This window comes from Limanda limanda, chromosome 5 (genome assembly GCF_963576545.1).
Source record: "Limanda limanda chromosome 5, fLimLim1.1, whole genome shotgun sequence".
Classification (NCBI taxonomy): domain Eukaryota; kingdom Metazoa; phylum Chordata; class Actinopteri; order Pleuronectiformes; family Pleuronectidae; genus Limanda; species Limanda limanda.
Genome location: NC_083640.1, coordinates 2,842,197 through 2,957,738, shown reverse-complemented (window position 1 = coordinate 2,957,738; position 115,542 = coordinate 2,842,197). Strand labels below are relative to the sequence as shown.

The following is a 115,542-nucleotide window of genomic DNA, read 5'->3' as shown; positions in this document are numbered from 1 at the left end:
GTTTGAAACAGCTCACGGATTAGATTGAACGTCACCATGTTTCTTTTGCAGGTTGTGAAGACCGTTTGTTAACTCATTTAAAAGGATCCGCTCATCCGGCTTGAGCTCAATTTAACGGTCGTGTGAGCGCTGAAGGTTTGACTGCTCTCGTACCTGCTCTTGTAGCTTCAAGGAAGAAACAAATGCTGCCGCTCCGCCAATGTTTTTACTTACTTGATCTTAACTCCAGTAACCTGAAGACATGTACATCTCGTGGCCCTTTCTTTTTCAAGAGCAGAACCAATTTGAGCAGCTCTCTTCCTTTCTTTTTCAAAGGCAGTTGCAGTGTGTTTGCCTCGCTCCTTCAAGACAGCCCTTTGTATCTTTTCCTGTTTTAGGGAAACTTCAGGTTGGGCCTGTCTTGTCTTGCTCTCTGACTGTTGTACTTTGAACTTATCGACCATATGTTGGAGCTTAGTAATCGTAGCTTGATTCTTGGAGATGATATCATCTTTCTGTGCCCTGATTTCTTCATGTCGCTGAGAGAGAGCTCTGATGTGTTTGCTCTCCATTCTTGGAATCATCCCGTCTGCCTCTGATGAGGCTTCCTTTAGCCTCAAGAATTTTTTAAATAGTCGCAAGTACTGGGCTTTCTCCTTCTTCACTTCTTCCTCGAGTCTGCTGCGAGCTTCTCTGTCTTTCTGGCCGTCCCTTCGAGCAAGCTGACTCTCACCTAGAGCATCCTCAAGTTCATCTTGTAGCGTCTTGTTCTCAGAAGCAAGTTGGTGATTTTCCAGAGTCAGCTGGTCCAGTTTATCACTGTCCTCATGCTGCTTGGAGATGACAAACTGATGAGGAAGGTCTTTCTCACATAGAGCACCCTCAAGTTCATCTTGTAGCCTCCTGATCTCAGAAGCCAGTTGGTGATTTTCCAGAGTCAGCTGGTCCAGTTTATCTCTGTCCTCATGCTGCTTGGAGATGACAACCTGATGAGCAAGGTCTTTCTCACCTAGAGCATCCTCAAGTTTTACTTCTAGCTCCTTGTTTTCAGAAGCCAGCTGGTTATTTTCCAGAGTCAGCAAGTCCACTTCCTCCTGCTGCTGGGAGATCACAGCCTGACGAGCAAGGTCCTTCTCACGTAGAGCATCCTCAAGTTCGTCTTGTAGCGTCTTGTTCTCAGAAGCCAGTTGGTGATTTTCCTGAGTCAGCTGGTCCAGTTTATCTCTGTTCTCATGCTGCTTGGAGATGACAACCTGATGAGCGTGGTCTTTCTCATATAGAGCACCCTCAAGTTCACCTTGTAGCCTCCTGATCTCAGAAGCCAGTTGGTGATTTTCCAGAGTCAGCATGTCCATTTTAGCTCTGTCCTCATGCTGCTTGGAGATGACAACCTGATGAGCAAGGTCTTTCTTACCTAGAGCATCCTCAAGTTCATCTTCTAGCTCCTTGTTTTCAGAAGCCAGCTGGTGATTTTCCAGAGTCAGCAGGTCCAGTTCCTCCTGTTGGGAGATCGCAGCCTGATGATCAAGATCCTTCTCACGTAGAGCCTCCTCAAGTTCATCTTGTAGCGTCTTGATCTCAGAAGCCAGTTGGTGATTTTCCAGAGTCAGCAGGTCCACTTCCTCCTGCTGCTGGGAAATGACAGCCTGATGAGCAAGGTCTTTCTCACCTAGAGCATTCTCAAGTTCATCTTGTAGCGTCTTATTTTCAGAAGCCAGTTGGTGATTTTCCAGAGTCAGCTGGTCCAGTTCCTCCTGCTGCTTGGAGAAGACAGCCTGATGAGCAAGGTCTTTATCACGTAGAGCACCCTCAAGTTCATCTTGTAGCGTCTTGATCTCAGAGGCCAGTTTGTGATTTGCCTGAGTCAGCTGGCCCAGTTTATCTCTGTCCTTATGCTGCTTGGAGGTACCAGCCTGATGAGCAAGGTCTTTCTCACGTAGAGCATCTTGAAGTTCATATTGTAGCTTCTTGTTCTTAGAAGCCAGTTTGTGATTTTCCAGAGTCAGCTGGTCCAGTTTATCGGTGTCCTCACGGTGCTGGGAGATGACAGCCTGATGAGCAAGGTCTTTCTCATGTAGAGCATCCTGAAGTTCACTTTGTAGCATCTTGTTTTCAGAAGCCAGTTGGTGATTTGCCTGAGTCAGCTGGTCCAGTTTATCGGTGTCCTCACGGTGCTGGGAGATGATAGTCTGAAGAGCAAGGTCTTTCTCATGTAGAGCATCCTGAAGTTCACTTTGTATCTTCTTGTTCTTAGAAGCCAGTTGGTGGTTTTCCAGAGTCAGCTGGTCCAGTTTATCGGTGTCCTCACGGTGCTGGGAGAGGACAGCCTGTAGAGCAAGGTCTTTCTCACGTAGAGCATCCTGAAGTTCGTATTGTAGCTTCTTGTTCTTAGAAGCCAGTTGATGGTTTTCCAGAGTCAGCTGGTTCAGTTTATCTGTGTCTTTATGGTGCTGGGAGATGACAGTCTGATGAGCAAGGTCCTTGTCACGTAGAGCATCCTCAAGTTCACCTCGTAGCCTCTTGTTCTCAGAAGACAGTTGGTGATTTTCTGGACTCAGATGGTCAGAGTTGTTTTGCTTCAGCTGCATGAAGATGGAGGCCTCTTCAGCAAGCTCTAGAGCATCCTCAAGTCCAACTTGTAGCCTCTGGTTATCATAAGCCAATTGGTGATTTTCTAGAGTAAGCTGGTCCAGTTTATCTGTGTCCTCATGGTGCTGGGCAGCCTGACGAGCAAGGATTATCTCATGTAGAGCATTCTGAAGTTCATCTTGTAGCTCCTTGTTCTCAGAAGCCAGCTGGTGATTTTCCTGAGTCAGCTGGTTCAGTTTATCTGCGTCCTCATGGTGCTGGGAGATGACAGCCTCTTCAGCAAGCTCTAGAGCATCCTGAACTTCATATTGTAGCTTCTTGTTCTCAGAAGCCAGATGATGGTTTACATGAGTTAGACGGATCAGTCCTTCTCCGTCCATCTGCTGCTGGGAGACTCCAGCCTCATCACCCCTCTCGAATTTGCAGTTCTTTGCCTGCTGCCTTTTTGTCTTCATGTGCTGAATCCTCTCTTGCAGACGGGTTGTTTGAGTTTGTTCTTGCTTCAAGTCCACCTCCAGTGCAGCTCTGGCTTGTCTGTCTCTCCACGGGGTTTCTTGGAGACCACCTGCACCCTCTTGCTCTGATTCACTTTCCTGTGAAACAAAACAATTATTACTCATGTGCTTTTGAAGCTGAACCAATTTGACAAAATTGGAAGTGAATTATCTTATACATTTCGCACAGAATTATTGAAATACAGTCAATTATTGAAATTGAGTCAATAATACATCAAGCTCTATAATCGTCTCCATTATCTCCTCTTTGTCTCCAGCCTCTTCAAGTTCCTCTTCACCCTCCTCTACAATAACTTCTAGTAAATCGATCCTCCAGTGATTGGCAATTGGGACATACAGCATTTATTTTCTATCTTCCCCTTTCTATTGACAAGTGGTAACCAACATCATAGGAGACAGATCAACATCATGCTTTAAGATCTTTAGTTCTTTGATTCCTTTGAAGTTGACATATTCAACAATCTCTCTCTGTCTCTCTCTCTTTTCTTTCTTTCTCTCTTTATTTGTTTCTCTCATGCTGAATCTCACATGTAATCTCTCATTGTTTCGGCTGTGATGGTGTTCGGTTGTGGGGCTACCAGCTTGGAGGTGGGGCAGCATGCCGGTGGTGGCGGTGGGTGAAGCTGTTTGTGAAGCTCACTTGCCGTCATGCCGGCAAGTGTTGCGCCCTGAAAAGCGGAGATATCAATAAAGTTGCTCGGACACGATGTTTCCTCTCTGGCAGCTTCATTGAGAATTTATAATTTTCAGAAGTATCAATTTACATAGTTACAACAGTTATTTCAGTATAAAATACTAAACAATGTTATGCATTTTCTTTGCAATCACTTTTCTTATACAGATAACTATGAAAATGGCCTTCAACTTAAATGATCAAACTTATTATTTACAGTTATATTGGGCAATAATGCTTTAAACGTGATACCATAAAATGGTGTGCCTTTCGGCATTCACTAAATTTGTTTATCAAAATAAAATATTAAACATTCATATTTAAAATATTAATATTAAATCATAACTTTAATTGATTAAAGTTACCACCACCGATCAAAGGAAAGGAAAAGATAGCCAATTTATTGATTAAGTCTCACTAAAGTACTCACTACAAATTTGGAACTCTGATTAACAATTAAATGAATAACTATAACCAAAATTATCATATAGATGGTTAGCTAAGTTGAAGGATATGCAGCTCTTGACAGTGTAGAGGTTGGCAAAATTCATGTATGCAACATTAATAAAAGAACATTTGTGAAAGAAAAACATTTATTATGAATATAATAAAGTACAAAAACCACAAATTACTAACAATGTACTTACTAAACAAAGATTTGTATATGAGTGTAAGTCTGAGTGCTCCCAAAATGTTCGGCTGGCCAAAAGGATAAAACCTTCCGCCCCCCCATTGGAATGTTTAAGTCAGATGGCAGGTGAAGAGATAATTAGGTGAAGGATTATGCGTGTCTGTGTGTGTGTTCTTAGACAAAGAGTGTAGAATGAAATGCAAAGAAAGACTGTGAATAGCCTAACAAACTAACATTACTTTAGAATAACTTATAAGCGAAGTATCACAACACATTTCAAACTTATAAAAACCCAGAGAATCAAATAAACAGTCTTGCTTAGCCTAGTATAATTATTAAGCCCAGTTGTGTTACCCTTGTTGTGCAATTGGAGTAGACTTGACGTTGACTAATTATTAATAATCATGAAATATGATTATTAAAATAATAAAAATGATTTATTAAAAATAATTAAAAATGATAAGGCTGTCACTTAAGAATAGTAAAATAATTAATTAGAAATGATAAGGTTATCCATTTAGAATAGTTAAATAATTAATGAAAACAATAAAATGATCAATTAAGAATGATACAATCTGTAATTATTACTTATCGTAGCGGGGCACCACCCTGGTTACAGGGACCAACGAGTCAAACTATAAATATCAGTCTCATATGATAAATGGTAAATAAATAATCTTAATAGTTAATATTAATGATTATATAATAAACAATGAAGGGTTCTAAGTTCGAGCACAGGCTATCATAATCCAGCTGTATTCACACACATATGCACAAATAATCACAGACTACAGATACTTTAATTACAAAAGCATTTATTAAAAAAGGGAAATAAAGTTAATGTTATTTAATGATTCATCAATTTCACAAACTCCAATATTTCAAAGATAACAACAGCAGCAGCACTTATCACAACTCAGACCATACATGTAAAACCTGTGGTCTATGTACGTCTGTCTGTGTGTGTGTGTCTGTGTCAATATGTCTCTGTGTGTGTGTGTGTGTGTGCGCGTGTGTGTCTATGTGTGTGTGTGTGAAATAAAGTTAATGTTATTTAATGATTTATCATTTTAACAAACTCCAATATTTCAAAGATAACAACAGCAGCAGCATTTATCACAATTTAGAACACACATGTAACCTATGGTCCATCTATGTGTATGTGTGTGTGTGCGTGTCTGTGTCAAAGTGTCTCTGTGTGGGTGTGTGTGTGTGTGTGTGTGTGTGTGTGTGAGAGAGAGAGAAAGGGGGAGTGGCGATGATGCAGTCACGTGGTGATGTGGTCTGGTCACATCCAAGATGGTGGCTGATAATGATTCAAGGAATTATTAGGCCTAAAAACTCTCAAAATGGTGGTGACTACAAAACAAAATGGCGGAGGCGCTTTGGAAGTTAGAGCCAGAATGGAGGGCGGGTCTAGAGATGAATAATCTCCTATGGCCGCTGGACCACTGTATATACCAACTGTATAAATACAGATCGGACGTGTGTATAGGTAGGTTTAGGAGAAGAGAGAGAGAGAGAGAGAGAGAGAGAGAGAGAGAGAGAGAGAGAGAGAGAACATGCAAGGAGAGAACAGAGAAGCTCTTAAAAACACCGTCAGAGACAAGTTTACAGTGACTTAACCACTCAGCCCCCAAGCGGACGATGTACTGATCGGTAAAATCACTGCAGACTTACACGGACGTAAACAGCGCGGCCGGAGGCTTTTCTCTCGGCCCTATTCACTGTAACACAAACGCGGCCGTCAAACCGGAAACCGGAAGTGGCGACTCGACGCGGCTAAACACACAGTCAAGTCAAATGGGACGGTGAGTGAAACGGCTTTATATAACATTAGTTATGATACGTGGTGAAGCTAATTCTCCGGACATGTTAGCTCCGGACACACACAGTCTCCTGTCTCAGTTTAAAAGATTCATCACCAAACTCTACCGCTTCTCTCTGCTGGGGGATCGGCGCATCCCGGTGTGTGTGGATAAACTCCCGTCCGGTCCGGTTAGCATCCTATTACTGGTGGTCTCTTGACTGCTGGTTAGCGTAGCTAAGATAGCGAGCCTGCTACATAGACACCGGTACCTGGGAATAACTAATTACACAACTAAATAAAAGACTAAACTTCACTTACCACAGAAACGGGAGCGCAGACACCTCTAGTTGCTCCGTCAGGAGAACCAGCAGCTCTTCAAACCGTGTTACTCATCCGATTCGTTGGTGGAAGCCTGTCCATGCTCTCAGGCTGTGTTCACTCGAACAGTTAGCCTGTTAGCTCCGGTGGAGCCGGGCAGGCACCAGGCTAGCAGTGACAGTCTGTCGAGTTTACTGTGACGTCACGTGAATTTCAAACCTCTATTTCGCTTAAATGAGGGAGTTAGAATTAAATTCACCCCCCTCAGAGTTATCTTGAAGGAAGAACCTCGCGATTGAGACTAAAACCAAATTTTGTACCAGGCTGTAAACAGGTTTTATTCTGCTCTAAAATCGGGCTTTTTAACATGGGAGTCAATGGGACTTTTTTGCTTCTGGAGCCAGGCGTAGCGGCTTCCCATGGAACTGCAGCTTTTTTCACTTCCGCATCGGCTTCAACGCTCAGGCCAGGATGTTGCCCCTTGGGTGGAATCAGGGCTCGTGTTTCACGACGCGTTCTCTTCGGTTCTCCCTCTAACGCTCCCTCGTTCATTTAAAAGGAAGTTTTGGCAAAAGAGCTGTCCCGGTAAAGATGGTGTCTGTTAAACCTCACCTTTATCTTCAACACCGACAGCTTTAAGTACGTAGCTTTCGCGACGATGGAGACTATGAAATGTTTCGGTTGCAGTGTAGAGAGACATTTAATCCGATCCTGTACGGAGAGGAGGGAGGGGGTTTGGTTTATGTATTCCTCTTTGCCTGGACTCTCTTGGGAAGGTACGAACTCTCGTCGCTCTTCTGACTTTTATTAGTTTTAAGTTGTAAATAACATCAGAAGTTAGAGTACATGTCATATAATGTTGTTTTAATGATTTCATGTTAGTTTGTTGTGTTGCCAAATATTGTATTTGTGTAAACCTGCATGTGATCAAGAGGTGTGTCTGCTGCGTAGCGGTGTTGCCCATGTAGGTACTGTTAGCATGCTTAGCGAACATTGTGTTGTTAGCGGAAAGCTAAGTAACGCTATGTATATTGCGTTACTTAGGCGATGAGCATGCAGTAACTTCATGCAGACATTTTGTTTCCACAATTGCAGGTATGTGTTGGTGGTCAGTGTGGAGGAAAGAGTCTGAAAATCCCAGTTATCTGTTTATCTCCCGATGGATGGACAATACATTGTAAAGACATTGGATTTGAAGTGTGTTTTAAAGAAAAAAACATTCACAACGCAGAAGTAAAGACACTACACAAGGTCTTTCTCACGTAGAGCATCCTGAAGTTCAACTTGTAGCTTCTTATTCTTAGAAGCAAGTTGGTAAATTTCCAGAGTCAGATGGTCAGATTCTGTTTCCTTCAGCTGCATAAAGATGGTCGCCTCTTTAGCAAAATCTAGAGCTTCCTCAAGTTCATCTTGTAGCTCCTTGTTCTCAGAAGCCAGTTTGTGATTTTCCAGAGTCAGCTGGTCCAGTTTATCTGTGTCCTCCTGGTGCTGGGAGCTGACAGTCTGATGAGCGAGGTCTTTCTCATGTAGAGCCTTCTCAAGTTCATCTGTTAGCTCCTTGTTTTCATAAGCCAGTTGGTAATTTTCCAGAGTCAGATGGTCAGATTCTGTTTCCTTCAGCTGTATAAGGATGGTCGCCTCTTTAGCAAACTCTAGAGCTTCCTCAAGTTCATCTTGTAGCTCCTTGTTCTCAGAAGCCAGTTTGTGATTTTCCAGAGTCAGCTGGTCCAGTTTGTCTGTGTCCTCCTGCTGCTGGGAGATGACAACCTGATGATCAAGGTCTTTCTTACGTTGAGCGTCCTCAAGCTCTTCTTGAAGCTTCTTGTTCTCAGAACCTAGTTGATGATTTTTATCTGTCTTCTGCTCCAGGACGATGATAGTGTCTGCAGCAAGCTCTACAGCATTCTCAAGTTCACCTTGTAGCTCCTTGTTCTCAGAAGCCAGTTGGTGGTTTTCCAGAGTCAGTTGGACCAGTTGATTGGTGTCCTTATACTGCGGGGAGATGGCAGCCTGATAAGCAAGGTTTGTGTCATGTAGAACGTCCTCAAGTTCACCTTGTAGCTCCTTGTTCTCAGAAGCCAGTTGGTGATATCCCTGAGTCAGCTGATTCAGTTCATGGTGCTGGGAGATGACAGCCTCTTCAGCAAGCTCTAGAGCATCATGAAGTTCACTTTGTAGCTTCTTGTACTTAAAAGCCAGACGTTGGTTTCCCTGAGCTAGACGGATCAGTTCTTCTCGGTCCATCGGCTGCTGGGAGACTCCAGCCTCATCACCCCTCTCGAATTTGCAGTTCTTTGCCTGCTCCCTTTGTGCCTTCATGTGCTGAATCTTCTCAGTTGTTTGAGTTTGTTCTTGCTTCAAGTCCACCTCCAGTGCAGCTCTGGCTTCTCTTTCTCTCCACGGGGTTTCTTGGAGACCACCTGCACCCGCCTTCTCTGAATCACCTTCCTGTAAAACAAAAACAATTATTACTCATGTGCTTTTGTAGCTGAACCAATTTAACCGAGTTGGGGGTGAATTATCTTATACATTTCACACAGAATTATTGAAATGGAGTAAATGATTGAAATGGAGTCAATAATACTTCAAGCTCTATAATCGTCTCCATTATCTCCTCTGTGTCTCCAGTCTCTTCAACTTCCTCAGAGTCGTCCTCAATTTCCTTTTCCTTGTCCATACTGCATCTATTTCCTATCTACTACTTAATGGCAGGTGGCAACCAACATCAGAGGAGACAGATCAACATCATGCTTTGAAATCTTGAGTTCTTTGATTCCTTTGAAGTTGACATATTCTACATCCTATGTGTCTGTTCTTGTACAGCTATCTTTGTGAGAGCCAACAAACTACAGAGTGAGGACATTTTGGGCTGGTCCTCACTTTGGGCCCCCCCATTAATGGACTCTTTGGGGGTTAAGACTTGGTTTTAGGGTAAGGTTTAGGTTAGGGTTAAGGGTTAGGCATTAAGTTTGGGGATTAGGGTAAGGGGCTAAGGAATGCATCATGCCAGCCATTCCCAAACGTAAGAATGCCGCGGCCCAATTCGAAAACTGAATAATGTGTGCGGCCCACCTACATCTTTGATCACAACACACACACAGGCTTAGGGGGGGGGGTTTGTCCTCTGGGGCTGCGATAGGTCCTCACTTGAGTCCTTTCTGCGATTCCTCTTTTTAGTTTTGAAGGATTCAGTTGGACTTTCTGATTCCCCTTCGTCATCAGCAGCTTTCCTCTGCTCCATCTTGCTTGACCCAGCAGAAAAGTTCTTCCTCACTTGTGATTCCCCACTAATGATGCATTCAAGTGTTAATGTGACGGTCAGCAAATGCACCTGCTATATAGGTCAGATAAAAGGACAACTTTGAATGTAAATCTCTTGTCTTTGTTTCATTAGCTGTGATGATTACTTTCTTTTAATCAATCATACATTTTTTGTGGTATTGTTGACAATACACCACTGTTCACACACATACACACACTTTAACGTGTAGTCAGATACACATAGCGTAAACACACAAACATAACACATAGTTCTTCTCCTGCTTCTCAACCTCAGAATGGTTCATACTCCTTAAAAAGGGAGTCTGCCTTAGCGGACAGATAACAGGTTTTCAAACCTCTGGCTTCATGAATCACTTCATTATATTAGTTCTGAGACTCCCTCACACACACACAGCGGACAGATTAGACTAGAGGTTTTCATGCCTTTCTCACAGTTTTCTATGACCTCACTTCACTTTACACACACATTTAATAAGCGCACACACCGAGGCAATATGCTCATGAACTTTAGTAACCGCGACATGGCTTGCACGTCATCACGCAACGCCAGGAGGAGGACCAAACGACGCCAGGAGGACGACCCGACGAGATCCGACCAATCCCAATCCAAGAAGAACCTCTGTCAAGCCCAGTATCGATATATAAGCTTTGTACGCACTCTGACTAAACGCCATTTTTCCTGTACAGGATCAGTGGACCATGCATGATCATTTGCTAGACACCGCAGTTTCCTTACCTGTGACCTCTGAATAAACCTGCTTAATTTGAACTTGAGAACGACGCCTCCTGCCTTTGATTTCCACCCGCAACAGTATTAAACACTTACTTACAAATCTGAAACTTTTTTATCTATTCATTTTCTGCTGACCTCTCACGGCCCACCTGCAGTTGCTTCTCGGCCCACCAGGGGGCCGCGGACCACACTTTAGGAATGACTGCATTATGCCAATGAGTGTCCTCACTAAGATAGAAATATAAACATGTTTTTGTGTGTGACATGAAAGATTTTTGTATAAATGATTGCACTGTTGCATAAAAACAAGTCTCAGTCTCTTCAGTCAGTCTTGGTTGACCAGCTGCTCTGCCCAACTTAGACACACACACATTTACATCAATTTCATTTAGACTCATTCAGAATTATTAATTGAAACATTTCAACAAATTAAAGTTCTTTCCTTTTTTCCGTTTAATGCCCAGACTTAAGTGCAAGTCTGTAATTTCCACCACGTTTTATCAACTTTTGCCAAAATTAGAAATGAACCATGCGAGTCTTGCCTTTGGTGGTAAACAGCAATTATTTATTGAAATGAAATTAAAAAGAATAAGTACCAGATCTATTGCATTATTGTAACATTTTTGTTTTTGTAACGGGGAGCGGGGTCGTTACTCTACTGGTTTTTCTCTTGTGGGATGTAGTGAACACAAATATACAAGGAACATTCATCTATCACAGATTGCACACCAGATACTGTAATATCGCAGTCTAATACAAGACCACCAAAATAATCAGAGATTTTTTCCTCCTCCTCTTTCTTCTTCTCTCCACTTGTCATGAATTCTTTTCCGTGAAGAATACAAAAAGTCTGAGTCAGGAGACGATCTGCAGCTCTGTACATAAACCTGATGCTCGGTCACTCGGGGGTAACTCATCAGACAGTGCCTCCAAAAAAAAAAATACAAATTAAAAACCCGAAAAACAAAACAAAAACAATATAATGCCAAGAACATGTACAATGCACTGACACAGAAAGTCAGCTGTGTTAATAGACATGCAACAAGTAACAAAACTTGCTGAAATCGCAATAATCCTAAAAAAAAAAAAAAAAAATCGAAATCCATTTATATTTGCATAAATACGTTGTTCAGTTCATTTATCCGCTTGCGAAACGCACCTCTCTGTTAAAACCACAACGTAAAACTGCATTGAATAAAAACTCGTGACTTTTCTTTTGTACACGTGAAGGTGCAAAGCAACTCTTGATTGACAGAAGCCGACTTGGCCGTTTCAGCTAGGTGGCATGATTGCACGCGAAGTTACAGTACGTAAACGCAGATGACGATAACAAGAGTGCGTGTTATTAGTATAATGTCAGGGATCTGTGGGGGTGAATATTAAAGTGTCTTCCTTTTGCTTTTTTACATGTTGAAGACTGAAGACGAGTGTGGAAAAAAAATAATAATGAAACGTACTCTCAAAGAAAGAGAGAAAGAAAACGAAGCAGCACTTGAATGCACACGTGTTGCCCACAGAGCCACGAACAAAACAACAGGAACGCAAACATGTACGAAGCGGAAAAACAAAACAAACGCAGGTTCATCGTGTGTAACTGTCGAGGCAGCAGCAGCAACTAAAACTGTATCGTGTGGTGACAAATTCTAAACTCGTACGCAGACGACCGTCATGTTTACGTGATGCGTCTGTAAGTTACGTTTATCAACAGAAAAAATATAAAACATCTCCGATATTCACATCTCAGTCTTGTACGAGTTTCAATTTGTGCCAAAAAGTGACATTTACTTCCTTGCTGGACTCTTTGTGTAGAGCGTGGCGCCCCCTTTTGGTAGCGTCAACAATTACACTAGATCCTTTGTTTTTCTAACTGAAACTTTTGCCATCAGGATAATTTCAAACTTTCCTCACAAACTCGTATTTAGCTGTAACAGGAATAGATGCAAATGCAAAAAAACTTTTGGAGAAAGAACAATTTCCTCTTGTTCCTGTTTCATCAGTGTCTTCTAAAGAAAAGCTAAATTTTCTTCATCCTTGTTTTTTCTGCGCTTTCTGGGCGGAAGTATGCGCTCTCCGAGGTCAAGGGTTCCTGGTCATCGTAACTAAATGGACTCGTCTGGTTCATAAATTATGTCCATGAAGGAGCAGAAACAGAAAATAGAGTGAAAGATCCGACTCGTTGGTCATGACGTGGATTTCACTGATTTCTCAATTTCAAACTGTCACCGCAGTTTTCATCCTCCTCCACTGGACTAAATTGCCAAGATGTTAAAATCAATAATTTCTGCATTTGTACCAAAACAGCGACATAAAGAATCAAAGCGTCAAACAGCAGCTCTGTCCCACTGTCTTTAAACTAATCTCATGAATGATTATTTTCAGTTTTCATACTTTCTGCTCGCACTGAAAGACGATTGGCTGCTGCTCCTCCAGTTTCACACGGACTGAGGATAAAGTGTACGGAGTGCCGCTGTGATAATGCCACAGGATCGAGGTGAAGTCCAGCAAACGACGAGTCTGTGCAGAGAAACAAAAACTGCGAGTCCCTTTTTCTGTGTGCGCATTCAAAACGCTGCTTCAACACTGTACAGTAACTAAACACGCAAAACAAATGTGCAGCAACATTAAAGGTGAATCTTCTTTTTCAACCTAATTCATATTTCTTTCACAACTGAAGTGATATGTTTTCTAAAAAATATATATAAAAAAAACGTGATAACGTGTCCAGTCTTTCAAAAAAAGCAGCAACAACAAAGATTCTCCAAATGGGAATTCATGTAACGGACAGAATAGATGATTTAAGGGTAAAAAAAAAAAAATCATCCTAGTTTTATACATTTAAACAATTTGGCAAAAGAAGGAAAAGACGATCTGATCATAAATCTGTGTGATGGCGAGCGCTCGGCGCTGTGGGCAACGCACACGCACAAAATTAATCACATTTTTTGTAAACAAGAAAAACAAACAGGAAATTAAAAAAAAAGAAAAATAAGTGACGTTGCATAATAACTAGACGCACGAGTAAATTCAACCCACTGACATTAATTATTGACATTCATTTCCCTCCCGTGTGACTCCGCTGAACTCGCCGTGACGCAGACGCCACACCATCGATTTTGTTCTTTTCCTTTTTTTTTTTAAAGCCAGTAGTGGTTAGACACAACGCTATGTTACAGGCAATTTCTTTTGTTTTTGCTCTTTTTTCATTGACCTTATTTTTTGTTCTGTTTGTTCCTCTTACAGTTAAAAAGGCCATGTTAAATATTTACAATATCAACAAGTTTCTTATGTCTTGCAGTGACGGAGGAAGGAGTTTTCCATGTTTCTTGATCTCAACACAAAGATGGCAGGTGATTGAATCAAGCGCGTTTTGAGAGCAGGTGGTAAAGTGGTGATTGAGTTTTCATTTCCTTTCCATCACGTTCGACCTCCTTTTCTCTCCGTTCTCCTTCACTGAGTTTTAACGTCACGAAGATGAAATGCCGGACGTTCCTTCCCGTTCTCGTCTGTCGGTGTGTTACAGTTCATGTGGTTGTACACCCCACAGGGTAGAGGGGGGGTTAGAGGGAGAGAGTTTCAGGTTTTCTGGGGGCTGACGAGGGAACAACGGGGCAGATGAAGGAGTGAAATCCTCCTCAGGTCCCCGAGAGGAGGATCTCTTTCTTCTCGGCGGCGGGTTGAGCTCAGTTTCTGCAGCCGTCCTCCACGCTGCGCTCGTGCTGCAGGTTGTAATAACAGTTCTGACAAACTCGCACCGGCGACGAGATCTTCAGCCTTTTGATCTCTGACTGGAAGCGACTGCACCTGAAAAACACAACAGAGAGACAAGGTGAGCATTTCAAAAAGGGATCGGTGGAATGACCTGTGTTTTCCTCAAGAGAGAGAGACGTCATGAAGCTGTTGCAAAAGAGTAGAGATAAAATAACAGGGGAACCAGGACGGAGCCCTGGGAAACACCAAAGGTTAAAAGATGCAAAGCGTTCATAGTTCTCATTTAATTCAACAAATATTCAAAAACAAAGTATTACTTCTGGCAGAAGAGCTGCCCGCAGTTCCTGCAGTGGTGGCGTCGCTCGGTGAGGGAGAAACGAACCGAGCAGCCGGAGCAGCTGTCGACCACCTCGTCCTTCACCCAGTGATCCGCTGCCGAGCGGCCCGGCTGGTCGCTGACCGACCAGCTGAAGACCCGGCCACGCCCATCGCCCACCAGGATCTTACTGTGGTCCCTGAGGAGACGATTAAGAAGCAGAGGAAAGCGAGAGGTCAGTGGAATTGAGTGAGTTTCTAATCAACTGTCCACGGATCAGGAACCAGATAAAAACCAGTTGCATTACAGTTTACAAACAGTACAAGTTTGTCAGGTAGGGTTGCAAAATTTCCGGGAATATTCAAAGTTGGAAACTTTCCATGGGAATTAACGGGAATTAACGGGAATTAACAGGAATTAACGTGAAATGTTGTGGGTAATTTATACTAACTGTATTTACCTTGTCATAAACAGACATAAATATAAACATTTTGTTTTGTCATAGGCTGATTTGAGCCCTGAGGAAACTTTGGGCACTTGACTATATGCTTCTGCATCGTTGTGTCATTCTTAACATAGGTCTTTGCACAGTATTTGCAAATGTACACAGCCTTTCCTTCTACATTGGATGGGGTGAAATGTCTCCACACATGAGAGAGTGCACGTGGCATTGTTCTGTAGAATAAGATGAGAAAAAAGTTTGTAAAAAAACACTAATGCAATGCCAGAGATATAAATAGTTAGCCAAACAATCGGAATCGTCTGTGAATGGAATAGAAAATGAATGAATGGAAATAGTCTAGATGAACAGATGAACAATCCTCAATCAGCATGCATATATATTTTCCCCAGTAATATCATGGAAACTTACCTGACTAGTCCTTCACTCTACAGCAGGCCTCAGTAGCCCTGCTGTAGAGTGAAGCATGCTGGGAGTTATCTGTGCATGTGATGGAAGAATGCACAGTGGAGGGTTGAAACTCAACGTTCCATACATCTTTAAAACAGAGTTTTGAATGATGTTTTTATTTCTCAGCGTTTAATTTGCATAGTTTTTTTTTTTTTTCAAAATTCCCGAGCTTAATATTCCCGTGGAAACTTTCCGCCCCTCTGCAACCCTAGGTGCAGGACACACGCTCTTCCATGGTTCTTACTTGGAGATGGCGAGGGAGGAGATCTCCGCTGGGTGAGCGTTGTCCTTTCGATCGAACGCCGTGTGCATGGTGAGTTTGCTCCTGAAGACCAGCTGGCGCTCCCATCTGTAGCCTGCGGACACACACAAATAGAGCAGCAGCGTGTTAACAATGCATCAAACACCTTGTCATTTGATCAGAGGAGCAAACTCTAGAAAATAAAAAGCATGACTTGTTAAAACCTGATGTTCGGACACACACCTCCATCACATCATTCAAGTCTCAACTCAAAACTCACCTGTTCAAACTGGCATACTCTTTATAACTGGACCCTGTGCACTTCACTTGTTTTTATGTTGAAGTTCTGTTTTAATGTTGTTTCTATCTTTTATGCTTTTATTTTTTATCCTGTATTATTTTACTGTAAGGTCCAAATAAAATGTATTATTATTATTATTATTACCTGCTCTGAGCTGGTTGAACGTCCGTGCCTCCAAGACAGAGGCGTGGAGCGGCTGAGGCACCGAGCTGTGGCCTGGATGCACCAGATGAGGATGAGGATGAGCGTGAGGATGAGGATGAGCGTGAGGATGAGGATGAGGATGAGGATGAGGGCCTTTGGTCTGACCCTCAGAATAGTTGACAAACACGAAGCCGTCCTTCTCGTCGACGCTGAGCGAGTCCGACCAGCGGTGGGAGTCGTCGGAGCCGCTGTCCATCGACCACGAGGCTCCCGCTCGGGCTGAGGGACCTGAAGGAGGTTTTTATTTATCAGGAGTGAGAACATCACTCAGGAAATACACAGGAACGTAAAAAGCAACATCACAGACGAACTAAACTAAACTAAGGAAGAGGTCAAGACGTGTTGTAGCTGTAGAAACATGAGCACCCTCCGGTGGTGGCGTCCGGGTTTACCTCTGGGTCTGTGGACGGCGCTGCCCGGCTGGCTGCCCGGCTGGCTGCCCGGCTGGCAGCCCCCCCCAGTGGACGGGTTGCCGGGCGCCTCGGGCTCCTGGTTCAGACTCGGTTCGTCTCCGTCGGACTCGCTGCTGATGTCCTCCCCGTTGTGACTCACGGCGCCTTCTGCAACGGGAAGGAAACCTCGTCAGTTACGTGTTGTGACGTGTTGCTGATGTGAAAGTCAGAATCTGTCGGCGAAGGACTCACCGATCTTCTCCTCGCCGCAGCAGTCGGGCACGTCCGGCTCCACCGGCACCGGAGCCGGCGTTTCTGGGACCTGGAGGAACTCCATTCTCCAAAACTATGACAAATAGAAGAGTAACAACAAGGACTGAATATCTCTGTTTGCCAAAACGCCACGAGCAGCATTTTAAATACTTAATCAGGGTTCATACACATTTTGACCAATGGATTTCCATGACTTTTCCATGACTTTTCCATGACTTTAAACCAAATTTCCATGACCGAACATTGCGTGAAATCTCGGTGTATACGCGAAAAAGTGACAAAATGTAGTATTCAAACTAACAATGAGAATTCCAAGGCATACAGTATACCTTAAATGACGCAAACCCAAGTATGCCTGCTTATATTTTGAGCATATTTCTTTAAAAATGTATGAATTATTTAAAACTCAGCGTAAATGAACTAGGGATGGGCATTCGATTAAATTGTCTTAATCGATCGTCGGAAGAATTAACGATCGATTTTTCGATTAATCATTCATATTTTTATATTAAAATTCACTATTTATAGCCTATATTAAAATGCAGTGAAAATAGAAAAAACAGCGTGTTTCCTCATTGAGATCTTTATTACAAGATGCACAACTCTTGTGGCAGTTAAACAGGATCCGTTCAATGTTACACTTGTAAATAAGCGCTGCTGTCCTCCTAAGCCCCGCTGAGAGAGCAGCTAGCCGCTGAGAGCTAGCTCGATCTGACGGCTCTCGACCTCTCAGTCCGGTGGTTGTCACGCCCTCACTCCCGGAACCCCTCACCCAGACCCGGGTCTGTCCGGGTTACCCTCCGCGTGGACTGAGGGTCCGTGTGCGGTCATGAAGCCGAGCAGCGGAGGCTTAGCTCCGGGCTGCTTCCTCCAGCTGCTAACAGACACGCTGTGCTGCGTTCAGGGCAACTCGGATATTCCGACCTCCTGCCACATAGCGAACATGCAATAGTTTATCGATGAAAACATGTCATCAATGAAATTCTTAATGATCAATTAATCAATAGTCGAGTATTTATGCCCATCCCTAAAACGAACGACATGAAAATAAGAATATAACAAATTTCCATGACTTTTCCAAAACTTTTGGGAAATTATTTTTTTCCATGACTTTTCCAGGCCTGGAAAAACACATTTTAAAATTCCATGACTTTTCCAGGTTTTTCCATGACCGTACGAACCCTGTTAATGTATCACAGCAGCATGAGAACACGTTGTGTGGTTACCCTGACGACGCCGTCCGAGTGTCCCGTGACGATGACGTTCTGCGTGTCCCACTCGTTCATCTCCGACACGCAGCAGCACAGGATCTGCTGGCTGCGCCCGGTGAAGGTGTTGGCGCTGGCGATGGGACTTCCGTTGATGCTCCACACGTGGATGTAGGTTCCTGCACACGACACGATGTCGCCCTGAACAAACACACAAACATCACCTTTAAAATCACTTTGTCCTCATTTCACCGGATCACGGAGTTGTGTTCTCGTCTTCTCCCACCGTCAGTTCGTTGATACACAGAGCGGAGACGGGCGCCCGGTGTCCCCTGAGCTGCGTGACGAAGGAAAGCTTGTTGAGGTCCCAGATGATGCAGGTTCGATCCCGCGAGCCGCTGACAACGATGTGGTACGCCGAGGACGCCGTGAGACACGTCACAGCGTCCGTGTGGCCGAGTAACGCCTGGAGGACGAGAGACACGAGATCAGAGACCTCTTTCCCTTCGGTTTATGCACATAGAGATTTCTGATTTGATTTTGAGGCCTTGAGTAAGTGCCTCTCCAGCCTCTGAGGATCAGTGTGTGTCTGTGTGTGTTAGTCTGTGTGTGTTTGTGTACCTGTTTGAGCACGAGGGACTTGACCCTCTCCTTGGACGTCCCTGTCTCCCACACACAGATGGCCGTGCTGGTTCCCCCGGTGATGACCAGCTTCGGGTTGGGACATATCGCACAGAGGACCTGACCCCACTCCGACAGACACTCGTACACGACCAGCGCCTGAAACGACACCGTGGTTTTTTATATCTGTTACTCATCTGTATCTCAACAAACATTTAAATGATCACATTATATTCTACAGGAGGTTCTACTGAAGACGTGCATGAGAGACTTCTGTAATAGAGTCAGTAGGAAATGTGTAGTGTCATTCAGTGACCAGCAGGGGGAAACAAAGTCTTTAATACTGTTTCACTTTGTCCCGACAGATTCATGGTGACATACGTGTGAACAGGAAAGTGTTTGAAAAGCAACACTGGATCAGGACTTAAGCTAAACTAGTTAAAGAAATCGAATCATACAAATCAAATGATAACATATCATGTTACACCTCCACACGCACACGTTTGACACGAGGAGTTTAAATGTTGTAGAAGCGGCTCCAGACCTTGTCAGACTCGTAGTTGGCCAGACGGCAGCTCAGGTCGGCGTAGCCCCAGGCGAAGGTCTTGCTCCAGGTCGGAGGAACCAGGACTTTGTTCTGCTCCCCGGCGAGGATTCCTTTGTCAGTGCAGACGATCTGTCCCACGGGCTCCTTCAGCTCTGGATGAAGGGAAAAACAAAAGAAATGTATGAGTAATAATCTGTAATAATTAGGGCTGGGCAAGTTAACTCGTTTTAATCGAGTTAACTCAAGTGATGAGTTAACTCGATTGTTTAACCGCCAATTATTTTCTTTTTTCCTGTTCTGCAGCAGTCAGCAACAGACTTTCACAAAATAAAAGCCTGACTTTCACAATAAAACAATAAATAATCAAACCTGAGTGAATGCGAGATAAAATAATTAATCGAGTTAACTCATCACTTAACTCGAGTTAACTCGATTGAAACGAGTTAACTTGCCCAGCCCTAGTAATAATACAGGGTTTATACGAACATGGTGGAAAGTCAAAGCAGGGATTTCACACTAAATCAGCCTGTTCTTCACTTTAGATTCTCATAAACAATGTGTGTGTGGTTGTGTGTGTGTTGTGCACAGACGTACCTTTGACAGGCGCTAGAGAAGGTCTGAGGTTATCCAGATGGTGGAAGAAGATCTTGTCGCTGTTGGAGCTCGGAGGAACGCTCGCTACGTCGCCGTTAGCTTTACTGCGAACCCGCTTAGGAGGGTGGGGCTTCTTAAAGAGCTGAAACACACAAACACACAAAAACATATCAACACACGTGAGTGATTGAAGAGTTGGGTTTAAAAGACTCAAAAGTCGATCTTTACTAAACGATGGGGTCCTGTCTCTACGTTATAAATACAATGAGGGTTACTTATTAATCTGGCTCTGGGCCTCTGGTTGAGAGGTTATCTGTCAACTCTCCCTGTTCACACACATTATACACCATCCTCTCTGAAAAGCATATATAGCACCTATGATACTACATTCTGGAGTGGAAAATTACTATTTCTCTATCCTTGGTTTTATTTTCATTTTACTTGTTTTTGCTTTTAATTTAATAAATTATGTATGTAATCAATAATTTATTCTTATTCTTATCCCCCCTCTTTTTCTCTTGGAGTGCGCACTGTTTGATGTTTGTTGTTCTTTCGATGCATTGTTCACTGTACTTGAATACCATGTATAACAATATTGTATACAGTTGAAAAATGGACAAAGAAAGTAACTGTCTGGAAAACGCATATTGTTTTGTTGAAAAACTAAATTAAAAAGAAGACATCTACTGACAGAAAAGGGTTAGAAATGTGTCCTATCCAACCTGTTTGGGGATCTGTCCGAAGTTGTTGATGAAGCCGATGGTGGCCGTCTCTTTGAGCGGGTCGTTGATGTTGTAGATGTCCACCTGACCCTCGTAGAACAGGTGGTGGAAGACGTTGACCGCCTCCACGGCCGGGGGACCCTGCTGCTTGTAGCCGAAGATCAGGTCGATCCATTCGTGGAGGTGGGCCGACACGTAGTCGCACTCCAGCGCCTGGAGGAGCAGGAGACGGAGGTTAGCGTGTGACTAGGGCTGCAACTAACGACTATTCTGATAGTCGATTAGTCACCGATTATTGAAACGATTAATCGACTAATCGGATTATGAATGACACAAATTCTCAATTGCTCTTATTTAGCAAGCAGCTTTTAAATTTAGCTTGAGGTTGTTCGAGGCATGTGGTGACTGAAAATAAAGGCAATAAATATTGATACTTCATTAAAAAAAAATGTCTTTTAATAAACTTTGTTGCATATAAGGGTACTGCTGACACAAAAGCAAAGACAAATCAAGTTTTTGTCCATTTAAAAGCAAGGACAGGCAAAGTGCTAATAAAACAAATAAATTAAAAATCAAGTATTCATTTTTCCTGTTAACAAAAATGACAGGGAAAGTAACAGCAATAAAAACATCAACAAACGAAACTACAGTCTTCTTCTGACTAAATAATTGTGATTAAAACAAGACGTTTGTCAGGCAATAGGATAACATAACGCTTTTAAACTCGTTAATAAAAAGTTTAAACCATATTTTTATAATGGATGCTAGAATCCTGCGCACGGGTATATACGTGAATATATAACATCTGACAGAGGCGAGTCGCATCGTCTACGTTACGAAGTCACACGTGACTCCTCCTCCTCAAATGTGCGTGTCCTGCTTCCATGGAGAACAGGTCCGCCGCACAGATACTGCAGCTAGTGTTTTTCGGGCTGATACAGCTGAAGTTCTCCGGAACTTTTTACTTTCTGGTGCGCGATGCTGCTGCAGCGGAGGACGCCATCGGACCGTGTTTTGACGCTATTGCACATGCGCGACTTTCAGAGATAGGAAGGAAGCGAGATGGCTCACTCCTCAGCTGCTTTCATCAGCACCTCCGGTAAAACGACGTTTAGTTCAACTGCACGGCACGAAAAACACGTGCTATGACGTAACCAACGAATCATCGACGAGTAAATTCGTCGGCGACTATTCCTGTCATCGATTTTTGTCGACGACATCGACTAACCGTTGCACCCCTACGTGTGACTCACTGAAACCGAGACCCTTCCCTGTGGGTTCACGTCCTACCTCTCTGTGGACTCTGATGAACTCTCGGGGGTCGCCCTTCGCCCAAGGCGGCAGGATGACGTCGCCCAGTTTGATGCCGTTCTGTTTGGCGCCTGGTTCGTCAAACGACAGAACAGATCGTTAATATTCATGAGCTCCAGTATCTCAGTCAGGTGGGCGTGTGCTGCAGTCGACCTCATACTGACCCAGGTCAAAGTTGTTGGCGTTGAGCATGAATTCCGGCAGATAGAAGAACTCGGGGATGAGCTCCTTGACGTCAGCCATGTTGTGTTTGGAGGCGGAGTTCCAGGCTTCACGCACGCTGTGGTACATCCTGTCAGCCAGGTCAAAATGGCCTCCCTGGTACACAACACACAAACACACACACACACTGTGTCACACTTGAAAGCATCAATGTTTTCCACCTGAAGTAATCTTGTTTTTAAGGGGCTGAGAGGACGATGATCTTCTCTGTTAGATCTTGAGATCTGAAGAAACTGAACAGCAGTGAAACCTTCTGATGTGAAGATCAATAGAACTTTCCTTTAACTGTTCTGTGTGAATCTTTCAGGAAGAGGAGGATAAGAAATCTAAACCAAAAAGTGTTATTTGGTTCTATTTTCCCTCTGGGGATCAAACCCATTTATTACATTCTGTAACTGAGCTTAAAGTGAGAGTAACTTCTAAATGTTTGGTCTGAATCATTTCTCTTCACAGTGGGAGCCTGTAGAAGACGAGCAGAACACTCAGCTCAGTTCAAACCTGAAGTCTGAGGAAGATCTGTGTGAACGGCTCCATCCGGACCAGGTACGAGGCCACGATCATGGCTGAGGAGTAGTGCGTGCCGTAGTGGTAGGCCGGGGTTTCACCTGGAGCCACGGAAACAACACATATGAGATTAATATCCCTCTGATGTTTTCATGTGACCTTTTGAATAAAAACAACAGACTTTAATTCTCCTCTGGTGCTTGTGACCTCGTCTCTGAACTCTTACCGGTGGGATCCTCCCAGTCCTTGTACCTCTTCTTGTACTGGGTCAGTCGGTCTTCTGTCTGGGCGCCCATCGGCTTGGCCAGGTTACGGAACGTCTTGGGGTTGCTCAGGTCCAGCTCCTGGTTAGCAGACACAAAGTTATAATATGAGAGTTCATCGTGCTGCCATCGTACCATTATAAGCACGAGACCAGTAGAGGGAGAAAAGCTTGACTCACCTCGGAGTCGTAGTCGGCCAGGATCCAGGGGAAGACAGGATACTGCATCAGGTCGTTGTAGGAGCGTCCGGCCAGCGTGTTCAGGTGCATCAGGTACTGGAAGTTACTGATCTCTCCTCGCTGGAAAACAGACCACACACACAGATCAGTGAGGTTCGTGATTGGACGAGCTGATATGACGAAGCAGAAGTTTAGACTGATGAGTTCAGGTTGTTACCTCCCATCTTTGAGTCACAGACTTCTCGCCGACCAGCGTGCTGAGCAGACCCGATCTGAAAGCACCAGCACAGGGAGGTGGTTAAGTTAAAACTTCTTCTTCTTCGTGTGTTATTTGTGGGATTGTGTGGTTTTGTTTTCATGTATTTTCTTTCCTGAGTAATTAACTTTATCGATTACTGTCAAATAAAAGTCCTTTAGAAGATTCTTGGGCCAATACGGATGAAAGGGAGGAAACAACTTTAAAAAACGCCAATGATTCCTAAGATGTTGTAATTAGTTGTGTATATTTAACAGTTTACCATGGACGTAATTATATATAACCATGAAGAAAACACAAATACAAAACTATGTATATATAAATAACTTGGGTTAGGATAAAAACATATATTTTAATGTATCTGTGTATCTTATGATTTAAATACCGATACCTATATATCTGTAAATAGCTCAAATACTAATATCTGTAAAATATTTAGACTCTAGTCAAAAATGCTACAAAGATTTTTTTTAAAAAGCAACAAAAATTAATATCTAACCTTTCAATGAATCATCTCTCAACATTTTAAAATAGTCGGCAACTGGTAACATGGATATTAATTTTTCTCACCCCTGTTCCACGCTGGTGTTCGGCCTCTGACCTGAAACCGACTCTGAGCTGTCGGCCAGTGACGGAACCACAGCCAAGAACCTGCAGGAAATCAACAGCAATGTAAAAAACAAAACAAAAACAGCAATATCTGACAGAGTAGGCCACGCATCAATGTGTCTCTCACATCAATTCTTTGTTGGTGAGCAGAAAATTGGGCTAAATACCAGGTAGTAGAACTCGGCACAAAAGAGAGTAAAACAATTTATCTGCTGTGACTGACAGATCAGCATCTGTTTGGCAGCTGTGTTTGAATTCAGTACCTTTGGTAAACCTTGTTGCGGACTCCTTTCTGGAAGGCTAACAGGTAGTTCCTCCCGTCCGCTGAGAACACTTCCGCGGCCATCGGCTGAAAGAGGAAGAGGACACACAAGTCACTCATCAGCATTTCAAGAGCTGACCCAACATACTTCACTGGTTCTTCCTGGGATCCAGTATACATCTCTTTGAAATTATCATATTAAAGTGTGTGTGTGTGTGTGTCTGTGTGTGTGTGTGTGTGTGTGTGTGTGTGTGTGTGTACTGACCTGCAGTAGGTAGCGTCTCTTGTGCACCTCCTTGATGTCCTCGTAGGCGAAGATGCTGCAGGTTCTCTTCAGCAGACTCTGGCCTTGTCGGGCTCCTCTGGGGATGATGGCCTCATGCAAACTGGAAACACACATTTTTATTAATAATATTGCTATTAAGGGAAAAAAGACCATTTGCTGCCCCCGTTTATTAAACATTAAAAAAAATAACAATAGCCCATCTGCCATTTGAAGCTGAAACTCTGCTTAATTCATCCAGCACCTGAGGGGAACATGTTAGATCTAAGAACCATCTGTTGGTGATGGTTTTTTTTGGCTGTTTTCCCGAATGATGCCTCAAAGAAAGAGACAAAGAAAAATCCTCCCTCACAAAAAAAAAACAACTAAATATGTCAAAGCTTTTCTGCATCACAACACTCGCTCCCTCAGCAGCATGACATCATCCTGGCAGCAGCAGCAGCCTCCAGAGGAATGAGGTCATCGTTCAGAAGTACAGTGACTGTGTCATCAGTGAAGTGCAGCTTCAGGATTCATGACTGAGCTCTGGAGTCTCAACGCTCCTCATGGGCGTTCTGTTAGGAATTTCAAACTTTTAACTATAGCCTTTGCTGACTGAATTTTAACAATAAAGATAGAAGCATTTGAAATTAGTAATTGTACTCTTAACAATACAAATATGAGTAGTTTTAGCTAGATATAAGGCCTTAGTAGAAATGATTTAATAATAACCTTTCCTTCCTAAGGTTTAATCTACAAATTATAATTGTGTGTGCGTCAGGAGGATGGTCAGTCTCACAGCTGTCTTGATAAAGTCGTGGAGGTCAGACAGAGTGACGTTGTTGACTTAATGTTGTATGTTGCTTTGGTTAAGTTGTTGCAAATGTTTACACAGTCAGGGTTTGTTTTAATATAAGCTGAAACATAATAATCTTTTCTCCAATTGTAAACACCTTTGGCCCATATTGCATCTGAGGTTGAAGGACGTTCCTTTAGTAAAACTCGTTTTCGAGCAACTATAGCGTCATTGGGAGTGTCTCCCTGTTCACTTCCGTATTCCGAAAGCCAGGAGGATGGCCTACGCCTGCGCACTTCCGAGGAGGGAGGAACGAAGATCTACTGTATAAAATGGACTGATGCCGGATGTCCAGGGCGCTCTGATACACCTAATGTACTGGAAGCCCATTGCTCTGCCGTAACCTGTTCATTGTTTTCCTAAATAAATTCTTAATTGAGCAAAACTGAGTTTGGCTCTTCTTCTCGTTAAAGAAGTAAAGAACCCGCTGTTTTTTTCTTAACAGTTCACACCTCAGGACACACACTCAGACTCAGAGGGGTGGACCTACTTGGGCGGCAGCGTGTCGATGTCCCGGATCTCCCTGGACACCGTCATGGTGTAGCCGTCGATGACGTAGAAGTGCTCCTTCCCGAACAGCAGCAGACCCTCGCTGGTGTCCAGACCCTGAACTCTGGCACAGCGGTACATGTGCTGAATCTGGATCAAGAGAAACAACCGAGGGTTCATTTGATAAACAAAGATTTGGATCAAATGTGACTTTCAGTTAAAACGACTCCAGTGTCCAGCAGGGATTTCACAGCAGGACTCATTCATAGATTTAATAACTTTAGTGAGAAACTTAAAGGAAACATATTCGGCTCGTATTCAGGTTCAGAAAGTTTGTGTTATTACTTGAAAATGTAAAAGTCAGGAAGAGTTATCAACTCTCCTGCTAAATTGAAACTACTGTTATTTAGATGTCAACACTCTCTCTCCTGAACTTTCTCCAACCGAGGGTTCATTTGCTAAACAAAGATATGGATGAAACTCATGTGTCTACAGGGAGATTCTCGTTCACAGATTTAATTCAGGGAATAAAACTTTACTGAGAAACTTAAAGGAAATATATTCTGCTCACATTCAGGTTCATAAAGTTTGTGTTATTACATGAAAATGTAAAACTCAGGAAGAGTTATCAATTCTCCTGCTGAATTGAAACTACCGTTATTTAGAAGTTAACACTCTATCTCCTGAACTTTCTACAACAGAGTGTTTATTTGCTAAACAAAGATATGGATGAAACTCAAGTGACTACAGGGAGATTCTGGTTTACGCTTATTATAAACTGACTTTTTAATTAATTCTAAAGCAATTCCAAATGATTTCAGCCTATAGAAACTATGATGCTGCAATAAATATCCTTTTCTTGTTAATGTATCTGTTGGTGAGTCCCCTCCTGACCTTCTCTCCTTCCTCCAGGAGGCGCAGCAGTGACGTGTTGTCGGTCCTCTGCTCCTCCTCTGGACCTCCCGACTCCAGCAGCTGATCCTGAAGCTGCTCCTGACTTTCCTCGTCTGCTCCGTCCGCCGTAGAGCGAGACCTCTTCAGTGGTGCCTTCACCAGACCTGGAGAGCAGAGAGAGCAAAGGCGGAGCTTTAACTTTGAGCTCAGACAGGAACAGGTTACAGTCATGGAGGCTCCGACCAACAGAGACATATATTCCTTAGTTTCTATGTGATCCATTTCTAGAAAACATCAGCCTGTGGTCCTGTGAGAAGCTTCCAGACGCTACATGAACCTCCTCCGTACCTTTGACCCTTGCGATGGTGTCCTCTCCGTGCTCGGGCTCGTGCTGCGTGGTCTCGCCCTCGGTGCTGTGCTCCACCGAGTGCTGGTACATGCCGGGGTTTCCAGACAGCAGGCGCACGTAGTAATCTTTGCTGTCGTAGCTGATGGCTCGCCGGTAACGCTGAGGCTTCTGCAAGGGGGGGGGGGGACAGAGAGGAAGAGTATGAGGTGAGACCGACTCCAGGTTGGTGAACGATGATTGGCACAGATCTTCTCATGTTCCTCTTCAAAGAATTCATGTTTTTTATTATCGTTATTCCTTCGTAGAATTTTTGTTTTATTGTTTGTAGGGTTGCAAAGGGGCGAAAAGTTTCCGGAAACTTAACGACGATTCCAATTGTTTGGCTAACTATTTATATCTCTGGCATTGCATTAGTGTTTTTTTACAAACTTTTTTCTCATCTTATTCTACAGAACAATGCCACGTGCACTCTCTCATGTGTGGAGACATTTCACCCCATCCAATGTAGAAGGAAAGGCTGTGTACATTTGCAAATACTGTGCAAAGACCTATGTTAAGAATGACACAACGATGCAGAAGCATAGAGTAAAGTGCCCAAAGTTTCCTCAGGGCTCAAATCAGCCAATGACAAAACAAAATGTTTATATTTATGTCTGTATATGATAAGGTAAATACAGTTAGTATAAATTAAACACAACATTTCCAGTTTATTCCCGTTAATTCCCGTATTTTCCCGTTCATTCCCATGGAAAGTTTCCAACTTTGAATATTCCCGGAATTTTGCAACCCTAATTGTTTGCCTCTGTTACCAAACACATGAATTATATGGTCTCATCCTCACCATATAAATTAAATTCTGTCAGTCTTTCATCTTTATCTTTAACCTGTTGTGTAAATTATGACCTTAAATAAAGTAAAGTAACAGTGGAAAATGTAATATTGAGACGACTTCAGAGCTAAACTCGATTTCTTATTAATTTGGTTGTTTTGGTTAACACTTAATCCTCAAACAGGGATATGCTGATTGTGCAAACACATGCAAAGTCAAAACCCAGGATCTGATTCTGGCATTAAAACAATTTCAAAGTCACAGCAAAATATATGCAAAGCACCAGAAGTGCAACTGTCCCAACGTGCAAAACACACACGTCATTGAACACGTTGAAAAACAACACAAACATTCTCCTTTCCTGGAAGTTTGAATTCAGATTTCCCAGCAGACACTTGTTACTGTGGCAGATAATTTAAGACGAGACTTCCACTACTCAGTGATGTGACGCTGGGAGGTTTCTGTCTGTGTGAGTCTAATGTCGTTTTGTAAACACGCCGTCATGCAGTCACACCGAGAGCCGAGTCGTCTCGTGCACTTCAGAACGGTACCTGTCCTCGCTCAGTGGGGGGGCCAGCCGGAGCTGAGGGTATGAGAGGAACCCGAGGGGGGGAGGAGGAGGAGGGCTGGAGGAGGTAAAGAGAGGGAGGAGGTTTGTGAAGCCGTTACAATGCTGTAATGATTCTGTTGGAACCTTCAGTCTGCAAAGTTAAAGCTAACAACCCTGAGAAGACGTCACAACAGTCGAGTTTAGAGGAGAATTATTATTATTATAAGTGTTTTTCATAAAGTGTTTTTTATAAATATGTATATTCTTTGTATATATAAGTCTATATACACATATTTATACATGTGTACATGTTATTATTATATTTACTATTATTATTATATATACTGTTGCTGCCATTATGACTATATATACTGCTATTATATTGGTATAATTACTATCATATATAATTATATATTATGTTACATTATATACTATATATACTGTACTATTTTTATATAGTGTCTAACAATAACATTACCATCATATCATCAGTACTATTACCATCATCTTGCCACTGCACCTTATCTACCTATTTATCTTGTGTTTCTGTTTTTTATTCTTTCTACCTCAATATTTTTTATTTTATTCTATTGTATTGTATTTTATTGTATTCAAATATACCGGCTGCTATGACGACTTAATTTCCCTTCGGGGATGAATAAAGTAATCTATCTATCTATCTATCTATCTATCTATCTATCTATCTATCTATCTATCTATCTATCTATCTATCTATCTATCTATCTATCTATCTATCTATCTATCTATCTATCTATCTATCTATCTATCTATCTATCTATCTATCTATCTCAAGTGTTTCATTTGGTTTTTAATGGAACTGGGACATTTCTGCCCTTGAGCAAGGCAGGGAAGCCAAAAGCTGTAGAGCTCAAGAGCTAATGTCTCCTAATGGTATTTTACTGGGAACAAAAATCCCTCGACATCCCTCTGAGCATGTTTGAATTATAAATCATCATCAGGCCTTTGGGACATTTTGGACCCAATTAGACAGAAAAGATGCCAATTCTACATTTCCTCTATTTACTCTTGACAATCAGGATTCTTTAAATAATCCCTCAAAGGCCTCAAACGTAATATAAATGTAAATATCTACATGTCTCTACACTGATATGTACACAAATCAAAGTGAGCCATCTCTCTGTGTCCTCCTCACCAAATAAATCCCTGTGCAGTGAGTGTGGAGACGCAGCCGGGGACAAACAGAAGGGACGGATCATCTGTCCAGCAAACAAAGCTAAACGTGTCCCGGCAGTGCCAGGACAAAAAAACTGAGCCCACGTGACAGAGATGAGCTCTATTCTGGAGAGCTGTTCTTACAAGTTCACACACATTTATCAACATGAGTTTTTAAAATATCTAATTTGAAGTTTTTAATACATTCATACGCTGCTGACCCAATTTTAGTTTGAAATCTCTGGATCTGCATCCTGATCTGGACGGGCAGAGACTTCCAAAGTACAAATCCCTCCTCTGACTTTTCACCATTGTTCTTCCTAGTTTGAAGTATTTGTTGAAACTAAGCAACCGACTGCAGAGTGGACGAACTACTTCCTGTTTCCACCAGGAGGCAGTGTCTGTGAATGGTGCAATCTGATCTGCATGTTCAGGTGTGTTAGAATGCACAGGGATCAATACTGATGTGGAGCTTAAATACCTTTAACTATATAAACTTTGATATAACAGAGTCTTATTCTAATGATCTCATGAAGCCGAGTACCTGGGCTGAGTTGCTGTTGGGCTCCATCTCGGGGATGTACGGGTAGTGGATGTAGAACATGTCGTTGCGGACCATCTTCTTCCTCATCCTGCAGGGACCCTCGGTCATCTCCAGCACAAACTTGTCCAGGTGGGAGCCGATGGGGGGGCCCCAGAGGCCGCGCTCACGCAGCAGCTCGTACTCGATGGACGCCCACTCCTCCGTCACGTACTTGAGAGTGTTCTGCTGCCGCTGGGGGGGGGAGAGGGAGAGGGAGAGAACGTTAACACACTCAGACCTGAGGCAACACATCCACGTATCTGCCTTTAGGACATTTGTGTGATTCTCCCTCTAGAGCCAGATGAGACATGTGGGTCTGATTCATCGCTTCAGGTCTTTAAGGGTTAAAGTTTCTTTAATCTATCCACTGAGTAATGATTAGGGATGGGGGGAAAAATCGATTCAGTTACAAATCGCGATTCTTGTGAATGACGATTTTAAATCGCCATGCTGCCTCCAAAATCGATTTAAAAAAAAAAAGACAATACATATTTATTGGTCTATACGGGGGGATATATGGGGGGGGGGGCATGTTGACCAGCTCTTGTTTTTGCACAAGAATCTAAACATACCCAAGCACTAGCTTTGCATCGCCTACATGCAGACAACAATGAAGCATAGCCTACTTTTTGTTTATTTCAAAGTTGAAATAATGAATGAACTTTTATTCATTCTATTTAATTTACCTTTTATTTATTGTTTAAAAGTAGCCTAAGTGGCTTACATTTCTTAATCTGTCAGTTTGTGTGCAGTTGACAGGGGCTATACAATAATAGGGAACATTTTTATTTATTTTCTCTATTGGCTGCCCGGCAGTCGTTAAGTTAATGTTAATATTTGAAATAAAACTTGTAAAGCTTTAAGTGAATTTGACTGTGTTGTATTTGTACTATGATTCAATTTTTCTCCATGGTCCAGTATTTAAAAAAAATAATAACGAAAAGAAATCGCAGGAAATCGTAATATCGAATCGCAATACTTACAGAATCGCAATACATATCGTATCGCCACCTAAGTATCGTGATAGTATCGTATCGGGAGCTCCCTGCCGATTCCCACCCCTAGTAATGAAGCCCAGTCGTTACCTCCTGATATTCTTTGTACTGCATGGCCACCAGGTCTCGAACGACAGCGATGTGTGTGAACATCCACTGGAACGTCTCCTGCGCCGAGAGGCTGTTCTTGTTCAGGCTGTTCTCCTTCTTGTGGCGCCGGACGCCCGTCAGCTTGGACAGGCCGAAGCCGCTGCTGACCCGGGACAGTTTGGATTGGGTCGCCGGCGCCACCGCTTCACCGCGGCTGATGCACTTCTTCTCGTGGACTGCAACCGGGAGGGGAGCGAAACAAATGAGTTAGTGATTTATTAACCACAAAACCATTTTCACATCTGTTACCTCACAACCAGAAGGTTCTGGGATGGAACTCTGGCTTCATTCCACAGTCCAAAGACAAAGCAGCTGAGGGGAATCAGACTCTGAAGGTGTAAATGTGAGCGATGGCTGTTTGTCTCTGTAGTAAAATGTTCACAGTGAGCGAGTGAGCACGAAAATTATAATTATGTTTAAAATAAAACAGACGCCGAACTGGAACAATACAAAAATCTCAATCTTCAATCTGCACCGTAATAAGCATATTTGAATATTTGCACTACTGCACAAATTGAACTATTGTTGCTCTATTTTTCTCTTCATCTGTAAAGATATATATTTAGATATATATGTTTTATTTCCAATTTAAATTTTTGATATTCTATTTTATTGATATTCTATTTTATTCTTTTTTATTCTATTTTATACTATTTCTATTTTATTTTTTTGGGTTGAAATGACTGAGCAGTGCTTAAAGAGAGCCTGTGACCCAAGTATTTCATTGACAGTGACTGCTTTGTGTTATTTGTGCATTTGACAATAAAAATCTTGAATCTTGAATCAAAAGGCAAATTTCTACGTCTTCTCCTGCCAGCTGAGGCTCCACCCCTCGCCTGAATGTTTTCCGAGTCTGACAATCTCCTTCTGCTTCCTCTCTGCTTGAAGGACGAACTCCAGAATATGTCTGAGAACAGCTTGTGTCAGCCCTTTGATGGACTTGTAATCTGTACCACACCTTTCTCCCAATGTCAGCTGGGAGCGGCTCCAGCCTCCCATGCCTGTGGTATATAAGTGGAAAAGGTGATGGATGGATGGAATGATTATAAACTGTGCTCAGTGCTGCAAAGTCCTTGACACTTTCAGGACTTTAAAGTTTGTTTACCCAGATACTTTTGGTTTTATCAACCTGAACTCAATTTGGTTTTGTGTGTTTCTGGAAGTCCCCTCTTTCCCTCTGTTTCAATCCACAAGGGGATTCTTCTCGGAGGCTTTTGTGTAACTTTTAGTTCTGCTCGTCTGACAAAGTGAAGAGTCAGAACTTTAACAATTTCCAGATTAAGCCGCCTGCTTACGCAAGCGAAACACAACACTTTGATTAAGTGAGCAGCAGAAGGAAAGCAGGTCAGCAATAATCGGCCCCTGATGGCGGAGCTCCAAAGCATTTCACGAACAACAAGAGGCATTTTCTAAATTTTTTATCTTGTTATATAATGAGAAGATCAGGTATTAATGACCTATTGTATATTTGTGTTTGTTTATTTAATATTTTCATATATATATATTTTTTCTATTTTATTATTTGACTTATTCCTAGTTATTATTTTTCCTTTATTGTTTACCTTTGTGAGTCTATATACATTGACAGGTATGAGTACATGTGAATATATATTTTGTTATTGATTACTGTAACATTGATCTGTACCTTGCTACATTTCTCAGTAAAATAAAAAGTTGATCACAAAAAAAATAATGAGAAGATCAGCCGTTAAAAGGTAATAAAGGGGAACACAGATTCAAAAGGGACGTGGCTGAGGAAACATGGTTTTATCTTGTAAATGTATTTGGAGTTTTTTCCCAGCATCCCTCTCACCCAGGTGGTTCTGCCAGCTCTTCAGAGCCGGCTCCTCCAGGGCCGGTCGGGCCGTGACGATGTCCACGTGTCCTCTGTCGTTACACGGCAGAGACACTTTGAAGATGTCCTCCAGCATCTGACGCTTGCTGTGCATCAGCTCCGTCCACACGCGGTTCACGGCCTTCAGCAGCAGCTGGCGCCCTGAGGAGACCAGACCAGCTTGTTCAGAACACTATCACAACCTCCGTGTGTTATCAGATTCAATCCGGTACATACTCAAGTGACACATTTGTAAAAACTCATCTTTAATGTCCGACATGTTCATTATTTTCTTTCCTCTTCGCTTTTTAAATAAACCGAAAGTCACGTTAACACATATATTCACTTCCAACTAAACACAAACATGTGATTCTGAACAAAAAACAGCTTAAATATCATCTTTACCAACTGTTAACAAACTTTCTGTGAATCATATGGAGCTTTTCACACAACTCATTTCCCCTCATCACTAATTTGGTTTGTTTTAATATCAAAATATCAAGATCAAGAAATAAATTCACTGTCAGTTGTTTGAATTTGGATTTAAGGTATTTTCCGATTTCAAAATAAATGCTAATAAGTCCACAGAAACCTGTGTTATTCTCCCACACATGCAAACAGGTCAAACAGGTCAGACAGGTCAAACAGGTCAAACAGGTCAGACAGGTCAGACAGGTCAAACAGGGTCACACAGGTCAGACAGGTCAGACAGGCTCTAATAGGTTCAAACAGGTCAGACAGGTCAGACAGGTCAAACAGGTCAGACAGGTCAGACAGGTCATACAGGTCAAACAGGTCAAACAGGTCAGACAGGTCAGACAGGCTCTAATAGGTTCAAACAGGTCAGACAGGTCAGACAGGTCAAACAGGTCAAACAGGTCAGACAGGTCAGACAGGCTCTAATAGGTTCAAACAGGTCAGACAGGTCAGACAGGTCAAACAGGTCAGACAGGTCAAACCGGTTCAAACCGGGTCACACAGCTCCTCCTCACCCTCGCTGACGTCCTGGCTGTGCGTGGCGTCAGCATCGTTCTCCGTGGGGATCATCACGTGCCAGGTGGTCATCCTGGCCTCCGCCTCCAGCCCGAAGCCCTCCACGCTGCTGCAGAGAAACACACAGCGGCTCAGCGACCAGTGGGGGGGGGGGGGGGGTTCACAGGGACAGTGGGATTGTTTTGCTTCTCCGCAGCAGAGAGAAGCTGCTGCTCTCTGAAGTCGTGCAGCATGTTGTGTTTAAGCAGATTGTTTTCCCAGCATGGTCAGAACAGTCTCTCCTCCCCCCACCCCCACCCCCCCGCTGCAGCTCTGGAGGAACAATCAGTAAATTCTGGCAGGACACACACGTGGACACACACGTCCAAAAAAAACACACAGTGGACACGACGCAGTGAAAAAGACTCTGAGAGCTGAGTGGATGTGTTTCAGTGAAGCTGCTGAGAAATAATCTCAAATAAACCTCATGTCAGGGAAAACAGATCCACAAATATGCACATAAAACATATTTCTTTATATAAAACACAGTAATTTGTGTTTTTACCACATTTCTCTCTCTTCATCACACACTAAATGTTATAATATATATATACAGTATAAATGATATTGTCTTGATATATGTATTTTCTTGAAAGTCTTTTCAAAGTTACAGGACAGAAACAGGAGCATCCTTTTCTTTTATAAACAAGCGTCCCCCCCCGACCTGAACAGAAGGTTCGCCTCCAGCAGCAGTGGCCACGCCCCCTTACCTCCCGCTGTGCAGGCAGATGAAGCAGTGAGCCAGACACGCCACAAAGTCCTGGTCGTGGTTGCCCGGGCCCAGCACCAGGTTGCGGTTGACGGTCAGGACCCGCAGGGCGTCCAGCAGCGCCACCTGCTGGGCCACCGTCTTGTGGGGTCGACAAAGCTGGTAGAGCACGGTCCGGTTCAGGCAGTGGTAGATGGCGTCGAGGGACAGACCCTGCGAGCGCCTCTTCGACTGCAGGAGAGAGAAACAGGCGTGAGGAGGTCAGAGGGAGAAACACGGCCGAGGAGAAGAGATCGGAGCTGTAGCTGCTGCTGTGTTGAGCATGTGAACAAAGCCGCTGAGGAAATACTTGAGCAGAAAGAAGATTTATTTGAGCAGCCAGGGCTGAACCGGGTTAAGTTGTTTGTAGGTTTGTGAATGAAGCTTTGTTGTTCTGGTGTTGTTGTCGTCTGAACAGAGAAGTGTTTACAGACTTTGAATGGAGAGACATCGCTATAAATGACTTATGTGAGTATAGAGCTGATAAGCTTCATCTCCTCTTTTCTTTATTCTGCTCACAGACGAGTTCCTGACACCTCAGAGGATTTTGTGTGATATTGTGTGTGTGCATGTGTGTGTGTATTAAAGCAGCTGATGACACAAGACCACAGATACCATTTATTTGCCAAATTGACAAAACTGTTCTTTTAATTTGCTCAGGAATTGTTTGGCATCGTACACATCTGCAGTCAGAGTGTTTTACAGGCACTAGGTAATTATACTTCAAGTCACCAGCGTATATTCTACCTACTACTGTGTTCCTCAGCCTTGAGTCTAAATCACTAAACTCTACTTTGAAGACACAAAGGCACTTTATGTTTTGAAAATCTGTTTCAGAGCCTAATCCTCTAATCTTCTCACTCTGTGTGTGTGTGTGTGTGTGTGTGTGTGTGTGTGTGTATGAGTCAAAGGCCTCGAGTAAAGAGGAGAAGGTCAAAGTCCGCCCATGAACTTTACTCAGAAAGAAAAGACTTATTAACTTTGTTCACTCTGTAAAAAAATGAAACATAAAATATAGACTAAATCTTACATATGATAAATCTCAGTCCCTTGTGGCTTAATATCAAAATTTGCTGTTGATAAAGTCAAAATCTATTTATATACAAGACTTGTGCATCAATTTCAAGTCAGTCAATTTGATCTTTAATAACAGCGCCACCTTCTGGCCAATTGATTCCCAAAAGGACACCACTCCACTACCTGAATAATATAAATGTGACATTTCATGTTCATCTTTGGAAACTAAATCACTACAGTCGTGTGAGTGTAGATACTGATGACTGATCTCCTGCTGCACTACACTCACACAACTCATTACACACAAACAACCCATTCACACACACACAACACATTACACACACACACAACCCATTCACACACACACAACACATTACACACACACACACAACAGATACATGCAGTCACACCAGCTCCACTCAGGCTCTAAATGGAAGGAAACAGCCGGATCTAATTCTTGTGCCTTCACTGGCTCACATGAGCAAACGAATGAGGCCTGATGGACTCTGCTGATCTAATTGAATCCTGAGTGGCTTCCTCAGCCGCATTAACTGGAAGAGGAATCACAGAAGGAGCGGTTTTTATTTCTGTGAGCGGAGGTGTCTGTCTGCCTCGGGCCGACCGGTCTCACAACCTCAGCTGCTTAGAACAAGCACCTCCTGAATCCTGATGCATTTTACAGAGAATCAACTGTAATTCGACTGTGGCACAGAACCAGAGATGATCTGAAAGTCTCTTCTGTCGTCAGATCGACTGGAAATGAAGTCTGGGAAATTCTGTTGCCTTAGAGACACTCAGGAAACTTTATTTTCACAATTAACTCTTATTCCCAGGACATCAGTTTGGTGTGTACCTGTCCGATGAGCTGCACGATGAAGTCCACCACCAGCTTGGAGTCCTTGTTGAACATGCCCTGCCACAGCTTGTCCACCACCCGCTGAGTGAAGTAGAAGACGTTGTTGACCAGGATCTGGTAACTCCCGCTGCTGCTGAGCGGCAGAGAGGCGTCTTCGCCTGGATGGAGACGGACGGCAAGAGACAAGGTCAAACACCTGATGGGCAAAGAGGCGACTGACAAAAGGACAAAAACACGTTAAATATCATTTCTTTGTCTGATAATTGTTGTGTATTTCACTTGGAGGAATAAACCCCAGCACGTCTGAAGGAGCTCACAGTCCTCTCTGCGTCACACTGGGTTCTGCTGAGTCATGATGCAGCCATTAGAGCCAAATGAGGAATCGGTACAAGCTGCTGTCCTGCAGCAAATTCATCCCCAGACACTTTCTGTCCAATCTTCAGATAAATTATAAGCAGCCAGAGGCCAAACCCGGGTCGATGTTATTCACTCTATGAGATAATTCACTCGGTAAGAAGCCACTGAAAAGATGTGATTAATGAAGAATTGAGGTTTAAGTGAAATAATGTGAAATAATGTGAAATAATGTGAAATAATGTGAAATAATGTGAAATAATGTGAAATAATGTGAAATAATGTGTCTGGGAAGGAAAGTCCGGTTCCCCTGGTGGAGACTGAGATGTTTGAGACTTTGTTCTGACCTAACAGGACGTCAGCGGCCAGCAGATGCTCCATGACACCGTCCAAGATGTTCGACTGGAACTCCTTCTGCTGAGTTCTGGTGGAGCGCTCCGGAGACGCCTGGTGAGTGAACAGAGAAAAATCAAGACAGGATTATTATTATTATTTGGTCTATTTCCCTGCTGCATAGGATGATTGAGTCAAATCTTAAATTCTGCGACCATGCTGACACATTTCTCTTTAGTTCTGGTCAGTTTGTGGTTTGGTGACTCCGCCCCTCACCTCCAGCAGAAGGTCGATGATGGGCGTCTGCTTGCTGGCCGGCGTCATGCACAGGTTGTCCATGATCAGGACCCTCATGAAGTCGAAGACGTACTTCTTGGCCGGGTGGTTGGTCAGGGACGTCTTGGAGCCCACGTTGCAGTATTCAGACTGGCTGCGGTTCATTCCAGAGTCGCCGGCGAACGCCTTGAACTCCTCGATGGGAGAACCCGCCTCATCGTCCAAATCGGTGACCTGGAACGGACGGAGGGATGAAGAGAGAAATATAAAAACATAAATCTAGTCTTTATCCCTCATTCTACACAGCAACTTTCTGTGGATTTCTTTTTCATTTGAGTTATGAGGAGAAACCTGCAGCTTTCTTCAATTTGTTGTTGAAACTGCAGCAGTGAAGATCGAAAAGAAATTCCAGAGGAGAAATAACTTTTGCTTTTTAAAGCCCCTGAAGAGAAGGGTCAATATGTCTGAAGCGATTGTTAGAGAAAGTCAATACGTGAGATTGCACTGGTGATGAGATTCTTTTGCCTTTAAACCCAAGTTAGGCCCATTATCTCGTAAAATTTCTCACGCTTTGCAAATAAAGGATTTGACCCCAGAGATTTGTGTAGAATAAAGATTTCCTTTGTGGTCACGAGGAGAAGTTGTGGATTTCTCTCTGACCTGAACCGATTGGGAGAAGTTTAAGTTTAGACTCACCATCTCAGAGTAGGGCCGGATGTTGAAGGGGAAGACGGAGGCTGCCAGGGCGCAGAGGAACTCCGGACTGTGCCACATCGGCGCCAGGTCGGGCACGTTGTGGTAGAGGTACCTGAAGAACTGCATGAGGGTGATGGGGTACTCCCTGAGCCAGGAGCCTTCCTCCTCCGACTGCCACGGCTGGAACACAAATCAGGAGAAGACTTCAAACAAAAGCCAAAGCTGTAGATCCCAGTGAAATATGCTTTCCAAATTCTATGGAATTGTTTGTTATATTATATTTTGTCTTGGTCTCAAATATAAAGTTTCCTGTTACAATTTCCCTGTTACAATTTAGTAGTTTGTCCTGACTCTTGCTGAGGGTTAAGGACAGAGGATGTCACACCACGTTACAGCCCTATGAGACGAATTGTGATTTGTGAATATGGGCTATACAGATAAAATTTGATTGATTGATTGAAAGCAGCCGAAGCTTGAAGTTCAAATCTGCGGCTGAGTCAAATATAGACGAGTGGAACTCCCTCAGCAGCAGAAGTCTCTTCCACTATCGAGCCTCTGCAGGAGCTTTTCTCAGCAGCGAGCTCGGAGGATGCTCTGAGAAACTGAGTGTGTGTATATGAGTGTGTGCCAAATCGTTTCTGTTGGATTATTGAAGCTTAAAAAGGCCCTTCAGAGAATCCAGGGATGATCCAGTAGTTGTTACCAGGCGCATAAAGAGGATGAGCATGAGAAACCTCACACGTTGGGCTTTTCCAAGATATAAACCTCTTTGGGAAAAAAGGTGTTGAATCTAATAATTAGCAAACTAAGCATTCAGAATGTTTATGCTTATAGAATTGTGACCCGAAAGAAGGAATGAGGGAATCTCTGAGTGTGTGACAGCGTTATACTGTCACGCTGGTTTAAAATCGTAGGTTCCTACCAGGGACAGGAATCGGCAGGGACCTCCCGATACGATACTATCACGATACTTAGGTGGCGATACGATATGTATTGCGATTCTGTAAGTATTGCGATTCGATATTACGATTTCCTGGGATTTCTCTTGGTTATTTTTTTTTTTTAAGTACTGGACCATGGAAAAAAGTTGAATCATACCTTCAAATACAACACAGTCAAATTCACTTAGAGCTTTACAAGTTTTATTTCAAATATTAACATTAACTTAACGACTGCCGGGCAGCCAGTAGAGAAAATAAATAAAAATGTGCCCTATTATTGTATAGCCCCTGTCAACTGCACACAAACTGACAGATTAAGAAATGTATGCCACTTAGGCTACTTTTAAACAATAAATAAAAGGTAAATTAAATAGAATGAATAAAAGTTTACTTAAAATATAAACTTTGAAATAAACAAAAAGTAGGCTATTGTTGTTTGCATGTAGCCGATGCAAAGCTAGTGCTTGGGTATGTTTAGATTCTTGTGCAAAAACAAGAGCTGGTCAACATGCGCTGGGTTGATGTTGCTCCCCCCATATATCCCCCCCGGTATAAACCAATAAATATTTTTTTTTTTTTTTTTTTAAATCGATTTGGGAGGCAGCATATCGATTTAAAATCGTCATTCACAAGAATCGCGATTTGTAACTGAATCGATTTTTCCCCCCATCCCTGGTTCCTACCAGGTTGAGCATGCTGCGGAGCATGGCCAGCAGCAGGAAGGCCGCCTCGGTGCACACGCTGTGGATGGAGCCCACCACCGTGGAGCTGGAGGCCGGGATGCCGAAGATGAACGTCCAGATGGAGTCCAGGTCGAACTGAGGACACAAACACACAAACTGGGGTAATACACAGTCAGGAACACACAATTTATAAGTAAATAAAGGCGAGAAATGTTAGTTACTAGACTAAAAAAAAGAAGGAAAAAGGTTGTTTGTACTAACATGTACCTGCAGGCTGTCCGGCAGCTCGGTGATGGGCTGCTGGAGGAACAGAGCCATGAGCAGGAAGTAGAGCTCGGGCACGTTGGTGTGTTTGGGCAGCAGCGTCTGCATCACGGGGAATCCTGGGAAGTGGCAGGCGTCACGGTTGATCTCTCGCAAGGTCGAGCGTCCGCCGGCGCCGCGACCCACGTTGAAACCTGAAGGAGGCGGAGAAGCAATGGATGTTAGGAGAACAGCTACCGGGATATTACTGCTGACGCCTTCTGGTTGAAGCACCTAGGGGCAGCTCTGGACACAGCTGATGTTCCTGGTTTTTGGTTTAACCAGGCAGGACGTGGTTAAAGGAATAACCCAGGACGGTAATGTTCTAACTGAGCTAATCAGACGGGATGAATGTTGGAAACTGAGCACTAACAAAACAACTCAAAAGCATAACGATGAGGATTTGGTTGAGCAGGAAGAATAAAACCAGTGGTGGATGTAACGAAGCACATTTAATTACTGCACTTGTGTACAGATACATTATGTATCTTTACTTTACTTAAGTGGATTTATGTTCAGGTACTTTTCACAATTACTCCAAGACATATATCAACAAGTATCTATACTTCCTGCTCCTCTCCACTTACATGTTCACTTGATTTGTATTTTTCTAATATTATGTTCTGATATTTATTAAATCTAATATCCTATACGTACTCAATACAGCCAGGGGATATTAGATCCTACCTCCCTCAATGAGATGAAAAGTATAGCAACAGAAACTTCAAGCACCTTTACTTTTGATACTTGTCAAGTATATTTAGAAGTATACTTACATTTTACTCAAGTAGAAAAGTTGATGTGATACTTTCCCTTTTACTTGAGTACATTTTTGTCTATTTATTTGTACTTTCATTGAAGTAACATGTCTGAGTACTTCCTCCACCACTGAATGAGACTCAGGGTTTTAAACTTGTAGAGTATTTGACGAAGCCATCAACGCTCTGTGAGGCCACGTCATCACTAAGGGTTTCTCTAAGGGAAGGTCAATGGTTCTCAACCTGGAGGTTGAATGGTTGAATTGTGTAGAATTAAATGTCTGTTAATGCAAAAATAAAAATCGTTAGGAAGCAAATGTTCATAATCATGCAAGTTTACATTTGCTAGACTTAAGGATTTTTCTCTTTATAATAAAACGGAGTGAAAACCATTGAGCTCAGGAGGGACTAGCAGAGCAGCAGCAGGAGGAGGAGCAGGAAGGCAAAGAGAGAGAAACACAAACCCTTGGCCGTGCGACGCACAAACTGCGCAGCTTTCTGTTTACTGAACGCCGGCCAACTCCGAGGGGAAGCGTTGGCAGCGTGAGGAGAGCGTGCGTCTGCTGAGCCACGTTACAACACAAAGGGTTTTACACTGGACATTTCACTGCATCCTCCTGACCTCCTCATTCACGTGGGAGGGCAAATCAATGGAGACGTTTAACTGTGAACAATTTTAAAATATTAAATAGACCAATGTGTAGCTGTGAGGTTCTGGAAGACGCCGCCACTCACCCATCACTGTGCCGATCTTATTGGTCAGGACGGAGTCGGTGTGGTCGAGCCAGCCGCCGCCACACAGGCCCTCCTTGAAGCGGTTGAGCGTGGACTGGTTGGAGAGCAGCACCACCAGGATCCACAGAGCTGCCGTCACCGTGCTGGAGTGGAGATGTTCCTCCATGAACATCAGGAGCCAGTCGAAGCCCATCGTCCGCACCAGCTCGTCACACGCTCTGCAGGGGGCGACAGAGAGCAGGTAGAGGGGGTGAGCTGATGGGCCAAGAGCCAATGACACCTCTTAAAGGGACTCTTACCTTTGTTGCATTTGAGAATTACAGCACATTCGAATCATCCCGCCTTCCTCCAATGCCCCACCCCCTCGTTCCCATCCGCGGTGTTTTTTCTTTTGTTTTTCCCCCTGGGAGCGGCTGTTTCAGTACGCCGTGGACCACTTTGGTCTGCCATCGTCAGTCGCTACGGTCGATACGGGCGCTACTGTCTGCCGTGGAATCAAAACAAACCCTCTAGTTGAGGACGCGCCTTGATGACGCGGGCCCGAATGCGCCACAAGAAGCAGACGGGCTTCCTGTCTGTTTCCATGCAGCAAACAGACAGGTCTGTCGGCCAATAAGGTCCTTCGGTCCAAAGAATTTTATTGGTTGAAGTTTTCACTAAATATTACGAGAGTGAAATAATTGTTTGTTTTTACTCCTGGTGGGTCTGTCTTGCATTTTAGAGTGTCATTACCTTATTAATACCAATTTAACCTTATCTACAAAAAGTGTCAAAATGCAACAAAGGTGAGAGTCCCTTTAAAATCCCTTTTTTTTGGTGACTATTCAAATACTTTCAACACCATTCTGTTAAGACGTGCTTCAGATTTTGCTACAACGCAAAATGTAGACACTGGTTTGTGAGCTGCTGATTTGAAGCCTCAAAATTGTACATTTGTCTTTCGCCATCTTCTCAAAAACTCTCAGTGAGCAGCTTGTTGAGTCAGTATTAGAATAACTTCTGTCCATATTTGTATCCTCTACAGATCAGACTTTAATGACGAACATGTTTCAAAGATCCAGGAAACTCAGCCTTAGACTCTGACATGAATATTAACATTTTGTTGAAATGACTCCCCAGGGAATCGTGTTTTTTTAGAGGACATAACTTTAAGGTTAAATCAAAGTGAGAGGATCAAAGTCTTACTGGGCGTTGACGGTGCATTTCTCTTTGGTGGTGAAGAGCAGTCGGAGCAGGTTGTCCAACAGACGGTTCCTCAGCAGGATGAGGTTTGCTGACAGCAGGCCGCCGAAGTCCTCGTCGTTACCTGGAGACACGAGGAGAATCAGCCACAGAAAATGAGTTCTATATTTCAAAAAAGCAGATATCAGATTCCAGATTTCCCCCCGAAAATGTGATGATGATGTTACCTCCGTCAATCTTCTCCTCGTTGTTGATTTCCATGATGACAAACTTCTCACACACTGCGAACGTGGGAAGAGTCGAGGAGATGAACTGGCCGAACCTGGGAGATGATAGATAGATAGATAGAATCCTTTATTAGTCCCACAGTGGGGAAATTTGAGGGTTTTACATCAGCAGCGCAGGCACAGTGCAACAAGAACAAACGAAAGAGCAAAACAACAAAGTAAGAAACAAAAAACAACAATGAGCAAAAAGAAAAAGTAAACAGTCAAATAAGCAAATAAATAGTAAGTAGAAGAACAACTGAACAATACAATTAAATAATTAGATAATTAAATTAAATAATTAAATAAATTAAATTGCAAATATTGTGTTGTGTGTTAATGGGGTCACAGCATGGGGTGGGAGGAGTTGGCCATCAGGGAGGATAGCTTAGCAACCATCCTCCTGTCTCCTACCACCTCCACCGTATCCAGTGGACACCCCATAAGAAGACGAGAGGTGGGTTTAATGTTTGTGTTTGTGAAGTGATCTAGTGGCTCCTACACGTGTGTGTGTGTGTGTGTGTGTGTGTGTGTGTGTGTGTGTGTGTGTGTGTGTGTGTGTGTGTGTGTGCTCACCGCAGCAGGTCATACGGGTTGGGGAAGCCCTGCAGCAGCAGACTGAGCACGTTGCTGATGGCGGCCACGGTGGGCTGCGACAGGGACGTGTCCCTCAGGGTCAGCAGCAGCCTCGGGATCAGCTGGAACTCACGCAGCAGTTTGGCGTTCTTCGCCGCCTCGCTGCTCGACACACGGCGAGAGGAACACACAGTTAGATCAGACACGAGCAGGAGTCGTGTCGATTACTACACGGTACAGATGATTTAAAACCACGTGTGGAACTTGCCTGGATTCTGTCAGCAGTTCAATGAAATGCTCAAACAGAGACAGATGGAGCTCGTAGGGAGCGTGGAGCCAGACCTGTGGAGCAGAAGAATCAGAATCAGAATTCTTTTAATTGCCAAGTATATATATTCACATACAGGAAATTGCTTTGGTGTGGTTGGTGCACATAAATAACAATCAGACATTAAACAACACTATATATATACATAAAACAATATAAAACGAGAATCTAGAATCTAAGAATCAGAAGCTAAGAAGCTTGTGACGGGAATTTTGTATTTAGACATGTATAAATGTAACAGATTACATTTATATAGAAAGAAGTTTACTGAAAGATGTATTTCTGTGAATTAAGGCTTTAAGTCAAGGGAGTCGCTAATCACACAACAGGGGTCACTGAAGGAGATGATGCTTCAGAGGCTCTGGGGTGTGACAGACCAGAGACCGGGGTCTTTGGAAAACAGGTTTACAGGCTAAAGAGCCTCTCTTGAGTCTGAGCAGAATCAACATGCCATTGTGTTGTAAAACTTCAAGGTAGATCCTTTGTAGATTGAGGGAGACCAGTTGTCTGGTCTTCCTGTCACGACATGGAGAGAAGCTGATTGGTCTGCTGTATTCTGATGTGAAAGGAGGGGTCAAACTTGTATAAGTGTTGTGTGTTTCCATTGATCATTGCATTTGCTTGAATCTGTCTGTGATGATAGCAGTGTCCCCAGCCGCAGCTGGGTTAAAGAATTAAACTTCCAGATTGAGAATTATTTTCTTGTCCTTGTATGAAAATATTCCATTACAAGCTATATCCACCAAACCAGGTAGGAATGTTTATGTCAGGACTCCACACGACTCTGGACTTTAAGAACAGAAATAGACGTTTCTGAAACACATTCGCTTCATGAAGGCAAAAGGAAGGAGATGTGTGACCCAGTTTCTTGAAGAATGCAACTACAGTAGGAAAACATGTTCTCTTTGGTGGAGGTTTTACGTGGAACAAGATGCTTATAGCCATAGTCATAATGCAGGTATTAGAATTAGCTGGTATAGTATAGGGAGCGTGGAGCCAGACCCGTGGAGCAGAAGAATCAGACTCAGGCTACATCCATGAAACCAGGTTTTTGTTTTAAAGCACATCACTGTTGGTGTGTTTATGTCAGGACTCCTCACGACTCTGGACTTTAAGAACAGAATTAGACTTTTCTGAAAACACATTCGCTTCATGAAGGCAAAAGGAAGGAGAGGTGTGACCCTGATTCTTGAAGGATGCAACTACAGTAGAAAAACATGTTCTCTTTGGTGGCTAGAGCCCTGTGTCTGACCCTGTATCTGAGTCCAGAAGTTATACATCACTCCAATTAAAAGAAACAGTTGTAATATTGTTAATTCTATAGACTACACAGCTAATCTTGATTCACAGGATATAAATGTAGGTAAAATATAGTAAAATATATTCATAAGATAGAGAACAAAACATAGATATCTCAACACTAGCACCATCATTCATCTGTGACTCTCGCTGATACATCACCCAAGATGCTTATAGCCAGTCATGATGCAGATATTAGAATTAACTGGTATGAAGGCTCAATACACGAGAGTCTCTCACCTCGAAGTCACACAGCAGGTCCTGGAAGGCCGTGGAGTTGGGGATGATGGAGGTTTCGTGGCCGCTGTCGACTGTTCCCACCAGGGAGAAGGTGAGGTGGAGGATGTGGCTGTTGAGCAGCGAGCGCTTCTTCTTCAGCAACATGGCGAGCAGCTGCAGAGGAAGGACACGTGTTTGTTTTTTCCTCCACCACACTTATTTGTTGACAGTTTGGAAACCTCCTCGTGTAAGGAAGGTGTATATCTGACCTGGTATCCTTGGATGCGCTCCATCTCCTTACTGGCCAGCGGGTTGCTCTTCACCACACACACCAAAGCTTTGACCGCGGCGTACAGCCCCTCCACGTCGGACGCCATGGCAACCAGGCCCAAGATGGCTGCTGCCCCACCCACGTACTGTAGGTTGGTGGCCACGGGCTTGGGTACGAAGGCACGGACGCCTGGTGGGGAGTGACATGGAGGAGTGTGTTAAACATGAAGGACATTTTCAAATTACACTCATAAAGAAAGAGCTGAATAAAGTATTGAAATGAAATGATCCACTCATAGAAGAGAGATTAACGCTACAGGACTCAAAGATTAAATACTTAATTGCTGTTTCGTATGAGCCCCTAAGCAATTACAACACAGGATGTGATGCTGGTCTGGTGTCCTTTACCTAAATATCCAATGACAGCGGCTCCGATGGTCCGGGCCGGCCCGTTGAGGTGGCCGGCGGCGTTGTGAATCAGCTTCACCGGCGTGGCGTTTTCATGAGAGGACACGGTGAGCTGCAGACAGAGAGAGGGAGGAAGAGGAGAGAGAGAGAGTTCAGTGAGAAAGTCCAAACCTCATTCTCATTTGTTTTGATAGGGCTGTTTCACCTTTTATTTAAAGCGTTAACATTCATCATTGGGAAATTTACTAAGTCTTCACTTATTTATTAAAGCAACACTATATTTATTAAAGTAACATAGAAGTGTCGTTCAGGGTTGAAAGAGGAAACATTCTCCTCATTCACAGTCACTGAACCATTAAACTAATATTAATGAAGCTGCTGGTTTAATGTTAAAATGTCTCATGGTGTTTAAATATAATATTCTTTTGTTTTGGGTTTAACGATGTGACACAGCAGGTTGTGGATCAGAATTTAATGCTGAAAGCTGCAGTCTTGTAAAAGGCTTTTATTAAACTATAATGAAATATGGGACCAATTAGGAGCTTTATTGGTAAATTATAAAATTTTTGCCAATTTAGCAAGTGGAATATGCTGCAATAACAACTCCCTAAATGTGGCACAAATTGTAATTTCTTAAACACGTGACTGCAGCTGCACTGAACCTCTCCTGCTGCTCCACGACGGCTCCCTGCTGGAGGAGAAATGCTGCCTCTGCACTTCTTTGCTGTTTGGTTCCTGTGAGTCGCCTGAGCAAGGCATGCTGGGAAATCACTTGACAGGTGGGGAGAGATAAGGACGGAGGAGGGAGCTCATTTGAAGACCGACCACACTTCTGGTGCGATAAACGGAGGGTGTGTTATTAAATGTGAATGATCATCCAGGCAAGTAGAGAGCAGATCTAATGTTGAAGAGAGAGTTTGACCTTAACACACCGTTGTGCATCTCCATATACTGTGTGTGTGTGTGTGTGTGTGTGTGTGTGTGTGTGTGTGTTTGTGTGTGTGTGTGTCTGTGTGTGTGTGCTTACATTTCAAAATAGAAAGGGAGCAATAGAAACCTCCACAGATTTTCTTTAACGTGTATTAATAATTAAAGATGTGAATCTTTCCGCTCTGAAAACTTTGCAGTTTCTCCTAAAGTTCTGCAGTGAGAACATCGTCGCTCTCTGAGCCGAGGAATGAGGGAAGGATAGGTCACTACAGGTCTAAATAAAGCAGGTGATCTCAGTGTGTGCTATTATTTTGGTAAACTGAACAAAAAAAACCCTAAACGATAGAAAATGAGATTCAAACCCATTTTGGACTTGATTTCTGAGACGCACGACTATTTTCCTCTCTGTCATCCCTCCTCTCTTTGTTCAGTGGACAGGGAGGAGGGAGGAGCCATCACATGCTCCCCACCAGCATCAGAAGGTCAGATGAATTTCTAAAGAATTTGTCTTCGTGCTCTTAAACGCAATCGCAGCACAGTCTCAAACCAATTCCCTAAACTCAGCGTCTGGTTTCCTCGCTGTGTTTGCACGAAGCCTCAAAACGCAAAGTCAGAAAGAAAGAGGAAGAGAAAACGGTGAAGGAGCTCGAGGTCCTTGTTCATCCTGTTCGACTGAAACGCTGCTTGCTTCTTTCTGCACAAGAAGCTCAACCATCTCTCCTGTGAGCATCGTTACCAACGAACTCTCACTTCCACTTTCTCGACAACAACCAGACCACAGACTGTACGTGTGACTGAGCAGTGAGGTCGTGGTTCGACGATCACACCGAACAGTGTGAACACACAAACCCTGAACTTCTCCTTTCCATCGAAGAAGAGCTTCTCGTACAGTGTGATGTGGTGGATGTGAACATTTTAAAGTCACACAGTGCACGTCCAGGTTCTTTCTTCCCACAGAATCCTAAATAAAACACATGAGGCTCACGTGGTGACTTTAACTCCAACGTGCAGAGGTGTGTCTGACCTGTTTGGCGATGGCCTTGCTGTCCAGCTTGTTGTAGACTTTCCTGATCTTGGCCACAGTGAGCGTGGACACCGAGAGAGCGTAGAGACTAAAGGAGACTTTCTCCTCCGGGACCAACGCCACCGGAGCGGCGGGCGCCACCTCGGCCTTCGAGTCTTTACCTGGAGCGATACAAAGAGAGATGGAAGGTGTAAAGACAGAAAGCTTAAACACCAGAGGAAGGAGAGAAAACAAGAAAGATTTATATAAACGCCACAGAGGTAAAGTCAGGACCACTCACAGGGCAGGTAGACCGCCTGGAAGCTGCCCACGTAGTTGGGTCCCAGTTCGAAGACGGCAGCGACGCTGGCGGCCGGTAGGACCTCCTCCAGGAAGTGACTGGGCCCCAGGCGCCACACCAGGTTGGAGAGCTGGCGCTGGGCCGGCGGCGTCCCCACGTAGCCGTACACGGTGCTCAGCACGGGGGGGTTGGTGGAGCCGGAGCCGCCCGGAGCACTGTGGATGTAGTGAAGCTGGAGGAGAGGGTGGATTGTCCCAGAGATGATTTATGACAAGAATAAGTAGAAATAAGTAAAATAAGCAAGTTAGATTAATCCAATGTTATTTGTATACATGTTTTTGATGCTAGTACTGAAACAATTATTCAAATCGTGTGACAGACAATCTGTGCAAATCAAATATTTTGGTGTTATTCGAAGGCATTTGGAGACGTGTGAACTTTCTGATCGCATGTGGTCATAAACAAACCACATCACAGCGACACTGGTACAGACACACACACGCCGGAGCTACATGAGAGCGGCTCGTCGCTTCCTGTGCGTCGACCTCGGCAGGAAATGAAGCTGCAGTTATCAGCGACACTGATGGGAAGCTGAGACTTGTGGTCTGTGGGGTTGTTTCCCTGCTCTGCTCCGTGTAATCTCAGGGGAATCTGCAGTCACTCAGCCACGAGTCACACCAGAGCCGCTCTGCTCGGCTGCTGACGGCTGGAGTCGAGATAACAGATTGGGTTTTCTGAGCCTTTGTCCAAATAGAGGTCAGTGCTTTTAACGGTCTGGGCTTTTTTCATGTGCTGGTCCATGAAGAGAAGGTTGCACAGCTACTGCAAGAACAGTATCACCCCCCCCTATCCACAGATTCAAAAACAAGTGCAATCTGTGCAATAGATTATAGTTTATGTAGGACTAGGATGATACAGCACCAGGGAGCCATCTCCTCTTGTGTATTTCAATCCATTTATCCATCTTTGTTACTTGCAAATGAGACTGGGTATCTGCACACATCCTCCCACAGCTGCATTAATTAATCAATCAATCGTTTAAATCATTCATCAGGAAAGAAAAATCATATTTCTCGTTACAGCTTCTGAAATATGAGGATTTGTTTCTTTCTGTTTTTTTATAATACTGAACTAAAGATCTTTGGTTTTTTAACCAGTAAAGCACATTTTATTTTGAAAGGTATTTCCGGACACTATGGCTTCAAATGATTGGACAGAATTTAGGTGTGAAAGGAGGAGAGAGAGAGCGACTGAGAAATCATCAATAGACGAATTATACGTGAAATCTTTGCTGTCCAGGCTTACTAACAATTTTTGAAACTAACAATTTAGTAGCACTTAAATGGCACTAACTTATAGCATTTTGTAGTTTTGCTTTATTTTTGAAGAAATTGTACTTTCTTGAGTCTTGTTGTTTCATGGTTTGTAGCCTCAGGGTTGAATGCACTTATTGTAAAATCGCTTTGGATAAAAGCGTCAGCTAAATGAAATGTAATGTAAAAATCTTTAGTTGAGACACCAATAAAGAATTAAGTGTACACAACTGTAAATTGATGACTATTACATCAAGAAGCTGTAACACACTAGTTCTGACATCTGGACCCTGGGAACGATCTGGACGACAGTATTTCCCTTGAATCACATTATATCATATCATATTATATTATACTGCATTACATTGCATATTGCAATATGACACTGTTAACTGTTCTGCATATAGCATTTCACTTTTTACTTCACTTTTATATTTTATATTTTTTATATATATATATATATTTTTTTTATATATATATATATATATATATATATATATATATATATATAGATAAACATTATTCAGAAATGTTTATCTCAAAATAAATGTTACTTGGTATAAATATTGATAAAAAGTGAGTAAATAAGAAGTAAACAGTGAGTAAAAATATACTGGTTTCCCATTTTTTATTGCTCTCCATGCATGTTGTATTTATTGCGTTTTTATGTTTCTATGTTCATTGTTTGCACCAATAACCAGAGCAAATTCCTTGTATGTGTGAACGTACTTGGCAATAAAATACTTCTGATTCTGATTCTGATTCTGATGACCTCAAAGACTCTGATCACAGGACGTATGGAATCCGTCCCTTTACCTTGACCGTGTTGATGAGCTGTCCGTCCAGGTACAGCGTGGCCATGCTGTTCTTCAGCATGCCTTTGCTCATGACCAACACCAGGTGGTGCCACTGGCCCTCGGCGATCAGCTCGCCGCAGCGGAAGCGAGCGCAGCAGGGCAGGATCTCATAGAAGGCGGCTTCCTCACTGGACTCGTCCGCTGCTTGATGGAGGACGAGACAGAAGAGAGAATATTCATTCGAGGTGACAACAGTGTACGTGGTTCTACCAGCTTCACTGTGTAATATTACAAAGGTGATACTCTTGATTTTCAAACCATATATCAATATATTCATCATTATTCTACTAGTTATTACATAAAGTATACTACATCTTCAAAGAATGACCTTATGCCAACTGTGTATGTGACATTTACAGTATTACACTGGCTGCAGTTCACTCTGTGGCCTTTTCTGTAACTACATCATTCATTTGTACTGTTGATCTTTTGTTACTGTTGCACTATTGTTGTTCTATTTTTCTCTTCAGCTGTATATATATATGTATATTCAGATATATATATTTTATTTCCTATTTTAATTATTATTTATTTTGGTATTCTAAATTATTCTATTTTATACTATTTCTATTTAATTTTTTTTGGTTGTAATTACTTGAGCATTGCTGAAGAGAGCCTGTGACTCAAGCATTTCATTGCCAGCGACTGCTTCATGTTATTGTTGTGCATTTGATAATAAAAATCTTGAATCTTGAATCTTGTTATTACTTTGGTCTGAAAACCTCACTATGCAACAGACCAAACAGGTGAAGAGTCACTGGTCCTTACAGTAGGTCTGCAGCAGCTCCTCCTTGGTGGAGACGGTGAGGGAGCGGTCCTTGGCCGACAGAACCACGGCCAGACAGACGTAGTGCTGCTCGGAGGACGTGGCCCGCCGCACCACGGTCAGCAGCCGCACCGGGTGGGCGTGAGGCGCCGCGCTGAAGCGCTCCACGCAGAACCAGGTGGAGTAGCTCAGGCCCGACGGGGGAGGAAACAAGCGCTCCCCTGAAGGAAGAGGGGAGAGAGAGGAGGAGATGTTTTAAATGACCAGTTTAAACATATTTATCATTGCTGACTGAAAGTTCTCACTGCAACTTTCCAGAGTAGAACATGGTCAGAGGTGTAATAAATAATATGATATATAATAAATAACAAGTCTAACATCGTCCCTGCTTTCTGCTTTAAGACCACTGGTGCTTACTCTTTACTGCAGTTCCTTCATTTGCAGAAGAGAAGTATTCATTCAGGTATTTAGTGAGTGCTGCAGATATCGTTATTTATGGACACACTGAATGTTTACTCTTGTTTTGATGCCTGAACCCACTTGATATTAAAATTAATGTGGGACCCTGTGAAACATCACAGTACTGATACTTGCAAAGTAGTAGAAGTGTGTGATGTAAGTTTTATTCATGTGTCACAGCTGCTTGTCTGTATTTTGTGTAATATTGTCACTTTCATTTTGCCTGTTTGTTATTTATGATCTTGAATGTCATGTTTGCTTTGCTCTGAACCCTCCCGTTTTATTTTGTAGTCATTCCTTTTTCTTCTGGCTTGTTGCAGCAGGTGTAGAATAAAAAGATCTAAACTCGTCCTTCAGGGCAGAATTAGGAAAACAGTGTTTGCTTTTATCCAAAAAGTGATAAAACTGTGGAGTCACATCAAAAGACGTGACAGTGCTTTGGACTGAGCAGCCGGAACGTGACACCAGCGTTTTATAAATGAGCCTCAGCCTCACCGAGCCTCGGGATACGACCGTCACTCAACAGGTGAAGTGACTGGACCGAAAGTTAAAATGATCCTGAACAACCATGAATCATTGAGAGCTGGAACTGCTCCACCTTCTCTGCTCCCTGGGACCGTTACATTACGTCTTGTGGGAGGAGCTGACCAACCCACCGTGATGTCACCCGTCGGTTTGTGACATAGATCGTTAATAAGATGGACGACGTGTCACAGACTCCTCCCACTATGCAGAAATGAAGCGAAAATACGAATACAAACGCTGCCATCGGACGACTTTGGAGCCAGAGTCTGAGCCGGAGCAATCAGGGGATGAGGCCACGGCAGAACATTTAGTTTGGTCCATTTCCCATTCACTGACATGGAGGAGGCGGGGTTTAAAACCTATACTGCAGCCAGCCACCAGGTGGCAATCTAGACCATTTGGCTTCACTTTTGGGAGCTCTCAATTTGTCCATCTTTATATCGATGGCGTCACGTGAACTGCTATTTTCGACTACTGTAGTAGTCGAGTAGTATCGACTACTGTAATTCTCTCCTCTTTGGTCTCCCCCAGAAATCCCTCCATAAACTCCAACTGGTCCAGAACTCAGCTGCCCGTATCATCTCCCTCACCCCCTCGTTCCACCACATCACCCCCATCCTACAGCAACTCCACTGGCTTCCAATTCACTTCCGTATCAACTTTAAAATTCTTCTTCATACCTTTAAAGCCATCCACAACCTTGCCCCTCCCTACCTGTCTGACCTCCTTCACACTGCCACCTCCACCCGCTCCCTCAGATCCTCCTCTTCCATCCATCTAACTGTCCCCTCTGCCCGGCTTACCACCATGGGGAGCAGAGCTTTCAGCCGCTCTGCTCCCAAACTCTGGAACTCACTCCCACCTGACATCCGAAACATTGACTCCTTCCCTCAGTTCAAATCCTCTCTCAAAACCCACCTTTTCAGGATTGCATTCTCACTGTAGTTGCCATGCTGTTTTTACTTGCACTTTTAATTTTAATTGTTTTGTTATTTGTTTGCTCCTGTTTTAAATTGTAAAGCGTCCTTGAGTGACATGAAAGGCGCTGTGAAATAAAATGTATTATTATTATTATTATTATTTTGAAGTCTCCTTGTTTTTGTCACGAACACAGACGTGTGGATATCAACCGGTTTGAGAGGAAACATCGATTTCTGATGAGATTTCCTGAAGAGATGTCGATGAATGAGCATGAACATGACGCCGTCCATGTCCATTTATTCATGTCCCGTGGATATGGGACAGATTCAAGTGAGAGGGAAGCAGGGATGGAAGGAAGAAGGGGTTGAGATAAATGAGAGAGGGGGGAAAGGAGGGAAAAGTGACAGAGAAAAGACAGATTCAGGGCAAGAAAAAGAAGAAGTAAAAAGGGAGCGAGGAATCGGAGATTGAGATCAGCAAGGAACAGGATGTAGAAAAAAGGGAAAGCGTGAGTGACAGGGAGAAATGAGGGAGGCAAAAAGAGCGAGGTCTATAAATAGCGTCGGATGACTGGATGGAAACGACAAGAGGACAAAGGCGTGGGGGGGGGTGAGAAGCAGGAGGAGCTGGGATGAATAGGTAAACAGATGGAGGAGAGGATAGGAAGGAGAGGATTGAGGAGAAGAGTCTTGCTGTGCTTTATAAATACTAGATGAGGATTCAGACTAGAAGATCAACCATAACATCATATTTTATAAAGATTCAAACTCTATGAATCTGTGGCTGTAGGACGACACTGCAGAATATGAATCTGTGCAACACACAGATCAGAGAAACTGCGTGGGGTGTAGGTGTCGCCCCCCCCCCCCCTTCATACACAAATGATGAACATCAGAAGATAGATCTGAGGATCTTTGTGGATGAGATGGAGAAATCCTGAGAGGTTGAGAAAAAAACTGCAGAACCCGATATGAAATGAAAAGAAAGAGTGAGAGAGGAGCAGACACAAACTCTGAAGATGTAACACACACGCGAACATAATGATGTTGTGTGTGTGTGTGTTTGTGTGTGTGTGTCTGCGGTTAAAAATATGTGAGTGATCAAAGCGGGAGGAAGTGTTTAATGTGTTTGTTTCACTGTGTTTAGAGGAACAGGTAGGATGATCACACAGCTGCAGCTCAATGAAACGAGAATATGTTCTTATTATTTCACTGCTTAGTATTTAAAAATAATGTTTCTATCTCTTGTAAATATTTTTGTTTAATTTCTGTCCAACAGAAGGAAGTGAAACACATCGTCCACCTTTAATTTACAGTCTGTGATTCACCAGCTGCTCCTGCAAGTCGCATTTTTGCACTATTGCACACAACTGAACTATTGTTGTTCTATTTCTCTCTTGAGCTGTATATATATATATATTTTTAGATTTATACAGTTTTATTTTATATTTAAAATTTTTGATATTCTATTTTATTCTATTTGATATTTTTGGTTGCAATTATTGAGCATTGCTAGAAGAGAGCCTGTGACTCAAGCATTAAAAAAAAAAGTGAGTATATAAGAAGTAAACAGTGAGTAAATATATACAGGTTTCCTATTTTTTATTGCTCTCCTATGTATGTATATATTTTTATATAGATATGTTTATGTCTAAATAAATGTTACTTTGTATAAATATTAGTAAAAGTGAGTAAATAAGAAGTAAATAGTAGTAAATATATATTGTTTTTTATTGTTTTTCTTATGTGTGGTGTATTTATTGTGTTTTTATGTTTCTATGTTCATTGTATGCACCAATAACCAGAGCAAATTCCTTGTATGTGTAAACGTACTTGGCAATAAAATACTTCTGATTCTGATTCTGATTCATTGCCAGCGACTGCTTTATGTCATTGTTGTGCATTTGATAATACAAATCTTGAAATCTTGAATTAAGTCTCCGAGGTCGAAGGTGACCTGCAGCAACCCAACCTGCAGCAACCCAACCTGCAGCAACACAACCTGCAGCAACACAACCTGGGACGATGACAAACACTGGGACACTGGTGTTTACCTGCGCCCATCCCGCTCAGCACCGCTCCGTCGCTGACCCCCCCGGCGTTGGTGTTGTTGGTGGGTCCGTTGTGCGGCGCCAGACTGGGCAGGAACAGGCACCTGTGTGAGACCAGCACAGAGAAACACATTAACAACCGGTATCTGTGGGAGAAACAGTTTGTAATTCCTGCTGCAGCAGCGAGTCTCTCCATCCCTGAGACAAACTATTAGATCTCACATTCAGGCGCTTTGAGACACGGAAGCTTTGTGTTATTATAATATATGGAAATGTTCAACTGCCAAATACTTGAGGATTAATTATGCATGAGAGGAGGAGGGGAGGTGGGATGGAAACACACTTTCAGGCTGGTTTTTCGAGAGGAGTTCAAACGCACTCGGTCACGTACAACTTCTCCAACTTTAGCTCAACTTCCTGTCGGCGCTTTTCACAATTAACTGAAAAAACCCCGGATGGAGATATCGACTGTTTTAAATCTCCCATGAGCCACGTGTTTCACATGTAAGAGTGACGTCCGTACGCAGCGTCATCCTGCGTGTCCTCCACGACATCACAGAGAATTCGGCGTGTGCGTGGGCGTTCTGCTGACTCACTGCCCCCCCCCCCCCGGTGAAGCTGCTATCTTGGCTGCTCTAATCAGCCCGAACCAGAAGTGAAGGCGCTGGGTTTCTCTCTGTGTTGAGAGCGTGTGGTGAACACAACCAGGAACCTTGAAGTCGGCCTTGATGACAACACAAAGCCTGAGTCACAGCTACAAGAATTATAAAATCATAAATTCAGCCCTTGCAATATTAATACTGCAGTCAATAGGAACCATTACTAAAGTAATTGCTTGCTGCATCCTTGTAGTCCAGTCACTAAAAGACATTTTTATGAGCCCTTATGAATTATGCATTTGGAAAAAAAAACGCCGCTGGAACGAGCCCTTGATGAGCAGATTCTGTTTTGCTTGAACGTAGCTTCCTCTTTTTGATTCTCCCCCCCCCCCGACAGGAAGGTGAGGGGGGGTCAGGGTGGGGGGGGGGGGGACAGGACAGCGTCCCTGAAGCTGGCACGGATTCAAAGACTTACTTCAAGGACACTTCTCAAGGACAGACGCTCTGGTCCTCTGTTTAACAGTCAGCCCGTCTCCTTAATAAGGAACCCCCCCCCCCCACCCCCCCGCTGCTGCTTCACAATAACTACATGTTCGCTGTCTATTTCTTTTTTTTTACTCCTCATTAGTCGCCACCAGGAGGAGATGAAACAGGATTTCACCAGCGTGCCATGCTAATTTTCATTTTTCCAGTCACAGTGAGATTCTTCTTCTTCTTCTTCTTCCCCAAAATAAAAAGGGTGGGATGGGGGGGGGGGGTCTCTTCTCCTCCTCCCTCCCCCTCCACCCACACTGTGTTCAGAGACCCTTGTGAAACGGTTGGCTGCATTTGTGTGTCTGTGTGTGTGTATAAGCGTGTTGTGCGTGATAGAAAGTGTTCGTGTGTGTGTGATTCCTAACAGCAGCAGGGGCATCAATTTTTCATGCGGACAGATGGGAGGGGAAGGAGGGGTTTCTGTGTGTGTGTGTGTGTGTGTGTGTGTGTGTGTTTACGCTCTGTAGAAAGTGGGCCAGTGCCTCGCTGCCTCTGCGCCGCCTTGTCGTGTTTTTAGGAGAAACTCGATGTTCTATTCTGAAGCGGTGACAGCCACTTTTCAAATGGCTCCTCATTAGAACACCACTGATTTAAAAATAAGATGCATTCACAAATATATTAGAATCAGCGTTAATGGTGTTAAATATGTGTGTTTATGATTATATTTTATGTTAAATTTGTTCTATAATGGTGTTGGATGCAGGATTTTGCATAAAGACATAGTTAGATGTTTGATGTTTCTTTCATCCAGCACCAGAAGAGCAGCATATTTATCCGTTTTGTTTGGAACCCTGACTTCTTCCTCTGTGTTGAAGGTCTGAGACACTTAATACAAATGAATAATTAATTTCTTCAACGGCACAATACAATCAAACATATTCCAAATCTAAATGATATCTTCTGATTCAACGCTGGTCAGGTAATCACAGGAAAAAACCTTCGACTTTCTGCAGCTTAACCGACAGAAAACCTCTCCAATGACCTTTTCTCCTTATGAATATTAATGAAACATAAAACATGTCACAGCCTAAAGTCTCTTTCAACAGTCCTGTGTAAGCGTAACATGGGCGCCTGACACACGTGTGTTGCTCAAAGTGTGCGGGAGACTTTCCAAGGTCAAATCACAAACACACACACACAAGAATATTTTCCACCGACCCAAACATTCACTTTGCTGCGAACACACAACAGAAAGATCTTACGAAATAGAAAGGCCGAAAATAAGCCTCTTTGTATGAGCAGCTCCAGGACTGGAGGTGAATCACGGCCTCCTGCTGTGACAGTCGAAGCTGCAGCGAGGTTAAAAAAACAGCTCAACCTGTTTCATTACAGGTGAAAAAGACGTGAGTCACACATTTAAAGAAGGGTTCAGAGAAGAATGGATCATTTGTTGCTTCACTCTTTCCCAAGTAAACGACACATGAACAAGGACATGACTCATCTGACAACCGGTAGCCATCTGTATGAGTGAAGGTTCTCAGCTATTAGAGATGGACTAGCTCTTCTGTTGTAGTGGACAACGTGGGCCGGCCTTCACAACTCACGATGTTCATTGGCTGTTCTTCCTTGGACCGCATTTTGTAGGTTCTGACCACAGCTTACTGGGAACATCCCATTTGAGCCCCTGTTTGGATCTGACACCAAGATGTCAGGACTGTGGTTATTGATAAAACCCCTGTAAATAATCTGCCCGACACCAAACAGCAGCTAAAAAGAGAGAGATATGTCCTCACGAACTGGTGGAGACCAAACCAGAGCTAAAAACACTGCATATTGAACTGGATGGACAGAGTTTGTTGACTGGAGCTGACATGAAGCTACATTGAACATGAAGCTATGTTTGTATACTTAATGATCCTGGAGAATTCCAGAAATAAAAAGCATAAAGTGTAGAGTTCTAGTAGGTCTCTCTGGAAGGAGGAATGATAATTTCCTTTTGTAAACCATGTGTGACTTGCCCCGTTTCCCCAAATCAAAAACAACCACAGGCTATAAAATGTACAAACATCCCCATGTTTCAGGTTTTGGTGAAGTTCATGCCGACTCACCCAAATCCCTCCAGCGAAGCATCGAACTCCACAAACGCCGGCGTGACGGCCGATCCGTGAAGCCGGATGTCATGGGGTGTCGTCATGGAGACCAGGCACTTGACCCGGGTGAGCGGCACGGTGCTGCCCTCGGCCGAGCGCACCAGGCTGCGGCTGATGCGGTACTGTCCGTTATCCTCGGCCAGGGTGGCGAAGACGCTGTCGGGGCCGAAGCCCTCCATGGACATGGTCATGCTGTCTGTGGAGTCAGAGCAGGTCAGGTTAGGTCTCAGATGGTGACATGATGATTTTAACTTGAAGGTTTTTAACTTCATAACCTGCAAGTTTATCTTTTCCTCGTCCTTTGCTGCGGTTTTCTTACTTAAGTATTTTGCAGTTTTATTTTCCCAGTGAAAATTATGGCAAAAAGATACTTGGGAGCTTTTTTAGACGTATATTTATGTGGAAGATTCTCTATAATCATACGACTACACTGCTGGTTAATGATTTAATCTCTCTGATGTTTTTAACCTGTTTAGCATTAATTCCCTTCGCCTATGAAGTTATGTTTCCACCCGCGTCCATTCGTTTGTTGTGTGGTTGGATGGGTTAAATAAAGTTGTTGTTTATTGCCCCAGAAGCGTTAGAATGGTTTAAGGTTCAATATTTCACCGTCCACTGAGATCATTGATTCCTTTAAATGTGCAGAGTCAGCACATGGGACAAAGTGTAATTAGGCCACAACAAGAACTACAACCTCCATCAATGGCAGCTAATAAACCGCAGTAGATTACCTTCCCACAGACGGAGAGAGATAGCTCTGTGTGCTGTAACAGTGGCTGCTGGTGGGGAGCAGTAATTAGCCGGGACTTAATACCCATTCTCAGCTGGGAGGAGACACAATAAACGATTAGGACACGCCGAGGAGCCCGTCAAATTACAAACATGAGCAGCTGCGGATGGAAAACAAACCATTAGCGTGAGATTCCTCAGTCTGTATTTATACTGAGCATTTACACATCAGCTGGATTTCAATCAGAGACCAAGGAGATTACTTTCCTACGAGCTGACACCTTTGTTTCTTTGATTGCAAATTAATGTGATTCTACTCTCCCTGCAGATCGGCCTCTGAGATAAACATTCCTCATGTGCACCTCATGCTCTTATATATATATTTATTCAGGTTAATAATTCGAAATAGTGTTATTACTGTAAAACCTTTACATGCTTTAATGTTCAGAAATCACATCGCGTTCTTCAGACCGTCCATGGCTGCAGCTCCTCTATTCAGCCTCTAATCTCAAACACTCGGTTTAGTGCCTGTCTATTTAAGACTCTTTTTCTGATAAAGCCTGGTCTGCTCTGATTGGCTGGCTGGTTGTCAACCAGTACGTAAATCTATGTTCCAATAATATTAGTTCTATCGGTATAAAACTGCATTTTCTTTTGGCAGAAATCACTTCAGTTTTTCCAATATTTTGTTACTTTTTACTTTTCAGAACTTTTACACTCACACAAAACCTTTATAACATCCTGGAGGAAAGCAACATTGAAAAAACATCATATTTTCTCCTTTAAGCTCAGCTGCTCCACCGACTTTCTCATCTGAACCTTTTTGAAAACCTATAGAATTCTTATTCTCCAGCGCCGAGCTGCTGCCGGCAGCTTCCAGCGGCTATTAAATGTTTTACAGGAAGCTCATCTTCTGCAATCACAGCCTATTCACTGGAGGCTTCGTCCCAATGAGCAATGAGAGCGTGAGCATAAAAAAAAAAAAAAAGAAGCAATTTCTGGAAGATTGACGACCTTTTTATCAAAAGCTTTTTACTGCGGAGGGAAACTTTCTCCCGGAGGACAGCTCTTCAATTTCCAGCTTTTAAAAATAATCTTTCACTAAATGTTTGTTCTTTCTTCGATTTTTATAAATCTTGCATTGGGTTTTTTAAAACTAGAAAAATGATTATACAGTTAGTTTTAATGTGGACGACTTTATCTTGAAGAATCTACCTGGTTTTTATAATTATAATGAAGAAACAGGTTATTTTTATGTCCCTTTCAGTGCTGCTGGACAAACCAACTACACCGAGGCAGCGAAGGAACTTGAGACAATCCTGTGTTATTAACAGGTCTCATGATGAACACCAGGAGCACACAGAGGCCTTTCCCATCAGACCCCTGACACATTAACTATCATGTGATCAATACCCGGCTGAGAGCTGCTGTTTTCTTACTTCTCATCTCCGTGTCGTAGCTGAGCGAGCTGGGCTTGTGCACCCGGTACTGCTTCAGCAGCTTCTTGTCCCAGGCGCCGCAGTTCAGAGGGTTTCCAAGACGTAAGAACTCCCTGGAGAGAGGAAAGAGACCGGGATGGCATGAATAGAAATACACTCACAGAGAAAAAAACTATCCAAAGAATAAATTGAATGTTTAAGGAATATTATGATTCTGCTTAATATTGTTGAGCTCGTGAAGATGCTCATGCTACTGCCACAGACTCGATTAATCAGTGAGAAACATTGAAGAGGTACAGTAAACCCAGCAGTAAATTTAGAGCATCAATGCATTTTATCTATAGAAACCTTTCATGATAATCAAAGACATCGCAAAGGTAAAAAAAAAAAATCAATATTAGAAATAAGGTATATATCGACACCATGTGTCTGTTTAATGACAGTTTTCATAGAGTAGTGCTCAGTAGAAGCCTCCATTGCTGCCAGGTTTATTCACCGTATTCCCTCAGGAGCCAGCGATCATAAACATGTCCTATATGTTCCCATGGAGCCGTAAAGCACTCCAGATAAAAGCGTCCATCAAACTGTGCGTTCCCTCAGGTTGCAGGTTGACTCCTGCACCTCAGCAGCTCGGTTAACAGCGTGTGTTAGTCTGTTTCAAAGCCAGTGATGAGGTCGACTGGCATGTTCAGCGACATGGAGAAGAAGAATCCCAGTGGTGGTTTCACATCACTTGTCAGAAACCGAGGGAGCGACACGAGAACAAACACCAAAGAGAGAGAGAGAGAGAGGGACTCTGGAGGCTGAGGCTGGCAGAGCAGAAACACAGAGAGAGAGAAGGAAGAAGAGAGAGAATTGAGGGGAAAGTGACAGGGAAGAGAGAGAGGAGAGGATGAGAGGAGGAGAGGAAGAGAGAGAGGAGAGAAGAGGAGGAGAGGAGAGGGGAAGACGAGAGGAGAGGAGAGAGGAGGAGAGAGAGAGACTCTGGAGGCTGAGGCTGGCAGAGCAGAAACACAGAGAGAGAAGAAAGAAGAGAGAGAATTATGAGGGGAAAGTGACGGCTGACAGGGAAGAGAGAGAGGATGAGAGGAGGAGAGGATGGTAGGAGAGGAGGAGAGGAGAGAGAGGAGGAGAGGAGGAGAGAGGAGGAGAGGAGAGGAAAGGAGAGTTTGTTTCTGCTGGGAGAGCAGAAACAAACCGAGAGAAAAAAGAAGAGAGAATTATGAGGGTAAAGTGACAGCTGACAGGGAAGAGAGAGAGGAGGAGGAGAGGAGGAGAGGAGGAGAGGAGGAGAGGAGGAGAGGAGGAGAGGAGGAGAGGAAGAGATGAGGAGATGAGAGGAGGAGAGGAGAGGAGAGGAGGAGAGAGATGAGGAGAGGAGAGGAGAGGAGGAGAGGATGAGAGGAGCAGAGGACTAGAGGAAGAGAGGAGGAGAGGAGAGGAGGAGAGGATGAGAGGAGGAGAGGAGGAGGAGAGGAGGAGAGGAGGAGAGAGAGGAGGAGAGGAGAAGAGGAGAGGATGAGAGGAGGAGAGAGGATGAGAGGATGAGAGGGGGAGAGGAGTGGAGAGGAGGAGAGGAGGAGAGAGGAAGAGAGGAAGAGAGGAGGAGAGGAGGAGAGGAGGAGAGGAAGAGACGAGGGGAGGAGGAGAGAGGATGTGAGGATGAGAGGATGAGAGGATGAGAGGATGAGAGGATGAGAGGAGGAGAGGAGAGAGAGAGGAGGAGAGGAGGAGAGGAGGAGAGGATGAGAGGATGAGAGGAGGAGAGGAGGACAGGAGGAGAGGAGGAGAGGAGAGGATGAGAGGAGGAGGAGAGGATCAGATTGACGGCTCCGGATACGATTACCTCCAGCACAATTACCAGTGGGGACAATATCAGTCGAAGAGGCTTGAATTTAAATATGAAAAGAAGCAACAATGTGCGGGTGAATTAAGCTCCTCCTCCTCGCTCCTCAACCCTGAACTCCCATCGCAGTTAACTAGTCAAGCGGAAAATGAGAATCTCTCCCAGTTTGTGTGTACGTGTTCACATCAATCCTTCACACGCTGGAACCCATCACTGAGGATTACCCCCCCCACGTCACTTTCACTCACTGGAGGGAGAGCGTCACTGTCCTGGGTAGTACGTAGGGTTGCAAAGGGGCGGAAAGTTTCCGGTAAATTTCCGGAAACTTTCCGGAAACTTTCCATGGGAAGTTTAGCTCGGAAATTTTGGGAATTTTGAAAAAAACAAAAAAAACTACGCAAATTAAACGCTGAGCAATAAAAACATCTTTCAAAACTCTATTTTAAAGATGTATGGAACGTTGAGTTTCAAGCCTCCACTGTGCATTCTTCCATCACATGCACAGATAACTCCCAGCATGCTTCACTCTACAGCAGGGCTACTGAGGCCTGCTGTAGAGTGCAGGACTAGTCAGGTAAGTTTCAATGAAATTACTGGGAAAATATATTAGCATGCTGATTGAGGATTGTTCATCTGTTCATCTAGACTATTTCCATTCATTTATCTATCAATTGTAAAATATGTTTACAGACGATTCCAATTGTTTGGCTAACTATTTATATCTCTGGCATTGCATGAGTGTTTTTTTACAAACTTTTTTCTCATCTTATTCTACAGAACAATGCCACGTGCACTCTCTCACGTGTGGAGACATTTCACCCCATCCAATGTAGAAGGAAAGGCTGTGTACATTTGCAAATACTGTGCAAAGACCTATGTTAAGAATGACAACGATGCAGAAGCATATAGTCAAGTGCCCAAAGTTTCCTCAGGGCTCAAATCAGCCTATGACACAACAAAATGTTTATATTTATGTCTGTATATGACAAGGTAAATACAGTTAGTATAAATTACCCACAACATTTCCAGTTTATTCCCGTTAATTCCCGTTAATTCCCATGGAAAGTTTCCAACTTTGAATATTCCCGGAATTTTGCAACCCTAGTCGTACGTCTAGAGGAGGTTTGTGGCTCAGGGCGTCTCATACAAACTGTATTTACAAGAAACTAAGTGAGAGCTAGTATTTACATAAAGCTGTAATTTAATCTACCTGTAAACACGAGTTGGAGACATCAGAATAAGAGTTAAACAGACCAGTGGCAAAATAAACACAAAGCTACCGCCACACAACCTGCTGTATTAAAATAACTGTGAATAATTAATCAGATCAATTCAGGCATTAAAATAAAATTAATAACACCAGCTGATTAAGTTAACTACACAAATACAGCCTGTAAACACGATTGCATAACCGTTAAAGAAAGCAAACATCATATTTGTCTCACTTTCAACTCTTCAGAAGTGAAGTGTCGTGAGCTAAGTACTGCCTTGCTGAACTTGTGTTTCTTTTCGTTTATTTATTTTCTTAATATTTTTATTTTTAATTTTTTCATCTATTCTTTTATTAATGTATTTACTTGCTTATTTATTAGGGCTGGGCAAGTTAACTCGTTTCAATGGAGTTAACTGGAGTTAACTCAAGTGATGAGTTAACTCGATTAATTATTTTATCTCGCATTCACTCAGGTTTGATTATTTATTGTTTTATTGTGAAAGTCAGGCTTTTATTTTGTGAAAGTCTGTTGCTGACTGCTGCAGAACAGGAAAAAAGAAAATAATTGGCGGATAAACAATCGAGTTAACTCATCACTTGAGTTAACTCGATTAAAACGAGTTAACTTGCCCAGCCCTATTATTTATTTATCCTTTCTCTCTCTTCCTCTATCAACCCATCTTTTTTTGTTTTTCTTTTGTTTGTTTTTCTTTATTTTTCAACTATATGTGCTCATCTGTTGGGGCTAGGTGCCGGAGGGAGGGGGGTGGGGGGTTGGTATTATTGAAATTACATCTGTAATTGTTATTGATGGAACAGTAATGTTTGTTTGTTAATTATGTAAAAAATTTAGGGCTGGGCAAGTTAACTTGTTTTGATGAGTTAACTCGATTGTTTATCCGCCAATTATTTTCTTTTTTCCTGTTCTGCAGCAGTCAGCAACAGACTTTCACAAAATAAAAGCCTGACTTTCACAATAAAACAATAAATAATCAAACCTGAGTGAATGCGAGATAAAATAATTAATCGAGTTAACTCATCACTTGAGTTAACTTGAGTTAACTCGAGTTAACTCCATTGAAACGAGTTAACTTGCCCAGCCCTAAAAAAATTCAATAAACGGATTGTTTAAAAAAAAGTAAGTGTTAAACTTTGTGGAACATCTTGTGAACTCATGGCTGGTTAAGACAGACTGGACTTGAGCTATGAAGTATCCGTCCTACATGATATCATCTAAACACCACCGGTCAGCTCCAGTACCTGAGAGCCATGGGCTGCAGCGCCTGTGAGGCCAGCCTCTCGAACATCCTCTGCAGCGGGGGGTGCAGCGGGTGGTCTTCGTCCCCCAGGGCCTGGCTGCAGCGCTGCAGCAGCCGCTGGTGGAGGCAGGCTTCACACAGAACCTGCTGGTTCCTCTCACTGTTCACCAGGAGCTGGAGGATGTTGGCCACTGCCAGCTGCAGGTCCAGAGCGTGCTGGAGGAGAGAGGGAGGAGGAGGAGAAGAGAGGGAGGAGGAGGGAGGAGGAGAGAGGAGAGAGGAGGGAAGGGATTAAAGATGGAAATGATTCCAAACATTTAAAAGAGAGAGAGAGAGAGAGAGAGAGAGAGAGAGAGAGAGAGAGAGAGAGAGAGAGAGAGAGAGAGAGGGAGAAAGAGAGAGAGGGGGGTGAGGGAGAGAGAAAGAGAGAGAGAGAGAGAGAGAGAGAGGAGAGGAGGAGCAGAGGAGGAGAGGATGAGAGGAGAGAGAGGAGGAGAGGAGGAGAGGAGGAGAGGAGCAGAGGAGGAGAGGAAGAGAGAGAGGAGAGGAGGAGAGGAAGAGAGAGAGAGGTGGAGAGGAGAGGAGAGAGAGAGAGAGAGAGAGGAGGAGAATAGAGGAGGAGAAGAGAGGAGGAGAGAAGAGGATAAGAGGAGAGGAGGTGAGGAGGAGAGGAGAGGAGGAGAGGAGGAGAGGAGAGGAGGAGCAGAGGAGGAGAGGAAGAGAGAGAGGAGAGGAGGAGAGGAAGAGAGAGAGAGGTGGAGAGGAGAGGAGAGAGGAGAGGAGGAGAGGAAGAGAGAGAGAGGTGGAGAGGAGAGGAGAGAGAGAGAGAGAGGAGGAGAATAGAGGAGGAGAAGAGAGGAGGAGAGAAGAGGATAAGAGGAGAGGAGAGGAGAAGCAGAGGATGAGAGGAAGAGAGAGAGGAGAGGAGGAGAGGAAGAGAGAGAGAGGTGGAGAGGAGAGGAGAGAGAGAGAGAGAGAGGAGGAGAATAGAGGAGGAGAAGAGAGGAGGAGAGAAGAGGATAAGAGGAGAGGAGGAGCAGAGGATGAGAGGAAGAGAGAGAGGAGGAGAGGAGGAGAGGAGAGGAGAGAGAGGAGGAGAGGAGGTGAGGAGGAGAGGAGAACAGGATCAGAGGAGGAGAGGAAGAGAGAGAGGAGAGGAGGAGAGGAAGAGAGAGAGAGGTGGAGAGGAGAGGAGAGAGAGGTGGAGAGGAGAGGAGAGAGAGGAGGAGAGGAGAGGAGGGAAGGAATTAAAGATGTAGCATCCATTACAAAAATATGGTTTAAACTTTTTATTAACGAGTTTAAAAGCGTTATGGTATCCTATTGCCTGACAAACGTCTTGTTTTAATCACAATTATTTATTCAGAAGAAGACTGTAGTTTAGTTTGTTGATGTTTTTATTGCTGTTACTTTCCCTGTCATTTTTGTTAACAGGAAAAATTAATACTTGATTTTTAATTTATTTGTTTTATTAGCACTTTGCCTGTCCTTGCTTTTAAATGGACAAAAACTTGATTTGTCTTTGCTTTTGTGTCAACTGTACCCTTATATGCAACAAAGTTTATTAAAAGACATTTTTTTTGAATGAAGTATCAATATTTATTGCCTTTATTTTCAGTCACCACATGCCTCGAACAACCTCAAGCTAAATTTAAAAGCTGATTGCTAAATAAGAGCAATTGAGAATTTGTCGTTAGTTGCAGCCCTAATTTGAACATTTGTACATTTGCACTACTGTTATTTTAGTTACTACTGTATTATCCCGCCTATAGTGTATTCATATTTATATATATTTATATCCTGCTCATAGTGTATTCATCGTCCTAATATCTTACAATTCCTGTTAATACTGTAATATTCCATATATATTTTTTACTGTACAGATCTTATTTATTTACATTTTCACTTTAATATGCACAATACTCTGCACTTTTACTGCCTTTTTTTTGCACTTCTGGTTAGATGCTAAACTGCATTTCGTTGTATAAGTACTTGTGCAATGACAATAGAGTTGAATCTAATCTAATCTAATCTAATATACATTTAAAAGGGAGAGAGACTAGTACCCATCACCTGAGATTCTTTATATTAACCTTTAATATACCTACAGCCTTTCTGAGGTTTCTGGTACAAATACTGTATTTCCTTGTGTAATGCACCGCTTTTACATAATCAAATACTTCTCCTGTCATGAATCAATTTTTTTGCATATTTCTTTGGTTTTGACTTTAACATGTAAAAACCCACAGACACAAAAAGGGACTTTCCTGCCATGCACATGACCCATTCCCCCCCCATGCTCTGACAGGAAGTGCACTTCCTCCTTGTGTCCTCACCTCTGGTTGGCTGTCGGAGGAGACGGAGGGCAGCAGGTCCAGGATGGCCAGCACCGCCCCCGGGTGGATGACCACCATGTCGGACGAGGAGGAAGCCGGGTGGGAGGGGTTAGTGAGGTGGAGCTTCAGGTCGGTGAGGGCTTTGACCGGGGCGGGGGGGCCCGACGTGCCGTAGTAACCTTGTCTGAGGAAACAAGAGGAAACACATCAGGTCAAATATAGGTTTAGACCAACTCAGTCAAACCACAGACGCATATGGAGGAGATGAGGTAACAGGGGAAATCAAATCTGGAAACGTAAGCGCTTTTGGCTCAAGATCAAAACTTCAGATTTGCATAGATTTGTTTTTCTTTTAATGCAAAAAGAAAATAGTACAACTTTACTGTGGAGAATTATCCACTTTAAGGGAAAAACATGTGAAAATTTGAGAATTCCGCCCCCACACCTCAAGGATGTGTTAAATTAACACATATTATATTATACTGCATTACATTGCATATTGCAATTTGACACTATTCATTGTTTTGCATTCTGCTCTTTGCATATCACTTTTTACTTCACTTTTTGTATCTTTTATCTTTTATATATTCTTATATAGATATGTTTATGTCTAAATAAATATTACTTTGTATAAATATTAGTAAAAGTGAGTAAATAAGAAGTAAATAGTGAGTAAATATATATTGTTTTTTTATTGTTTTTCTTATGTGTGGTGTATTTATTGTGTTTTTATGTTTCTATGTTCACTGTGTGCACCAATAACCAGAGCAAATTCCAGGTAGGTGTAAACCTACTTGGCAATAAATACCTTCTGATTCTGATAAAGTGATAATAATAAGAGAATAACTTTGGTATTTTAAGCTGTGTCACGTAAGAGCCAGATATAAAATGACAAATGTTGAGCTTCTCCAAATGCCATAAATGTAGAGAAGGTGATTCAAGACAAATCTAGAGATGTCCATAATGTTTTCTGGAGCTGTATATTTATTAAGACAAGAAAATAAAGTCATGTCAGCTGTAACCTGAATAGTTGCACATAAGTTTGTTGAGTCTCTGTGAAACTGGACTCTACAAAATATCTAAATATGGCTCATAAAAGGGAAGTGGGTGTTAAATATTTATCATCACAGCCACAGTGTCTCCAGGACCTTTCATAGCTCAGTGGAAATATTCTTATAATGAGAATGGGCGATAATATTCCCTCACCGAGGCCGTGCAAGAACTAAGTTAAACACTTTGACACCAACTTCATTTCCACCCGAGTCAGCGCTCTTCACACTTCAGAGATCAGTCGGTCGGTCGGCGGCTGTTTGGTCTGAAGCTCGGAGCCGACTCGTGTGAAAGCAGCGCGGAGCAGGAGATCTGCTCGGGCCTGCAGTCAGGCAATTACACCAAAGAGGCGTGTTGCTGCGATGCAAATTACACAGTGGCAAATCCCCCCCCACCCCCCCCAGGAGAGCTGCCACAGTGGAAAAGGCTGGAGTCAGCATGAGGCGCTGGATGTGGGTTGTTCACGTTCACAGTCACTGGAAGGTGCAGTGATGGTTTGAAGGGGCTCGGGGTCATTCTGCCACAAGGGGGCGTGAACATAGATTTATATATAAAGACTAGATGTCTCGTCTGCATTGCTGGCCAAAGGAGACGAACGTCCGCACATGGCGGCCATCTTGCTAGGGGGCATCTTGCTCACCCATAACATTGTGTTGGTAGTGGTAAATAACCATAACTTGCTCAATTTTCAACCGATTTTTAAACGGTCTGGTTTGTTATAAACGTCAGAGATGTAGATATGACACTGCATACTTATGAATTACATCTCTGACGTTTATAACAAACGAGATCGTTTCAAAATCGGTTGAAAATTGAGCAAGTTATGGTTATTTACCAACACAATGTTATGGGTGAGCGAGATGCCCCCTAGCAAGATGGCCGCCATGTGCGGACGTTCGTCTCCGTCGAACGAGACATCTAGTCTTTATATATAAATCTATGGGCGTGAAGACGGAAGGTGAAAGAAAATGGAGGGGAAGGGAGGAGGGGGAGAAAAAGAGGCAGAGCGCTGTAGCTACCTCTTCCTGGCGAGGGCCGGCGTGCCCCACGGCGAGGGCAGCGAGGTCTCGTGAGTCAGGCAGGGAGGCACCTGCTCCGCACGGCTGCATGACACACACACACACACACACACACACACACACACACAGAGACAAGCATGCACACCCAGCCGTGCAGGCGGACCAGGCCGAGGAGGAACAGCCAGACAGGGCCAGAGGTTAGAGGAAGAGAAAAGAGAGAAGGGAAGAGAGAAGCTGTTAGTGGAGAGCTGACAGAGGAAACAGGATCAGAGGTACAGCTGGAGCACATGCCCCCCCCCCACAGACAGAACAGCACATGTGTTTGTGTAGAGCAGTGATGACCGCAGACCTCAGCAGGTTTGGTTTGTGACGTCCCGGTGATGGAAACTCACACAGGAGAAGAAACATCGACAGAAAAACAGTTTGAAATGAATCCCTTAATTCTTTGAAATACGTATTTCATTACATCAGCTCTAGCTCTACCTGGATTTGCATGTTTTAGTATCATATTATAAAAGAAGTGAAACTAAAAACTCAAGCTATGTGAACACATGTAGATCTGGAGAACAGATTTCTCCCTTCTCTCAGCATTTCTTGCTTAAGTCAAAACAGTTTTTTTTAGGTCACTTGAAAACATAAAATTCCTCTTCGGCTCAATAAATTGGTTTCGAACTTTGAATAATTAAAAAAAAGAAAGAGGAATTGTTTACAGAGGGTTGTTTTATGATTCAAAGTGGGTCGGGAGGAACTTACAAGAAAAAGAAAAGTTCAGGGTTTTGTTGAACACATGTGAGAGGATTCTTTGAAGTGTTCTGGATGAACATGTGGCTCCAACCTGCTGAGGACGGCTTCCCTTCCACATGAAGACCCCACTGAACCCCAGGCACATGTTCTTTAAGTGACCACATACACTGAACTGTTAACTTATTCAACCGCCTACGATAAATAAATGACTTGTCGATAATGATGCTTCTTCCTGATTCATTCATGAGCCGAGCGGCCTGAAAACATGCAAAGAGACGGCCGCCTCCATTTGACCCTTCAGGCCGGATTTATGGTGCGGTGTGCACACGGCTGACAGCCGAGCACATTAATGTATACGCGCCAGCTGGAGACGTAAAGGTACTGAGAGAGACGGCAGCTATTGAATATGCATAAACCATATTCTATAAGAACGACTAGCCTATAAGAAAACCTTGATTACTTGAGTGTAAAGCTGAATTCTAGACGCTAAAACATCATTACCAATAAGCCCAGTTTCCGTTTCCACTGACCTGTCGAAGGAGTCGGTGGCCATCTTGTACAGGTAGATGAAGAGCTTGCTGCAGTGCTTGAGCGTGGGACAGACGCTATCCCCCGCGCAGCCACCGGGGGCAGCCTCGTCCTCCAGCAGCCTCTGGAAGGGCTGAGCGTTGGAGGGGAACACGGTCGTGGCTCCGAGCTTCTTCGTGTCGGAGAAACAGCCGAGCAGCCTGGAGAGAGGGAGACAAGGTCAGGAACATCAGGAGGGTTTGGTTATTAAAAACACTTTGTAATTTGCAGCAAACCCCAAAACCAGAATATGTGGCTGCAACCTGCTGACCTTAATATTTTTTATTTTATTGTATTGTATTGTATTCAAATATACCGGCTGCTATGACAACTTAATTTCCCTTCGGGGATGAATAGAGTAATCAATCAATCAATCAATCTATCTATCTATCTATCTATCTATCTATCTATCTATCTATCTATCTATCTATCTATCTATCTATCTATCTATCTATCTATCTATCTATCTATCTATCTGTCTATCTGTCTATCAATCAATCAATCAATCAATCAATCAATCAATCAATCAATCAATCAATCAATCTATCTATCTATCTATCTATCTATCTATCTATCTGTCTGTCTGTCTATCTATCTATCTATCTATCTGTCTATCTGTCTATCTGTCTATCAATCTAACAATCTATCTATCAATCAATCAATCAATCTATCTATCTATCTATCTATCTATCAATCAATCAATCAATCTATCTATCTATCAATCAATCAATCAATCTATCAATCTATCTATCTATCTATCAATCTATCAATCTATCATTCTATCAATCTATCAATCTATCAATCTATCAATCTATCAATCTATCTATCTATGAAGGAGGCTTCCATAGGAAAAGCAAATGTGCAGATTCACTCAGGGCCGAGCAGATTTGCAGAGGATAAACAATCAATCAATCAATCAAATTCTATTTGTATAGCCCATATTCAGAAATCACAATTTGTCTCATAGGGCTTTAACATGGTGAGACATCCTCTGTCCTTAACCCTCAGCAAGAGTCAGGACAAACTACTAAAAACACTTTTAACAGGTGAAGACACGTAGAAACCTCAGAGAGACACATGTGAGGATCCGTCTCCCAGGACGGACACAAGTGACACAGATGTGTAGAGGAGAACATCATCAAGATAAAGGTTTTAGCAGCAATGATGAGGGTAAAGATTTTGAAGGATAACTAAGGTCAGATACTTGAAGGTCAAGTATCTGAGGAGAAATACTATATGTCAAGCAGTCTATAGTCAGCAAACAAGACCGATGTTCTCTGAATCTCAGAACAGGAAGTGCAGGTGTGACAGGAAGTCTCACCTCACGGCGTCGGCCAGCTTCTCAAACTGGATCTCTGTGCGGAAGAAGTGCGAGTTGGCCGGTTCGTAGCGCATGGCGGCGGTGAGCGTGCAGAAGACCGTGTGCAGGAGCTCGAACACCTGGTTCTGGTTGACCCGCTCCCAGCCGTGGCGCGGCTGCTGGCACAGGCAGCGCTCCATCGCCACCAGCAGCGAGGTGACGTAGACGAAGCCGCCCACCTTGCGGAACACCGTCCGGGTGCGGTGACTCTCACGCAGCACCGCCAGCAAGGCCTTGAGGAGGAGAGACCAGGAGAGACAGGTTGAGATCCTCAAGTTTTACATGAAGACATAATGAGGTGTTTGGAAAGAAAAGAGGAAATCAAGTATTTTGGTATCAATTCCCCAAAACCACATGATTTATGTTTGTAATAAATGTCTTGTTTTTCCACAGTTTTAAATAATTTCATGTCCTTCAGTGTTTTGTTGGTTTTCACGTGGTTTGGTTTGCGTCTCCTCATTCAGTCAAGTCTCTGTTCATCAGCTCTCTCGCTCTTTGAAGTGAAGACACGTCTACGAGCTCCTCTGGGCTTCTCTGGATCGCTGCTGCTCTTTTTACCGGCTTCTACATATTTCTAACTTTCATGGTTCACGATTTGCAAGTTCACCTGAACTGAAACATCAAACCTAGCTATGAGTGTGGGGACGTAACACCAACATGAGGGGACTCGTCTCCCTGACAGAGTCTTTAATCAGCAGCTGACGAGTGGAGACAGCAACAGATGCTACAGAAAGATACGTGTGAAGTGAAGATTCAACTGGAGGATTCCTCTGTTTTTCAGTTCCTTCAATCAATATATTCCTCTTATTTTATTGAAACCGAAAATTAGAAACTTCCAAATAGAAATTACAACATCATGGTTACATCCATCGCACCGTATTAAATGTATGTAGGGTTGCAAAATTCCGGGAATATTAAAAGTTGGAAACTTTCCGTGGGAATTAACGGGAATTCTATGGGAATATACGGGAATATACGTGAATTAACGAGAATAAACAGGAAATGTTGTGGGTAATTTATACTAACTGTATTAACATTGTCATATACAGACATAAATATAAACATTTTGTTTTGTCATAGGCTGATTTGAGCCCTGAGGAAACTTTGGGCACTTGACTATATGCTTCTGCATCTTTGTGACATTCTAAACATTGGTCTTTGCACAGTATTTGCAAATGTACACATTTCGTCCCTTTGCAACCCAAAATGTATGCATCATAGAATTTATGAAATAGGATTTAAATTCATTTTGGCCACGTTGACAATGAGAGTCATCACTGATCATTACAACATCATTTCAGCAAACTGTGTATCTTGAGTTAAGCTTCAGTCAGTGGAAGGTGAATGAAGAGAGGAACAAGAGAGAAGAGAAGTTAAAACAATGACTCATTACGATGCCGAGGCGCTGGTTTCCTGCTGCATGACGCTAGAGTCAGCGTTTTTTTCTATTAAACCCTTTTGCAGGATGTTGAAAAAACTCCTCTCGCTCTCCACCAGGCTGGGAAATTACCCCCCGGCTGTGGGAGGTTTTAACTTCACCAACCTCGAGGATTAGATGCAACGAATCAGGATTAGTCCGGGTTAAACGTGCACTTTCACAAGGCTAATCAGCTTAATTTTAAGATCTATCTGTGTGTTACTGTCGGAAAACATAAACCCCCCCGATGAGGAAAAATCTATTTTACCCGTTAACTGGATTTGATACAAGTTCTTTGCAGTGTTAAGGATTTTTTTTTTTGCAGGGTGATAATTAAAATCTCTGATTAGTGAAACAGGAGCAAAATGCTGACGGGTTTAATCCAGAAGAAGCTTTCAGGAGGCGTGAGAATCGCTTCATGAGAAGGAGGCTGAGATTCAAAAAGGCAATTATGTTATAGAAAATCAGCCGCCCTTGTGTGTGTGTGTGTGTGTGTGTGTATGTGTGTGTGTGTGTGTGTGTGTGTGTGTGTGTGTGTGCACCTGGTTTAAGGCAATTACTGTATCCAGGGCTTTAAATGTATATTGATTTGAAAATTAAAGAAGTCTTCCTGTGTTGAGAAGACGTCCAGATTCCAGCTGACACAGGTTCTATCTTATATTTAAGATGATATAAGAAGCATTTCTCTGTGACCTCAGAGTCCCAATAAGAACAAATGTCTGTGACAGTGCCGCCTGATGGTTTCACTCGGAATGACCCAGTTCAGATTTGGTTTAAGGGTTTGGTCAGGATTGTCAATGACTCGTGTCAAAATGCTGACGGGTTTAATCCAGAAGAAGCTTTCAGGAGGCGTGAGAATCGCTTCATGAGAAGGAGGCTGAGATTCAAAAAGGCAATTATGTTTTAGAAAATCAGCCGCCCTTGTGTGTGAGTGTGTGTGTGTGTGTGTGTGTGTGTGTGTGTGCGTTCGTGTGTACCTAACTCTCTGTGTCCCTGGTTTAAAGCAATTACTGTATCCAGGGCTTTAAATGTATATTGATTTTAAAATGACAGAAGTTTTACAGTGTTAATAAGACGTCCAGATTCCAGCTGACACAGGTTTTATCTCATATTTAAGATGATATAAGAACCATTTCTCTGTGACCTCAGAGTCCCACCGATGATCTGAGACACTTGCAAACTTCAGCTCTGTTAGGGTTTGAACAGGATTCTCAATGACTCGTGTCAGAACTCTATGAAGGTGACAGGTGCAGTGTGGTTACCCTCAGGATGTCGGTCTTCAGCTGCAGCTCGCTGGACGGAGCAGAGTGCATGAGGCCCAGCAGCGTCCCCATGTCGTCGTCGCCGCTGGGCGACAGCACCAGCTGCTGGATGATGAGCAGGGCGTGTTCCCGGCACTGACGGTACTTCACGATGTTGTGGACGCAGCGGGCGCCACCGAACTCCCGGAAAAGAGCTTGAAGAGGAAGAAGAGAGAGAGAGGAGGGATGAAGACAGGCGGACATTTCTACCTTTATACAACTTCATGTCAGATTGGATTTTTAAAGGAATACACATCAGTAATGTTGACTGGTAGATTCAATACAGTAAATACATCCCCTACTTGTGGTTCTGAGGTGGAGCCACTAACAGTGTATTTACTAATCACAAAACCCATTAAAAACACTGGACTATGTAAAAGACAAAAGATGGGACCTGTTCTCAGGAGACAGGCTAAGAAATAATCAGTAGATAAAGTTGTAAAGATGGAGAATTTCCCCTATTTTATTAATCATTTTGATTTTCTTATTCATTAATGTTGTTATGCTGCATATCTTGAATGAATAAACAGCTAAAAGCCAAAACTCCTCACATTTGAGAAGCTAAAACCCGTTTGTCACAATCTTGATGAATGAATTTTAATAACAATTAACTGATAATCAGAAGTGTTGACGATTACTTTTCACAGTTTCACCTCATCATCTGTCAATTTATCATCAAACCAAACCAGCCACCTGAGAAGATTCTTTGGATGTTTTCATCAGTTTTCACATTTAGTTTTTTCCATAATAACATAATTTCACAACATTACACACGTTGGGAAAGTTGTCTACATCCACCGTCCTTCATTGAGGTACAAAGTTTCCAGAGACACCTCTCATACCCACACACAGTTTCACTATCTCACCCTCAGAAGACAGATCTGCAGTGTAGATTAAATATTGCCTGCTGCACTGAATGTTCAGACTGATAAAGCTTTTGCTATCAGGATTCTCTCGCTGTGAAACCCATGAGGTTATTTCTCCTCTTGTCACATCTTGTTCTTATACTGTATGTCCCAAAAAAAATATGATATAATGTTTTGGTGCTTTATCTCCAATTTCATTCTGCTTCTTTTAGACCTTCACAAGGTTTATTCTACTCTGTGTGAAGGTCTGAGGTTTGATTCTTATGCTGCATCATCTGTATTAAATGTGACGATTGTAAGAACATTTATTTAAAGCTTATCTGAGGAAACTGATGTTCAGAAACACAACCTGTTTCACCGACAGCTCTCTGTGGTTCCTGTAATTTTAGTGACTCGCTATTTTTTCTACTCTTCCAGTCGGGGGGGAACTCATTTCAAGTCCCTCCAGATAAGACTGCCAGCAGAGAGCCTCGGGCGCAAAATGTAAATGTAATCAACGTGTCAGAGTGGAGTGCTACACACACACACACACACACACACACACACACACACACACACACACACACACACACACACACACACACACACACACACACACACACACACACACACACACACACACACACACACACAAGCAGTCTGACAAAGGTCACCGGTCATCATCAAGGTCGAAGACAGCTCCGAGCCGTCAGTGTGCAGGTGGTTGTTATCTTCATGACTCATCACTTGTCTGACCCACACACACACACACACACACACACACACACACACACACACAGACACACACACACACACACTTCTACCCTTAACCATTACAGATAAATGCCCCAAAACCAAACTCTTAAAACCAAATTGAAACCTGAAGCTTAAAATCAAATCCTCACAGCTCTTGTGAGAAATAACAAACAACTGCGTAACGTCAACAACAAAGACACAACAAAACAAGCTCAGGAGACACAATGTGATCTTATGTTATAACTTTCATCTTCAGCTTTGTAGCTTAGCATTGTCTTAACAAAGAATCACAACACACACACACAGAGGGTGCAGTGTTTAGCAGCTATACAACCATTAAGGACCAACACATCTTTGTGTGTCTGTACGGATGAGACATCATCTCCTGCTGCACACAAAGCGTCAACACACTGCAGAGCACCTGGGCACAAAGTATTTAAAGTGACACAACACAAGCGGCGTCTTGTTGTTAAATGCTGCGCAGGATGTCAAGCAACATCTGGCTCAGTGAAGGAAACACACACACACATAAACACACAACACCAGCTCCTCTAGAACTACTGGTGACACACACACTTTACTTTTAAACGTCTTTAATTATTTATTTGTGTCAAGTTTGACTTTCAAAGCTGATGACGCAAAGAAAAACAGAATCACACGGTGGTGATTTAATTCAAAATAAAAGAGGCAAAATGCTAATTTGTGTTGAAGTGTCCTTGAGCCAAACGCCGACCTCTGACCTCTGTATGGAGGAAGAGGTATTTACCTCCAGGGATCAATTAAGTATCTTGTTTAATTTCCTTAGACCTCCTGCCCATCAGATCACCCTGACACACCCTCTGTGTGTGTGTGTGTGTGTGTGTGTGTGTGTGTGTGTGTGTGTGTGTGTGTGTGTGTGTGTGTGTGTCTGTGTGTCTGTGTGTGTGTGTGTGTGTGTGTGTTTACCTGCGTTGGTGCTGGTGGTGTTGGAGCCCTGCAGCAGCACACCTAGTGTCTCCATCACCAGCCAGGCCAGCTGCTTCTGCTCCTCCGCCACCGTGTTGTTTTTACAGTCGGCTGCAGACGGGTGTGGGGGGGGAAACAAAGGGAGGGAGGACAGGTCGACTTCAGACAACAGCATCACGACTCCACAGACACACACACACTGACTGTAAGTGCATATAAGGGAATGCCCGGAAAATCGGGAAAAATCTAAACGCAGTAAAACTGAATTTCATTGTCTAGCAACTGCTTCTAATGGGTTTGTGATATGGTTGAGATTCAGATCAGCTCCTGCTTATTTCAGGTCGGAAACTCAAACACGTTCCTGCTTATTGTCACGGTCGTTACTGAGGTTTGCTTTGCCATAGTCAAATACTTATATTCATATTCATACTTCTACTATATATCATATCATACTCTCTGTATATTCTTGTTTACGTAAGTCTATATACACATATTTATACATGTGTACATGTTATAATTACTATTATTATACCACCATTACTATTATATATACTGTTGCTGCCATTATTACCATATACTGCTTTTATATTGGTATAATTACTATCATATATAAATATATATTATGTTATATTATATACTATATATACTGTACTATTCCTATATACTGTCTAACAATACCATTACCATCATATCATCAGTATTACCATCATCTTGACACTGCACCTTATCTACCTATTTTATTGTATTTTATGTTGTGCTTCTGTTTTTTATTCTTTCTACCTCAATATTTTTAATTGTATTGTATTCTATTGTATTTTACTGTATTTAAACATACCGGCTGCTATGACAACTTAATTTTCCTTCGGGGATGAATAAAGTTATCTATCTATCCATCCATCCATCCATCCATCCATCCATCCATCCATCCATCCATCCATCCATCCATCCATCCATCCATCCATCCATCCATCCATCCATCCATCCATCCATCCATCCATCCATCCATCCATCCATCCATCCATCCATCCATCCATCCATCCATCCATCCATCCATCCATCCATCCATCCATCCATCTATCTATCTATCTATCTTTTATCAAATCTACAGCTGCTTTCAGACCTGCACTGAAGTCTGCACATTTCCTGATATTCGCCTGAATGTTCCCAACATGTTCCTGTTGTTCTGATCGAGTCTGACCCTGGACAATCTGCTGCTGCTTCCTCATAAGTGGAAGATAAACTCAATTTTCTTTCACATCTGAGAATAGCTCGAGAACATCGTGATCTAAACACACTACCCGCAGCGAGCTCCTCACCTTGGTCGTTGTTGTGTGGCTGCTGCTGCGTGGCCGGGTCCTTGAGCAAGGCAGCGTACTTGTGCAGCAGGTTGACCAGCACCTCCAGCAGGCCGACCTCCCGCAGCACGTCGCTGAACACCGGGTCGTGCCGGGCCAGCTTCAGCAGCGTGCGCACGGCCGTGATGCTGCAGGCGTGCGACGTGCTGGACTTCAGCAGCACGCTCACGCTGAACAGCTCCTTGCACGGAACGTAGTTCAGGCTGAACACCACAAACTCCAGCAGCTCAAAGTACTTGGCCTGGGCGTCGGGCAGCTTGGCCACGCGCTCGGCAAACTGCGACAGGGTGTGCTGCGACTCCAGGATGAAGTAGTTTGCCGGCTCGGCTGCGTAGATGTTTCCGATGGCGTCCAGCAGCATGGCGGCCAGGCGGCTGGTTTTGGTTCGCAGGAAAGCGTTCTGGAGAACCGCGAAGGCCTGGATGTTACGAACTGTGTGGCCTGGAACAAAAGAATACTCAGAATTAGGGATGGGCGTTCGATTAAATTGTCTTAATTGATCGTTGGGAGAGTTAATGACAAATTTTCGATTAATCGTTAATATTTTTATATTAAAATTCACTATTTATAGGCTGTTAAAATGCAGTGAAAATAGAAAAATCACAGCGTGTTTCCTCATTGAGATCTTTATTATAAGATGAACAACTCTTGTGGCAGTTAAACGGATCCGTTCAATGGTTACACTTGAAAATATGCACTGCTGTACTCTTCAGCCCCACTGAGAGAGCAGCTAGCCGCTGAGAGCTAGCTGGATTTCGCGGTTCTCGACCTCTCGGTCCGGTTGTTGTCACGTCCTCACTCCCGGAACCCCTCACTCAGACCCGGCTTTGTCCGGGTCTGAAGGGGCTAGCTTTGGAGCTAGCCTCTGCTAGCTCTGGAGGCTAGCTGCGGAGCTCGGCTTCCTGTCCGGACTGAGAGGTCGAGAACCGTCAAATCCAGCTAGCTCTCAGCGGCTTGCTGCGGGTCTTTCAGCGCGGCTTGTAGAGTATAACTCCGGGCTACTTCCTACAGCTGCTAACATCCTCACTGTGCTGCGTTCAGGTAACTCAGATATTCCGACCTCCTACTTGAAGAAGAGCACTGGACTCCTCATGCGCTCATGGAGACGTATAGCTTTGCAGTGTTGGCAGTGAACGCAACAGAATTTCGTCGATGACAAAATAATGTCATAGACGAAATTCTTAATGATCAATTAATCGATCGTCGATTAATTATGCCCATCCCTACTCAGAATTACTGAGAATTACAGAACTCGTTAAAGCCCTAATTCAGGATGGAAAGATGGATGTTTTCCACAAGCTACTCTCGTCATCTTACCTCAATTTTGGGGTTGTGTAGCTCAGATAAATCGACAAACTACAACTCACACACGTAGGAACACAATCAAGAAAAACAACGAGAAAAACACCCACAACCTTTGAGTGAATGCGGCGGCCTAACTAGGCGAATAAGCGGACCCCTCACACCATGATGGCTTCTGGTAATGACTTTGCACGCAGCTGGAGTTGTCATTAGGGGTGTCCGTGTGTGTGTGTGTGTGTGAGTCTGTGTGTGTGTGGGTGTGTGTGTGGGTGTGTTAAAACATGCAGCAGAGCTAAATTGTGTCGGATTGTCGTTGTGTGCGAGGTTATAAATCTGACAGTTTCTGTGTTTTTCCTCTTGGCAGGGAGACAAAGAAAGTTTGAACCCAACACAGCAACTACAAGTGTTAAAATCTGAAATATTTCACTGAAACCAAAAGATTTGAGATTAGATTTTAGGCTTTTCAAAAAAACAATGCTGTCACATCTTTAGTGGGCAGTGTTCTGTGTCTTTGTGAGTCCTGAGCTGCAAGAGGAGACGTTCTCAGGCAGTTAGACGTCAACGTGCCAATTCTCCAAACCACTAAAGCATCTCTGGAAAGAGCCCATTTGTATGCAAGAGGCTTCAGGCATCCGTCTCCAGCAGGGTGACAGGCGGCCGAGTTGCCATGGCGTCAGTCAACAGGTTCAGCCTGCCGGGATCGGCCAAGCATCAAAGTCATTTCAGGGATTAAGATGGGATGGGGAGACGCGGCGAGACCTTTCTCACATGTAATTCCTCTCTTGTCTCTGGGATTTGGGGCGAACTGAGTTGGTGGTAGAGTGGAGGTTTAGGAAAAGGGCCTGAGATCCGAAAAGCACTGGGATGTAACTCTGGATCGAGGAGGGAGAGAGCATCTTCATTCCTGTGACATGTACGTCAGCATGGCCCCTAAAGAGACTTGGGGGTTGTATTTTCACCCCTGGGTGTTTGTTTGTCAGCAGATTTACAGAAAAAATACTTTTTCGGATCAGCGGGTGCATCGAGGAACCTTTGTTAGCGTTGTGCGATAGAGCGAGACCAATTCAAACAGTGGAGGGAGAAACCAGCCAACAACAATAAAGGGAATTTGTGTTAAATGGAGTCAGGACCATGTTGAGATTCACACGTTTTGACATTTTAAACCTTGAATTTAATTTCTCTAATGACCCAGGCGGCGTTAACGTGAAGCTTCGTCTGATTCACTAATAAAGATTGCATCTAGGAACCTTTGTTAGCGTTGTGCGATAGAGCGAGACTAATTCAAACAGTGAAGGGAGAAACCAGTCAACTAGCTAACTGGCTAACTGGCTAAAGTGTGTTTTTCCTTCATCATACGTCGTTTCCCCCGGTCGTTAGAGCAGAGACAGACAAAGCCACGGTTAAAGTGCTTATGACTAATGCAACTAAAATGAAAAATCCTGTTAACTTGAACAAACGTTTTCTCATCTTTCACAAGAAGTGAAAATAAATAACGTGGATCTAGTCTCAACAACACGTTACAGCCATATCAGCTCTGACAGTAATCCAGCAGCTTCTCTTCATGAACTGACCTTTCCCAGTGGACACTGGGAGCACGAAGCCCGGCAGCAGGAAGGGGGCTCCGGTGGTCAGACCAGCAGGTTTCAGCTCCGTCACTCCGTAGGTGGTCAGACATGTGACCAGGTTCACCAGGTCCTTCAGTGCGTCTTTCGACTCGTCTTCCTTGGCCTGCTCCAGTCGGAGCGTGAGGTCGGAGAGGAAGGCGTAACCCTGGCACATCCGGAAATCGTCCAGCAGCGTCTGGGACACGTCGCTGGAGTCTTTGAGGAAACAGGAGAGGCCGGCGAACATCTCCACGATCTCCAGCGGCGAGAGGTCGTCGGACTGCTGCATGTTCTGAACGCACGTGGCGAGGCATTCCTTCTCTGTGGACGCAGCCGGCGAGGAGAGCAACGGTTAGAAGAGGAACCCCAGAACAAGACATATATACATATCCTATCATATTCTGTATATTTGCATTTACCGTGTATGTATTTGACCACGTTGACGCTGAGGCCGTGTCTGGAGATGGTGGTGAGCACCTCCCCAGCGCTCCTCCGCCAGGGCAGGTTGTGGGGGGGGCACCAGGAGGTGATGGCACTGAAGAGGAGCTGGAGGTCGTCCTTCTGGGCCAGCTCCTCTGCCGGAGACACGAAGGTGCAGAGCTTCACCAGGATCTGCAAGAGTGGAAATGAACAAGGAAAATATGTGTTAAAAACTTAAAAAGTAGGAAGTAAACCATTGAACTCTGCAATACATCAGCATCTTTTCTTTCTGTGAGGTCATTTCCTGCAGAATCCTCAATTGCTTCATATCTCTAATATCTGGACATTTTATCCAGGTCATCCTAGGGTCATAGTCAATGCTTGTGCCTTATGTAATGGAATTATCTTTAGCCATTCCTGATAGGTTGAATTTTAACCAACATAACAAGTTAACCACATGGCAGTGACTCACTGAAACCACATTAAATTTGAACAATCAATGTTGTACTATAAATGAGAGGTAAGGAGCAATTCTGTCAACAGGTGAAAACCCGATTTGAAATTAGAAGTATCATGTGATTTCACCAAAAGTCCCAGTTTACCACCAGCACTTAAGCACAGCTAAAGCTAAAAGGTTCTGTAAGTCAATAAACTATAATAATGAATGATAAAGACACTGAAATGAAAATGAAAATTATACAAAAATATATACAATATATATATACAATAGTATATTATATTATCTATTGTATAGTCAAATACTTATATTTATACCTCTACTATATATCATATCATACTCTTTGTATATTATTTGTATATATAGGTCTATATACACATATTTAAACATGTGTACATGTTATTATTGTTTTTATTATTATTATTATTATATTAACTATTATTATTATATATACTGTTGCTGCCATTATTACTATATACTGCTATTATATTGGTATAATTATTACTATCATAAATAAATATATATTATGTTATGTTATATTATATACTATATATATACTGTACTATTTTTATATAGTGTCTAACAATAACATTACCATCATATCATCAGTACTATTACCATCATCTTGCCACTGCACCTTATCTACCTATTTATCTTGTGTTTCTGTTTTTATTCTTTCTACCTCAATATTTTTTATTTTATTCTATTGTATTTTATTGTATTCAAATATACCGGCTGCTATGACGACTTAATTTCCCTTCGGCGATGAATAAAGTAATCTATCTATCTATCCATCTATCCATCTATCCATCTATCCATCTATCCATCCATCCATCCATCCATCCATCCATCCATCCATCCATCCATCCATCCATCCATCCATATCTATATCTATATCTATCCATCCATCCATCCATCCATCCATCCATCCATCCATCCATCCATCCATCCATCCATCCATCCATCCATCCATCCATCCATCTATCTATCTATCTATCCATCTATCCATCCATCCATCCATCCATCCATCCATCCATCCATCCATCCATCCATCCATCCATCCATCCATCCATCCATATTTCTTATATAATTTCGTTAAATAATCACATAAAAACATCAACAACAGAAGTTGAACTATACATTAACATTTTTTAAAGCTTATCAACACATTCTGCACGTCATCACAAGCGTATTGACTTGAGGCAGAAGACAGAGACCTTGGCTTTCTGCTGCAAAACTCATGACTGTTCTAACTGTTATGGTTTTTTATTTTCAGTTTGATTTCAACAGAATCTCAAACACGGGAGCTGAGTTTTCAGAGTGTCCCTGTCGTGTCACCTGAACGAAGACTTTCTGGAGCAGCACCCTGCGATCAGCGAGGGGCAGCTCCGGCTGGGGGGGGCCCTGCACCGGGGTCTTCTCCTGGGTGGAAGGTGGCGGTGGCGGTGGAGGCGGCGGCGGCTGGGGGGGCGGGCCCACCGTGGCCTCGGGCATGTGGGGCAGGTCAAAGAACAGGTAGAGGCATTTGACCAGCGTGGAGGGGACGGACATGGTCGTCATGCAGTCCACGGTTTTCTAAAGAGGGAAGAGGAGGAATAAAAGGGAATTTGTGTTAAATGGAGTCAGGACCATGTTGAGATTCACACGTTAAGACATTTTAAACCTTGACTTTAATTTCTCTAATGACCCAGGCGGCGTTAACGTGAAGCTTCGTCTGATTCCTGCTGCACTAATGAAGATGAAAATGTGTTTTTGTTTTCAGCGTGACTTTGCTAAATGGGTTTATGTACTGTTGTGCGATGATTAATGGTTTTGTCTCTGCGAGGGGGAACTAGGCCTTGAGGTGTGTGTATTTAATGTGTGTTTTTCCACAACTACACAGCCGGTGTGTATTTATGAGTGTGTGTGTCGTGCGTCTCGATGGCAGGGGAAAGGTCTGTGGAAGGAGATGGGGTTCGTGCTCACTGGGGCGGATGATTCAGATAATCAAACGCTGCCTCCTAGAAACACACACACACACAGACACACACACACACACACACACAAGCAAGAACACACACTGGATCCTCCCATTTATACCAGGACTGTCCAAGGGTGGACACACAAGGATGAATAACGGAGCACAATAGGTGCACACTCAAATTCCCAGAGGTGATCGATGGATGGAGAGATGGGAGTGGGGGAGGGGGAGAGAGAGAGAGAGAGAGAGAGAGAGAGAGAGAGAGAGAGAGAGAGAGAGAGAGAGAGAGAGCGAGAGAGAGAGAGAGAGAGAGAGAGAGAGACGCTGACAGTGGATGTAGGTGGAAGGTGTTTGTAGATGATAGTGAATCAGTATCAAGGATAAACTGGAGCAGCACTTGTGAGTCTATGAGGTGAAGTGTGTGTTTGTGTTTTGTTTACAGGCTGTGTGCAGCTTTAAGGTCAAGGTTACTGCTGAACCTTCAATCAGGAAGAGAACCAGAGAGGCAAAGACGCTTTATTGGACGTGTGTGTGCGTCTGTTCGTGTGTGTGTGTGTGTGTGTCTGTGTGTCAGATGAGTGCACTGGCAATGCAGAGCGTGAAGGGCGTCGTATATAAAAACAGAAGAGGAAGCAGCGTGGATGCGAGAGGCAGAGCTACAAACAAAAATATGGCTTTTATATCATCTGAGGAAGAGGAAGAGGAAGAGCAGGAAGTGAACGAGTGAGAGAAGAAAGACAGACAGAACAGAGGACAGACGAGCACTAATGAGAGAGAGGTGACGTCAGGTTCACGGGAGGCCAGCTGCCAGGAGAGTCCTTTGTTTTCCCGTCTGAGACGCGAGAGGAAAGGAATACAAATCCATTAAACCCAGTCACTCCCCATCAAACACACACACACACACACACACACACACAAGCAGTGATGGTGTTTGTTGGGCGGGTGATTCTTCTTCGTCCTTTTTATCCTGCAGTATGATGACAACACTGTGGTTGCTCGCTCACAATGACAGAGGAGCAGGTTGACAGGACACACGCCAGAATGGGTGACCGGACATTTCTTATTTCATCATCTGTGAATAAAAGGAAAAAGCCGGCTGCAGCTCAGAGGAGAAGTTAACATCTGTCCAGGTTCAAACACAACCATTAGAGAGGACCTGTGATTATGTGAGACGGGTTAATTACAGAGGTGATGGTTGGAACTATGAAGCTTTGACAGTTTTTTTTTTTGAAACAAACAATTTAGTAGCACTTAAATGGCACGTACTTATAGCACTTTGTAGTTTTGCTTTATTTTTGAAGAAATCGTACTTTCTTGATTCTTGTTGTTCTGGGTTTGAACCCTCTGGGTTGAATGCACTTATTGTAAGTTGCTTTGGATAAAAGCGTCAGCTAAATTAAATTTGCCCGGGAGTGTGGTGTATAGGGCTGGAAATGGCACATGATCTCCCTTCACTTTTTCCCTTTGCCCTGTGAGCCCTTCTGTAAAATGAGAGGATCAAGTAAACGAAAAGTGGACAATGAGTGCCGAGTGTTTAACACGGAGTCGACAACAAAATACTTTTTCACCGAAGTCCAATCGAAGGCTGGATGCCTGATATGCCGAGAAACTGTCGCAGTTTTCATGGAGTACAACATCGGCCGTCACTTTGCTACGAAGCATGCTAACTACGCTAGCAAGCAGTCAACGCAAGAACGGGCGGCTGCAGCTCAGAGGTTGGCGACTAATTTACAGACTCTGCATCATTTTTTTTCACAGACAAACTGCGATTAAAGAGTCATCTACCAAGGCATGGTTTTTTGGGGGCATTCGAAATAGCAAAGGCTAGCAAGCCTTTCTCTGAAGGCGAGTTTTGGTTAAATGGTCTTGCAAATAAGTGCTTTGCTACTTGGTAAAGGCCAAATGCTTTCTTTTTTTTTTTTTTTTTTAAACTTTTTATTTTAGTCTTTTCACATTTTTAAAGGACATACACACAATACAAGTACAATAACATAACCAATAACGAGGGGGCGCACCGGTATAACAGTTTTATACATATTTTCTTTGATTGTCCAAAGCTTATCCTGATATTGAAGCGTCATCTAATTCTTCAATAAAGGTGGTCCATTTCTCCCATTTACTTGGGAAAATCGCTCCTCTGGATCTGAGAGAGAAAGTAATTTTTTCCGTTGTCTTAATCTGATTTACTATGTCCATCCATTGTTTGAGGTTTGGAGTGTCCGCTCGATACCAGTTCTAAGTGATTGTTTTCTTACAGGCCATGAGCAATATTTTACACAGATACAAATCTTTTCCTGAGATGACATCCTTTAAAATACAGAAGTAAAGCACCTTTACATTGTTTGTGACTTCATATCCCAGAATCTTACTTAAAGACAGACATATTTTCCCCCAAAATATCTGGATTTTTGGGCATAGCCAAAAAATATGAGAGTGATGGGCGTTCGTGTTTCCGCACAACCTCCAGCACGGTTCCTTTAACTGAATTTGCTTACTTTTAATATGTGGTGTTATAAAATAACGAATTGAGTTCCTCCAACCAAAAGGCCAAATGCTTTCATGTAATCAGGGTTCATACACATTTTGACCAATGGATTTCCATGACTTTTCCATGACTTTTCAATAACTTTAAACCAAATTTCCATGACCGAACATTTTGTGAAATCTCGGTGTATACGAAAAAAGTGACAAAATGTAGTATTCAAACTAACAATGAGAATTCCAAGGCATACAGTATACCTTAAATAACACAAACCCAGGTATGCCTGCTTATATTTTGAGAGTATTTCTTTAAAAGCATATGAATTATTTAAAACTCAGCGTAAATGAACGACATGAAAATATGAATATAACAAATTTCCATGACTTTTCCAAAACTTTTGGGAGATTCTTTTTTTCCATGACTTTTCCAGGCCTGGAAAAACACATTTTAAAATTCCATGACTTTTCCAGGTTTTCCATGACCGTACGAACCCTGTGTAATGATTTTTCCATGTCATTTATATTAGTTCACAAAAACACTCCATCAATCTGTTCCTGGCCCGGCCCCTCTGTCAAATTTTAGAACCCATTGTGGCCCGCGAGTCAAAAAAGTTTGCCCACCCCTGGTCTAGCTTGTTTCTCAGATACCGGGACTCCATCCACCGCTTGCTACTACACAGAGTCTGGCTCCAGATGACACAATCGGTGCAAGACGGCAGCTTTCTGGGATATTTGGCAGCAGTTCAGGAAAGTGGGAGGAAGTGGAGTCGTGTGTCATCCATCTTTATCTACAGTCTGTGCTTGTGATTGGTTTAAATAAGTGATAGCTCAAAGAATGCAACTTCAGAAACGTGTATATTCAACTGGGCATTTAGAAAATATTCCCTGACAGTTGAGGCTTTGCTGATTGGGTAGAAACCCATGTGGTTGTATTTGTGTGTGAATGTTGTGTACACACAGTGAGCAGTTGCACTTTAAATGTCCCGCTTGAGGCTTTTATCCTTCAACTTCTCTGCTTTAGTCGACAGAAACCACTTAAACAAACTCAGCTGAATTTAAATTATCTCTAAATCTTCCATATTTAAGCTTCAGTTGTCATGTGTCTGTGTGTGTGTGTGTGTGTGTGTGTGCGTGTGTGTGTGTCTGTCTCTGAGTATTGACAGGAACAGAATGAGGGGAGTTGTTTTTTAACAACATGTCTGGCGAAAGAGTGGGAAAATGTTTGACTCGACAACAACAAAGGCAGATTTCTGAAGTGCAGCAGACCAGGAAAGAGAGAGAGAGAGAGAGAGAGGCGGGCGGGGGGGCGGGCGGGCGGGCTAGCCGGCTGACAGCGACGCTCCCCTCAAGACCCCCCGAGGAATGCCGGCACAAAACCTCAAAAGAAATCTGCTGGCCGGCGCTTGAAAGCACAGGAAGCTCCGACTATGAATTATGCAGAGTGTTATGCAGAAGCTTCACACACACACACACACTGAATGTTGACTCGCTCTCGTCTCCAAAAGGTGACGATGCTGCAATTCATGTGACACAGTAACATGACAGGAAAACAAATATCAAGGAGGAAGCATCCGGCTCAGCGTCAGGACAGAAAAGCAGGTTTAACGAAATGACTGTTCGGGTTGGAAATGAGCTGCTGCAGGTCAGAGGGGACTTTGTATTTGTCCTCAAGGAAAAGTTCCGTGGTTCTTACAGAGGAAGATGCTATTTTCTGCTGGTGGATCAGAGAGAGGAAGCTGCATATGGGTCAAATAGATACAGAACACTCCTTTCTACAAGAGGTTCCCCCAATTTCATATTAGATCTACGTTCACATGTGTGAGAGGAAGGCTAGAATAAAAGACACATAAAGGACAACAGCCACACACACATTAAAATCAAGAAAACACCATGGGGGTACCCACCTGTCCGGAGGAAGCCAACAGGTTGATTGTGGTGAGAAGCATCCAGCCGCGACTCGCCTCCTCACTCTGGTTCACCTCCAGGAACTGGACTATGGCTCGACTTGCGGCCTCTGGAGGAACAAACACACATAAAAACAATGATCAGTTGTGCTGCAACGCTCGGTGAATGAGATGTGGGAAAAGCCACTTTTGCAGGAAGAAAATATGATTTGATATTGAGGCTGGATCCATGTTTATACGTTTTATCTCCATGATTGGACTTTCACGAGGTGGAACTGTAACTGAAAGCAAGAGTCAGCCGGTCCAGACTACAACACAACGAGTTTTCAAACTACAACAGGACCGGCATCGTGTCCAAACTTCTCTGACGTGGTATCGGATCGGTATCACCTATTTGTAGAGTTGCTTTTTATATTAGAAATAAACGTGTTTTGGAGAATATCTGCTAGAAAACTCCCACAATGTCCCCCCCCAGAGTCCAAATTCAGTTGTTTTGATGATGACAGAGGAAAGTAATCTGAGCGCGTGAGTCAGCCACTGAGTCAGGCCACAGAGGCGTGGTGACCAGCTGGAGGAGCGAGCGCTCACACTGGGCCGCTGCTCGAATAGAACGAGTCACATGGGCGAACAAGAGGGAGATGGAGAGAGGTGATAAAGGAGAGGAAATTAGAGGCAGAGAGCTGGACATTTACTCCACTGAGGTTAAGTTAACGATTCCTCTTAAATGATTTGATTCAATACATTTGAATCAGCGGCAGGATAAGCCCGACCCTGTTTGTTATAGAGGAGATAAAGTTCCTTCTGTTCCTCATGTGATCAAACACAGCATCAAAGGCAAATACTTTAAACAAATACTTCTTACAGCTGCTTAACAATCTGAGCATCAGGACATCAAATGAACATCAGGAAGGAGAAATTCATCTTTTACTTTATTAACCAAACAAGCTTCGAGAGCTTCGATGATGGGGGGGTCTCACCTGTTGATTTGTTGGAGGCTCTTCGTCTGATCTCCGTCACCATGAGACGTGACACCTGGGTGGTGAACTGCAGCAGGTCGGAGAACTTCTCCGTCATGCTGCTGGGTGGAGCGTTCCCAAAGACCTGGAGGGAACCGGGAAGAACCCATTACATTCTGAGGCAGGGCCAGGACTTCATTAACATTGGGCGTTATTTATATTCTAACCCTTGAAAGAAATTAATATAGATAAACAGATATTTAAGTGTGTATGTGTGGTAACTAACTAATATTATGAATAAGAGAACGTTATTTTATCAAGGCTTTTGATCTGATTGATTGGAATTTAATTTATTTGTATTTGTATAATTATGTCTTTATTTACTTCCATTTATTCTTATATTTTTATATATGTATTTTTTTTTTCATGATTTTATTTAATCTTATTTAAGTTATTTAATTTCTGCCTCTTTTTCTTTAGCCTCAGTGTTTGATTGTGGGTTGGGGGTGTTCATAAACGTTTGTATGTTTATAAATGTTTGAATGTATGTTTCTTATATGTAAAACTCAATAAATATATTGTTAAAAAAAAAAAAAAAAAAGGGTGTATGTGTGATATTTAATGCAGCTGGATGAATTTAAGGGTCTGTGTGTTGGGCCTGGGCGGAGCTACGAGATCTACATCACACAGTTCTCTCTCTCCTCTCGTCCATCAGATGCATGATGGGATACATTGCTCGGTTACTGACCATCAGCTGATCACTACTCTTCACGTTGGATTGTGGGAGACAACGAGTCCCACAATGCTTCTAAAGGCTATAACAAAACCTCATTAAACATTCGGACCACAACGCAAAATGTCGAGCAGTGAGTGAGTTCACACACAGCTGAAGAATAGAGAAAAGAAATGTTAAGACGATGATTGCAGCCGGAAATAAAAACAGGAAACATCAATCCCTTGATAAGGACACTCAAAAATCAGAGATTCTTCTTATTTTAAAGAGTATTTCTTTCCTTCAAGTCTGAAGTTGCAGCAGGAATCATCCGAGTGGAGGTTTGACTGAATAGGATCTTTGGGTTTTCTCTGTTATGCTCTAGTTTTACAGCCTCAGTTCTCACAGTCTATTTATTTATCAGGAACAGTCTCACATTAGAGCCGGAGCCGAGCGTCCCTCTGCAGCGGAGCATGCTCGACTTCTGAGTTCTGACATGAATTATGTCACCAGTGAGAGAACCATCGCCCGGGCGGCGTAATTAGCCGACAAGTCAAGAGACCCTTGGTGAGGCACTCCAGTTTGATGAGGACACTCAACGGGGGGGGGGGAGGGGGCGGTGGTGCCTGTGGTAACAGAGAGGCATGCTCTCCATCTGAGTAATAGGAACAAAGACTGTACATGTAACAAGTCCTGCCTCCTCGGCTTGGTTGACTTAAACACACAGATTTAATGTTCAGCCGCGTTGAGTCAAAGGATTTCATATAAAACAGCCTCTGGTTTATGGATTTAATGCTAAAATCAATCAGAGTTTTGTCTGTTGTCCAATTAATTTGCTTCTGACCATCGTTCCTGCTCCAATGACTAATCTATAATAGATAAAAAACTTAATTAAGAACAATTTTGATCAATTCCTTCAACAGAGAATTGGTTATTGAATAAAAAATAAAAAAAATTGAGGATTTATTTTGAGATTATAATAATTTACGCAGCAGCCAAGGCTGGATAAAATGCAATTAATCAATATGAAAATATATTTCATTTGTTTTCCTATAAGTGTTTAACTAGTTCCTGTTTAAAGTCGTGTAAGTAAAATTACTCAGTTTGCTTTGTTCCTGGCTTCAAATGTTTTCCAAGGATTTTTAAAACATAACATTATGCAGTACTGCATTATAGGTATTTATCATTTTGTTATTTCTTGACCCTGTTCAGACCTGTGTTATCATCTGACCTGATTACAGGTGTAATCGCATTTAATGAGAAAGACTACAGTAAAGCTGTTTGTGTGTCTGTCCTCCTCACACCAAGAGACACACAAACACACTGAGTCACACTGGATAAAATGACATAATTTGGTCATTTATCAGAAATTATGTAAATTTCTATTTGCATATAGAACAGTGAGATCACATGCGGTCACATTTTGAGAACACACTTTAATTCCAGGTGGGAACAGACGTGCTCATTGCGGTGGGGGAAAAAATCGATTCTGTTCAGTCTGTTCAGTTCTGATCACGATACCTTGCGCCCACGATTTTTTTTTTGTAATACTTTATTTACAATTATATATAGTAACGGCCCAGAGGAACTTTAACATCTGAGCATGTTGACCAAATCTTTTTTTCTGAACAAAAATGGCAATATTCCCAAATGAATTTAACATTTTTGGGTCATGACCTTGCAGCCAACTGGACTGGACTCTAGTAGAACGCATTTGTTTATTTTTCTCAATTTGATTGAAGCTCTAGGTTACTCTTATTTATATGATTATTCTCAGGTTTATGTTACTCTACTATGTCTTCTTGATGTTACTGTATTGTATTTAAATAATTGTAAGTTATGTGCTGGGAGCTCAGCGTTCATGTGAGAGGTCTCCTATTCAGAAAATAATTACAAAGGTCCTGTGTCCTGAATGTTCACGGACAAAGTTTTTGCACTTCAGTTAATGTGTAGAAGACAATGTTGTTCACAGAATTAAATGTTACATTTGAAGTAAGTTGAGCAGTCTTATTTTCCTCATTTTTTGTAATGCCTTTGAATAATATGGGGGACATGAATGGCAATATATCGCAGAATCGAATCGCAATACTTGCAGTATCGCAATATATCTCAGAATCGCAATACTATTGAATCGTGGCCCAAATATCGGAATACTATTGAATTGTCACATTTTTGCCAATTCCCACCCCTACGTGCTAATAGTGTCCACTTGTGATCGTCTCCCTCAGGTCGGATGTGAACTCCAGGTCTGAACCGGGCCTGTGCTGCAGCCTGTGGCTCAGGGAAGATGTTTGATTAAACCCGGTGTTGACACTGGGAGGGAGTTCACCTGTGAGGGAGTTGACTCAACTCTCCCACACACCTGTCCACCAGGTCGGTGGGAGACAAGGTCCACTCTGTCAAACAGCCTTTCAGGATCTGAACTTTGGGAACAGGCTCAATCTCAAGTGTTGATGCTGGAGGTGATGATTCCATATATAGAAGTTTAGTCATTTTCATAACAAAGCTAGACTGAAAGCATCTGTGCTCTATTTACATTTAAGTCCTCATACCTGCACAAGACAACCGGCTTAGTTCCTTAAGATTTAGCTGCAGGATTCTGTGAGGAGTCTATTGAAGTGTGAGGGGAAAATAAAAAATCCCAGGTGACTTGTCACTTATTGAGTTCACATCAATCCATCCTCAGTATAAATCCATGATGAAGGAGTCACTGGCCTGGTTTAGACCTGGTAACAATACGTCCAGAGAGATAGGATCACATGAGGACAGCATCAAGGTCACATGGTCACACCTCGTATTAAAATGTGAGCGTGACTCATGTGACCACTTGTGATCGGATCACACTTAACTTCCCTGTACGCAAATAAACACGATGATCACTCGCTTCTGCAAAGAGAAAATTATAATGTTTTACCAAGTCTGAGTTTACAGATGTGTCTGATGTCACTGTGTTTGTGCGTTTGTGTTTGTGTGTGTGTGTACAAGCAAGAGAGTGAGAGAGGAGTCATATGGAGTGAATCTCATGCAGCTCTGTTATAAAGAAAGATTCTATCATTTTAAGGAAAGTTTGAATCATTATGTGTGGATCAGTGGATCAGTGTTGATATTGTGGTTGTGGATACAAACAAATCAACAGATAGACAGTGTAGTGGGTCAGGGGACGTCAGCTGAGTAGGTGGACATTCACACAGCTTAAAGAAAGTGTCCACGTGTCCCAGACCACCTCAACATGTACTGTACTCTGTGTGGTCCACTTGTGATGGGACCAGTCAGGATGGATATTTAAAACCAGGTCTGAACCAGGTGAATGTTGACAGAGCACCAGGTGGAAAACCACGAGACCAACAACATGCACACGTCAAACAGGTTTGAACTCCAGCTTTTCACACGTCCCCACAACCAAAACCGGATTCTTTCCTGCAATCTGTCAGCTGTTAAATTAATAAATATTTCTTATTGTAAACATCCAACCCTCCTACCACCCCTCCCCCCGGTGGGACCTACCCTGTTAAAAACAGGAAGCATCATGTAGAGCTTCTCCTCCTGCTCCTTCTGGGTCATGTGGCGAGGAGGGTGGCACAGCTCGGAGAACAGGCGCCGCAGGTGCATCAGGCCCAGCGCGTTGTCCTGGGGGCTGCACTCCTCCTGCCTCGGCCGACCCATGATCCTCTTCACCATGTTCATCTTGAGCGGCTTTGTCAGGGCAAAGGCAGCCCTGTGGAGGAGAGAGAGAGAGAGGGGGCGTTAATTACATGCATCACAGCAGTTCAATACTCAATCATCATCCTGCGGGGGCGAGAATCAAATCTAGACGCTGTTTTTAACTGTAAAATACAGTGGGAGGATTATCTGAATATGAAATGACTTTTATCCGTGTGAGATTTTGGAGGCATAGGCCTGATTGAAAGTTGCTTTCATTTGAGTCTTTGGCACATTTTGATTGATGCAAAAAAATGGGATCCGTTCAAAATAAGTTAAATAAGTTAGTTAACGTTAGATTAAGTTAAAAGTTGATTAAATAACGAACATGAAACAAGTGGCACTTTGGGATCAGTACTGAAAGTCACCAATTATTTTTAATACTGAGCTTCAGTGTTTCAAAGAGTATGAGACAATAAAAAACTGAATTTTCTGTATTAAACGATTTCTTATTATCTTGCTAAGAAAAACAAGCATTTGTTCAGATGGTAGATGTGACATATTTAATTTTGCTTGACCAATTGACTTCTAACAATAGCAACTGGATAACTGACTTCCTTTAAAAAAAATGGTTTTCTATTATTAACTGGAATTTCCACACATCCACTTCTCTCCAGACTATCTTTAAGATGGTTGCTAAGAGACGTCACTGAGCTGCAAAGCCTACACACACAACACAGATAAACACACAACACAGATAAACATCCAACGATAAAAAACTGGATGAAAAGACTGGAACAGCTGCTCATCGATCTCAACCTAATCCTCGTGTCTCAGCATCTGCACTGACACAGAGTCACTTGCTCAAGGGTTCACGGGCGCTGGTGACAGAGAAAAGACATGATAGAGAGAATGAGCCTGTGGGGATGTGGGACATGACGAGGAATTAAATGTCATTTTTGCTACAGCCTATGATAAAAATACATCTTTCCTCAGCTCCTGGTTCCTTTCCTTGTATTTCTCCATCATCGATTGATTATTTATTTAAGCCTCGGAAAACACATTGAGGAATAAGACCCTCATTTACAATGGTGCCGAGGGTACAATGAAGAGTTGATACATTGACGAGTTGATACATTTAAAGAAAAACAAATAAAATAAGAATGAAATAAATGTGCATATATATATATATATATATATATATACAGTAATACAAGGGAAAAGGTCATAAACAATCATTTTTGACGATTCAATAAAATTCTATGGTTAAGTCAACTAACAGTTACATTCACTGCAGGAGAAGTCAGTTGTGTATGAGATAAGAGAATCATAAGAAATTCTTGAGTTACTTGCGCGTTTGATTTCACGATCATGATTATAGAAGGACAATTGCTTTTTGAAAAACAGCTCATAAGCATCAACTGGCCTCAAGTATCAACGCTCCACGAGGCCACCTTGCAGAATTTTATACTTTTTGTTAGCACCATCTTGTTTTAAAAAAAACTAGAAGTAGGGATGTCAGGTGAGGCGAGAATTAGAGCCCGCCCACACTGCACCCATTTGATTCTGCTAGCCGTCAATCACACGGTATGGATGTGTCCTGGCTGAGGTCACGTCCCCTGGTCCCCGGGTTGACCCAGACTGAGGTGAACCGAGGGGAGAAAAGCCCTGACAGTTCAGTTTCAGTCCTCTGAGGAAGTCAGCCAGCTCCGTGGAGGATGAGCAGACGTGACAGTGAAACGTGTAGTCCGTCCGTCCTGAGCGGAGGAAGTTCAGTCCTCACAGTGGATTACACTGGAGACACTGACTGAACAGTTCCTGTAGCAGGTAGCTCGAGACCGTAGAGGACACGTGTAAGACGGAAAAGGTTACTGACTGAATTCATAAGAGTGAACGGTTTTGTGGGGAAAAAAGATGGAGCTCTCTTTAAACTAAATAAAGATAATTGACCAATGATTGAATTCTCAGTAGCTACTTGTGAGCCGTCTTCTGACAGCATTTTTCACTCCCTCTCTCCAGCCACTTATGTGAAGTCAAAACAAATCGGGATCCAAACCAGCGCCCCTCAGGGTGAGACCCCCCCCCCCCCCCCCCTCTCAAACGGCTAATTCACTCCTGGCCAACTTCTCCATCCGTTGCCTGTGTATAAAAATTTGATTCTGTTGTTGTGATATCACAATTATTGGCCCTTTGGGGATATTAGCATTCCTAAAGTCTTGAGACTTGACTCCGAGCCAGAAATAGAAGATTTGGAATAATGTGACTGAGGATGCCCCCCCCCCCCCCCCCCCTTTGCTGTTGGCTCTGTTCACTTCCTCATGTAGACAACAACTTAAGAGTTTCTCTTTGTTTGCCTTTGTAAAACCAATTTTTACTTAAATGTTTTGTGGAAATAATCATTGCCAATAAATCAATACGTACGTTAATTAAAGAGATTTCCAAATTTCATCACTACACTAACATGAAATATTCATTACCACCAAGAAGAATGATGATCATTTTGTGACCCCTCATAGGATCCCTCATTTGTGGCTCTCTCTGAGGTTTCTACTCCCCCCCCCCCTGTTAATAGGGATTCAGTTGACCAGACCAACTATAAATCATGTAAAAAAGGTGAAAATGTCCTGAGAGCTGAATGGGACAATAACTATATGTTCCCTGAGGTTAAACCTTTATTGAAAGCTGTCTTGTTCAAGGTCTGCTTTTCCCCGGCGGGCGTCTCAACACATTTACTTTTCTCCTCGTGCCTCCACTTCCTGTAACGACTGTCGTGAAAGACTGAAAGAATGTGAAGAGCATCGCAGAGACAGACTGTTTTTCTGAGTCACAGGAACATGGCATCTGTGGCACCGATGAATTCTCCGTGAACCAAAGGCTTTGCTAACTGCTTCTTGCCCACAGAGAACGGCTGCCCTCTGTATGAACCCACACTCAAACTGCAATTCTACACAACATCCGCAATTTAGTACACTTTCATCTGGAGTGCCTGATGCTGCCGGCGAGTGCTCACAGACGGTTATAGCATGAACAGCTTCCTGGGATTGAACCTCTTCACCTTATAGGACTTGGTTTTACAGAAAATGCAACAAATCACTCCTTTTCTTAAATGTAAGGAAAAGTACTTGCGCCAGTAAAGGCTGCTGTCGTTAAATATCCCTCAACTGGAAATGTATTGGAACACACAAAACAGAAAAGACATAAATCAAAGAAAATGAAAGATGCAGCACTAATTGAGCTTTGATTTACATAATTAGTTCTGCCACATCAGTGCCTTGAGCCGCCTTCCGCAGTTTGAAAGGAAATTTCATTGGAAAAATAACGCTCTACGTGTTGGATTTTGGTTTAAACACGTGTTAAACGCATGATTGAGATCAAAAGAGACAAGAAGCTCTGTGAATTCACAACATAGCCTGTGTGGTAGCGATAGAATCCAGGATTCAGCTCTCACTAACCACCAGTTCTGTCTGTCCTAGATAAGGCATTAGTGAAAACCCTTCAGTTAGAATCCACACAAAACAACAAGCTGCTGCTGGGGCTGATAAAGTTGGATAAAAAAATTTAGATTTTTGTAGTGACAGGTCTTCAGATTCACCAACAGTAAACCGAAGCATGCCCGTTGTGTTCCTGTATTGTCACTTGTTCGCTGACTGACAATCATCACAATGTGGATCCCAACATCACAACCCCCCCCTTGTCCTGCTGCCAGTGATTGAGTGTATGGTAAACCTGCACAGATGGTAGAACTGGAGGAACATTAAATTCCTATGAGCGGTATTATGAGGGGATAAAATCCTTCACGAGATGACATTAGCTTGTCGCAAGAATATAAAAAAACAAAGCGTTCAGAGCAGTTTGACAATTTTCTTTCTCACAGGGGAACGAAGTGGTTGGTGGTGGTCGCTTGCCGAGAGCTTCTGCCACCTTTGACAAACAACAGTTTATAATACGGCCTCTGAATATTGACACATCTTAGGGGCAGACTACACACAAAAGTGACCCACTATCAAAAAGTGATCGGATAGCCTGGATGGACCTGGACCAACTGGTTAGCGTCCCAGCTTCAGCAGAAGAAAGGAGTGATAGATATAAAAACAACACAGTTGACAGAGAGTTCTTAGCTTAGCGCTGAAATGGCAACATTTCTGCTACTTTGGTGAGTAAACAGCTGTTTATTATAATTAATTTTAACAATGTAGCATCTGCAAATATGTACAAATAGCTGATTCGACATCTGACGGGATGAATTCCATCGTTACAGCAAAACATAATCCAACAAAACGTAGCAGTTTTTTAAAAGGAGACACATTCTTCTCATATTCAGGTTAATCATTTGAATTTGAGCCATTAGTTGAAAACATTCTCTAATGTTCATGAAACACGTCACTTTCCTCAGACTGTCCATCACTGCAGCTCCTCTTTTCAGCCTCTGTCTGAAACACTTGGTTTTAAATCCTGTCTTTGTAAGCCCGCCCCCACCCCCTCCAAATAAGCCCAGTGTGCTCTGATTGGCCAGCTGACCCATACCCAGTTGTGATTGGTCAACAGCTTCCAGAGTGTGTAGAGTAAACTGATGTACAAACCAGTTTCTTGCTATCATAAGAACATGGCTCCGGAAATTTGACAAAAAATGTTTTCCTGTGCATGTTGCAGCAAATGTAAATTTCAACAATTGCATCAACATGGAACAATTTTACATCCTGAGCGCGTCTCATTTTATGTTTATGGAAGACAAAGCTGGTTCACATTATCGACAGTGATGTCAAATATTTATTGCAAGTCATGTCAGATGTTCTGCTGCATCCTAATCAACTTCCTCTGCCAACACCCTTCCTCTTCCTGTGCCGACACATGTACTACGTTTGGTCCTCATTTAATAATCCACATAACCCACATGACAGTCTTCATCGTAAATAAGTAAGTAATTGAATCCTTCTGGTGGAGGAACAGGGAAACCAGGCCGAGGCTTTGAGATAGAGCCGCAGATCTACTGCACATTCGGTGACGCCAGCTCATCACAGCAGTGGGGTTACAGAGTGATCAGCATCAGCAGAAAGCCAGTCCTCAGCTGCTGGCTGCAGTGGAAACTCGGGCTGAGCCACAGACAAACATGTTGGACAGATGCCGGTCAAGGAGAAAATCTTGCAGCTTGTGTCAAGAATCGAGAATCCAGAAGCAGAAGTGTTTGGCCTGTAGACGGCTTTAAAAATACCCAGCCCACTGGGCCCGGTTTCTGAGGTTCCTGTTTAGAGCTGCAAGTTTCACTATGAAACAGGAGGAAATGGGGAAACCAGCCGACGCTTCTTCTGAGACTTGGACTTGTTTGCAGGGTTTGGAAATTGAACCAAGTCCCAGTGAGTCACGGCCACTGAGACCCAGAGACATGTTTAAAAATAGATTCTTATTCTAATCTGAACAAATCTGCCAGAAAATGTGAGGGTATTCAGGTGTGATGGATGAATGGATGGGTGGATGGATGGATGGGTGGGTGGATCGGTGGATGGATGGATGGATGGATGGATGGGTGGGTGGATGGAAGGATGGATGGATGAATGGATGAATGGATGAATGGATGGGTGGATGGGTGGATGGGTGGATGGATGGATGGGTGGGTGGGTGGGTGGAATACCAGGTATTTGGTTTGTTCAGCAGGATTATGCAAAAACTACTGAATTAATTTCTACAAAACTTGATGGATGAAACAAGAGCCAAGAAAGAATCTTTAATGGATCTTGATGAAACAAAAATCTACTAAAAAAATAATATACTATCTGATATATATATAATAATATCTAAAGTTGGTAGAGATCCAAATAAAATCAAGCTGATTTAAATGTGGTTTCATAAGGGGACTGTTGGGCCTTAGTGGATCTATCTTGTGTTCTGACACCCACACAATTACTCTGGTGAGGACAATATTCTTATAACCAGCAAAAATTGGCTGACTTGAATTATCCTATGAGCCGTGATCAAGCTGAAACAGTCCCACCTATCTTCTTGTTTTGTAACGTATCCTTGACGCGGATCAAACCTGCTTTTACCCCTGATCACGGCTGTTGACGCTGCTGTCGGAGCCACTGAAGCAGACAGAGCACTCAGAGAACCGTGGAGTCGGAGCTCAGCAGGGCCGGGACCACAAACTGGGCCAAGCACATGTCATACGACTCGGCATAAGGCTGAACTGGAAGATCAACAAAAGGGGCAGGCAGCGATCCACAGACGAATGCAGAATTACAGCTCACTGCAGCTACTTGGTAAGCAGCGAGCGTCACAACGCCACAGACACTCGTCCCGAGACGCACTCACTTTGAGTTCTGCTCCTACACTCCACGGTTAAGTGCAGTCACAACTAAATATGAGACGTGGAAATTAAATTTGGGTGCACAAATGACTGCCGGGATGCAGCTTCACATGATTGATATCTCAGGGAGGAGTAAGAGCTTTACCTAAAGGCTGCGTTTTGTTTTTGACTGACTGCCTGAAGCTGCAGCGTGATGCTTGTTTATCCACTCGTCTGTGGATACTTTGCTCTAAATAGTACATTAGGTATTTAGTGCAGTCCTCTGACAGTCTGTGTAAATTCACAGGAGGAAAGTATTACATGGTTTTCTGTTCTCCTTTGCCTCTTATGCTTCGGCAGCAAGGGGTCTCTCAATCAAAACAATAACAGAGGATCGGGTTTGATGATGTCATGAGGCAGAGTGGGATCATGGGAACTGTTGTCTTCATTCTCAATTGCTGATGAAATCTACCAGATGTGACTCACACACAAATCATGTGCATGATGATGTCACGTATTAAAGTTGAATTCATATTAAGCAACATATGATCAATAATCAAATGATAAATAATCAAGAACAAGCAAAAAGCTGATTATAATAAATGATGTCTTGATTTAGGGAATGTTTTTTTATCACGTGTTTGTCTCCAAATTAATCTCGTCCATGTTTAATTTCAGATCTGGAAACGTCTCCAGGAAAAGGATGAGGCCCACGCCTTTGGCAACAGAATCTCTCTTACTGGCTTCACACACATGAAGCCTTATCTGTTGATCCAGAAATGTGTTGTGGGAAAATTAATGCACCTGAAAAAAAGAAAACGGTTGAGAAGAACTGGGATAAATGAGCCCAGTCACTTCAGGTCTCCAGCAAAGCTTCGGCGGAATGTGATTATCTCCGACACAGCCACCGAGCAGCTTTGACTGTGATACAGAAGATTTTAATGTCCTAATAAAACCAAACAAGTTATATTGCGCATGTCTCTACTTTTATGTGAATACGAATGTCCAGCAGTTGACCTGTGCAGGCAGAGAGCTTGGTGCATACTAGGGATGCACCGATCCGCTTTTTTCACCTCCGATACCGATACCGATATCTGAGGTTTAGTATCGGCGGATACCGATCCGATACCGATACTAATTAAACAGTCGGATTCCCCTGGTCCACACCAGATCTAAGTCACCCGCGGGCGAGTTCACCACCATTGCAGCTCCGCCGGTTCCGTTCAAACTGAGCAGGGCGGGAGACCCGTCCGGCACCGGGCCGGCGGAGGGACCGGGAGCGGGACCGGGAGCCGGACCGGGAGCGGGACCCGGAGCGGGACCACAGACGCCCGGGGGAAGCTAGCGGCGGCGGCGTGCGGAGTGGGCAAAGTTCCGGGTCCCGGTCCGGGTCCCGGTACCGGGGCAGCAGCACCAGCAGCCGGCAGCCCGGCTCCGGGGAGCACCGCGGCCCCGGTGGAGGCGGCTCGGCTCGCACCGGGAACCGGGGGAGAGGCGCCGGGCACTGTCGGCTCCGCACGGCGTGTTGCTTGCGTATGACGTCACTCACAGCGCACAGCATAGAATTACACAGAATAGATCAGCCGATATGGATCGGCCCATTGTCACCGATACCCGATCTAGAAATTTCTTCAATATCGGTACCGATACCGATACAAATATCGGATCGGTGCATCCCTAGTGCATACTTGACCGAACTCAGAGGGAGGCGACATAACGGAGAGGATTAAGTTTTTCAGCTCTAACGAACCATTAAACAAACTGATAACCAACTTAAAGCTAGTGATTCTTATTAAAGTACAACGAGACCGATGCCATTTAAAGCAAATACAGAATCGAAACCACGTCTTGTCGTGGCTGAGGCACAGAAAGCAAGTTGGTGGTATCAGAGGAATGTTGACTCCAGTGCAGTGGGGGAACTGAGCTGGCTTCCCTGGCCCTCCAGTCCTTTTCTAAGCATTCTCTATAAGCACACGCCAGCTTCGATGAATGTCTCACAGAGCTAGCACTGACTCCTGGGAGATGAAGGCAGCCGATGCCCTGGAAAAGCCCGACTCTTCAAAGGCTTGTGTGGCTCTTTCTCAGGAGAAAGTGATGTAATCACTGAGATGTCTCCTGTCTGACAGCGTTTGACGGTAGGTGGGAGATGGGGTGGTCCTCGGAGAAGAAAGACATGGGTTGACAGGAGCGAGACAATAAAATAGCAAAACAAAATGCTAATTTGAGGAAAGTAAAAGTTTGTGCAGACAGGGGGGGGGAAACTCACACTAACTTCCAGCTAAATGTTGGTATTTTGATGGCGGGTGTGACTGGATTCGTATGCAAACCATCTAAACATCTACATAACCTAAAATGTAATACTGTGCCTCTCTACGATAGATTACAATCCACTGCAAGACGTAGAAAACATCTGTGATTTTAAGATAGAAACCAACTTTAAGGATCAAGATGATTCAGAGAGATACATTTTCATTTGATAGCTCATGTCTGACCCGCGTGAGAGGAACACGAGCCAGGGAATTATCTCATGTCCAACAACTGTGGAGAGGACCCGAGTGGACAACCCTCCTCCCCGGATATCTATTTAGTCTTGGGTGTCATCATCACAGGCCATTACCACCAGTCACTGCCTAACTATCTCCTCTGCCAGCCATTAAAGATTCACCACTGGAAATGGTTTGTGTTGAGTTGCAGCAACACTTCTGACAAATGTGGATTTATTCCCTCGAGATCACGGAGGAAACTAATGACTGTATTTTTCTACTCAAAGTACAAATGTTCAGAGAATAATGTTCGAGCCGACGTGTCAGCCTGGCTGAACGGTAACCATAACAACACGTGGGTTTCATACAAAAGAGCTGCCTGTCAACATCCATAAAAAATATTAATTACCATAATTGTCATATTGATATGTGACATTTGACTTTAATATAAATAGCATACATTTCCATAAATGTGTCCTTTTACAGCAAAGACAGCTTGAGTTCCAGATGTGAGTTAATCTACAGCTCCTTCACCTTCACAACTGAACAACGAGAAATATGTAATTGGGGTTTAATGTGTATCACGAGAACATTTTCTCAAAGACGGTCTTTGTTATGCAGTATTTTGCATTAATAGTCTAGACTGTGATTCTCAGTGTAATTTGTCTTCCTACAGTTTCGTAATGATGAGATATTTTTACACTTTTCATAATCTGAGATAGGTTTTCTTCATAATAGAGCTGTGTGCAGCACTTTGTTTCAGTAATTCATCCTTACCCCACTATAGCCCCCTACCCCCCCCTTACAAACACCAACACAGTAAACCATCAGTCTGACCATCAGAAGCACTGGTAGTATTGGTTGTCCAGTGCACTGCCAAAAAATCCATAACATTTTAACCATCCTCAGCAGACAGGCAGAGCTCGACCTATCAGAGGCCCTCTCTGTGTATACCTGTTATTTGTGGTGTAATGTGACACATGTGTACTAACTAACCAGGACCACAGCGCCTTGTAAAATTGTGTAACTTAATTTCATCTGTTTCCACTTGATGTTGCCAATTAAAAATGTGAGAAATATGCCGGTCTATAGACTTTCTAAAGGTGGATGGATCTAGACAAAAGGATTCAAAATAATGTGTCACCATCGTTCTGATCTTGACAATTGTTGCATTAAGTTACGTGTAGAACCCACAGCTTGGACCAGCAGCTCCAGTCAGATACAGTGGGAGGGGGGGGGCTGGTGCATCCCTCGCTGCTTAATGATGGTTACGAACACACAGCTGATCAGTCACTCTGCAGTACAGCATCTGGCAAACAGCCTTAATGTTAAGTACAGATACATCAGGAATAAGGGTACACAAGCTACATTCACCGAGGTTGGCGTTGCCAGTCAACAGTTACCCCTGGTCGCCGTGGCGACAAGCTCAGCACCCAGCTCTTCATTTTCCCTACCTGCTGTTCTCTCTGCGCTCCGCCAGCATCTCAACTCCTCAGCAGCAGAAGACAGAAAAATATTCCACTGTACCGAGACCGACTCCTCTAGCTCCAAAAAAATATTAAATAATCGTTCGTCTTACTGATGAGGCGACAACAACAACGGTGTCCTGTGCCGTCCCCTCACCGCGGCCGGAGAAGAGGACAGGCTGAGCTCGGAGGCATGGCTTGTCTTCATTGGCACTGCCAGAGGCTTTGTTTGCCAGCCAGTGTACTGTGTGTGTTTGTGTGTGTTTGTGTGTCTGTGTGTGTGTGTGTGGCCTGCCGGGACTGGCACAGCTGATCCCCCCCTGACACCGGGTGTACAAGGCTGTGGAGGAGGAGGAGGAGGACGGGAGGTGGAGTGGCTATGGCTGTCTCTCACCGAGAGGAACGTACCATTCGGACCAGAAACGGGAGGGGACATGCATAACCCTCAGTGGAAAGCAGCATTAAAAATTCATCTCGGACATTACGTACATCCAGGCTCACTGAGTTCACATTAACTTTGCATCGTTATGACATCAAGGGTTTTCTGCAACACATAGAGAGAATAGAACCAGCTAAAAACAAAAGCAGGAAAGGATAGATGTGTTGTTTGTGGAAGATCATTTAAAGAACATAAAATACATCTGCAGCTTCTTCGATCTGTTATTCGAGTTGTAATTTTTAAAAACCCTCTGCTGGAGACGGATGGAACATTCTGAGATTCTTCTGGTTCACTAAGACGATCCTGGAGTGTGGTTTCCAGCAGGGCCACACTGGGCCATATGGAAATGAGGCCAGCAGGGAGAGCAGATCATCCACCTCACTGAAGGAAGCCCGGCTATAAAATCTCCTGCTCAACATACCACCGGCAGCAAGGTCGGCTCTGCACCGGAAAGTGGAAAAATCTGATTAACTGCAACCAGAGAGCTGTTGTGTGAAATGAGCCTGAAGGTTTCTCAGTGACTTGTGTAACCACAACATTCAGATGTGATTCCAGCTCTTCTCGGCCTAAACCTGCACTTATACCAGCGACTTACAGGATATTATTAAATATGTGTCACACATTTTGCTTCCATTCAGTCTGGAGAAAAACTAACAACAGAATCCAAAGAATAAATAACAGTTAAACCACAATAAACCACAATAAACCACACCCTATCACAAAGATTTCATCGAGATATGATGCTTTTTTTCAGTCCACAGTTATGCTTGCTGCACTCCAGACGAATATCAGTCTCATTTTGGGTCCAGATCTTACAATTGCAGGTGTGTTGTTGATTTGAGGCTGATCTGCAGATTCTCCTGTTGTGTGACAGGTTCACAGACATAATCTTCACATCACAGACTGAATCGAATCATCCTAGAGTCTAATGTGACTGGTGAATGAGCAGAAACCCACAATAGATGATCAAACCATCACAAAACGGATGTTGCGTACTTCTTTGGAACTGTGGAAACAACATTACACAAACCAGCCCAAAGGTGACGTCACCAGCCGTCCGCCTCCATGTTTGTTGTTGTGCTTTCATCTGTCACTGTGTCTTTGGTCTCCCACATGTTTTTTAAATGAGTTATGCTTCAGCAGTCTGTCTGCGGCTTGTTGCATAACTAAAAAATGAACAGTGATTAGTTGATGCCTTTATTCTGCTGTGCAACGTCTTTAAGAGGATGAAGATGCCACTTTCTGCCACGTAATGTTTTCCTTCTGTGTGAAAGTACTCGTGACAAAAACAACAGTTTGGAACAACATAGTCTGTAACAACCTTAATATTGTTGTTATCTAAAAAATACAGAATCTATCAATATCTAACTTTCGCCATTAATTAACACAAAAACAATTTGTATGTGCATGTTTGTTACAAACACTAGGTACACACAAATTGTCTGCGCATGCTTAAGTATGTGTGTATCAGTGATTTCATTGCTCTGCTGGCTCTGTGACATGCAGCCCCCCCCCCCATACCCCCCGGGGGCTAATTAGGAATGATCCTCTCCTGGTTTCTTCCTGCTCGCTGCTTCTGCTCAACGAAGACGACAACTCGTAAACTACAACTTACACTAAATGTCTGACATACACACACACACGCACACACACACACACACACACAAAGGATGTGTTTTTCTTTCTTCTCGTGGCCTGAGAAAGTTCACTTCGTGTCCTGAGTGGGAAATTAGCATTGACCTTGTGCTGTATTATCCACACGATTGTTAATGTGGATTTTCAGCAACATGAATCAATATGAGGAGCCTCACAGAGAGAAGAACACACAGTGATGCTCCCGTCACAACACACACACACACAGTCAAATGCACAGATAATAAAAATGCAATCCATGATAATCTTATTTTTGTGTGTATATTAGTATTTCCTGCAAAAAGCTTTGGTCTCATCCATTTAATGAGAACATCTATTTATATTCCGAATTAGGCTTCACAAACAACATTCTTCATATCATCAGGGAACCGACAAGGAACCATTTTTATTCTGAATATTTCTAAACAATCCCAGTTCATATGCACTGGTACTTTCACTCGTCACAGCTTTTCTCTACTTCATAATATCACTAGGAAGGAAATACTTCAATAATTCTGACTGAAAATAAGCTTTTCCAAGACCTCACTTGGGCATATTCATAATTAATCAACTAGTCATGAAAATTAGATACCTTATTTTAAGATTAACCATTAGTAGCGGCATACAATACATGAGGTAAAGTTGTCTAATAAACAAATGATGTGTTGCGTTGATGCTAAATTATCAGCAATGTTGCTTAAATAAAACTGATTCATCAATGAACAATGGGAATGTTTAATCATAACGCTCATAAAAAGCAGACGGTACAAACTGCTAAATATGTAAACAAGACGGTAACGGCTGATGTTCATGGGACACGAGGGACGCCACAAACCACGCAGATCAAGATACTGTGTATTTGCCTCAACACCTGTGGGAGTGACTGTAACTCCCCAAGAGAGAAATACACACTAATAACAAAGAAACATCCAGTTGTAGATGTAGGCGGTGGCGAAGGTTGTGTTTATTCATTAAGTCCCAGCAGCCCGAGTTGTAGCCCTGAGTGAACTCTGCTGAATGACTTAACCGGTGATAAGTTTAGTTTGTCTTAAAAGAACAGTGTGAGAAAAGGCCCTGGGGTCACAGGGATGACATCATTCCCATCACCGACTACTGGCAGGTTTGGAGAAATCTCTGGAAATCACAGTAACTAGACCCTGTGGCTGTTAATATCTTAGCTGAACACATTCTGCATATTGTCTGAACAATATTTTAATGGTTATGAGTTGAATTTTTTGGGCTTTCACAAGCTAATTGGAGGCCGAGATGTTAACTGTTCCAAAACATTATTTTGTAATATGAGAACTTTAATGTGAAAGGATTGCTTCTCTTAGGACGCCCGAGTCAAACAAATGGACAGGGACGTTGTTTATGTCCAACTTGAGTCAGTCCAGGTCAATGTGTAACAACACGTGACTGAGTTTCACAGAAAATTTGTTTTCTGGAACTTGTCTATCTGGGTCAACATGAACAACATGTCACAAGGTGCATTTAATTCTACAGCTTGTCTAGAGAATTAAAATGGCAGCATTCACGTTATTGTGAATTAGTTCCAAGCAAAATACTTTAATCTAGGCAAGTTTTAAACATAAGGGAAACTACAAACTAGAGATTAAAGGGCTTCAGGTTTCTTTTGATTCCCAACTCATCTATTAATTTTACTGAGTTAAAAAACAGGGAATATAAAGGCCGTCATATTTCCTACCTCAAAACATATCACTTAGATCTTTTCCAGCCATGAATTCAGAACTAAATGATCTTTATTCTAGTCAATCAACTAATTGTTAGAGTAGTGCTGCTCAATGAATGTCAGCTAATTAACTTAACAAACTTTTATGTTATGACAGCAAAAAAAGTATGAAAGTCCACAAGCAATTGATTGACTAATACTTATATATATACACATTTATATTTTACGAATAAATGTGTTAATCCATAAATAAATAGACTAAATTACAAAATAAGTAATTATTTGATATTTAAATTGTTAATTAAACTAAAATATCTGTTATATTCACTCTAGTACCATTTCTGTGACCACGTTAATTAGCTGACATTCATTGAGAAGCACTACTGTAACGATTAGTTGATTGACCAGAATAAACATAGTTTAGTTCTGAATTCATTCCAACACACGAAGCCCTGTGTGCAGAAAGGAACTCATGTCACAGAAGCAGCTGCAGCATCTACACATCTGTCCACCGCTACTTTACTTAAATCAGGTTTATATATTTGATTACGACATTCAAAAGATCATCAGTTACTTCCAGAGGCGTCTAATGGCATAAACAGATTTACTGTGGCTACATGCAATAGTTTAACAGTGTTTAACCAGTGAGGCCATGTTTCTCTTCTCATGGTGGTGTTGACATGTGTAATTATTGTTTAATACGACCAAACAAACTGGAAGGAAGTGACTGAAGCAACTTAACAGCTTCACTGAGTTCAGTTCAGGTCGGACGCACCAACTGTTTCTAAGCAAAGAGCCTGAATACAAAGATGAGACCGTTACTGGTGAAATTAATGGATAATGATTATGTGTTTTTGTTAAATATTCACTTTCAGGACTTAAAAATGCAAAAGCTCATCGTCTGTTGGCTTCATTTGTTTATTAAAATCCATTTAATTGTATTCTTCATACTCAACAAGGCTATAAATACAAGTTGGGTCCAGCTCATATAACTCGTACTATTCAGCTCCAGCCTCGTATAGAAGAGGAGATAATGTCTCAAGCTGGAAAAGCTCGGTGGTAAAAGCTCAAGGTTCAGTTAATAAAGTCAGAAACATATGGCAACGACTGCTGGGTCATTATAATCTATACAGATAAAAAGAAATGTGACTTAATGACTGTAACTGATGACCATGACTCAGTGGAATAGCTGTAGAGTCTTATTTAAATTTGATTTCATTATGAGTCTGTTTTGTTCCTGTTCCATTGTTTTTTCATTATCAGCTGCTACTGTCTTTTTATTATTATGATAAATATTGTTAGTTCATTATATTAGTTTGTTCTTTATAATATGAGTGTGATGGTCAGTCTCCGGGTGGGTGGGGTGGGGTGCAGTTGTTGTTCTGTAAAACAACCAATACAAACATTGAATATAACTCATAAAAGTCAATTTCTCTTTGTGAGGAGATAGATATTTGCAGAGTCATGTCACAGTCGGGTCTTATTACTGTAAAAATGATTATTATTGTTGTTGTTGTTGTGTCAATGCAGGTCCAACGTTCACCAGTCCAGATCCGTACTCGTGATGTAACAAAGAGTTATGGGTGCACATGATGCTTCTGGCAGGTGAATCAGACAACCAGGGTAAATAATTAACATCTGATGCAGAGCTGAGTGTGACTGAACGGGACGTGCCACAGTGAATTATGAAGAGAATCAGATATGCAGTTTGGAAGATTAAGACGTTGAACCACAGCTGCTGCAACAACAGAGCTCCTCAACCTCAATTAAATAACATGTTTAACATCCAAATCATTATTTGTCAGCTACGGACTATGTTTGTCTGGCTAATAACCTGTGGATGTTCACCACTAACCACCTGGCACTGGGTGAATGGCACTTATCATCATGTGGAGGAAACCAGGGACATTCACAGGCAAGAAGACTGGAACCAGAACCGTCCGAGTCTGAAGCTTCTTTTAAAAACAAAGCTCCACATGATATTTCACTGCACCACAATCCCCTGATTCCAGTTTTGAATCTTGTGATGGGTGGTCATGCTTCAACGTGCACGTGGACTCCGGTGCACGTGTGTCTGTCCTGGGAGAGGAATCCTCACATGTGACCTTCTCTGAGGTTTCTACCTGTTTATTGGTAGTTTTCCTCTTGTTGAGGGAAAAGAACAGAGGACGTCGCACCTTGTTAAGATCTATGAGACAAATAAAATGTCTTTATTCTCTTGACTTCACGTTATAACGGTTTTTGAGAAGTGCTGCATGAATAAAGGTGTTATTATGATTATAGTCTTGTTGTCATGATCATGTTTTCATTGTGCAGATACTGACTCACGTCCTTATCCTCTCCATAACATTTATAATACTAGATCATTAGACGCAGTCAGGGTTTGAAGAGTCACTGGTTTTTAAAAATCTCTAGCTGCAGGAGTTTGGACCCATTTAAACCACGTGATGCAGATGCGTGTGTCACAGCTGCAGCAAGTAAACACCGCAAGAAGCGTGACACGCGTTTGAACCAACACACCCTGGAGCCCGCATCACGCTGCGGTGATCCAGGCCGGTGGTCCCCGCAGGACGAGGCCCTGCCCCCGGGGAGCGGTGCTCCGGCCCTGGGGGTCGCCCTCAGGTGAAGGTGCAGCCGCACACCAGCATCGATGAGGCCGATGTAAATATGTCAAATCACTGCGGCTGCGGATTCTAAACAAACCCCGGGTAGCAGGTCACACAGCCCGCCACACACAGCTCCGGTCCCCGGGCTGCAGGGGCGCACGTCCCCGGGTGTTTCCCCCGGCTGCGGTGGGTTCAATTCCCGCAGGAAGCCCGACCACAACATCCCCCCGAGGGACCGCAGGACGTTAGCTCGCCACCGCTAGCTAGCGCCCAGCTGATCGCACTAGCGTCGGATCTGTCAGGCAACACGGCCAAGTCCAATAAACACACATTAATAAATCATATTAATAACAATAACAGTGAATGGGTGGACTCACTGGACCCCGACATGCTAACGCTAGCCCCGGCTCCGCTGTGGATGTAAAGCGACGTTAGCCTGGATGCACATTCCAGTGTATGCTAACCCCGAAGCTAGGCGGCTAGCAGCGGCAAGCTAGGTGGCTAGCAGCGGCAAGCTAGCTCCGGGGACCTCTGCGTGTGTCTGTCTCATCGGATCCGCCTCAACACTCACCACGAAGCGGCGTCTGCGGCAGGTTTCCTCGGTGTGGACGTGGAGCTCCGGGACGTGAATCAAGTCGGTGCGGGAGCCTGCGGGTACATCCATGGGTCACAGGCGATGCTTTAATCCGAGAGTGGCCGCTGCTCCCTCTGCTTCCTCCCGCCGCCGGTGGCCATTTTTCCTCAACATTCAGATCTGCGGAGCTCGTCCCAGCGCCGCCGAGGAGAGAGTGGCCGGACTGAGAGCATCCTCCTCCCGGTGCGAGTGGGAGCGCAGCCGTGAGGGGAAGCTGACCTCTGCTGGAGCCTCGGAGGAAAAACACCAGAGAACAAAACACCACCAGGAAAACTCAGAGGATCAATAATTCTTCAGCTGTTTTTAATATATTACCTCATCTAAAGTCATATATCATTTAATTTAATAACCCTTTAAAAGTAAAGGGTTGCTATTCAAACTATATTTGAATATATAGAGAAGCCTCCAAAAGTGTACTTATACAAATGTGAACATAAATAAGGATGGAAATGTATATAAAAGGAAATATATAGATCCATACAAAAAGAATATGAACCCACAGAAAAATAAAGAGGACGCTGCACAAATATACGCATAAAAAAAAAAGTTAGGTATTTAAATGCAACGGTGCAAAATGAAATATATCAAAATGAAGTATTTAAATATCAGAAAGATAAATACAGAGAGGACTATGCAACTATATATATATATAGATAACATAAATATAACCTCTATAGGAATATTAAAATGTGAAAGTATATCAATATATTAATGTATAAAAGGAAATATATCAGATCAGAATCAGAATCAGAAGGTATTTATTGCCAAGTAGGTTTACACCTACCTGGAATTTGCTCTGGTTATTGGTGCATACAATGAACATAGAAACATAAAAACACAATAAATACACCACACATAAGAAAAACAATAATAATAATAAAAAACAATATATATTTACTCACTATTTACTTCTTATTTAGTCACTTTTTCTAATATTTATACAAGGTAGCATTTATTTAGACATAAACATATTTATATAAAAATATATAAAGACAAAAGATATAAAAAGTGAAGTAAAAAGTGAAATTCAAAATGCAAAAAGCAAAACAGTGTCAAATTGCAATATGCAATGTAATACATTATAATATAATTTAATAAAATATGTGTTAATGTAACACATCCTTGAGGTGTGGGGGCGGAATAAAAGTCCAAGTCAGTTGGGGTCCCAGGCCTTGTTGATATATATATATATATATATATATATATATACAAATTAGGTATTAAGTCATAGATAAATAAATAGAACTCTACAAAATATGCAAATAAATAAATGTGAAAATTTAAGGAAATAAAAGTATATAAATGTAAAGTTATACAATGAAATATACACATATACAGATAAGGCATTTAATGATGTAATATAATAACATACAAATACAGTAAAATGCAAAATGTCAAAAAGTATAGCAATTTAAACATATGAGGGAAATACGTAGTTATATACAAATTATCTCTTTAAATAAAGGTAAATATACAAAAGTATACATATACAGAAATGTGAAAATGTAGAATGTAAAATTTAAATGTATAATGCTTAGAAATGTAAAGGTTTGACAGGAAATATATAGGTATGTACAAATAAGGTATTGAAGTATAGATACATAAAAGAGAACACTACAAAAATGTACTTTGAGAAATTTGCTAAAGTAAGAGCATAAAATTGAGGAAATTTAAAGGTATGAAAGGAAAAATATATTTGTATACAAATAAGGTTTTATATGTAATGTATAATAACCAGCAGCAGGTGTCAGCAGTGACTGAGGAACCTTTAACCTGCTGCTCAATTCCACCTGAACATTAATTATTGTCTCGACATGACGGTTATTATTGTTTTGCTGTGAGCAGCTGAAGGATTCTGACTCCACCTCTCTGTGCCCTCAGGCTCTCGGCTCTAAATCTCAGGTGTAATACAAAGTATAAAACACAAGGTGACAGCAGTTCTCATCTGATCGTGAAAACATCAGGAGTCAATCAAAGTTCAGAGCCGCATGTGAGGTTTGGTTTCAGCACCGACCACAAACCACTGAGACACTGAGACTCACACATCCGTAACGTTCATTCATCTTCAAAATGAAACTCTGGATCCAGAATCCAAAACAGACTCTTCGACTGTAAATAATAAAATTGAAGAGGTTATGATTATGGAAACTGTGATTCTCGTCAGTTAGATTTTTTATTGTCGTCTCTGCTGTGAAGCCTTTAATTAGAGCCGGACTCTATTGTGTTGTGCTGGGTTCGGCTCAGGACTTTCCCAAGAGGGAGATGCCTTTTATTTCTCAACAATTAAACCTGTAAATTGAGCTTTAATGAGCGGTTTGGGACAGAGTTCACGTTGCTCGGTCCAAGTTTCCTCCTGAATGAAAATCTGCTGTTAGACAGAAAGAAAGAAACTTAAACTTCACCGTCAGAAAGTCCCAGAGGCTTAAAGAATCATGTTTTAACCATTTAATTGACTTTATTAACAATCTCAGATCATTCATCTTTCACAGCAGGTGCTGATCGATCGAAAATGATTGGATCAAAATAGTCGCATGACACATGCAGTTGGAAGATTGTGTTAATATTCTTAATTAAATTTACTCTTATCTTTGAAATATTATACAATGAAAACGTTATATTAGGTTTTATTTTATTATATCATATTATGTTATATCATAAATCCCTTTTGATGATTTTTTAACCTATATATAATGGCTTGTAAGGTGTTGGGTGTTAAGACATGCACAGTGTAAGAAAATGTATTATTATTATTATTATTATTATTATTATTATTATTATTATTATTATTATTATCTGTGGTGAGTGCTCAAAAGCATTAACAGAGGTGGACTGGGTTTGAGGATTTGGAGATCCACCTTCACGTATCTCAATACGCGGTTTCAGAATCAATAAACTTCTTATCACATCCAAGTTATGGTTATGATTATATGCAGTTTGAAAGATTATTAAAACTTGGCAGAAATCAATTGTAAATTTGATAGTTTTCATAAATTTGACGTTTACATTGTTTTGTGTCAATTGTCAGGAAAAATGTTTTGGTTTCAGAAAATCAAAGCTTTCAATGAAAGTTTCTCATCATCTCCAACTTGTCTAAACTGTCATATACACAGAAGTTAAAACTCTTTAAGTGCTGTGCAGGGGAAACTTCAGATGTTGAACTGTTAATATAAACCATAAAACACATGCAATGCGCACAAAGTCACAACCGGAACCAAATAATAGTCCATGTTGTTTTCTGGACTGGGCCCAAAACAGCAGGTGCTGCAGCCAAAAGGGAGGAAAGCAAAGCCGGTGGAAAGTTCCAGTGAAAGTGAGCAGGAACAAAAAGCAACACTTCTCCAGTAAACGATACCAGCAGCTTTTCAAAAGTCCTTTAACAAGTCTGAACATGAGCTTTACTGTAAGAGCGCACCCTGGATAAACAATCAAGGAAAACGAAAGTTAGGGCCCTGGCACGGTTCCCTGTGCAGACACTGCAGCTTTCACTTGCTGCAGAGCCAACTTACGTATATCATAGACGTAAGTTGTTTTTTTACATCAGCAGATAATGATGGTGGTTAACCGCTATACAGAGTTTAGTTCCTCTACAGTTGTGACTCACTGTCTGTTAATAAGAATCAAAACACCAGAGAAATTAAGCAACGTTTCCAGAGAACAAGTGAGTTTCGGATGCAGAGATTTACAGATTTACAGTTTTTTCTCTCGACAAACAACACAAAGACAAACGACCACAAACTTTCTAAGATACAGAAAATTAAAAGGAACATTTTCCATCTCAGGTTTCGATATATCAGACATCATGGGATATCATATTTGTTTTCAGTGCTAGATTCACGTTATAATGCCGCCTTCTTTATGATGGAGGATTTTCCGTCACAGTTTCTGTTCTTTAATCTAATCTGAATAAAATGTG

The 115,542-nt window shown here is 42.8% G+C and overlaps 1 protein-coding gene across 1 annotated transcript; it reads right to left on the bottom strand.

The window, feature by feature from the left end:
* Positions 1-11,073: 11,073 nt before the first annotated feature.
* wdfy3 (WD repeat and FYVE domain containing 3) lies at positions 11,074-111,625 on the bottom strand. Its single transcript, XM_061070965.1, has 64 exons — positions 111,567-111,625; positions 94,268-94,478; positions 90,073-90,196; positions 89,096-89,205; positions 84,089-84,325; positions 82,293-82,485; positions 81,841-82,194; positions 78,929-79,408; positions 77,613-77,723; positions 75,028-75,221; positions 72,310-72,581; positions 70,952-71,149; positions 67,609-67,792; positions 65,274-65,488; positions 60,955-61,067; positions 58,745-58,982; positions 55,567-55,667; positions 51,611-51,829; positions 50,802-50,983; positions 48,673-48,904; positions 48,393-48,553; positions 46,439-46,550; positions 46,030-46,220; positions 45,782-45,934; positions 44,183-44,256; positions 43,915-44,076; positions 43,300-43,394; positions 43,076-43,196; positions 41,891-42,108; positions 40,356-40,552; positions 40,095-40,229; positions 38,471-38,650; positions 37,775-38,008; positions 37,513-37,612; positions 36,809-36,969; positions 34,901-35,130; positions 34,151-34,260; positions 33,138-33,320; positions 31,265-31,500; positions 30,141-30,371; positions 27,023-27,191; positions 26,675-26,838; positions 25,782-25,930; positions 24,439-24,559; positions 24,175-24,260; positions 23,873-23,953; positions 23,264-23,318; positions 23,047-23,166; positions 22,831-22,948; positions 22,599-22,705; positions 22,043-22,196; positions 21,858-21,949; positions 20,568-20,780; positions 19,846-19,987; positions 19,249-19,403; positions 18,705-18,863; positions 18,370-18,549; positions 18,102-18,284; positions 16,855-16,948; positions 16,603-16,770; positions 16,151-16,438; positions 15,709-15,820; positions 14,556-14,753; positions 11,074-14,331 (listed from the first exon to the last, which is right to left on the bottom strand). Exons 2-64 carry the CDS (start codon positions 94,445-94,447, stop codon positions 14,211-14,213), a joined length of 10,650 nt encoding a protein of 3,549 aa, XP_060926948.1. The 5' UTR covers positions 94,448-94,478; positions 111,567-111,625; the 3' UTR covers positions 11,074-14,210.
* Positions 111,626-115,542: the final 3,917 nt, after the last annotated feature.

What these genes read in the sequence shown, in the direction of transcription:
- wdfy3 (XM_061070965.1), bottom strand. Translation starts at nt 94,447, where the DNA reads ATGAACATGGTGAAGAGGATCATGGGTCGGCCGAGGCAGGAGGAGTGC. An exon ending in TAAGATCGGCACAGTGATGG is followed by an intron (nt 40,553 to 41,890) that starts GTGAGTGGCGGC and finishes CGCCTCCTTCAG; the next exon opens with GTTTCAACGTGGGTCGCGGC. An exon ending in ATCTGCCTGCACAGCGGGAG is followed by an intron (nt 34,261 to 34,900) that starts GTAAGGGGGCGT and finishes GTTTCTCTGCAG; the next exon opens with CAGCGTGGAGGGCTTCGGGC.